This window comes from Callospermophilus lateralis, chromosome 11, assembly GCF_048772815.1.
Source record: "Callospermophilus lateralis isolate mCalLat2 chromosome 11, mCalLat2.hap1, whole genome shotgun sequence".
NCBI lineage: Eukaryota > Metazoa > Chordata > Mammalia > Rodentia > Sciuridae > Callospermophilus > Callospermophilus lateralis.
In genome coordinates, this window is record NC_135315.1 from 74647700 (window position 1) to 74791878 (window position 144179).

At 35.6% G+C, this 144179-nt stretch overlaps 3 pseudogenes; all 3 read left to right on the plus strand.

Annotated features, from left to right (window-relative positions):
• Nucleotides 1-25610: 25610 nt before the first annotated feature.
• LOC143410602 (pro-neuregulin-3, membrane-bound isoform pseudogene) lies at nucleotides 25611-26469 on the plus strand (annotated as a pseudogene).
• A 131-nt stretch (nucleotides 26470-26600) lies between these two features.
• LOC143410603 (E3 SUMO-protein ligase ZBED1-like) lies at nucleotides 26601-62591 on the plus strand (annotated as a pseudogene).
• Nucleotides 62592-71411: 8820 nt separating this feature from the next.
• LOC143410604 (2-aminoethanethiol dioxygenase-like) lies at nucleotides 71412-72241 on the plus strand (annotated as a pseudogene).
• Nucleotides 72242-144179: the final 71938 nt, after the last annotated feature.

Here is a 144179-nt window from a genome sequence, read left to right on the forward strand (position 1 = left end):
TTGCTGTATCTTTCCATGAGTGCAGCCACGTTTCCTTTTTGGAAGTTTCTAGTGTCTAGAAAGTCCTTTGCTTGGAAGGTGCCCTGCCTCTGTGAGACAACCTGTGTCCTCTGTACTGCCATCTAGAGGCAAACAGGCAATCCGCCTGACCACTGTCACTGATGGAAGACCCCATCATCTCATAACTTGCATCTGGTTAGCTCAGAATTCCAAACTTTGCCCAAAGTGTCTGGAAACAGTTTCATAATGAGAACAAGGAAAGGTAGTGGCAATGTGTGGCTTGAGAGAGGCCTCTAGGGACAAATCATAGAAGAATGTTTCAGGTACCAAGCTCCTGCAGAGTCTAAAAGTGTGCCACAACCCCTCCCTAGTCCCCAGAAAACTTTCTTGCTGGCCACATCGATGAGCTTTCTGCCAGCCCTCCTGGCATTTTTCAAAGTAGGCCATATTATGCATGCCTGTCCAGGAACAATTGCCTGATTTATGAATTCAAGAACTCATGGCTATCTTTAATATTTTCATCTCATAACTTGCATTCATGCATTACTGGATTTTTTATTTTATATGTATCACTCAGTCTTGGATGAATTCCTTAATTCCACTAGTAAGTATGAAGCTTGATTAAGTGCTAGGGATTGCAGGAAGAGCTGGGAATAGGGTGGTGATGGCCCTGACAGAGCTCACATTCCACAGGGAGACACTGGTTCACAAGTACATAGGCAGGAAAGCAGAGTGCCCACACATGGCCCCAATGTAGGGGAGGACAGTGCCACATGGTGATGTCATGGAGAGTAGCTGGGGGGCAGGGACACCGCATGTAGTAGGCTAGGAAAGACCCCCATGGAGAGGACCTGGAGTGAGGGCCAGAAAGTGGAGGGGAGACGTGGTGGAGATGGGGATCAAGGTCATGAGGGTCCGAATCCTGCACATCCTGGAGAACAGGGCAGCACTTGGCTTTCTGCTCTTAGTGAGATGGGTGGCCTAGGAGGGTTTTTTGGAAAATCAATGATGGGATGTGACTTTCATCCAAGACAAAGCCATTGGCAGTGCAATGGAGGGACTGATGAGAATCAAGTCGAGGAGGCAGTGGGTGAGCATCAGTGAGTTTTCTTGACCCAGCAATGAACATCAAGCAGAATCCAACATGCTCCCAAGAGGAAAGAGTTCAGGTGGAGAGGAGCCATGCGTAGCCGCAGGTTTGGGCCTGGGAGTCTGCAGGGCTGGTGGTCATCGGATGCCCAGGGAAGCGAGGGTGATAAAGAGCCCTGGTGATGAGGCAACAGGTGGTCCATCTCAGACAGATGACATCTGAACTGCTGATTGATACCAGTAAAGATAGATATGCCCCTGTCAGAGGCCAAGTGACCCGGTCCAGAACCAATGGGAGCCATCTGTGGGGTTGCAGAGATTTAATCTGGGGCCAGCATGTGACAAATGGAGACCCATGGGAGCAGGTGAGAGGGCCTAGACAGAGCGTCAAAGAAGGCCAGGGGCACCCCCGGAGCAAGTGTGGCATGATTCCAGGATGAAACTTTAGCAATCCCTCCCTCCAAGGCCTCTGCCTTCCCAAGATGAATGTTCTGTCCAAGCCTGACATTCAGAGAGCATCAGAGAAGTAGCATAGCATAGACTCAGTTCCTTCCACCTCTTGGCCACTAGGTCCAAAAAGGCAGCTGAAGGACAGCAGAGATTCTTGTGGGTCTCCATCTCAGGAAACCCTGTCATCCCTTCCAGTGTCCTGGAGTGTCCCTGTTGGCTGTTCTTTCCTAGCCCAAGGCTAAGGAACATGTGGGGGTCTGACCTGGGCCCTGCAGAGGCAGCAAAGTAATTTCCACAAACATCTTAAGGAACACACTGTAGCCCACAGGCCTCACTGCCAGGAGCAGGAATGCTTCTGTGCCTTCTGAGGGAGGGCAAGTAGGGGCATACCCTACAACTGAAGATACTTCCTCCAGCTGAAGCTGCAACCATTGAGACTCCCCATATAGGCTGATAGTCCCACTGGGTTGTGGCCTGGCTGAGCCCAGGGTACCTGAGGGATTCCCTTTCTTTATCCTAAACCTCTGCCAGGGCTCTGGGCCAGAACCTTCCCAATCTGGTAGACTCTACTGCTTTTCCCTGGCCATTTCAAATGTGACTAACTGACCAGGCAGTGCTGCCCAGCTTCTGCTGGTGTAAAGACAGACTTTGGGACCTTCAGTTATTTGTCCTGGGCAATGGCTTTCCAGGGGAACACATGAGTCACTCCAGGCATAGTGGACAGGCACTGAGAGAAAGAAGTGAAGATGTGTCCCGCCCATTTGTGGGACAAACATCTCCCTGAGGGAACCCCAGGCGATGTGTGCCATGTTCCCTCCACATTGCCTATGGAGTATCCATGAGCTGCTCAAGCACAGGAACCATGCTTATGAGTCTGAACCCAATGACAATATATCATCTCCCTTCTGGATACCAGAGCCAGAATTCACAACCCAACTAACCCGAGAAAAGGGGCCTCAGTCATAGAAACCTTGAGAAGGCAGAAATGCACACAGTCCAAGTGTCTACCCCAAACCCAAGCTGGGAGGATACAAGACTAACATCCTCCTCAACCAAGGAGAAAGAGAAAACCCTGCAGAAGTACTTGTGAGGTACATGACCACCAATGATCGCAGAGGCTAGCCTGTTGCACCATGCTGAGCCAGCAGTGTCTGGGCTCGGCTCCTTGAGCTGGGTTCGATATATAGATGCCCTTCTTAACTGAAATTGACGCTTTTCCCATTGTTCAACCTCTGTGGACAAGTGAGTGGGCACTTCAGGGTCAGAAAGTGCTCTGCCAGGGGGCCCAGTTCCCATAAGATTTCCATTTTATTTTCTTCAATATGGGAAATAAGACCACTATTTGCAGCAAAACATTGCCTTTTGATTCCTGAACATGAAATTTCAAAGGCAGCAGCTGACTCAAGGGGCCCTATTGAGGACTGAAATGCCCACTTCCCATTTTCCAAGCCAGGTCTCTGGCTAGGCTAGACTATGAAGGATATGTTTTTCTAATTTCTTCACCCCAGCAGGTGCCTTTTTCTCATTTATCCTCCAGAGATAATGCATTTACTTAATTGGACAGTCCAGAGTGTATGCTTTTCCTATTTTGCAAAGAGCACTGGATGCTTGGCCATCCTGCCTCTCTACCCATTGGACTAGGAGCACTGTGAGACCAAGGAGACCCATCTTCAGGGAAGTGATACACACACAAACTGGATCAAAGCCGACAGACTCAGGTTAGAAGGCATGTAATTGAACAGGTATGAAGATGGAAACTGATGAATTGTGCTCATTTTCCACAGATTCAGCTGAATCTGCCGAGGTATCTTTATTTTCATAAAACTCTCTGTAAGAGGTCAGTTCCATTTAGAAGAGTTTAATCAATGAGAATTGATTTAAGAAATCACTTATTGTAACATGGGCAACATTCAAGAAAGTAACAAGTGATAAGATTCCCCAGACACCAGCACCAGTGGAAACATTACCACTATTCTGTTGAAGAGGACAGAAAGAGCCAGAGCAGTAGGAAGAGGCTGACATCATGAACTGAATGAATCATACCCAAAGTGAAGCACCAGAGAGGACAAGGAGAAAAAAATGCCCTGATTTTTCTACTTTTGCCCTCTGTTCCTCAGTTTCCTTGTCCAACCCCAAAAGAAGACAGGACAGGGGAGCTCAGGCAACACAACCTTGAGGATCAGACTATTGGGGCACAGAGGAGAGCAATTACAAGGTGAGACATTACTACCACAAGATGCAAATGACAACAAGGACAACCATGATGTTGGGGACAGGTAGATTTAGTGACCCTTAATCTATGCTAAAGATTTCCCCTCAACCTTAGGAATTCAGTTCTCTTATAATCCCTGTTATACAAATGGGGAAATTAAGGCAAAGAGAAACTAAGTTACTTGTCCTGTATGGTACACAGCCAGTAAGTACACTTTTTGTGGTACACAGCTAGTAAGTACTGCTCTGGGACACATTTTACATAGTATAACATAAAACTAGTGAGACCTTGTCTCAAAATGAAATTAAAAAGGCTGGAGATGTAGCTCAGTGGTAGACTGCTTGCCTAGCATGCAGAAATTTTAGAGTTTGATCCCTAATAGTATGCCCCTTCCCCAATAAAATGGTTTCAAAAGAAATTACAAAGTTAGCCCCAAGAAGGCTTTGCTAATGAGCATTTCAGCTGAGTAATTCTAGTCTTTATTAGAGATAAGCTCTGATTGTGACCTTATTTTTAACAGAGGGTCATGGTCTGTGTCATGTGTGAAATCCATGAGAGATACCCCTAACCCAACATGTGAGGCCCCTGAACTGAAATCTTGGCTTCACTTAGTGAATATCCTCACCTTCATCCCCCTATCCTCCAAGTACATATTGTCATATTAGTTGGCAATAGTTAATATTCACTGGGCATTGGGCACATTTTGGGCACTGTGCAAAGTATAAGTTGTGCTACTTCTCAATAAATCTATGAAATGAAAGGCAATTTTATACTTTAAGAATTTTAAGGAGATTGAATGATGCAGCCACAAAAGTCCAGCTAGGAAGTTGTTCTGACACAAATGGTTTCACTCATGCTCTGAGTCTTTAAGCCACTAGTTCTCTGAGTATAGGAAACAGATGAAGATTATGAACCAGCCTAGAACTTTGGAAACATAGAAACACCCCTTGAAAAGCACAACAAAACTTACAAAAGAAGAAAGAAAAATCTGAAGCACTTTATAAATGTTAAATAAATTTAATCTGTATTTACACAACATATACATTTAACTATTCACCACATGGTACTCCATAAATATGTACATTTTTAATGTGTTAAACACATTTGATAAATAATTAAATTTAAAAATAAGCTTTTACACAAAGAATAGTACCAGTTCAGATCACTTTTAATGTTTAACCTAATTCAACAGAATTAATGATTGAAAGATGATACTTTATTAAAATTTAAAAGCTTTTGATAATCAAAATATACCCTTTGAAATTGAAAAGGCAAGTCACAGACTGGAAAGAAGTATTTGCAATACAAACAACAAAACTTGCACATCCAAAACATTAAGTCCTCTAATATATCCATTAAAAAGAAAGAAAACTTAATTTAAAAAAATGAGGGAACTTGAAAAGATACCTCACAAAATATATGCAAATTGGAAAAAAAGCATATGAAAAAGTGACAAATGTGATTACTTATCAGGAAAATCCAAATTAAAATTACAAAGTACCACTCAAACAAAAGAGAAAATGCTAGTGTTGGTAAGCATGTAGAGAAAAATGTAACTGTTGCATGCTGTTTTGGGGAGCCTAAATTTTCAATCAATTAATTTTTCAGTCTTATCTTTTTAAATATTGCCACTTATACTTTAAAATTTCACATGTAGCTTATATTATAATTCTGTTGCACAGTGTTGATATAATATATTTTGTGACAATATTAAAGGACTGAAACTAATTGATTTGCAGAGATATCTTCACCCAGCCATTGAGTAATATACTATTTCCTCCAGTGTTCATGTAATGTGTACCAAAATAAAATATATTCTGGGCCAAAAATTCACTCTCAATGTATATCCACATACTCAATCATATAAGGATTTCTTTCACACTGACCACGTTGGAATTAAGCTAGAAATCAACACTGGAAGATAAATGGGGAATCCCCATATGTTTGACTGTTAACTGCTATACACATTAAAGACCAATGGGTCAAAGAGTGAAGCACAAAATAAATTAGAACAGTTTTAACCAAATAAAAAACATTACATCAAAATTTGTGAGATATAGCCAAAGTAGTCTTTAAAAGGAGATTTGTTCCATAACACATATATTGGGAAAATCAAAAGGTTGAAAATCAGTAATTTATTCTTTCTCAGAAAGTCAAAAGAACAACATAGATCAAAGCCAAAGAAAGATTGATGGAGATAAGAGAATAATCAATGGAAATTAAAAATACACCAATAATAGATACAGTCAATAAAACCAAAGTTAATTTTTAAAAATAGAGATAAATATAATTTATAAACCACTGGTAAAAATGATTTTTTAAAAAGATAAAACTTGTGTGGCATACCATAAAAGAATATTTTATTTATTTTAAAAGAACATTTTAAATCACATTATGTCAATTAATTTTTTAAAGTATTAAGGTGATTTTGTCTTACAAAATGTTAATTGTGTAATGTTTTATATCATGCACATTTATCTGAAACTTCAAAAACTCGAAATTGTTCAATTGTGAATCAATTGATCTTTGCCATTGTTAATGGCATCTTGTACATTCCCAGCAATCCTTTGGTGGCTTAATTTGAGATACTAATTTGTTTTGTGAAATATCTCCTTGGGTGTCTGCCTCATAATTTTTTTAACAAAATGTATAAAATTATGAAAAAAAATAATTTCTTTTGCCACTTCATGAAACATAATTCTGTCTCTGTGTGTTTGCAAAAGTTTAAACTTCTTTATAGCTGATCAATGTTATAATCACAGATCCTGTTAAAACACATTTTTAAATGTTTTAGATATTCAATTTTGATTTTAAGTGATTAGACACTTCCCTTATAATGCAAGAAATTTATAATAGTTCAAATCTATTTTAGTTGTTCTTTGCAATAATCTTAACACAGTTTATCTTTACATACATTTTAACCTATGCAATGTACTATAATTAATATTTATTTAGATTGGTCTTTTGGACTGCTCTATTTTCTTTTCTGCAGCATTCTCTAAGGTTTGGCTTTTTTGTTTTGCTTTTATTTTGTTGGTCTAAAATGTTTACATTCATTTTTTACGGATATTTTGGCAAGATATAGAATTCTAGGTTGAATTTTTCTTTCTTTCATTACTTTAAATATGTCACTACTATTGTATTATCTTCCATAGTCTCTTAGTCAAGTCAGCAATATTCTTATTGCTGTTCACCTAATGGTGATGGGTCTTATTTACTGGGACGGATTTTATATTTTTTTCATTTTTTTTTATTTTTTGCAGTTTAAATAGAATATGATTAAAAGTGAATTTGTATTTATTTTGCTTCGGCTATCATGAACCCATGTTGATGTATCAACATATTTAGAAAATTCTCCAGAAGTTCTTTTTAATAATTCTTCTGGTTCATCATTTTTTTTCTCCTTTTAATCTGAAACTCTGATTAGAATTTTTTTTTGCAACCTCCCACATTCATTTAATTTTTTTTTTTTTTTTTTTTTTTTTTTGTGTGTGTGTTGCATCCTTTCTTCTTTCTGTGTGTCAGTATGGAAATTTTCTTCAGACTTGTCTTCCAAATCACAAATCCTCCCCAACCCGGCCAGGAGCGGGCGGGTCTGCGGGCGACCTGCAAGGGTGCGACGCCCCCAGCGCTGCTGAGGCGCTAGAAAATCCGCGTCCCAGTGCGGGTTGCTAAGCACACTGTTTCAGCCGGGCCGCTGGCACAGCCGCCTTGCGCGAGCCGCTCGCCAGGCAGAGCAAACTGAAAGCGCAGGGAGCAAGGGGCCTGGAGCCTGAGGCGCTGCCCTGCCGCCGCCTCCGCCCCCCACCCCCGTGCCTCCGCCCCCCACCCCCGTGCCTCCGCCCCCCACCCCCGTGCCTCCGCCCCCCACCCCCGTGCCTCCGCCCCCCACCCCGTGCCTCCGCCCCCCACCCGCGTGCCTCCGCCCCCTACCCACCCCATGCCTCCCCCACCCACCCGCCCCAGTTCCCAACCCCCTTGCGCTCACCTTCTGGCTGTGCTGCGCGCGAGGCTGAGCAAAGGCGCCCATGCCTCTGAAGGGGCTAGAGCCTGCCATGCTCTGTGGCTGACTGCAGGACCGCCGCAGGCTGAGCTCCCAGCCACCAGGCCGCGCAGCTCCGCGCCATTCCAGGGCGCATTCCCTAGGCGGGGCATTGGAGGGCGGCGAGGCGCTCCCGGAATCACTGGCGGCACAGACTTGCTGCTCGGTTCTCACCAGAGACCTCAGGGCCTGGGGCTTGACCCAGAGGTGCAGCGAGCCCCTCAGAGCGGCAGAAGATAGTTGACTTTGAATATTTAATATTCAAGATTATGTTAAATGAAGAATAAGAAATTTGTGTCTTGAGTTTTAGAAAGCAGGTTGTGGATGCAGTAACCCAAGGCCTAATGCATGCTAGGCAAGTGCTCTGCCACTGAACTACATTCCCAGTTCAGGAGTTGGCAAACCATGGGCCACATTCAGCCCATTATCTATTTTGATGTGGCCTGCAAGTTAAGACTGGTTTTTACATTTTTCAATGAAAAACAAAATCAAAAGAACACTGGAGCTGCGGGTGTGGCTCAATGTTGGAGTGCCTGCCTGGTATGTTCAAGGCACTGGGTTTGATTCTCAGTATCACATAAAAATAAACAGATAAATAAATAAACTAAAGGTACTTTGTCCACCTTAAAAAAATAAAAATATAGAATGCTTTGTGTCATGTGATAATTACAGGAAAGACAGTTTTATTGGAACCTAGCCATGCTCATTTGTTTATATATTGACTGTGGCAGTTTTGGGGTACAACAGCTGAATTGAGTAGTTACCATTGAGACCATATGGTCTGAAAAGCCTAAATATTTACTATTTGGCTCTTTACAGAAAAAGTTTGCTGGTTCTTGGTCTATTACACAGTCTGTGCTCATTAAGTACTTATTGAATATTATGAACTGTAGCTACACCTTGCCCATTGAAGGCTTTTGCAGGGAATAATTGCATTTATTTATTGAGAGAAAATTGATCACCTTACCTTAGTATGGTTTTTTCTGACATACCCCTATTGAGCCCCGTTATGATACTCTTACTATGTCTAACTCTGAAGAATTCAGTTTCTTACAAAGTGTGTTATTAGATTCTATTCCTTTTTCAAAGAAGTACCCAAGTAAGAGGTTTGGAGCACAGCATGAAAGAACATTTTTCTTTACTCAAATTTCAGTCTATCATGTATTTTGCACAAAAAGATTGTTGTTATATTTTTAAATACTGGATTTTGTATAGTAATTTGTTACACAGATACCATGTGTAAGGTATGACTTGTTGAAGTATTTATGTTGACAAAATTGGGGGATTTTTATGGAGTACATTAACATATCCCCTCACTTGATATTTATTGACCACCTATTATGTACAAATTTTACTACTGTTGTATTTGTGTTTAGGGTGAAAATGTTATATTCTTCCTTAAATAAAAGCTAAAATTGTAATTCAGGGGAAAAAAAGAACAACAAGTCACAAATCCTTTCCCATGGTTTTAATACTGCTATAAACCCCATCAACTGAAAACTTAACTTCAATTATTTTGTTTCATTCATAGAACAGTTTTACTCTTTTTATGAATTCCAGGCCTCTGATCGAAATTTTTATCCTCTGTTCTATTGAACATATTAATCATAGTTATTTTAAAGTTCCTATCTGAAAGCTCCAATAAGTGAATCACACAAGGGTCTCTTTTTATAGTCTGTTATTTTTCTTGGTTCTCATTCAATTGTTTCTGTTATATATCAGGCTTTGCATTTTTTTTTAATCAGTTTCCACATTGTGTAGAAAATTTTGGAGAAACTCTTAAGATATGTATGGTGTGAAACTATTAAGACATGAATGGTGTGAAACTATTAAGACATGAATGGTGTGAAAATACATTGTGTACAAGACTGTCTTGAAAAATTGTGTTCTATATGTGAAATATGAAATGAATTGCATTCTGTCATCACTGTGAACAAATCAGGATAAATTAAAAATTTTTAATTGACGAAATTCTAAGTGCTGCTATATTTCTGGAAAAACAAAAATGAAAGGTTGTGAGTTGTTTTTATTCTGACAGGCAGAGATACTATTAGATCATTTTAATCCTTGTCCTTCTGATGTCATAACTAAAAGTCTGAGTTTTTTAAGTCACCCCAAATTTGTGGATCTTGAACAGCCATATGCTTCCCAGCACTAGGCAGATGCAAAAATCTATGCTTACATATTTAGTCTTCCAGTTTATGCCTTTTACTAATCTTCTTGCATCTTAGATTTGAGTACATCAGATGACATCCCTGACTAGCAACAAATTCGTATACAGATTCTTTGTTTTTTCCTATGTGGCTTTTGATTCTGTGCAGCTGCTCTCTGTTGAACTCCTATTTATATCTCCTCTGTGCAGAGAACCTATTTTGTTTGGATTGCATTTACTCATAGCATGGTATAACTATCAAGTGTCCTCAGTGCAAAGTTGTAAAAAGGTGAATCTTAATCTTACTTTTTAAAGAATGCATTCCTTCGAATTTTTGCCAGTTCTAATGGTTCTCCAGTGTCGCCTTTATCATTTTTCTTTGGCTTGGATTTTCTTCAGCTCTTATAATTTTTGTTAGCAGGCTAATCCAAGCAATATAAGCTGTTCTGTCAAATATTCAGCAAACCCTGGTTTCCTTCTCCATAAGAAAGAGATACCCAGTGATGCCATGTTCACTCTTGTCTTAGCACTTTGTTCTTTCAGCTCCCTAGATTTCCAATGCAATATTTATTAATTTTTATTTTTATGTGATTTGTAGATTATTCAAAGAAAGACCTAAACAATACCATTGTAGTAAGAATCAAGAAAACATGGTACTATCTAGATATATTTTGGTAATTGTGAATATGTATTATAAATGAAAAGTAACTCAAATTTAGAAAATAAGTTTCTTGAATTTATGACAATTTTTATTCCTCCTCTGTTTCCCTATGTACCTGCTGGCATTTCATAAGATTTAGGCTGTTATGATAGATGAGAGGAATTTCAATGAGGTATGTGTTAATAAAATGAAGAGAGGCTTAATTTACACAAAAACTTTTACAATGAGCTGGGTATGGTGGTGTACACCTGAAATCCAGGTTGCTCAGGAGGTTGAGGCAGGAGAATTGCAAGTTTGAGGCCAGCCTCAGCAACTTAGCAAGGCAATAAGCAACTTTGCAAGACCCTGTCTCAAAATGAAAAATAAAAAAGGGCTGGAGATGTGTCTCAATGGTTAAGCATCCCTGAGTTCAATCCCTTGTAAAAACAAGTAAATAAAGGGCTGGGATTGTGATTCAGTGGTAGTGACCACCTAGCATGCACGAGGCAGTTGGTTCAATCCTTAGCACCACAAAAATATAAAATAAAATATTTTGTTCACCTAAAACTAAGAAATAAATATTTTTAAAAAACAAATAAATAAAAATAAATATTTTACACTGAGAAAATAAATTATTACCCATAGAAGTCATAAGAAATATTTAGTAGAATATCTAAAAATATTAAAATATGACTTTATTTTAATTTAATTTAGTATAGGTCTCTGAATTAAAGGTGGATAGGGACATCCCATACAGAGAATATCTGAATAACTAATGAAAAAGTGCTCAAAATCATTATTAGCACTTAAAGGACTTTGAGATATACACATCCCCCAAAACATTTAAATGATTGTGTATTAATGTGAAAATAAAACTACAGAAAATCAAGAAAATAGCAACTGGAGCATCCATACACTAAGTGGGAGTGTGATTGTAGCAGCTTTTGAACACTGTCTGGTGGTATCAGCTAAAGTGGCGCATGGTACACTTGTGACCCAAATGTTCCATATAGACACACAGTCTGAAGAGAAATGTATTTATGTGTTCTCCAAAAGAGATGTGCAAGAACATTTATAATAGTACTGTTTGTGATAGCATAAAACAAGAAGCTCTCCAGATGGCCATTAAGATAAAAATGAACACATTTTTGCTACCTTCACACACTGGAATAGTAAGTAGCAATGACAATGGAAAACTACAAGTATGTTCATGTGAACATTTATATGAAATTCACAAACATACTAGTGTTCAAAGGAATACTAAATAATCACAAATAGCACACACCATATGATTCCATTTATACTAACATCAAACACTAGCAGAACTAATCCATTCCATTAGAAGAGAAGGTAATTTGTTTTATTCAGCTCTTTTACTGCTTCAACTAAAAAATCTGACCAGAACAATTTTAGGGGAGGAAAAGTTTATTTGGGGGTTCCCAGTTTGGGAATTCTCAGCCCAAAGACACCAGGCACCATTCCTCAGGGCTCAGAGTGAGGCAGGACATCATGCTATCAGAGGGAAAAAGCTCATGTGATGATCAGAAATCAGAGAGAGGTCTTCACTTTCCAGATACAAATATATAATCCAAATAACCACCTCCTACAGCCACACCCTACATGCCTTCAGTCACCACTCAGTTAATCCATATCAGGAGATTAATTCGCTGATTGGGTTAAGACTTTCATGACCCAATCATTTCTCCTCTGACCTTCTTGCATTGTCTCACACATGCACTTTTGGGGGATAACTCCCATCCAAACCATAACAGTATTTTATTTGGAGGAAGTAATGAGAAGGAATCTGAGGGTGCTAGAATGTTCAATTTCCTATCTTTGCATGTTGCTTACACAGGTATATGCATGTTTTGAATATTCATTGAACAATTGTGATGTAAGCATTCTTTACATTTTGTTACATTTCAATTTTAAAAACTACAATAAAAACAAAAAAATAAGAAAAGCCCTCCCAAGCCTTGTGTGTATCTTAATGTCCATTCAGCAATAAATGCCCCTTTTTCCTGCATCTTGCACCTATATTGGAATCTGTATTCTGAAGCCAATGCAATAAACTGAGTCTTCAGACAGAAAGAACCATTCTTGGCATAGTTGGTTCTTGAAACACAGCTGGCCATGAAAATCAGCTTTCGATGTACAAACAGGAGCAAACAGAGCCTGAGGAAGAGCCATGGTCCAGGATAGATTATCCTTCCAAGGAATTTTTGCTGAATACAATTACCTGGTAAATATCTGACACATGCTCAGAGAGTTCACATTGGAGGTAGAATGGAGATGATCATGCCTGACATAGCAAGATAAATTTCATGATACCAATAAAGCAAAGTAATTTTAGAGGAAAAGGCACCTTCATGTGAATGGATCTTTTTAAAGAAGTATTTGGTCTCTGATTTTATTTATATTTAAACGTGAGCATATTTAAACATCTTGCTCAAAGAGGAGAATATACAAGTAGGCCAGGTATTTTGTGTTTAACAGGAATGGAGATGATGATAACTAATTCCTACTATGCATTAGAAACAGTACTAATTGCTTTATATCCATCAATTATTTAAAATTTCAATAATATTATGAATACTTTTTTTTCCTGAAAAGAAAACTGAAGTTTGAAGAGAATGTTTCCCCAGGTGTTCTGTAAATGTCTATGTGTACTTGAGAAAATTGTATGTTACCCTCTTAGTATACACACTTTAGATGAATCTGCAACATGTACTAGAACAAACTACAATTAGATACACACAGGTTTATGACTTACAGTTTCCTGGAAACTTGTTCTTTTATAACTGTTGAGCTTCTCACTTTACCTTATGAAGGTTTTTGCCTGAAGTGTTTTTTTCTCCATATTAAAATGGCTACAGTGGTGTATTTGTTAAGTTGATACTTTTATACTTCATATTTTTACTGTATTTCTCTTATTTTCAGCCTCCCTCCATGGTTTTATTTCAGGTCCATTGATCCTGTATGCAATAGTACTGTATTTTATTGCATATAATTAGCTTTTATTATGATTATCTTAGTTTATCAGATTTGGTGTTTTGATTATGTAATTTCTTATATGCACATATATTGAAATACTGATGTATTTAGAAATATTTCCATCAGGTTGTTTGTCTTTATTATTCTTCTATGTATGATGTTTTTTCTGCCTACCATCAGATTAATAAAATGTCTGTGTTCTCTTTTATTGCAACTATTTGTTTTTAAGTGACAAAAGACATACATATTTATCAGGAATGTATACATCATGGAATGACTAAATCAAAATAATCATTGTATATAATTCACATTCTTATTTTTTGTGTTGAGATCATTTAAAATGTACTGTTGCCAATTGTCAAGAATGCAATATGTTGTTATTAACTGTAGTCACCATGTTGCACAATAGAGTTCTTGAACCTATTCCTTCTCCCTATCTCTTATGAAAATTGTCTACCCTATGACTAATATCCCCCAACACTTACCTTCCAGTTCCTGGTAACAATCATTCTCTTTTCTGCTTCTGAGTCCAGACTTCTTAGATCCCATGTATAAGAGACATCAGGAAATATTTTTTTTTGCCTAGCTTATTACATTTAGTATAGTGTCTTCCAGCCTCATCTATGTTGTCATAAAGGATAAATTTACTTCTTTTTAAAAACATAGTGCAGATGGACACAATACCTTTATTTTATTTACTTATTTTTATATGGTGCTGAGGATTGAACCCAGTGCCTCACATGTTAGGCAAGCATTTTATCACTGAGCCACAAACAGACCCCTGATTGCCTTCTTTCTAAAAGCTTAATAGTTTTCTATAGTCTACATATACCACATCTTCTTTATTCATTTATACTTTGATAAAGAATAAATTGATTACATATCTTGGCTTTGTGAGCATAAGAGTGCAGATGCTTAGACATCCTGATTTGATTTCCGCTGGATATATAACCAAGAAACAGATTGTTGGGTCATTTGATAGTCTTATTTTGTAATTGGTTGAAAATTTTTCATTCTATATTTTTTTTAGTTTTGTTGATTTTATTTTTTTAAAATAAATGACAGTGGAATGCATTACAATTCTTATTACACATATAGAGTACAATTTTTCATTTCTTTGTATATAGAATATGTTTACAACAATTCATGCTTTTATGCATGTACTTCGTTGTATTTTTTGGCATTACAATTCTTATTACACATATAAACCACAATTTTTCATATCTATTTATATATAAAGTATGTTGACACCCAATTTGAGTCTTCATACATATACTTTGGATAAGGATGTCCATCACATTTCACTACCCTTGCTAATCTTCTGCCCCCTCTCTTTCCCTCCCACCCTCTTCCCTACCTAGAATTCATCTAATCCTCCCATGCTCCCCATCCCTACCCCGCTCTGAGTCAGCCACCTTATATTATATAAAACTTTCAGCATTTGTTTTGGGGGGATTGGCTAACTTTGCTTAGCATTATCTTCTCCAACTGCATCCATTTATGTGCAAATGACACGATTTTATTCTCTTTTAATGCTGACTAAAATTCTATTGTGTATATATGCCACATTTTTGTTATTCATTCATCCACTAAAGAGCATCTAGGTTTGCTCCAGTTTAGCTATTGTGAATTGTGCTGGTATGAATATTGATGTGGCTGTGTCCCTATATTATACTGTTTAAAGACCTTTTGGTATAGTCCAAGGAAAGGGATAACTGGGTCAAATGGTGGCTCCATCCCCAGATTTCCAAGAAATCTCCATACTGCTTTTCATATTGGATGTACCAAGTTGCAGCTCCACCAGCAATGTATGAATGTACCTTTTCCCCCACATCCTCACCAACACTTATTGTTATTTGTGTTGTTTATCTTCATAATAGATGCCATTCTTACTGGAGGGAGATTATATTTTAGAATAGTTTTGATTTGCATTTCTCTGATTGCTAGAGATGATGAGCATTTTTCATATATTTGTTGGTTGATTGTATATCCTCTTCTGAGAGGTATCTGCTCAGGTCCTTGGCCCATTTGTTGATTGGGTTATTTGTTTTTTCAGTGCTTAGCTTTTTGAGTTCTTTATATACCTTAGAGATTAGTGCACTATCCAATGTGTGAAGATTAAAAATTTGCTCCCTGAATGTGGACTCTCTGTTAACTTCACAGATTGATCCTTTTGCTGAGAAAAACTTCTTAGTTTGATTCCATCCAATTTTTTGATTCTTGGTTTTAATTCTTGTGCTATAGAAGTCTTATTAAGGAAGTTGGGGCCTAATTCCACATGATGAAGATTAGGGCCTACTTTTTCTTTTGTTAGACACAGAGTCTCTGGTTTAATTCCTATGTCCTTGATCCATTTTGAGTTAAGTTTTGTGCATGTTGAGAGATAGGGATTTAATTTTGTTTTGTTGTATATGGATTTCCAGTTTTCCCAGCACCATTTATTGAAGATGCTATCTTTTCTCCAATGAATGTTTTTGGCATCTTTATCTAATATAAAATAATTGTAATTTTGTGGGTTAGTCTCTGTGCCCTCTATTCTGTACCATTATTCTACTAGCTTATTATGGTGCCAATACCATACTGTTTTTGTTACTATTGCTCTATAATATAGTTTAATGTCTGGTATAGTGATGCCACCTGCTTCAGTCTTCATGCTAAAGATTGCTTTAGCTATTTTGGGTCTCTTATAATTCCAGAAATTTTATGATTGCTTTATCTATTTTTATGAAGAATGCCATTGGGATTTTGATCAGATTGCATAATGGCTATATTAATTTACATTATACACCAAAGATGCGCAAAAGATTTTTTCCCCACATATTCTATAACATTTGTTATCTGCTCCATAACAGGTATACTATCAAGAATAAAAGTGACATCTCATTGTGGTTTAAAAATGCATTTTCTCTAATGACTCATGTTGAGCATTTTTTCATATGCCTATTGGCCACTTATGTCTCATCTTTTAAGAAATATCTATTCAGATCCTTGCTATTAAGTTATGTGGATATATTTTTATATTAACAGATGTGAGAATGACAAACTTCTCTCATTCCATAGGTTTTCTGTTCATTTTGTTAATTGTTTCCTCACCTGTAGAGAGTTTTAGTTTGTTGTAATTCCATTTTTCCATTTTTTAAATTTTATTACCTTTGCCATGGGGATTATATATATATATAAAACAATGCTTGAACCATTTTCATGGAGATTTTCCACTGTGTTTTCTGCTATCAGTTTTATAATTTTAGCTATTATGTTTAAGGTCATAACCTATTTTAAGTGGATCTTTTTGTGAGATAAGGATGCAAATACAATTATATTCTTCTTCATGTGATATCTGGTGTACCAACACCTCTTAGTGCAGAAATTGTCCTTGTTCCATTAAGTGTTCTTACCACTGCCAAAAAAAAAAAAAAAAAAAAGAGTTGGCTCTAAGTCCCTGGGTTTATTTCTGAGCTCTCTATTTTGTTCTATTGGTCAATTCATCACCCATTTTTTTGTGCCAGTACCATGTTATTTGGGATTTGGGTGCCTAAAGCTTTATAGTATGGTTTGAAGTCAGGTAGTTTAATGCCTCCAGCTTTGTTTATTTTTTTCAAGATTATTTTCACTATTATTGGTATTTTATGAATATGCACTAATTTTAGAATTTTTAAAAATATTTCTGTGAAACTGTTATCAGGATTTTGATAGGGTTTTCTTTAAATCTGTAAAATACTTTGATCAGTATAAACATTTTAACACTAGTAATTTTTCTAATTCATGAATACAGAATATGTTTCAATTTATTTATCTTCTTCAGCTTCTTTCACCAATCTTTTATGATTTTCAGTGTGATGACTTTTGCCTTCTTAAATTTATTTCTAAGTATTTTCTTCTGTGGCCATTATAAATGTGATTGCTTTGTTGTTAACTCTTTAAATATCCTATTAATGTATAGAAACTCTCCAGACTTCTGTGTGTTGACTTTATATTCTTCAACTTTACTGATTAATTTTTAATATTTTTGTGGATTCTTTAGAATTTTATAAAAATAAAATTATGGTCTCTGTAAATAGAGAAAGTTCATCTTCTTGTTTTCCAGTCTAGGTGCCTTTCATCTCTTTTTCTTGCCCAGTGGTTCTGGCTAGAACTTTCCAGCACTATGCTGAATCAATCTCTCTCTCTCTCTCTCTCTCTCTCTTTGCTCTAGGCTTCAGAGCCATAGGTTGCATTTTTTGTTATTTCTATAGTTTGAAATTAAAAAAAAATTATATATATATATATATATATATATATATATATATATATATCACACTAAAATTAGACATCTGAATTTGAAGATATTTTAGTAATAAAAATATGTACAGGGGCTGGAGCTGTGGCTCAGCTGTAGAGGGCTTGCCTCACACATGTGAGGCACTGGGTTTGATCCACAGCACAACATACAAATAAATAAATGAAATAAAGGTATTATATTCATTAAAAAAAAGATTATTTACAAAGATGTAGGCAGCAGCTTGTAGATAAGCCATTAGGACAATGTTAACCCCAGCAGAAGCAACAGCAGAAGTGTCATTCCCTCAAGATCTGCAGGGAGATTGGAATATGAGTCTCAGAACTGGGACAGGTCTGAGACAGAGGAGCTGTGTCTATCACTGATCTTCTAATGTGGGCTCCTGCCTTCTAATGTGGGTATCATCTTGAAGCCCAAAGTGAAATATGTATTTAAAGTGCATACTGAAGATAGCCAACTCAATCTTTAGTGTGACACTTTTCTAACAAATTTTATAATCAATGAGTATTTATCTCTACTTTCTTACCACAACAAAATTTTTAATACAATTTAATGACTCACTGAAAATTGCTCTCCACCTCCCTGATTTTGTTATTATTTTACGAATTTTAATTTTAAATTAACAAAAATTTGTGATTACTTAGGTAGTCAGTAGTTACTTGTACTTAGTTTCTGATATATTTAATCAATTACTGTATTCAACCTTCTGTTCTGTATCTCAAATCTCGCATTTGAGTTCACTTTTAATCTTGATGAAATAACTCTCTAATAATACTTTCCCTGAGTGATGATGGTAGGAAAATCATCATAGTATTTGCTTTGTCTCACACTGGAGTGACAGTTTGGTTAAATATAAAATTTAGATCAATACTTCTTTCTCTAAGTACTTTGAAAATAAGATTCAATTGTTTTCTAACCTGTGTTGTTGTTGATAAGAAGCTGTTCACCTCTGTCTTTCCTTTGCACATAATCTGTTTCTATCATGTGGTAATTCTTAAGATTATTCTCTTTCTCTTTGATGATCTCCATTTTCACTAAGATGTGCTTATGTATGGATTTATCTTTATTGATCATGCATTCTGTTCAGAATTCAATCTTTAATTTGAAAATTCACACTTATCTTTTCAGGTATCAATTCTCTGCTATTCACTCTTTTTTGGGGGAAATTGTAATACAGAAATATTGATGTCTTTTTTGTCTTTGTGTTTTAGTCAAATTTTTTTCACTGTAACCAAAAGACCCAATGAGAACAACTTAGAGAAGAAAAAGCTTATTTTGGCTCACGGTTTCATATATTCAGCCCATGGTCAGCCAATTCCATTACTCTAGGCTAACATGAAGCAGATCTATATGGAAGATGGCTACCCAGTTTAAGACAGAAAGCAAAGGAAGAACTCTGCTCATCAGAGACAAAATATGAACCCCAAAGTCATATCCTTAGTGACCTAATTCCTCTATTCACATCCTATCCAGTTAATTCTGCAAATGGATTAATCCACTGTTTAGAGTACAGCTATCATAATCTAATCACTGTACCTCTAAATTTACTGTCTTGTACTGTCTCACACATGAGTTTAAGGAAGATATAATATAACCAAACCATAATACTTTGGTTTATGATTTCGTGCTCATATTTGATGCAATTATGTTTTTTTCTAAAGGCTTGATAACATTGTTATATGAAGTAAGTTATTTAATGTAAGTTATTGAATAGAACTCACATTGTAATTGCTGCTTTTATTAGGAAGCCAGATCTTAGCATTTAATTTAAATGTGAGTTGGAATCTGGGCTTCATGGAAGTAAATAGAAAAATTTTGTTATTGTTTATGCAAATTGTTCCCTCCTCTCTTATTCTCTCTCACCTTGTAGTTACTTCTTTCAAGCTTGACCCATGACCACAGTTGAACAAAAGAAGTTATCACACTGTAACCACTCATAACATGGAGAGATACTAAGAATAATATGCATTAAATCTTCAAGATCATGTCTGCCATGAAAGCTTGTCTTTATCTTTCCTCCTCTCTAGGCTCATAACTGCTTAGGTCCCAGGTTGTAAAAAGCAAAATGTGATTCAGAGTCCTTTAACTAAATAAGAAGTCTCATCCCAGCTCTTTGCCCCCAGCCCTGTTACTCCTCAAAAACCAGACCCCAGCTGCCTGTAATCATCTGTGCCTCAGTGTGGCTTCAGCCTTCACATCTGCTGGGAGTTTTTATTCTCTTTCTGCTGCATGAAAATACCAATGTTGTTTTTTTTTTTTTCCCTAGTTTGGTAATTTTGGTTTGCATTTTTTATTGCATCCATCCTGTTTTCAAAATTTGAAAAGAGGGTAACTTCAGATCTAATTTACTGTGCCATATGTATTACCCATACAAACATAACTGAGTAAATTTCACCAACTTTCAATCATAAAGCATTTTTTAATAAAAATGCAATGGAATAAGCAGCAAGGAATGCATGTCTATTCTTTCTAACTTATATTTGCAGTATTAGCACTCATATCTTGACTGCTCACTGTATTAACTGCTATAACTGTAAACTACTTTTCCTAAAGCACTTGCATCCATATTGGAATGCTGCAGTTTCACACAGACTGTTTTTTTTTTCTTATTGAAGACTTTTCTTGGATACAAGTGATAAAAACACAACTATTGATTCTACTGTATGTGAAAAGATCAAAATGCTTCCTCAAGATTGAAAGAAAAAGAGGCTTCTATCCACTATTCTGTTGTCCTTGGGATGTCAGCTCTATACTATCAAAACAGCTTCCTCTACAGGGTAAGAAATAAACAGTCACTGGAAACCTCTAGGTCTTTTATCTCATAGCTTTACTAACAGAGAAGGTTTGAGACTGTTTCTCCAGATTCAACTCTAGAAATTCCAGAGAAATGCTTTTACTGAATCACTTTATTCAGCCGGCCAGTCCTGGGCTAATTAAAAGTGGTTATGGATATAGGAATATGGCAACACTCTTTCCAACCTCATAGATAAAATAGAGAGCACATTCCTGAAGAAGAGAGTACTGAACTCGGCAGGCAAAGGATTGGATTTCTGCCATGGCTTTTAAATAAACATAAAAGTAAACTCACAGGAAAAAATCACTTCATCAGTCAGTGTTTGACTCAGGAAAAAGAAATTGCTGTAGGTGAATTAAGAAATTAATATAGACAATTAGATGCTTACAATGTCATTGGAGGTTCTGACATCAGGACATCTGGCCTTGAACTACTGACTTAAGGTACAAACTGAAATGGCTTATAGGAGTGTTGTGCAATCTAGACAAAAATTAAGACTATAATTGTATGATAACAGATAGTAATTTCTTTATGTAATGCACAGCTAAATAAAGTATTACCAGAAACTCCTTATTCTCTTTCAAAAATTAAGACAAAATTGATGCAGTTAGGAAGTTACTCAGAAAAACATTATTTTGAGTACTGTCTGGAATATTATCAGTGACCATTTGAATTTTCAATTCCAGTTTTCACATTTATTATTTGTGTGGTATGTGATCCTATTCTCCTAAAATAAGATCAACCATTTCAATTTTTAATATATATATCTTTTGCTTATTTTTGTGTGAATTATCTTTTTTTTCTATTTAAATCTAACTTATTAGAAGATGTTTCCAAGAACCGAGAACAATAAAATTAAGTATAAAATCCACCAAGACTCAGTCAGATTGATGAAACTACACTTGAAATCTCAGTTTTCACATAGAGTGAAAAGGGAAAACATAACAGATTGGAAAAGTTTAATCAGAGTAAATAATGCAACATATTATAATCATCAAGGAAACCAAATGTAGTTAGGGCCTGAAAATAGACTAAGTGCCTCCAAGACAGCCTGGAAATACAAAGATTAAAATTTGACTTCAGGTAATGATAATGAAAGATCATATAATTTCTTCTAACAGTCCCTCTGAAAATGCCTTCCTTTTAACAAATAACAAATCAGAAATTTCTAGTCTGAGAATCATTAATGATGAAACTTTAGCAATGTACATGGCACTTTCTCTTTCCTGGAAGACTTGGTGGTTTAGAAGTGGCATCTGAAAGGCTGAGCAACAATATCCCAGAGCTATGGGGCAACAATAAGAGAGACCCCAGAAAGCCAAGGATGGGACTTTGAATGACTTCTCTAAGAACAGCATGACTGAACCAAGCTTCAGATCAATTGGGTGGACAGATTATCTCAAGTCTTAGGTCAGATTAAAGAAATCCATGTTTCTAGTGCCCCCAAAGGGTTAGGAGACTCTCCCTAGATGCTCATGATGTTATATTGTCCTTCAACATCTTTTTATAAATAATTTCTTTTCTTGTGTCTTCAATTGAGGAAATATTGTTGCAGAGTATTGAAACATTTCCAGTAACTTTAGAAAAGCACAAATCACTTTTAAATTTTCTTGCTAGAAGTATCACACACCACTTCTGCTCAAATTTCATTAACTTATGAAAATCTCATGACTACCTCTAAGTCTAATAGTCAGAAACTGTCTATTCTCAGCACAGAGTGTACCCAGCCTCTCCCCTATAGTGCTGAGGATAGATGGATAGATGAGGCCAGCACATCTATTCATTAAATGATCAGTGATACAAGTCTAGGACCACAGTAATACAAAGAGTCTCTAAATTAGGTTCAGACATGGCTCTTGATCTAAAGACTTGGAAAATAGAAACAAGTTATCTGCTCTTCATGCTCTCAAAGGACAGTGCGGAAGAGCACCTCAGAACTCTGTTTTATGAAGAAGAGCAGTGTCCTATGAAGGTCCACCCAGAGGAGAGAGCACATCGCATCCAGGAACATGAGACCATATGACATACTCAGAAGGACTTTGGAATTGCTGTTGTTAAGTGGCTTTTGTGTGCCTCATATTTTGTTCTTTCATAAAACAGAGTTCTGATTTTCTCTTCCCCAATGTCCTTTGGGGGCATAAAGAGCAGGTAACTTGTGTCTAGTTTCCAAGTCTTTGGATCAAGAGCCATGTCTGAACCTAATATAGAGACTCTTTGTTATCACTGCTCTCCTATCCACTTGTTTCAATGCCCTAAGAAGTCCTGTCTTCTCCACTGTTAAAGATGATGATGACATGACAGAGCACTGGAGAATATGCCCTCAAGGAGGGCTGAGGAGCTTTCTCAGCCAGCTTCTTTCTGGTAGAACTCTGAGAGCTTACATGGTTCTTTACAGATCAATTACAGTCTCTTTTTTCTAAGCTAGTAGTTCTGTGTATGACAAAATTATCTCATAAATGTTGGCCTCTTATAATCTCTTTTGTTTTGAGTTTTCTTGTTTTACACCTCACATCTAATATAAATGTAAGGACCTCATGTTCATAACTTACTGTCAGAAGAACCACACATGTAGTCTGTTTTCCTTGACCCACTTTGTCCAACTGAAAGATTTTACCAGGAAAAAATATCTTAATCTTTCCAGAAAATTTGACAATCATTGTGAAAATACTATCTGTCTTCATTACAGCTCAAGTTCTTCCAGATTTTGTCAGCATAAACCTTTTTTAATGGGCTTTTGCACTCTTTTAACATGAATCTAATGGTCTTTGACATCATTTTTGTTATCTGTACAATACTCTCTATTTGATCATTAAATTATAGTCTTTGACATTCATTTCTGATCTTATTTATTTGAGACTTCTTCCCCCCCTTAGTTTAGCTAAATGTTTGTCTACTTTCTTTACATTTTCAAAAACCCATCTCTTCATTTTGTTGATTTTTCTTCTATAGTTTTTCTTGTCTCTATTTTCTCTTTTGATCCTTATTATTTACACTTTATGCTAATTTTCTTTGTTCTTTATTTCCTAGTCCCTTGAGATATAAAGTTAGGTTATATTTAAAGAATTCCTCTTTCAATCCTAGATTTGAGAAGCTGTTCTGTTTTAAATCCTTATGTTTCTTAATTGATAAACTCTTTTTCATTCTTGCTTGCAAATTGGCTGAGTTTTTTTTCCTGATCTTTTCCCTTTCATGATCCCATGACATACTTCACAAATCAAGCAAAAGTTCCATCCAGCCTTTCCAGTTGCCCCCAAGTTATCCAATACCAACCACAGTTCTCTCCTTCCAAAAGAACAACCCTCATGGCTTTTAGGGCTCTCTTCCTTGCATTATCCCTATAGTATTTTTAAACTAGTTTTTATCCCTAGACACAGCAGTCTAAGCTTTCCAAAAGCGACATCTTTAAATTTCTTTAAATCATTTTTTCTGTTCTTATAACTACTTCATTTGAGGAAACTAACCTTTTGACTTGTTACTTCCCACAGTCTGAATTTTGCTGAGGGCATAGTTGTGCTTCAGGATAAAATGTCCCTCTACTTTTAATCCAGCTGGATTAAACTCAAGATTAATACCTTTGGCAAAGTTATAGTGGTGGTATATTTGTTCATCAAGAGGCACATTATATCTTTTTATTATTTATTCATGTAAACAGTCTTTGATAGTCAAAGCCTAGATCCTTTAATTCACTGGGGCTTGCAAAATGTTGATATTTCAATTCTATTAATTTGTTTTTATTTATTAGTTGAAATAATTTTTAGGAAACACTTTTTCTCATCTACAATTTAATCACCCAGGGACAGAGGTTAACTAGACTAGGAGGATAAATTATTGATATTCTCTCCTTTGATCGAGAGAGAAAAAATATTGAAAATAGAAATTCATGGATTTAAATGCATTTGGTATGTTTCAAAATGTAATTTTTGTCTTCATTACAGCTCAAGTTCTTCCAGCTTTCGTCAGCATAAACCTTTTTTATTTGCCTTTTGAACTCTTTTAACATGAATCTAATAGTCTTTGATAGCTTTCTTGTTATGTGGAATATCAAAATATTTCAGGGTTATTATATGCATTTCCCATACTCAGTCAATTTTCCAAGAATCTCCTTGTTAAAATTGTAAATTGTATTTAAGATCACAATCTGGGATCTATGAATGTTTGTTAATGCTATGTTGGTCATTGTTTCTTGACCTCTTAAGAAATAGGGTTAGAAATTATAAATAGATAAATAAATAAATAAATATATATGCATATATATGTATATATATACACTTATATATACATATATGTATATATTTGTGTATGTGTGTTTGTACAGACACACTCAGACATTTATACCATCTTTCCTGACCATAGCTTTCCAGCACGTATTCATTATCAACTCAAATAGTATAATACTTCTTGTTTTCTTCTTATAACCTTGGATTAATCAAAACATTTTCTTGCAGTTTTATGTGAATTTCATTCTCTAACTTTTAGCAAGAGGATTGGCTATTTACCTTTACTAAAATTTTTCAAGCTCACAGAAATTTCTCTTCTTCTGTCCTCATGTAATGCTTTAAAAAAAGAGGGGGATGAGGTTTTGGCTCAGTGAGAGAGAACTTGCTTCACATGTGTGAGGTACTGGGTTTGACTCTCAGTTTTACAAACAAATAAATGCATATATAAATAAAATATATAAGTGAATATTTAAAAAGCACCTTGGATTTTTCTTTTCTTTCTTTCTTTCTTTCTTTTTTTTTTTTTTTTTTTTTTTTTGCTTATTCTTCTCCACCATAATCTTGACCTTTTTCTTTACTTTTGGATTTTTTTTACTCTAAATTGAAATTTCAGGCGCCCGAGCCCGCCGCCGCCGCCGGAGCCCGCGCCCGCGCCCGCGCCCTGCCCACGCGGCCCCATGCCTCTGGCGCGGCCCTCGGGGGGGGGGGGGGGGGGGGGGGCGAAGTTGAAGACCCGCTCCTAGGATGAGTGAAGGGGCGGCCGCTTTCTACCACCTGGTGCCGCTTCGGCAGCCGCCGCCTCAGCCGAGGAGGGCACCGCGGCGGCTGCGGCGGCGGCGGCGGGCGGGGGCCCGGACGGCGGCGGCGAAGGGGCGGCCGAGCCCCCCCCCCCCCCCCCCCCCCCCCCCCGGGAGTTACGCTGTAGCGACTGCATCGTGTGTGGAACCGGCAGCAGACGTGGCTGTGCGTGGTGCCTCTGTTCATCGGCTTCATCGGCTTGGGGCTCAGCCTCAAGCTCCTCAAATGGATCCTGGTGGGCTCCGTCAAGGAGTACGTGCCCACCGACCTGGTGGACTCCAAGGGGATGGGCCAGGACCCTTTCTTCCTTTCCAAGCCCAGCTCTTTCCCCAAGGCTATGGAGACCACCACCACCACCACTTCAACCACGTCCCCCGCCACCCCCTCCGCCGCCGGCGCCGCCTCCTCCAGGACGCCCAACCGGATTAGTACTCGCCTGACCACTATCACGCGGGCACCCACTCGCTTTCCCGGGCACCGAGTGCCTATCCGGGCCAGCCCGCGCTCCACCACAGCACGGAACACTGCGGTCCCCCCGACGGTCCTGTCCACCACCGTCCCTTTCTTCAGTAGCAGCACGCTGGGCTCCCGACCCCCAGTGCCAGGAACCCCCAGTACCCAGGCGATGCCCTCCTGGCCCACTGCGGCATATGCTACCTCCTCCTACCTTCATGATTCTACTCCCTCCTGGACCCTGTCTCCCTTTCAGGATGCTGCCGCCTCTTCTTCCTCCTCTTCCTCTTCCTCCTCCTTCTCCACCACCACTACACCAGAAACTATCACCAGCCCCAAATTTCGTAAGTAAACACGCTGTCTCAATTATAATTTACTACCGAGTTTCCTTTCTGCTCTCCTGCTGTCTTTCTCCTTAGCTGCCTGTCTTTAACACCCCCCTGCCCCTCCCCGCCATCCCAGGTTTGGGGCAGAGCATGGGAGATGGTTCCAACTGGTCACACGGAGGGTAAAGGCGTCGGCCTGTTGTGGACTGTGTGTGGAGTCTGGGGGATGAGAAAGGGAGGGAGATCCTCAAGCTCCACCGGTCCTACTTTAGTGGGTCCCAAATGAGAACCGATCTCCCAACTCCTTTCAAAGGCTTAACTCCAGTGTGATCCCTTCTCACTGCAGACCTGCCGGCGAGCTCCCGGATCCGGTTCCTTTAGAGGGTTAGGGAGGGAGGGTGGGCCTTCCCCAAAGCTCCCAACCCTTTCCCCGCCCGTTGCTGGGAAGGAAGGGGACAAAAGCACTCGCAAATTGACCGAGGATAAACCACAAAGGGAAGTTATGTCCCATGAGGAATGGCTATTTGTTGGGGGTGTTGGTAGAATGTAGGGAAGACGCTTCCAGCCCTGGAGGGGACCTGGAAGGGTTAATTAGAAACCATTGGGGGAGGTAGGGAAAGGAGGCGATCCTAGGCGAAGAGCTAAACTGATCACCCCTCAGCCTTTCGGTAGCCATTCCAAGGTACAGAAATTGATTGTTGGATTCTGTGTCCACTGACTGTGAGTTAACTAGAAGGATATATGAAAGGAGCCCTGCAGAGTTGCCACCTCTAGGGTTCTAAGGTCCTTTGGAAAGAGAAGGGTTCCCCCCACCCCAATACACACTTCTGCCAAGCGTTAGCTTTTGTTCCTTTCCCAAAGGTGGGGTGTGAACCTCATCTCTCAGTTCCTGTAAAATATAGACGGTCTGGGACAGAGTTCTCTGCACTGGAGGGTGAGAACATCCAACGCTTTTGAAACATGTCACCCTTAGGAGGTAGCATGTTCATCCAGGGCGCAATTGGTGCCAATACTGGCCAGATTACCCGAAGCAAAACAGCATTTTAGGTTTTGGAGGTGTATATTTTCTATTTTTATTAACGTTTTAGGTAGCTAATTGACCTCCCACCCCCACCCCTCACCTTATTCTTACTCTAAAGAATTCTCAGGAACCTGTTTTATCTGACTATTGATCAGGATATGGGAACAGTTTGTGCAACCTGTGAAGGTTATTTAGGACAAACCCCCAGCATGCCAGTTCAAGTTCTGTGCAAGCCTATTCTGCAGAAACTGTCAGGTTATGCTGTCTTGATACTGTATTTCTGTTTTGAGCCCTAACATCTGGGGAAAGAAAGAAAGTGCTCATCATTAACTCTTCCGTGCTGGTAAAAACACCCGGTTTGCTTTCAGTCATCTGGTAATTTTTCACATCACTTACCTGTGATCTTACCAAGAGTGTTATTTAACCCTTGAAACTTTTTTAAAAGATAGGATTTGTGTACTTGTTAGTAAGTTCCAGAATCAAGTCCTTTTGCCTATAGTCTGCTATGGGGGGGCGGGGGAGGCTAGCAGATGAATTGGGAGACTGGAAGGAAAGGGGAAGGAAGGAATCTGCCACAAGCCAGAATGGCAGTAGAGCCAGTAACTTGCAGCTCTTCTCTGCTTTGGTTGAAGCAGTCATTTCTAAGAGCACATTTTCTCAGGAGGTGCTTAGAGACTCCTTTTAGCAAATCTAGCTTGAGTTTTGTGGAGGGATAAAGGATTTGCAAGTGTAGTATGAGCATATTCAATAGATTGAAAATAGGTGTCTATCTCTCTGGAAGACCCCAGATTTTTTTTTTTGAATTCTTTTGATGCAGTTGATATGAATAATGGAGTGTGGGTGTACTTCCCAACCTTGTGTGTGTGCGCGTGTGGAGAGATGGCACATGATGGGGGTATTTCATGTTCTTAGTTGATTTCCTTTTATTCCATTCTTGGGAGGTCTTTAAAGAAAAGCCTAAGGTAATTATTTCTGCCTCTCTGTGCTCTCTTTCTACATCCTGTAGTAGGGAAAGGCAGCCTTTTTAATAAGTAATGATTATTGACAGGGCTCTCTACCCCAAGGAAAAGAGGGGGAAAACCTGTAAATGGTGTCAGTGTTCACTAGACATATAAGCAGTATTTGCTTTATTTGTAATCTGACATTTTCTCCATTTTAAACCTTTAACAAGAAGTTGAATTAGGAATAAAACCAAGTATGCAAATCCAGCAGAAACTGACCTGGTTTGCATACATCAACAAGGAAAATTTTAATGAAAGGTTTATTATATAGTTTCCATAAAAAATTTACATTTAAATACATAGGTTGTATGGTAATTTAAAGAAAAAGCATAATTTAATTATTTTTTTCATCCAAGACTGCAGGATGATTAACAAAAGAATATAAAGATTTCATTCAAGGGATTATCAGCACTGCTGCTGTAGGCTGAATTATTGTCTGAATATCTGACGTTCATATTTTTTTACTTGTTTTGATTATGTCACTAAAGTTCCCTGGAGAGAAATTTCCTTTTTTTCTGGCTTCTGTTTTTCTTTTAAATGAAAGTCATGGATGGTGCTGTGGCACCTGAGGACAGATACAGATGATGCTCTATTTTTGTGAGACTAACCCACAAATTCTTTAATGGCCAGAGTCTTGGCTCTTGAGTTGAACATCTCAAGGCTTAAAGAATAAATTTCTTTGTGTTCATCTTTGAGCAATCAGAAGGATCTTGTGTGTAAAGGCAGCATAGCTCTTTGAAGTGGAAGAAGCTTGTTCACTAAGAATAAACACACTTGCTAATGGATAATAGGTTCCTTGCAAGCAAAAACTATTTTTGCAGTGAGGAAGGTTCAGTGTAGAAGACTGTTAATAATTTTGTGTAGAATTGAAGAAAAAATGATTGTACTTATACAGCAGGAGGATGAGAGCTTAGAATTTGATTCTTGTTTCTTGAGCCATGATCTATACCAAAAGTTCCCTGCATGTCCCTGAAATCTTTTGGTTTCTCTGTAGGCCAATACTTGCCTTCCCTTCAGAATCTTTAAAGACAAATATCTTCAAAATATTGCTACTAGGTGATTATTTTTCTCAAAGTCTCTTTGAATCATTTTGTGTCTGAAGTGTAGGTTAGTTTTCAAATTTTTCAAGCTAAAGGCAGGACCCTATATAAGGGAGAACACTGACTTTTGTCCAGTATACAAACAGCCTTTTTCTATTTTCTAGCATTTGGAATTGTATTTTTAAATTAGAAACATTTGCACAGAGTTGCTAAAGCCAGTGGAGTCTTAGAATTCTTTTACTCATCTGAAAGCACTGCTTGGCATGTGAAAGGCCAGAGTCACCAGCTAAATTCAAGTACAAAGACAAAAAAGCACCTTTTAATGGGCTATTTTTAGGGTCATATTTGGAAGGTTATATAGTTATTTCCAATGAATAATATTCCAAATATTGAATAGTATTTAGAAAAGAAATGAATGTAAATGGATCAGTGAAGTTTAAACAAGATATGGAGACAATTTTCATTTACTCAAGTCTATTTAAATAAAACTTTACCCAATCACACCTATTGCAATTTTTAAAAGCATTGATGACATCAGTAATTTTTCTGTTTATTCTTTCCAACATCTCCACTCCTTCACTTCAATAAGAATATTCTTGGTTCTTTTGTAAGCAGGCTCAGATGTAGTTCACTTAAATAAAGTTACCCTGAACCTGATGTTCTGTCTATATGAGTCAAGGCCTTCAAAGGAATTCCAGCATAGAGGGTACTGACCCCAATCATACATAGTAGCTAAAGTGAGAATATTCAAAGCTGAAGATCAATATTTCTTTTGCAGTCCAGTTGTGAGCTTTTTTATGAGTGCTTGCTGCTATTTGAGTATGTTTTAATTTCCTTTGGCCTTCATGCTGAGATTATGGGACTTTTCTGCTTTAATCAGTTCACTGTACAGTTTTGCTCTTTGGATACTTAAGTTGAGTTTCATAGTCCAACAATAGTAACAGCAATAAGAACAACAAAATAATAACCACCACCACTACAACAACAGAACAAAACCAACAATAAAAACTAGCAAGGTTAGACATAGGTTGGCAAGACTTTGGGGGCCTCTTTGAGTTTGGTCTTAGTGCATTAAGACAAAGTGGTTTAAACTTTCTTCTTGAGGTGATTTTGCTAGTGAAGAGTCCCTTTTGAAGGTTTGATTTGTGAATCCACATTTGTATTTGTGCTGTTTTCCTGGATAGACTTTAAAATACAGTGTTGATCCACAAATTTATATGAAGAAAAAAATCAACAGAAATAAACAAATTTTGTCAATTTTTCTCACTGTTACTAAAAAGCTCAGCTTTTCTAAATCTAGACTGAGTCACAAGCAGAGTTTTTTTTTCTTTCTTTCTTTTTTTTTTTCAGAGTTTGAATCAGTGCCATTCCAGGCAATCCAGTGTGCATAGGAACAAAATCTCTCCTCCCTTGTGGATCTTCCCACCCCTTCCTTCTGGTCTTACCACAATAAAAAGAAAACTGATTTTCAATTTAAAAAAAAAATTGAAATTTCAGTCAAGAAAGTAATTCACAGAAAGCATGATTTTATAAACAACTGTTTATTTCAGTATTTTTTAAATTGAAAAGATTAAAATGTTTTTGTCATATCTTAAAAATGAAAACATTTAATTTGTTTCCAAAATCATATATAAATTTATTCTGTTATTAAATACCAAAGCCTTACCTGTATAAAATCCAAGATTATTTCTCCCTGTGTGAAATCTCAAAGGTATAATTTATTTAGTTCAATAAGAAAGATGATGATACCCATATAAAAACACAAATAAATATTTATTTTTTAAGAGAGAGAGAAATTTTAATATTTATTTTTTAGTTTTCAGTGGAAACAACATCTTTATTTTATTTTTATGTGGTGCTGAGGATCAAACCCAGTGCCGGATGCATGCCAGGTGAGCATGCTACCGCTTGAGCCACATCCCCAGCCCCAAATTAATATTTCTTAATGGCAGTTCTCATCAAAACACCAATGGCATTTTTCACAGAAACAACAACTACAAACAAACAAACAAACACACACACAAACAAAAAGCAATCAAAATGTCTCTGCACTCTGGTGTTTATTGCTGCAGTATCCTAAAATGTATATGGAACCACAAAACCTCCCAAATATTTCTGGCAATCTTGAGCAAAAAGAGGAAATCTGGAAGCAGCACAATACCTGTTCTCAACACACGTTAAAGTACTGGAGTAACAGAAACATCATGGTACTGCCTTCAAAACCACACAGAGTAATGGAGCAGAATAGAAAACTCAGGAATAAATCCACTTTCTATAGCCAATGGATTGTTAACAAAGCACCAAAAACACATATTGAAGAAAAGACAGCCTTTCAATAAGAGATTATTGAAAAACTGGATATCCATATATAGAAGATTGAAAGTAGACCTCTGTCTACATCATATGCAAAAACATACACAAAATGGATCAAAGACCTAAATGTTGGAAATTATGAGACCACTAAAAGAGAACACTTTGAGACATGTAGGCAATGATTTTTTTTTTGTTAGACCCCCAAAGAAGAGGCAACAAAAGCAAAAATAAACAAATGGAATTATATCAAACTAAAAATCTTGTGTATGAAAAATAATCAGCAGAGTAAAGAGATGGCCTATATACAAGCAACTAACAAGTTTCTGATGAAATGTTCAACATCACTAGCCATCAAAGAAATGCAAATCAAAACTGCAATGAGATACATCTCACTGCACTTAAAATGGCTATTATCAATACAATAAAAATAAATACTGTTGAGGTTATGAAGAAAAGAAACTCTCATGTACTGTTATTGAGACTGTAAATTAGGACAGCCACCATGGAGACCAGTATGGAGGTTATTAAGAAAACACTATGTGATCCAACTATCCTACTTCTGATTGTACATCCAAAGAACATGAAATCAGAAATCAAAATGTATCTGCACTCTGGTGTTTATTGCTGCAGTATTCACAAGTAGCCAAGGTATGGAATCAAACAAAGTATCCATCAACAGATAATAGATAAAGAAAATGTGATTATTTTGGTTTAAATATGAGGTGTACCCCAAAAGCTCATGTGTGAGACAGTGAAAGAAAGTATCGAGGTGAAATAATTGGGTTTTGACATAATGAGTGTATTAATCCATTTGAATGGATTAATTGGGTCGTAACTGCAGGCAAGTACAGGGTGGATTGAAAAAGGCAGTCTCTAGGGGTATGCCTGTGAGGTTTCTATTTTGTCCTTATCCCTGAGTTGTGGTGATCATGTCCTAAGCTGCTTCCCTCTCCACACTCTTCTACCATGATGTTCTCCCTCACCTTGGACTCAAAGCAATAGAGCCAGTCATCTATGGACTGAGACCAAACAAACTTTTCCTCCTCTATAATTGTTCTTTTCAGGTGACAGTGATGAAAAACCTGACTAAAACAGTGGTATATGTATACGCCTATTAGACCATAAAAGAAATAAATTTTTGTCATTTGTAGCAAAATGGGGAGAAGTAAAGGAAATTATCTTAAGTCTAATCCAATCATATGAAGACAAATGCTGCATGTTCTTTCATGTGGAACCCAAATATGTTGATCTCAGAGAAGAGAATGGAATAATATTAGTTGAGGTTAGAAAAGGTGGGGAGAACTAGAGGGGCCTCAGAAACCAGTACCAAAGAACAGATAGGTAAGTTCTAAGATATCATATTAATTTAGTGAGACTAGTTTATAACTATCTATAAAATATTTTTGAAGAATTAAAAGAGATTGAAGTTTCAGACTATAAAGAAATTATACATATGTAAGTAGATAAAAAGCTAATTACTCTCATTTGATCATTGCACTCTGTAAATATGTACTGATTATCAACACTAAATCACATAAATATGTACAACTATCTTAAATTGTTTAAAAAGAAAAAAATTTAAAGTGAACCAAAATCACACAGAAATAAAATATATTGTCATAATCTTTTTTTCCATAGTACTAGGAATCAAACCCAGGGACTTGCATAAGCAGAGTACCTCCTCTACCACTGAGCTACATTTCAACCTATGATACTGTACTCTTAAGAGCATTCTCTTCTTTCTACATATTCTTAATACCTTACCTTTAATATGCTTTCTAAAGAAATCTCCCAACTTTTTTCATACCAAAGATGATTGACAAATGAACCTTTCATAACTGTTTCTCATAGGAAAAATGTGAGCCCTGTATTTCTTTTTTTGCAGGCTGAGGAAAAAACAAAACAAAACAGTGAATGAAAATAAATTCTAATTTACTAAACAAGACATCATATAAAGTAGAATATTCATGAATAGTTTATGTTTTTATTGTTTTAGGAAATTTCATATTGCCAATACAAATTTTATATTAAGATACTAAAGGAATTATTTTTAAACTAGATGAAAAATAGACTTGAAAATAGGTATCTCCATGGCATGGCTTCAGAGAAAGATGATGTAAAATAAAAACCATATTTATTCCTGGGAGATTTATTGCCCCTAATATCCTAACACATGAATTTCCAAACATTTTTATTCTCAGAAATAATGAGCTTAGAGTATAGGAGGCCAATGATTATAAAATCAAGCATACAAACCATCCAGGTATATCTAATTTAGAAAAACAAGATGTTTAAAACATGACCATGATATGAGTGAAGAGGAATTGAATCAAGATGGACAGAAGCAAGAATTTACTGTATGAAACAGAGTTCCATAATTGGTCCCTAGACTTCGTACTGAAGTTGATGAGCTCATGGAGTAGTATTGCTGTCAAGAATGTTTTCTTGTGTGTTTGGAAAGATCACAGGCTGAGAAATAAAAACAAGTTGTTTTCTAGAATCCATTTAGAGAAATGTTTTTGATAACCTAAAAGAAAACCAGCAATTGGACTTTTTGCTTCCAACTCCTCTTATTCTGCATGAAGTTTGAGAATCACAATTCTCCCAGGAATGCTACAAAGCAAGAGAGATAGTTTAGGTTTTATAGATTCATTGTTTATAATGTTTGGGGGAAGATGAGCAAGGTTAGTATATCTCAACTAATACCACTTACGTGATGGAAAGGCCTATGGATTCTTATAAATAAGCTGGGCATTTAAGCCTTCAGGAAGGAAAAGATACAGAGAAAAATTATATCATAAAACTAAATATAAGAGTGTTTTGTAGATACAGATATTAGAACTGCTTCATGGAATGATTTGCTTTAAAAAGAGTTTTTATCATTTTAATGGGATCCCCAAATCAAGGAGTTAGGGGAGATTGTTTAGTAAAAATATTATTAAATTTGGAAAGTTGTCTATATCAAGGGTAGCAAATCAAATTAATCTTCTGTGCCAGATCATGTAAATTGGAAGTGGATGACTTGATATCTGTTTGGAGAGGGCTTATGATGTTGTTTTTGTGGTTTTCTGATTACTAGGAAGTGTATGACCAAGTGCCTGCAGAATAGGAGGAATGAGCTGTGCAGGGGATACCTGTCTTTGCCCTGGGCCATAACAGTTAGCTGATGAAGACTGCAGATTTTTCTTTCTAGGAAGGTGATTGATTGAAGTATTATGACACATAAGGTCTGTTTTGGAGATAGGAAAGGGCTTAATATCAGAAAGTTGACAGAAGGCCAGACTTATAGATGTGACTTCCCAACTGCTCTGTTTCTTCTTATCCTCATGCAAGAGCATAATCTTAGGGGTAAAATAATTTATTGCAGATAGTTGATATTTAAAAAAGTGGATGAGAACTCTGAAGGAGAAAGAAAGTTCTGGAATTCATAACTGAATAGGGGAGGATTGGATAGAGCAGAAGATTCCAGAAAAGAAGCCTTTGGAAAAACTTCCAGTAAGGTGGGAGAAAATAAAGGTCTAGAATATAATAACCCAAGACAAAAGAAGTAATATAAGAAAGAAAGTGATGTTGGAAGGAAGGATGGAGTCAGAAGAATGATTCTACCAGAAAAATATATGCAGGCATGGTCCCAATTGAAAAAGAGAGAAGCAAAACTGAAGGAGGGATATTTAATCAAAGGACAGGAAAAGGCCAAAAGAGACAGGATCTGAAGGCAAAATGAAGGGGTGGAGACAGTAAATTTTATGAAAATTATGTACTTTCTTCTGGAGAGAAAGACATGAGATTAGCCATAAGTAGGTTTCTGGATTTACAAGTGAAAGGCTGAAGAAATTTCAAACTGATCATGTCAATGTTTAAGTGAAATGTTAGTAGGGATAAAAGTATAGGAAGGGGGAGTAAAAAATGTACAAAACAGTTAATTTAAAGAGTGAGGAAGTCAACTCATAAGATAAATCCACACTAATGGCCAGGCAGAACTGGATAGCTCCTTTGAGTATTAGACAATGTCCTTAAAGTGAAACCAGCCTGCCTAGCTGCATTACATACCCCTTGCTATGTTCAGCTGTGCCCTTTGCTATGTTCAGCTATCTGCATGCAAGCTCAGAACATGTGGCTGGATGGTTGAATCATCACTGAATCAGGTATCACCTTAAAAAAAAAAAGAAGGAGAATACAAGGTATAAGAACATCAAGAAAGAAATAATAATAAGCAGCCTTAGGTTCTGAATTGTGCTAGCAAAAAAGTCAGCAAAAAAAGGGGCTGTTAGTGAAAATGCACTGAGGTAGATTATTTAGAAGATTAATGGTGCGAAGAAGAAGATTTTTTCAGTAAGATTATTTGAGCCCATGAGTTGCTAGGAAAAAAAAGGTGGAAGCCATTGCTGCCTTCAGTAACAAGTTCCAGGGTGGACTGTGGATGTGTAAGCCTTGTGGGGAGTGCTTTCACAGAATAAGAGAACAAGAGATCAGCCAACTGCAGCGGTAAGGGAGAGAAGAGAATGATTGGCCTGGACCATGTCTATGTGTCCCTCAAATCAGCTCTGTACATACTCTGGCACCCAAAGACTTCCATCTGGAATACTTCAAGGGAATCCCTTATTCTGTAGTTTCTGGCAGGATCCAGTCAGTAGGAAGCTTCTAAGTAGATTGGAGGAGGAGTGTCTGCATACTTACTCCTCAGATGGCATGAAGTTGTGTCCCTTGGCTGAAGGTCACTGATCACTTTAAAGCAGCCAATTCACTATGAGTCTCTTGCTCTGGTATCTGATGTCAACTCACCCCCTAGTGCTCCCTTGAGCACTCCCTTGAGGGGATCACTGTAACTAGTCCAGTTTTCTCCACTATTCCTACTGGTCTCTTTATGTCCTTCTCTTTATGTATTTTTGCAAATACTCTCTTTTTAAAACATTATTTGATTTTTCCTCCTGTGAATTTGCTGTTTCCCTTACTGGGATTCATCATATGATGATGGGGAATCAGATACTGTGAGCATGAAATCTTGAAAAAGACAGTGGTGAGCTACTGGTTCATAAGTGTTGGTATGATGCTGAGAATTAAGGAGACACCTACTTCACCACCTGGCTTTCTAATATGTGGCAGATGATAGGGAACGATGCTTCCAACTGAACGCTTCAGAGGAATCAGTGTCATTAAGGATCACCATGTTTCTGTTAAAGGTCCTAAGTAAATAAAAATGGCAAAAGGAGAGTTGAGGATGCAGGAACAATGGAAAGAAACAAAGGAGGGCTGTCAACTTCTTAAGTTCTCCAGGACCAGGCCACAAAAACTATCTGGCTACTGACACACTATTCCTCAAACATGGGAACAATGAGCCTGGAAATAAAAATCACCAGGGCTACTTAATCCTTTGTTTAAAAGTGTGGCAGAAAAGAGGGAACACTACAGGTTCCACTTTCAATAGTCCAGACCATGATCACCAGAAGTCATGGCAACACAACCCTCATTTAGCAGGGCTATAGAGTCCAGACAGCAGTCCCCATGGGTCCCGAAGATAAGAACACTGTGCCAAAATAGAAATTCATTGGATTAGACAAAGGGAAATGAAATGAAGGGAGAGGAGATGGGAATTAGAAAGACAGTAGGATTAATTGGGCATAACCTTCCTATATTCAAATATGAATACACAACTAGTGTAATTCCATATCATGTACAACCACAAGAATGGGAAGTTATATTCCAGGTATGTAAAATATGTTAAAATATATTCTACTGTCATATATATCTAAAATGAACAAAGAAAAAATAAAATAAAAGAAAAGAACACTGTGCCCTTGGGTCCAGAAGGCAGCACATAAAACCAAAGAGGATTATTCTTCAGTCTTAAGAGGTAATGGCATTTGCCTTGCTAAGTTTGATATTTGTTTGAGACGAGTGTACATCTACCCCCTATTTCTCTTTTAAAATGGGAATGTTTATCCTCTAGCTGTCTCACTATTGTAATTTGGAATCATGTATCTTATCTAGATTCACAGTTTTACAGTTGGAAAGATGGATTTTATTATAACTCAATTATTACCCATGTCTGATTTTGATATTTCAATAAGACTTTGAGTATTATGTTTTAGAGTCAATTCTAGAACATTAAGAATTTGAGGGCTATTTAGATGGAATGAATGAGTTTTGTATACAAGAGTCCCAGTTATGGGGGGCAGAACATAATGTTATACACTGAATATTTTCTACTCCTAAAATTCCTAGGTTGAAGTCTAACCCCTAATGTTATAATATTTTCAAATGTGTCTTTTAGGAAGTAATTGGGTTTAGATGGGATCATAAGGGTAAGACTCCATGATGGAACTAGTGGAATTGTAAGAAGAGGAAGAGATTGGAGCTCACTTTGTCTCTACTATGTGAAGACACAGTGAGAAGTCACCATTGATATACCAGGAAGAGAGACCTCACTATAAAAATTTTAAAAAAACAACTTATCAGCACCTTTATCTTGGAATTCACAGACTCCAGAATTGTATGAAATAGAAGTGCATTGTTCATACCACCCAATCTATGGTATTTTTATAGCAATCGAAGTTGACAAATACATCAGGCTATTGGCCAATTATAAAGCAGGAATTCCAGAAGGTATAGTAAAAGAAACATAGGGGAAGGTTGTAGAATTGAAACAGATCTGGTACACAGAGAATAACAGTAAGAGGATTTTAGATGGTAGTAAATGCATGAAGAGGTCTGGACTTCTGTGAATGATGGGAGCAACAGGCTATTGAGGCATATGAGGAGTAGTCCTAATTTTGTTTTAAAAGCAGATGAGCTTTGGTTGCAGAATTGCATTATGATCCTAACATTTCAATTTGTTAATATTTCTGAGGTTATAAGCAGTTTTTTTTTTTCATTCAGAAGGCCACTGGTCAGTGGTCTAGTTATAAGAAAAGACTATGAAAATTATTTGGCAAATAATAGATTTTAAGATATTGTAAGAGGCTGTAACATGTTTAATGTTGTCAGGAAAGAGCTCAGGAAAAACAGGGTCAAAGATACAGAAGGGAGAAAGTAATCAATAACAAGTCTTCTCCAAGGGAGGGGATAGGATAGGATACTGAGCATGGGTGATATGTTTGGATTCTTCCATTCTGACAGGAAGAAGTATTCTACTAAGATATCCCAGGATCTGTTGAGAATGACTGAATCTACATTTTAGGCAGTGAATGATTGTAGCCTTCTATAAGTACTAATTAAACAGTGATTTAATGATGATGCCCTGAAGTAACAAGATTAGTGCTGGACATGTCTGTATCTTCTTTGGTATATTTCTTGTTCATCATTTGATATGCCCTGGGATTTTTACTTCTTTCCTCTGGACCATTTTGAAAGGTATAACAGAGGTGTACAAGACTGCACATCTTGCCAATAATCTGAACACTCAATGTAAAAAATCAGGGCTCTACTCAGCCTCTTTTCAGTCTTGGAGAACAACTCTCCATGTTGTGATGATGCCAAAGAGCTAAAAGCTCCCTATGAAAGAGGTTCTTAAATGCTTGAGTCTAAACACCATACCATGATGCTTCTTATAGAATATGATTGTATTTCCCCGAGCACCATTAACAAGGGAGGCTACTAATTACACTAGCCTCCACTAAAGCATTAGCCAGGTAGCATACAAGAACAAAGACAGGAAGTCAAAATCAAAAGTCCAAAAGATCATAAGGCCAAACAAAATGAATTGGGAGTGGTGTTATTCTCCTAAAGTAGTTGAAAACCAGAGACCTAGCAAAAGAGAAATAAATCTAGGCAGGTTTCACCCCTATGTCTAAGCACCAAAACAGAGAGTGTACAAGTCAGAGGGAATGTGGACTGAGAAATATTGTACAAGAGAAGGACAATGAAATAAATGAGGGATTATGTTATAAAATAAGAAATAAAAACTTAAATGGTAAAAGGACCAGAAAAAATGACTCCATCCTATCTACAAGAATCATGCACCATGAAAGATAAAAAGAAACTCCCCAGCCAGGCACTGTGGTGCAAGCCTGCAGTCCCAGCTACTTGGGAGGCTAAAGAAGGTGGTTCACAAGTTCAAGACCACCTGGGAAAAACAACAATATCCCATCTGCAAAGAAAAAGGAGGGTGAGGAGGAGGAGGAGGAAGGGGGAGGAGAAGACGAAGAAGAAAAAGAACAACAACAACTCCCCAAGAAGCCTAGGATAAACTAGCAAGACATATTCCTGCTAGGTTTAGAAGGCAGAGTAGAGTGGAAGAGGTTGAGTTGAGAAGATAGGAAAGGACCTGGCATTTCCACATGAGCACAGAGTAGCAGGCTATTTCCAAATGATTTCTTACATCAGTGCTGCTAGTATTCTACCAATGGCCAAGGAAAAGGTGTTTATAAATTGAGGATCAGGAATGGAGCTGCTATTCCACAAGACTAATTGTGTTCCTGCAATACAGTAGCTGAAACATGACACATACATATAGTAAAACCTGGATGAAACTTGATTAGTGTACAAAACCAGGCACACATTTCTTTTGAACAAATATCTCCTACAAAGGAGATGGAAGAAGAAGCTGACCTGAGTCAGGAAAGGATTTCTGTATAGCTCTGAGACTCAGAGATCCTGAGGTTGAAAAGATTAGACTTGGTTCTATGAAACTGTGGAACTGATCCATAGTGGAAGGTGTGAAGCTGAATGGACAACTCTAGGTATTTGGGTAATTCTATAGAGTATTCCTCATCATCTGGGTGCAGTCTCATATGGCTTAAAGTCTTCCCATTAAGTTTAATATGATTTGGCATCCAAATGCCAGATTGGCACATAATCCATTCTTAAACTCCCAGGGATTCTTCCATGCTCCCTTACATAGTCAAAGAAACAGAGTATCTTCCATAATCTCCAAAGTGGTTTTATACAAAGATCCATTTCTAACAAAGGAAGATCTGGGTAACAGCTCCCATGGGTGTTACTGCTCCTTCTTGGTCTGTTCTTTCAACCTGCTCTTCTAATCCCAACCAAACAGAACCATCTCCAGCTGTATACTCAGGTCAGCCAGTTTCTTTGAAAGCCACCTCCTCTTCTTAGGAGTCCGTGCACCAAGCACCCCAGCTACAGCATTTAGGCCTCTGCACCAGTGTTCCCTGCCACAGTACTGGCATAATACTGTGCTAGGACTCACATGCCACCTGCCTGTAACAATACCCACACCTCACCTTCACTCTTCCCTCTATAGTTAGAAATAACTGGAGAATCAGTTTCTTTTCTCTTTAACCTCTGAAAAGCATTTCCTTCTCTCCAAAAGAAAATATGATTTCCTAGAAGAAGGCCCTGGAATTTTGAGACACAAAGAAAAAAATTTTCTCCTGTCTGAGAGAGAAAAAACAACAACAACAAAAAGACTCAGATTTTAAAAACAAAGTCCTTTATCCCTTTTCCAAGAGTGATGTTAGAAGGAGTAATCTCCATTGTCCCTTCCTTTTGGATTAGTAAACCAGCTCCTCCACACAGCCAAGAACAAAAAAGACACCTATTTGTCTTTGACTGATGGAGTAAAAATGTAGATAGAGTTATCTTTACCAGGTCACCCCACCAGTAGTGTAAACTCAAAAAGCTGCATTACAGCAAGGAGAGGTGAGCTTAGACCACAGGTATTTAAAGTCCAATAGACTGCACACTTGAGTCAGGCAGCTTAAGGGCCTATGTGTCTTGCATGTGTAATGAATATTGGAGACTCTGCCCCATGAACAGAGCTATTTGAATGGAGGAGCTAAGCCAGAGAGCAATCAGGGATCAGTCATCATATGATACTTCCAGGCCAACAGGGCACTTAGGGAGAGGATAGTGAGGTTGGCAAGTCAGTGTCCAGTTATGAGGACCAAGGAGACAGCACTGGGCAGCCGGTCTGCCTGTGCTTCAACAGTACCATGCTGTGGCAACAGCAACAGGGACAGCACAAGACAGTAGACTTTGGTTGCTTCCCTTTAAAGCCACTGACATTTCCAAAGATAAACCGTGAGATCCTCACACCCTTCTCATGTGCATGTGCATATGCGAATACATGTGTTGCCTGCATGTGGGAGTCAGTAGGACTGAAATATCAGGGGTAAGAAATCTAAGACTGCATTGTAGGTTTTCCCACAACAATCATGACACCAAGTTACCCATTAAAATCTCCTCAGTGAGAACAAGAAACAAACACACACACACACACACACACACACACACATAAGGCTCCCTATGGATATTGTTGTACAACACTCTTTGGTGTAAATCACATTTCTTCCATTGACAAATTGCATAATCTTAGACATTTGCCTTTCATAGTTTGACCCTCAATTTCCATAGCTACCATGGGAGATGAGATACAAGTTCCATGTGTCAGTTTCAGTCATTGCATGTCACTATGAGAAATTTTACATGCTTTCTCTTCTTCTCAAGACATGTTGATTTGATGCATTGGCTGTCAATATAAGAATTTTCAGCCAAATTTGGAATTGGCTACATTCATGAACTGAGTATGACACTGACAAATTTGGTGTAAATTACATGAAAGGAAACAATTAAATCAGTATTATAAATTCATACTAAGAAATACTACACAGTCAATAAAAATAAAATATCCAATGAATTTCAATTACATGAGAAAGTGTTTACAGAATATTAGGTAAGGAAAAATACATTAAATCTCATATCATATGTAATGTAATCATGATTTTAATTTACATGTAGTGTTGATATACACATATATGGCATTTATTAAAATCATTGCAAATGCCCACTGTCTCCTGGATGTTATCAGTTTATTCCTTTTAGATTGATTCAACTGGTTGGATCACCAGAGGACTGTTTCTTTCATTATTTACTGACATGTTTCATCAGTAGTCTCAGGTTCTCAAGGATTGGAAATGTACTATAAATTTATATAATCATGTATAATATACATGATTATATATAATCATGTAAATATATTATATATTATGTTGTATATAATCAATAGATGTTGATTATATACAACCTCTATAATAATTTTGATATTGTAGAACAAATGAACTAACAAATCCTCAGAGCAGAAACAAAGTTGGCAAAGATAATCTTCCCTCAAGTGGTCCCAGTCTTAGGCCCCTACCATTGGATGACTTGAATGTCATGTCCATCATTTAAATGTCCATGCTACTTGCAACATTTCCTGGAAAGTATTTAGCTGCTGTGATTCTTTTCCTTTTTACTAAGATGCTCTTATAGCTTTTTTTGTTACCATAATAGTATTGTGTAGTTTAGAAGCACCTGTTTGCTGGCAGTCATTCTTGAATATAATTCCAAGAAATCAAGATGAGAAACTCAGGTTTTATTTCTTCCCAAATAACCCAGAGAAAAATCAGAAAATATCAAGCATATTACACATAACATGTATATTAAATAATATTATTAAATTAATGTCACCAGAAATAATATAATATTAATAGCTTTTGGATCTAAGTGGTGACTCACAGATATACATTGTACTATTCTTTCCATTTTTAGGATTAAACATATCCAAGTTTGAAACACTAAATTGAAAGCGAAAATATACACAGTCACCACCCCGACACATATAAGCACACATGCTCATACTCAGGCACATGGGTCAGTTAGGCTACTAACAATTGCATTGTGTTTGCTTGTTAACTCATTTAAAATTCATGGGTTTGCACATATTTATTGAAAGGCAACTGGGTTTATTGAGACCAGCATGTATTTTGAAGTCAGTCAAATAGAAAGCAAGGATGAGCTTGTCCTGTGGGGCAGCTACTTGAACTCTTGGAGTTCAACATTATCCTTTCTGCATTAGAGATGCTGATCATTGTATCAATATCTGTGAATTATTATTATTATTATTATTACTAAAATTTGACAGGCATATTTTAGATCCATATTTTAAAATACTCACTTTCATATTTTGTTTCTCATGATCTCTTAAGTGAATAAATACCATGCATTTAAGATGTCATTTGGCCATGTAGAAAATTTGTTCTCAAACACTTTAGTAAAAACACACTATAATGCATATACATAGTTATGCATGGTTATGTGTATGTGCTATAAATATTTCATACTGCATACATATTATACATGCATATGTGCATATATTACATAGAAATTATGTGTTTGCATATGCAGGGAGAGAGAAAGAAAGGGTTTTTAAATGATAAAGCAAATTAAGATGTTAGCTGTAGATGGTGTTCAGTAGAATCTCCATCTATATGTGCTTTATGCTATTTTTCAAATCATTTGTATAAGGTTAAAATTATTTCCAAATAAAACATTTTTAAAAAGATTATTTGTGGCTAGGAGGGAAAGGAAAGCATTTATGTCTATAATAGTCATCTTTTCCTCAAGGTTCTTGAATGAAATATGTACAAATAGAGCTTTGTCTGAGATACAGGTGCTTCATTTTCAGAGACTGAACCCCCAGTCCTGTGTGACTCCCTTAGGGTTGTCTGCATAATACAACAAAGCCTTTGATTTAGGCTAGTCATGAGCCTGTGGCTTATAATCAACTTTTTTTTCCTCTCTACCAAATGACACTTAATGCAATAAAGAGTCATGGTTAGGCTAGTGGATTCTGAAGATAGATTGCTTAGGTTTGAATTCTATCACTTAAAGGAATAATGTTGGAGATAGGGTATAACTAGGTAGACTATTTACCTACCATACATAAGGGCCTTGCTTGAACCACTAAAACTGTGGGGGAAGATAAAGAATAAAAGTTATTATAAACATTGAGTTTGGGAACTTTTGCAATGGTAGGGATTGAACCTAGAACATTGCAAAAACTAAGCAAGAATTCTACTACTAAGCTACATCTCCAACCTAAGAAATTCTTATTAGAGTATAAACCAGATGAAGTCATCAAGGGGAGGAAGGAAGGAAGGAATGAAGAAAGGAAGGAAGGAAGGAAGGAAGGAAGGAAGGAAGGAAGGAAGGAAGGAAGAAAGAAAGAAAAAGGTTGGAAGGAAGGAAGGAGGAAAGAAATATAAAGGAAGGAGAAAAGAGGTAGAAAGGAAGGAGAAAAGAGAAAGTAAGGAAGGAGGAAAGAGGTAGGAAGAAAGAAAGGAACAAAGGAAGAACAGAAGGAAAGACAGAAGGAAAAAAAAAGGTAGATCAAATGGGACAACAGATGCTGTGTGTTAGACAGTATCATGCATATCCTCTTGCTTACCCCAATTCTAGAAACCATAGCCAGTGTAGCTGTTTTCTACCCCCTTGGAGTATAAGTAAATGCCTAAATACAGACCCACCCTTGGTGAAGTCTGATATCTAACTTGGGTGAGTGAGCAATAACAACAAAATTAATTGTTTTATGCTAAAGACCTCAGTATTGATTCCAGAAAGCGTTTTCTGAAAATAAGTCAAGTGGCTCACAGGTGACAGTAATTCCTCCTATCATAGTATGGAAAGTCAGAGGCATAGGTAATTTCTTTTTCTTTCTATCACCATATTATGCAGGATTCTTTTTTCAAAGCTAATTATCATTTAGTTAACTTCAATGAGACAGAGTGAGAACTCAATAATTAATAGTGACAAATGTTTAATGAAATGCAAATGTATTATGAATTCATAAAAATGCCATTTATGTTGGAACCTTTGCTTTTTCACTTTTTAATGAAAGATTATAGGGTCCCTAAGTAAATATCTCCACCCAGAGAATAAGAAAAGAGTGAAAAGACATCAATAGATAAACTCTATTCAGATTACATCAGATACACATTTTAACCTCTCTGAATCAATGGTTATGAACCTATTTTTCAATAGCAGTGAATACTTCTATTGATAGTAAGTGCCCTACTATAACTACAAACACAGATGAAAGAAGTTTCCTGGTTGTGTTGGGCAGGGTCTCAAATTCTCAGAGCTCCTAAGCCAACTCCAGGTACTCAAGGCTCTTCACAGTCCAGATTAACATCTTCTTATTAGCTGAAATATTCACAATCCTTTCACCATCCAGGATTCTGTGTTATTATTTTTATTCCAAAGCTTCTAAAACTTTCCTATTATGTCATCAAAAGTGAATTACCTATACCAGATGCTTTACATATTATCTGCTTTAATCTTCCCCAAAATCTTAATAGGTAAGTTCTATTTTACCTACCTAGTATAGGGAAAAATATCTATTTTATCTAAGTTCACCCAGAAATTGTGGAACTGAGTTCTGAACCCAGTTCTGGTTCCAGACACTTAAGCTACTCAGTTAAGTGTCTGCTTCCAGACACTTAAGCTACTCAGTTTTCAAGCATCTTAAATAATTTCAAATCTGAGTAAGGGTGTGGCTTGTCTTGCTCAGATATGACTCTTATCATGAAAAAATGTATGATTTACATTAAAATTTCTAAAGTACTGGAATGTGTTGAGAAATACAGTTTGAATGCTGGAGTTCTCAATTTTATAGCATTTTTACTGACACTAGCTATTGGTTGTCTAACCTAGGAGGGTCACTTTGTTTCCAAAAGTAATGAATGAAAAGAAAGAAAATTCCTCGCAATAATTATGTATTCATTTAAAAAAAGGTTTTTTTTTTTTTTTTGGTGGGGCCAGGATTGTATCTCAGTGGTACAGCACTTGCCTAGCATGTGTGAGGCACTAGGTCTAATATCTGAAACCACATAAAAATAAAATAAAGGGCAGCATGGTTGGCACACATGGAAGGCCGTTCCACTTGCTGTGTGGTTGGTACAGATGGAAGATGGCACAGAATGCAGAGGCTTTGCTTGTGGGTCACCAGTAAGAGCTCTGAATACAGCACAAGGTCACCCCAGCACCCCCCACCTCATCAAACACCCTACGCAGGAAACAGACAGAATCCATCTTGGAAAACCTTACTCACCATCTATCAGTGGGTGTGTCTACCAGTGCAGTTCTGTGGCTGACCAGAGAGATTTTGGAACTATACAAGAGCAATATAAATATATAGGGGAAAACATTAAAACAACAGTCACACAGAGCTGTAAAGAAACATGAGCAGTATAAAAAGACAAGGAAAGAAAGGAACATAAATGATGCAGAGCAATTCAACATTAAAAGAGGTAATATCTGCAGCAGAAGGAATGTCAGATAAAGATTTCAGGATATACATAGTTCAGATGATCTAAAGTCTCAAGAAAGACTTTAGACAGCAAATGAAGACAATGAAAGATCACTTTGACAATGGATTTATATAAACAAATCCAAGAAGCAAAAGATCAACTCTACAGGGAGTTAGAGGTTATACAAAAACAAAAAAACAAAACACAGAAATCCTGGAAATGAAGGAAAAAAAACAAATTAAAAACTCAAATGAGAGTATCACCAGCAGAGTAGAACACTTAGAAGATAGAACATCAGACAACAAAGACAAAGTATATCATCACAAAGAGTGTAGACAGCACAGCAAGACTGGTAAGAAACCATGAGCAGAACATCCAAGAAATATGGGATAGCATAAAGAGATCAAATTTATGAGTTAATGGGATACAGCAAGATATAGAGGTCCAAACCAAAGGATTGAGCAATCTGTTCACTGAAATAATATTAGAAAACTTCCCAGACATAAAGAATGAAACAGAAATCCAAATCCTAGAAGCCTAACGGATGCCAAATGTGCAAAATCACAAGAGATCCACATCAAGACACATTTTAATGGAGATGCCCAACATAGAGAATAAGAGAGAATTTTAAAAGTCACAAGGAAAGGAAGCAGATTACATTTAGAGTTAAAACAACTAGGTTGATGGATGATCTTTCAACACAGACTCTGAAACCTAGAAGATCCTGGAAAAACATATTTCAATTGCTGAAAGATAATGGGTTCCAACCAAGAATCTTGTATCCAGCAAAATTAAGCTTTAGGTTTGAAGATGAAATAAAAACCTTCCATGATGAACAAAAGTTAAAAGAATTTGCAGGTAGAAAACCAGCACTTCAAAACATATTTGGTAAAATATTTCATGAAGAGGAAATGAAAAATAACAATGAAAACTAACAGTGGGAAGTAGTACAGTAAAGGAAAAACTAACCAAAGAGGAAAAACATATCAAGTTAAATAACAAAAATAAACAAATATGGCTAGAAATACAAACCATATCTCAATAGTAACCCTAAATGTTATTGGCTTAAACTCACCAATCAAAAGACATAGGTTTGTAGACTGCATTTAAAAAAAGATCCAACAATATGCTGCCTACAGGAGGCTCATTTGATAGTAAAAGATATACACAGACTGAAGGTGAAAGGTTGGAAAAAATCATACCACTCACATGGACCTCAGAATCAAGCAATGGTGTCCACACTCATATCAAATAAAATAGACTTCAAGCCAAAGTTAATAATAAGTGATAAAGGAGGACACTACATACTGCTCTAAGGAACCATACACCAACAAGACATAACAATCATTAATATATATATATGCCCCAAACAATGGTGCAGCTATGTTCATCAAAGAAACCTTTCTCAAGTTCAAGAGTCAAATAAAACACAACACAATAATCCAACACAAGTGTCTCACCACTGAACAGATCTTCCAAACAAAAGTTGAATAAATAAACTATAGAACTCAATAAGACAATTAATAACTTATACTTAATTGACATATATAGAAAATATCAACCAACATCTAGAAAATACACTTTTTTCTAAGAAGCACATGGATCCTTCTCAAAAATAGACCATATATTATGTCACAGGGCAACTCTTAGCAAATACAAAGAAGTAGAGATACTATCATGCATTTTATCTGATCATAATGGAATGAAATTTAAAATCAATAATAAAATATGGAAGAAAAATTCCTACATCACATAGGGAATGAACAATATGCTACTGCATAAACAGTGGGTTACATAAGACATCAAGAAGGAAATTTGAAAAATTATTAGAGGTAAATGAAAACTCAGACACAACATATTGATATCACTATGGGACACTATGAAAGCAATACTAAGAGGAAAATTTATTGCATAGAATTCATTTCTTAAAAGAAGAAAAAGCCAACAAATAAATTATCTCACACTACATCTCAAAGAATTAATATTAAATATTAATATTAAAATGACCATACTACCAAAAGCACTATACAGGTTCAATGCAATTTCAATCAAAATCCCAATAGCATTCTGCATAGAAATAGAAAAAGCAATCATGAAATTTATCTGGAAAAATAAGAGACCCAGAATAGCTAAAGCAATTCTAAGCAGGAGGAGTGAAACAGTTGGTATCACGATACCAGACCTTAAACTATACTATAGAGTAATAGTAACAAAAACAGCATGGTACTGGCACCAAAACAGGGTAGTACACCAAAGGTACAGAACAGAGGACACAGAACCTAATCCACAAAATTGCAACTACCTTATATTATACAAAGTTGCCAAAAGCATTGACTAAAGAAAGGATAGCATTTTCAACAAATGGTGCTGGGAAAATTGGAAATCCATATGCGACAAAATGAAATTAAATCCCTATCTCTGACCATGCACAAAAGTTAACTCAAAATGGATCAAGAATCTATGGATTAAATCAGAGACTCTGCATCTTGTAGAAGAAAAAGTAGGCCCTAATTTCCATCACGTGGGGCTAGGCCTCAACTTCCTTTATAAGATGCCTATAGCACAAGAATTAAAACCAAAAATCAACAGATGAGATGGATTCAAACTAAAAAGCTTTTTTCTCAGCAAAAGAAATAATATGTGAGGTGAATAGGGAGCCTACATCCTGCAAACAAATTTTTACCCCTAACACATCAGATAGAGCTCTAATCTCTAGGGTATATAAAGAGCTGAACAAGATAAGTACCAAAAAACAAATAATCCAATAAATGAATGGGCCAAGGACCTGAACAGACACTTCTCAGAAGAGGAAAAGCAATCAATGAACAAATATATGAAAAAATGCTCATCATCTCTAGCAATCATAAAATGCAAATTAAAACTTCTCTAAGATACCATTTGACTCCAGTAAGAGTGGCAGCTATTATGAAGACAAACAAGAAGAGCTGGAGAGATACAGGGAAAAAGGTACACTCATACACTGTTGGTGGGACTGCAAATTGGTGTAGCCAATTTGGAAAGCAGTATGGAGATTCCTTGAAAAACTGGAATGGAACCACCATTTGACCCAGCTATGCCTCTTCTCAGACTAAAACCTAAAAATAGCAAATTACTGGGACACAGCCACATCAATGTTTATAGCAGCACAATTCATAATTGATTAACTCTGGAGCAACCTAGATGTCCTTCAGTGGATGAATGGATTAAAAAAATATGATATTTATTCACAATGGAATATTACTCAGCAATAAAAAGAATAAGTTAATGGAATTTGCAGGGAAATGGATGGCATTAGAGAAGATTATGCTAAGTGAAGTTATCCAATCCACAAAAATTAAATGCCAAATGTCTTCTCTGATATAAGGGGGGGGGGTGACTCAAAATGGGTTGGAAGGGAGAGAAAGGGAGAAAGATTACCTTTAGATAGGGAATAGGGGTGGGAGGGAAAAGGAGGGAGAAGGGGAATAGCATGTATGACGAAAGGAGATCCCCATCATTATACAAAATACATGTATGAAGATGTGAATTTGGTGTCAACATGCCTTATATATAATATATAATTAAATGATAAATTATTATATACTGGTGTATTAAGAATTGTAATGCAGGGCTGAGGATATGGAGCAAGCAGTAACTTGCTCACCTTGCATGTGTGGGGCACTGGGTTCGATGCTCAGCACCACATAAAATAAAACAAAGATGTTGTGTCCACTAAAAACTGAAAAATAAAAATTAAACGAATTTTCTCTCTCTATCTCTCTCTCTCTCTCTCTCTCTCTCTCTTTTTTTAAAAAAAAGAATGATTATGCAAATAAATAAATTTTAAAAAATCAAAAATATATATATTTTAATAAAAAGAGATTTTAGCACCTAGCCAAACAACAAAACTTCTCCCCCAGCTTAAATGAACTACAAAAGAAATCCCTATCTGGAGCTCTCTAGCTGGTTTAATTTGCTCCTGTTAATTCTTTAGATTTTATTTCTCTTTCAACATACAATCTCTGTTTCATTTTGTGAAGTCCAGTGTGTTCCCTATTTAAATTTTTCCATTCACTTGACAGTCAAAAGAACTGGTTTCTTCAAGGATTAAGTCAGGAAGCAGTTTTTGACTACAACAAATTGAAACATTTGCATAAGGAAGTGTTGCTTTTATAAGTGATGGGAAACTTCAAATTTGATTACAATCAATTTTTGGCTTCCTAATGTGTTCAACAATAGGCCATATCGTTAAGAGCAATTTCCATGCAATGCATATGGGTCCCATTTTTTCATCCTTAGACCTAGTTCTTTACTGTTCAGCACAGTTTATGCATTTTAATCAGGCTTTTTCAGTCTCCCTTAATAAATCACTACAAAGGGAATGTATCAAAACAAGAACTATTATGCAGTACTGGTTACCCTTACACATTATTTGCTGCCCTAGAGTTTCACTAAGTACTGGAAATCAAAAAATAATAATAATAAAACAAAATAAAGTTATTATATCCATCTACAGCTAAAATATGTTTTAAAATATTTTTTGTAGTTATAGATGGACATAATGCATTCATTTTATTTATTTACCTTTATGTTGTGCTGTGTATTGATATCAGACCCTCACATGGGCTAGGCAAGCGTTCTACCACTGAGCTACAACCCCAGCCCCAAGTTATAAGTTCATTTTTAATTCTCATGTCACTTATTTTTTTTAAAGAGAGTGAGAGAGAGAGAGAGAGAGAGAGAGAGAGAGAGAGAATTTTTTAATATTTATTTTTTAGTTATCGGCTGACATAACATCTTTGTTTGTACGTGGTGCTGAGGATGGAACCCAGGCCGCACGCATGCCAGGCGAGCACGCTACCGCTTGAGCCACATCCCCAGCCCCTCATGTCACTTATGACCTTAATCATTCACATTGTGCCCAGTTGGGTGTCCACCTTTCTTTTCTTTCCAGATCTCTTTTTGGCAGGTCATAGTCACACAAAAGGAATATGAAACCCAGACTTTGGGGATTATTCATGCTGGTTATACTCCTGTCTAAAACTCTAAAGAGTTCCCTTCATATTCCAATGTGGATCTGTGGTTCTACAACCTCCAATTGAATTCAGAGGCTGTTATAAAACTATTTACTAGAAAGTCATTCTTTTTCCCTATAAGAAATATTAAATTATGATTAACTATAGAAGGGTCCACATTACCAAGTGGTAATTAAATGTTAGTTTAAATGTTTGTTTGTTTGTTTTACTTTCATTTCTGTAGCTCTTAATCACAGAATGATTCACAAAACTCTTCTGAGATGTGCTCTTTGACTAGACAGCTCTGAAATGAAACACAAGGGGTAACCAAGGTGAAAGTCAAGTCCAATAAAACTAAAAGTGAAAACAATAACTTTCATGTATATGGTTCCTAGGCTGTTCAAAGCATATCTCTGTTTCTTAGATGTTAACCTCATTTAGTCGTCACAAGTCTTGAAGTTAGCTATAATTATTCTAGAAATCTTGTAGTCCCAGATTGTTTACCTAACTCATCCAGGGTCAGTAGGCTAGAATGTAATACCTTGATTCCAGCAAGGGTGAGTGGTCTCAAAGATGTTTACCTAATCAGAAAAGAGAATATTTATATAGATTCTTTCTTATTTTGTATCTATTATTTCCTTGAGAGAATTTAGGCCATGCTATCATATCAAAGAAGGGCAAGAATCTCAACAATTTAAAGTAAAATTTTATTTTTCACTTTTATTCCTATTGAAGGTTGATTGAGAGCTCTGCTTGAAAATGTGCCTATTCTAGGTACCAAGCAAAATATCAAAATTGTAGGTCATTGTGCCAGAGGGTAAAGACTTGTGCTCTGTGGATATGAAGGGTTATGACTACAAGTAACACCTGCTATTGTCCCAAGAAGGTCACATGATCATCCCTAACTTCAGGTGAGGTGCCCAAGGAAAGAGCAAGAAGTGGAAATACTTTGTAAAGAGTACCATTGACTCAGTTCTATTTCAAGTATAAACCACTGGTTAAAAAGAAAAATAGGAAGATATACAGGTTTACAGGCAAGCATCTTTCTGATACAATTAAGTAAAATTTAAGCAGAATTATTCTATAGGATTGCAAGGAAGCAGTTAGTGAGATAAGTTTAAATTTAACAACTGTTAAACTCAAGGCAGATCCTGCTTGCAAATAAAGTGCATTTTGCTCCTGGTCCTTAGACGCTTTTCACTAGCTGCCTGCCAATCATAACCATGTTTGTGGGTGGTAACTTCATGCTTTCCTTGTGGTTCTGACCTGCGCACTGCACTTCTCTCCCAAATGATCACTAAGTGAATATTCACTGGGTAATTGACTTATTTGTTCACTCATTAATTCATCTACTTGTTTATGAAACATGCTTTGAGTAAGTATTTTGTCATTGACATTAGGCTATGATCTGGAGATACAAAGATAGAGAAAGCATGGATTATAGTCTCAAAGGGTTCACAGTCTACAGGGACAAAGCATAACTAATTTACCCTCTACCTACAACTTTTATGGCAATGGAGGACGGAGGAATGTTGGTAAGTTTTATGGTGATGACCCAAACACTAAGTATTTTCTACTTGTCACAACTAAAAGTACCTTTAAGTAGCAGTGGAATCTGTGCCTCCCTCACAATTTACTATCCAAAGTGTTTCTGAAGTTTTAGACAATTCTTTCCATACAGAAATTCCTCAACTTGGGTTATTTTTCATGTGGATTTTTTTTTTGAGAGAGAGAGAGAGAGAGAGAGAGAGAGAGAAGAATTTTTAATATTTATTTATTTATTTTTAGTTTTTGGCAGACACAACATCTTTGTATGTGGAGCTGAGGATCGAACCCGGGCCGCACGCATGCAAGGCCAGCACGCTACCACTTGAGCCACATCCCCAGGCCTCATGTGGATTTCGCATCACTGTGTTTTATATATCATATACTCCAGAGAAGAGGCGATATAGATCTTTAGAGTAGTTCAGAAAAATAATAGATTAGAAAGAAGTGGTGGATCTGGAAATCCAAATCTTTAGGTAGCCATTGCGACAGGCCTAGGTTGGAGAGACACAGGAGTCAACACTGGGTCTTTATCCTGTAGGGGACCTTGAGTCCCCAGGGCCACTGCTTTCTAGGACCTATACTCCAAACATTGTCATTTTGAGGTTGGAGTCATGAATGTGAAAGCAGTCTGAGTAGGTGCTGATCTTTTTGGTGGTCTACTCTGATCTGTTGAACAAGGGTAGAACCAATGTGCCCATATCCCCAAACACGCATTGTGCCAAAATAAAAAAGCCAGAAGCAAAAGAAAGGACACTGTTATCCTCTTCTCATATATAATGCTACATTCCATATATAAGTACATGGATTTGATTTTTTTTTAAATTCACAAAGACAGAAAATGACAAGTACTCAGGACCAGTAAGTTGTGGAGAAATGAACAATGAGGTTCATGGATATGGTTGGGGTTTATGAAAGTGTTCTGAAATTTATTTTGGTGGTTTTAGAGTACATAAAGTCCTGAAGAAATAAGAAGTAGCTAAAAACCAATAAATAGGAATATTTCTCACTCTAATTTTGAGAATATGGCTGTGACAACTATGTTGAACAATGGAGTTTCTTGCACATTTGATTCAGATGAACTTACTGTCATCATTTTTTACAAAATTCCCTTGTTTCATGGGGACTTGAGGTTATCTTTCTGATGATTAGGAAGAGAAGGGAAAGAGTGATATGTATGGTTGACAACAACTATAAATAAGAAAAAACTGATCAATGTCTGTGGATGTGCTAAAAAAGGTGCCACAGACAAAAGAAATACAGCATATACTGGGGTAAGGAATTCCTTAATCTTAGGATTTTCATAAGACTTGGAGAGAATTTTATTTGATGTCCCAAAAGAATGGAGAATCCCAGAATTGGTGAAAGACCTACCCATATATTTCATAAATACAATTTTTAAGTTTTAATTAACAAATATAAATTGTACATAAGTGTTCTTATCATAAAAGATAACAAGAATGTGGGAGCAATTCACATGTCAATTAGCTCAATTTAGTCATTCCATTTACAATGTATATGTATTTCAGAAGATCATTTTGTATGCTGTTTTAGTCATCTATTCACTGATGTGACCAAATGACTTGACAAAAACAATTTTAGAGGAGAAAAGTTTATTTGGGGGCTCATGGTTTCAGGAGTCTCAGTTCATAGGATGCTATCTCCATTCCTTAGGGTTTGAGGTAAGGCAGAACATTATGGCAGAAGAGTGGTGGCAGAGGGAAGTATCTCACATGGTCAGGAAGCAGAGAGAGACGAGACTCATTAGGTACAAAATATATACCCTAAAGGCATGACCTCCAGTACCACTTCCTCTAGCCACACTCTACCTCCTTCAGTCATCACTCAGGTGATCCCATCAAGGGATTAATATACCAGTTGAGTTAAGGCTCTCATAACCCAATCATTTCTTCTCTGAATATTCTTGCATTCTCTCACACATGAGCTTTAGAGAGAGAATGAGACAATTAATATCAAAATCATAAAATATGATAAGAACACTTAAATTCTACTCTCTCTGCAATTTTCAAATATACAGCACAATAGCATATTCATCAATTTTTTTTTACACAGGGAACGGTTTGATTGGTTTCTCAAGTTATAAGGTCTTTTAAAGAAGTGAACCTGTGCTACTATGAACATCCAAATACAGTGTAAAATTTCCATTATCAATGCATTCAATATTTTCTTCCAACCATCCCTTGCTTCTTTGTGTAACTAATCCCTGCTAACAAGATTGTTAGGCCTACCCACAGCTTTTTTATATTGTTGTAGGAATTTTAACCAGGAGACTAGAAAATCCTACAGTGTAGACAGTTAGATGGAGGGGCCTCTCTTTGCCTTTATTCTGTACATAAACCTTACTACTGTGAAGAGAATATAGACAAGAGATTGACAATAGCAGCAAAAATAGAAAGTAGCAGAGAAAACTCACACCCAAGATGTCAGTGTCAGGAAGCAATGGGGATGGTGAATGACAATGTGAAGAAAGAGAATGCAGAATTCTCAGGAACCCCTGAATTCTTGATGAGAGGAGGCATGGTGCATGTGTGTGTGCACACATATGTGAACACACTGTGAGTGAATATTTGTCAGGGAGAGATGTTAAAATGAAAGGTGAAGAGTCAAAATGGGAACAAAGTTCCAGCTGATTCAGAAACTTTAGTTCCTTACAAAGGTGGATGTCTATATATGAATAATAAAATTTAAGTTTTCAAGAGTTCTGAGATGCCCATATAATTATATTTCTAAAACACAACACTGCAAGTTTAGTTGGTTTACAAAATTGGATGTGTTTTCTATATTTATTGTCTTATTCATTGACTTGCTTCTTTATTCCTTATTTATTTGTTTATTCAACTGAGAGTTAAGTACCTAAGAAGTGCTCCACACTGTGTGATTGATAGACAGCAGTCATGTAAAATGTAAAGAAACCAAAAATATGTTTTCCATAATTAATAGAGTACAATCATATTAAATCCTAAGATGGAAATATAGGCAATGTTATGGGAATATATGTTATAAATATGTGATTTATTTTATGGGTTTAAAGTAGGATTCCTTATGAAACTGGTATTTAATGGAGCATCTGAAAGATAAGTAAGAACTAGGTAAGAGAAAAGGTGAGGGTGGGAGAATATTACAGACAAATGGAAACTCAGACTCAAAAGACTCCAAATCTGGATTAGAATATGGTTTTGGCTGGTGGGGTCAGAAAATACAGAAAAGATAAGCAATGTTGGTTATAATTTTTCACTCTAGAGATTTGAAGGTATGATATCATGAAAAACTTTCAAAAATGTTTATCTTAAGGTGAGTTAAAAGGTACTAAAGTAATTTAACCAAGTGACATAAAATCTTGTATTTTAAAATAGCTACCAACAAGGAGTTAGGAATTCATTGAAGAAAGAAGAATAATGTGAAATAGAGAAGATGATACAGAAGTTCAGGTGAGAGATGATGGGTTTGGATAATGTGATGTCATCAAAGTTAGAAATATGTGAACTGAGAACAGAGTTATTAGAAGTTATGTTGATAAATTTGATAACTTTTTGTATGTGAGGAGATAACATAAAGATAATTTTAAATATCACATCAATATTTGCTTTAGTAGGTATTTGCTGCTTCAGTCACATTACCCTTTATATCAGTAGTCAGCAAACTTTTTCTGTAGGAACTAGCTATTAAATATTTTAGGCTTTAAGGGAAACACAATTCCCCCTTCTCTACCTCCTCCATCAATTCAGTAAAAATGTAAAAAAAATAATTCTTATCTTATAGGCTCTAAAAACACAGACCATCAGCCAGAGTTGGTCTGTGGCCAAAGTCGGCCCAGCCCTGCTTTCACCTTGAAGTATTTATGATTCAATTAGAGTTTTTTGTAATACTCCATCTTATTCATATATATATATATATATATATATATATATATATATATATATATATATATAATATTACTTTTTAATATGTTTAACTTGAGTGGTTTATGTTGAAAGTAATTAAGATATCTTTATAAGAGATCATTGTATATCACAAAATTCCCCTTTTTTATTTAGAAGTTGATCAAGATCATCCAAGCAAAATATTAAAAGTTCTAGGCTTGACATGGTGGTGCATGCCTGTAATCTCACCAGCTTGGGAGGCTGAAGAAGGAGGTTTATGAGTTCAAAGCCAGCTTCAGCAAAAGCGAGGCTCTAAGCAACTCAGTAAGACCCTGTCTCTAAATAAAACAGGGCTGGGGATGTGGCTCAGTGGTGGAGTGCATCTGAGTTCAATCCCCAGTGAACATTCCCCCCCACCCCCAAAAAAGAAAGTTCTAGGAAAGCATGGTTTTTCATGAAATTGCTGGAAAACAAAATTATATTTTAAACTCCATATTCTTAGAAGTTTGAGGTCATTGTTTACATGATAATATATAATTTTGTTGGTTTATATGCTTCTCCATCAGAAAATCTAATAAGCCCCTTGGAATGGATTCACAGATACTTCTGTATTTGTCAATAAGACCAGTGAGCAGCTTAGTCCACTTGCCTGCCCAACTTAGCTCAGGAGGCAGCAGATGATAGAAGAAAAGGAGCCCATCCTGAGCAGAACTGGTGTAAAAATAAAACAAAAGACTTGTGCTTCTTTCTAAATTCCAAGATGAAGATTCTTTGCTGTAAAAGGAGCTGTTAAAAGGCAAGACTGATGTGCATGAGTCCAGTCACCAACATATTGAAATTCGGTCTTCAAAACTAACACATGGCCTCAGCCAAAAGCCCTGAAATACAGGTTTGAAGTACATGCTGTGAGGAGTGCTGGAAAATACCACATTTTCTGGGCACTGATGACTTTATATGTTGAAACCTGTATGTTGAAATTTACTTGCTTTAAAAAAAAAAAGGTTAACAAAAATATTGAAAACTGAATCTCCCAGAGAGGATCAGGGTGGAAAGTGCAGGACAGCAGAGAGGTACTCAAATATTTAGATTAAAATACAGGAGGTACTTAAGGTGTGGGAATGAGAGTATTTCAGGACCTAAGAACCCTGAAGACTATAATTGTGTTCTCTCTTTCCCAGGAAAGACTACAATGAAGATTTACTATTGGAGTTGGCTCCATAGCTCAAGAATTAGAGCATTGGTCTTGTAAAATTTACTCTTGGAAATTTTTAACAATTCTCTGCATGTGTGTGCAGGGGTGTGTGGCATTTCCTCTCAACCCCCACTAGATACCTCAGACTCTGAGCTTTTATCCTCCTTTGTGTATCTAGTTGTATCAAGTTGCACTATATTTCTGCATTAAGAGTTATTTTTCTTTCAGCCCAAAGTATAAGATAGGCTACTGAAAGGCCCTTGGGAGACCATTATAAATGTAATCTGAATTGCTAATGATGAAAACACTAACCAAAAGCTTTAAAAATCCTAGTTGAGATGATTCATGTGTTGCTTGACATGAACCTTTTAACCAGGCATTCATTGCAGACCCCAGTGCTCAGAATTCTATCAAGCTAATGCAGAATGTTCAGCATTTTATATGTCCTCTTGAAATTTAGATGTCAGAGGGCTACTTGGCTTCCAGATGTTGAGCATTTCCCCACTCAGGATTTATCTGGAGGTTGTGTTCTCATAATCACTTTGGCTATTTTCACTCTTGCTCCACCTCCCTCCATCCAGGCTTTATTCTTTTAACCCTTAGCAAATTATCAAAAAAAGCCCCTTTACCCTAATGTCCCTAACACACAATCCACGCAAAGCCCTCTGCATTGAGCAGTAGAGGCTGCTAAAGATTAAAGGACAACAACAACAACAAGGAAAGATGGTTTTATCTTGCAGAAATGCAATCGACTTGAACTGGAAATCAAACACTTCTGTTCTGAAGTGGCCTTGACTTTCCCAGCTTCCTCCTTTTCTCCCACCCCTTTCAATCCACACTTCACATCGCTCTTTTCCCCACCCCATTTTTGTTTCATAAATTTTTGGATTATTTTTTATTAACCAGAAATTCAAACATAAATGATTCTTCACCCAATTCTAAACTCTGGATCTGCTTTTGTATATCCACACAGTATTAATAATTCTACTTACTGGAAGGGATTTCTAATCTAGATATTACCCATCAGCAATATAAAGGAACTGACAGAGGCTTTGAAATTCTAGTCTTGTCTTTCTACCACACTATTTTCCAACTCAACAATAGGCAAGACTCATAGAAAAATATGTTTTATTCTCAGAAGTGAGTCATTGTTCCTCATAACCATCTCTAATAGCAATAATAATGTTAGTTCTGATTTATAACAACACTTTTTATTTGTGTAAAAAACCTGAAGCAAACAAACAAGCAAGCAGAATGAGGGGCTCTGGGTAATCTCTTCCAGTGCAGGTCATTTACTAATATATTGCATAGGACTGCATACCAACTCTCATAGTCTTAATGACACACTAGGGTTGTGCAGCCAAGTGGAGCTATTAGTAGTCACTAGCTACGTGTAGCTATTTAACTTAAATTATAAAAATTCAAATAAATTAAAAATTAAAATTTTAGCTGTTGTTGCACTAGAAATACTTCAATTGCTCAGTATACACACCGAGTATCTGTTCAGTGATGATAGCAATGAATTATAGAATATTCCTGCCAATGCAAAAATCTCTTCTGGATGGAGCTGTTCTGGATTAAAAAGTAAAAGTGATAATTGCCTTTGGTAAATTGTTCTACTTTTCAGTGAGGCATATCTCAACTGTGATTAATCTGGAAGCAAAGGTGAACCACGAAAAAGGAGGTTCAGGTTTTGGACCTTGAGGATAAAATATTCCCTGAAATACAGAGTGAGCAAAATCTCTTTGAATTTTGGGAAATTTTATTTCTTTATTTCTTCATTTTTGTAGGACTTTTAAAGACATGCCTGCTGATGCATTTGCTAGCTGATGTAAATGTGTTTGTTAAAACTGAGGGAGGCATATGTAAATTCCATCAGTGCAATCAGGGCATTCATACTGACAGGAATCAAGCACCAACTGCCTTTTAAAAACTAGTCTCTTGGTACACAGGGTGGTGCTGGTGGCGAAGCTGCTGCCCTGCTGCCCCGGGGGCTTCACAGAGCCAACAAGTCCGGGAGAATGAGCAGGCCCAGTCACTGAAGCGATGGATAAAAAGTGGTGGACAACTCGCAGGCGGACCTGAAGCTGGTGGCGCACCCTTGCGCCAAGAGCAAGATGTGGAAGTATTTCAGCTTCAACATCAATGTGAAAGGATGCATCTTATAGTGGAAGAAGATCTACTGTCACATCTGCTTGTCCCAGATCACCTATTCCGAGAACACGTCCAACCTGTCTTACCACCTGGAGAAGAATCACCCCAAGGAGTTCTGTGAGTTCATTAAGAGCTACACGGAGCAGATGCTGTAGGCTTTTGTCACAGCCTTCTCCAAACTCAATCCTGAGTTGTCCTCTTCATTGCAGCAGCAGCTGCTGCTGCCACCTGCAAAGAAAGTGCTGGTCTGAAACCTGGCCATGGCTTCTAGGGCACAAGGCAGCAGGAGCTGATGGGCACGGTTTTGTCGCTCATCTGCGAGAGGCTGTGCATCGTTTCCATTGTAGACAAGCCCATGTTCTGTATGCTGCTCAGGACCACAGAGCCCAAGTACGAGCTGCCCAGTAGGAAGTTCTTCTGCAGCAAGGTTCTGCCAGAGCGCTACAGTGCCATGTGGGAGGCTGTGCTCAAAGAGCTGGTGGACACCGCGTGGTGCGGAACCTCCACCGATCTGTGGCACAGCAACAATCAGAACCACGCCTATGTGATGCTGGCGATGCACATTCTGGGCCTTGCGTCCTCTAACTGCCTGTCGGTGGCCTCCAGGTGCCTAAAGACCTTCGAGGTGTCCAGGAGAATGTGGCGGAGACCATCACGCATGTGCTCTAGGAGATGTTCATTGAGTGGGGCATCAGCACCAAGGTCTTCAGGACCACTGAGGACTGCGGGAAGGACATCGCCAAGGCCTGCTCCTTGCTGGATATCCACGTGCAGATGCTGTGTCTGGGGGGCGGATCTTCAAAGCGGGCATCCAGCAGGCCTTCCAGCTGCCAAGCTGGGCTTGCCGCTGGCATGCTGTCTCAGGCTGGTTGCGAATATCCAGCAGTCCTTGGTGGCCATGTACATGCTCCACAAGAAGCAGAAGCAGCATGGTGCAGAGCACAGCATGCTGGTCAGCAACCAGGTGGCCTGGTGGGGCAGCACCCTGGCCATCTGCTGTGGCTCAAGGAGCAACAGTTTACCATCGTGGGAATCCTGGTGGAGGACAGCAACAACCACCATCTCATGCTGGAGGTCACTAAGTGAGCCACCATTGGCAGTGTGGTGGACCTGCTGCAGACTTTCAAGCAGGTGGCCAAGATGCTGTCTGCATCCAAACACCCAACCATCAGCTTGGTGAAGCCGCTGCTGCTGAACATGAAGCTCAACATCAAAGAGATCAACTGCAAGGAGATGAGCATGGCCAAGGAGATCATTGCCCACGAGCTCTCAAAGACCTCCCAGGAGACGACTGAGATAGACATGTTTGTTCCTCAATGTGGCCACCTTCCTGGACCCTCGCTACAAGAGATTCCCCTTCCTGTCCACCTTTGAGAGGCAGCAATTGGAAAACCGAGTGGTGGAGAAAGCCAAAGGCCTCCTGGAGAAGGTCAAGGACAGTAGCTTCCAGCTGCTGTCGCCTGCATAGGACAAGCTCTACTCAGTGTCCAAGGGGCCTGTGGCCAAGAAGCCCAGAAGCGTCATCAACAGCATGCTGGCCGAGACCTTCTGCCAGATAGGAGGCGATGAGGAACAGGAGGAGTTGCATGAGCAGCTGCTGGAGGAGCTGAGCAACTTCAAGTCGCAGAAGGTCCTCAGCCTCCATGGGAACCCACTCAAGTGGTGGTCCGACAGCCTGGCGCTCTTCCCGGTGCTACCCAAGGTGCTCCATAAGTACTGGTGTGTGGCCGTCACCTGCATCTTCCCTGAGCGCCTCTGCGGCTTCTCAGCCAGCATGGTCAGCACCAATAGGAAAGGGCAGGCCTCGGTGCACGTGGACCAGCAGGTCTTTCTGTACAAGAATGCCTGGAACATCATCGAGACCAAGCCTGAAGAAGAAGAGTAGGGCCAGTGGGGGCTCAATCAGGAGCACATTTTCCCTCTTGGGTATGCGTTCAGCGGCAGCTTCTTTGGGCTCAGGGACTAGAGCTTCCTATAGGGATGTGTTTGCTGATGCTTTGCTGTAAATAGTGGGTTTTTTCTGGAACCCCAAAGTCCAGTTAAAGCTGAAAAGGAAGGATAGAAGGCTGGGGGTTCCCAGGGGTGCAGACTCTTGGGCCTGCCCTGTCCTCTGCAGTCTTCCACAAACCAAAGGCCATAACTTCCTTAAAAGACTATCAATGGCTGATACTTAATTCTCCCTAAGAACTGGACATGGTGGTCCATGCCTACAATTCCAGCAGCTTGGGAGGCTGAGGCAGGAGGATCACAAGTTGGAGGCCAGCCTCTGCAACTAGCGAGGCCCTAGAAAACTTAATAAAACCGATTTCTAAAACTGAAATATAAAAATGGCTGTGGATGTGGATCAATGGTTAAGTATCCCTGGGTTCAATCTCCAGTACCAAAAATAAATAAATAAAAATAAAAACCAATGTGGCATGGGGAGAGGTTGGGGCACACAGGCTTTCAGATGAAACTCTTTCCCCTTCCTTTCCCCCTCTTCTTTCCAAGGACTGACTATAGGTGTCTCCAGAGAGGGTTCTGAAACAATCTGGAAAATTCCAATCAGGTCTGGGTGGAAGACAGATTCCTGCCAAGCAGCACATCACCTGTCCATCAAAGCCCTGGGTTTTTTCCTATTTCAGGTGAAGCAAAGGTCTCCCCTTGGGGACCCTGGTAAAATTATTTAGCCACCATACTCTGCCTGAAAAGGGATGGGTTTTATCTCGGAGAGGGGAGTGGAAAGTATGGGAAAATGAGTATCAGTTCCAGACGCTTGGAAAAGTAAATGAAAAAGATTAAAAAAAAAAACAAAAAACAGGGGTGTTGTTCTCTGGCTTTCAGGTTGCACCTATCACATTGCAATGTGTCTCCTAAAATTCTGCCAAATTTCTCTTTGCTTTCTCTTTTATTGTTGGTACACGAAATTCCTGAGGCTATCCTGATACATGCATATAATACAACAAAGTCCTTTTATTGAACCACACATTGAACCTAGAGGGGTTTGAGCACTGAGCCCCATCCCCAGTTCTATATTGCATTTTATTTAGAGACAGGGTCTCCCTGAGTTGCTTCATGCCTTGCTGTTGCTGAGGCTGGCTTTGAACTTCTGAACCTCTTGCCTCAGCCTCCCAAGCTGCTGGAATTACAAACATTCCCTAGCAAAAAAATCCACTTTTAAAGTCCCTTCCAATCTAGGTAGTTCATGCATATTGCAGTTCTGTGTTTTATTTGTGATGCATGAACGGAAGTGAACTATTTTTATTTTTTGGGGGGAGAATAAAAGGCTCCTATTTTTTCCCCTCTTTTTGTTTTAAACCTACTTGAGGCCAACTTCCCAGTATAAAGACTGGAATTTGAAATTACTGGATGGGAGAAGACGTTTGAATTCCTTTGAAGTCATTTAAAACTCAAGCTCATGGGGGGCATTTAATTTGCAATATATATATATATATATATATATATATATATATATATATATATGTACACACACACATATAGAGGGATATAAATAGATAGATAGATCAATAAACTGTTCTGCATATATATATGCTCAAGGAGCTGGTGGACACCATGTGGTGCGGCACCTCCACCGATCTGTGGCACAGCGGGGGGATTGGTTTACTGGAAGTGTCCTTGGGGAAAATGGAATTCTGCTTTTAAATTGTAGGAGTGTTTTTCAGGTTGGAAGAATGATGCTCCCTTCTTTAAGCAGCTGAACGTTGAGTTCTGTGGTTCCCAGGCTTCACAGCTCCTTGTGCAGGTTAAGAGAAGCCAGACTGCACAGGATGCAGGGCAGGAAAGGGGCTGGGTTTAGGAATGAAGGGTAAGATCAACACTATCATTAGTCTCTCTAAATTAAAAACCACTCTGCATTCTAGAAGCACAGGGAATGTCAATACTTTACTATTCATTGAGGGCTAAAGTGAACTGATGCAAACCAACAAGGGGAGCTGTCATTTGCCTCAAACACATGCTATAAAGACAGACAAGAGGGCCCCATGATACCCCAGTTTCCATAATGCTACCTCAGGTACTGGTCGCCAGCTATTCTGACAAGTGCTACATGATTAAGCTCTAAGCTCATTGTCCATAGAAACAATTATCCAAAAGATACACCATGACCTCTTCCACATGCAAGGCTTCACTGGGGCATGGTGTGAAGTACATGCTGGGGTAAAATTCCCACTGTCACAGAGTTGGTAGACCAGGGGCTACTTGGACTTGGAATACTCATTATATGATGCTTTCAGAAGACATTTCATTTAGAAGTCACTGGAACTTTAATATTGGATGAGGTCTTTAGGATTCTGTGTGTTTAAAATTATAGACCTATTAAGGGTACTGTTAATTGGTGCAGCCACTTTAGAAAATAGTAAGCAGTTCTTTAAAACTTTAACTACTAGCAATTCTACTTCTGGGTGTATAGCTGAAGGCTTCAAAAAATCAATTGAAAGAGATGCACCTAAGTTCATGGGCCCAGTATGTTCACAATAGCTCAAAGATGAAAGCAACCCAAGCCCTTGAATGGATAGATGGATGGATGGATCAATAAAATGATCTGCACATGCACCGCATGATCTGTGAACACATACATTGAAATACTACTTGGCCTTACCAAGTCCCACTCTACAACATCAACTGTGGGAGACCATCCTTGCACATGACTGAGATTCCTCCCCAGCTGGGTGTGAGGTGCTCAGTCACTTTTAATGTGGCAGAGCCTTCCCCACCCTCCTTGGGTTAGAAAGCTTGTCCATGTGGAGGCGTGTCTCACCACTGCCCCAAAGATTCAATCATCGCGCCTGACCTTGCCACACTGCCCCCCTTGACCTTCCTTGCATGGGATTTTCCCCAGAATCCTTTGTTCTCCAATAAAAGCCCTCTGTCTAACAGAGGTTCTCTCTCTCTCTCTCTCTCTCTCTCTCTCTCTCTCTCTCTCTCTCTCTCGCATCTTCAGTAAAACGTGGTAGCCCCCCTTGTGGAGCTTGAGACTGAGGGTTTGAGGAGCCACCCAGGAGCTGGTTTAAAAGTAAAATGGTATCTGTGTCTTTAATTTAAACTCCCTGAGGATTTTGCTGCATGACCAAACCATTCACACCGTCTGCACTGGCTCAGACTAAAATGGATGAATGTTGAAGTCACTGAGTTAAGTAAAATAAGACAGTTGCAAAAGGCCAAAGACTGCATTCAGGCAATTATACCAGGCACCTTGAGTAGTCAAGTTCATGAAGCCCAAGTTGGATGGTTGGTTGCTGGGAGCATGGAGGAGGGAAGAATGGAAGAGAGTGTCTAGTGGGTGTGGAGCTTCAGTTTCTTAAGATGAAAGTATCCTGGAGATGAATATTGGTGACAGATGCACAATAGTGTAAGTGTACTCAATGCCACTTAAACTGCACACTTAAAATGAGCAAATGATTAGTTTTATGTATTGTGGATTTTTACCACAACAATAACAGTTAATTGATGAATTGTGCACTTCAAGTGGGTGAATTGCATGGTATGTGATGTATTTCCCAACAAAGCTGCACGTACAGTCCAAAAACTGTACACACACACAAACACACACACACACGGTCACACAAAAATTCCTGCACTTGAAACACTAAAGCTTTAACTAAAGCTGACCAGAAAAAGCTAAAATATCTAAAATGTTCATAGAGGAAAAATAAATGTTATTAATCAGAAAAATAACCAAATAAACCATCTGTAATCAGTAACTCACTTTCAACTATCTGGTAACACTTATTAAACTATTTTATTCATTGGAAAATAAAAGCTGAATAGAAGCATTACACTGGCTATTCTTACTGTTAGAAACTCATACCTGAAAATTACCTTGGGATCACAGCCACTTTATTCTAGATGGCTCCTGAATGATAGCCCTTGAGATGTTCAGCTTCCCATCAGGGTGATTCCTTAAATAGAGAGAAAGAGAGACATGAATGCTTTTATGCTTAATTATTGTTTTTTGAAAAAAAAATCTTTAGTAAAGGGGAGGGGAGACAAATTCCAGTATTAGGCATCCAGAAATGAGATAAAGAATCTCTAAACAATACATTTTAAAGGAATTATTGCTATAATTCTCTATCAACTGCTGAAATAATTTCATAAGTTTTAGGTCCCATTTGTCTTACAGATTCTCCTTCATTTTTCCTTCTTTTCTTAATATTCACAGAATAATCTTTGGCATGACCTAGTATCTTCATGTAGTAGTTGGAATAAATCATAATTGTTTTCAATTCAGAAAGAAGTAATTTTTTATACTTCCTTTAAAAAAAAGAGAGAGGAGAAAACAATATAACTCAAAACTATTTAGTGTTGCTTGAAATTTAAACGCAGTACTTTTTAAAAAAATTATTCTTTTTGACATTTCATATCCATCTCTTTAGTCTGTCAATAACAATTAATTTCCAGTTCAAATTCATGTTTACTTACCACACAGATTTAATGGGACCTTTGCTAATAGCTCATTAAATATTTATGAAGATATTCAGAAAACTCTACAGTCTCAAAAGTTAAAATAACATGCATCTTAAAAAGAATTTGAGAATGATTGTCAATAAGTAAATAATATAGAAAACATACCAAAAAATATATTGATTTCAGTATATAAACAACCAAATCTTGTTAATTAAACTGCATCTGCTTCTGAAAATGTGTAAGCTCTGCTCTGTAACTCTTGCAACCTGCTTCTTGACTTAGAGAACCAGAGCTGAACCCACAAGAGCCAAGTCCTCCTAGCAGTGCTTCTTCTGCCTCAGTCATACATTTAGAATCAGGGAAATAAAATCTAGGTCAACAAAAGACAAAGCAATCAGGTTAGAGGACAGCTTATTCTGGAGCACATAATTTAGTTAAATGAGTAAAACACAAAGTAGGAGCAGGATGGAAATGTATTCAGAAAGTAAAAGAACATCCTGTCCTTACCAACAAGTATTTTTACATGTTTCATCAGATCCTAAAGCAGTGAATGACCTTAAGGGAAAATAAGACCATAGTTTTTTTCAAAAAAAACACAAAACACTAAGGTGAAATTTATTGGATGGTCACCCACACATCAGTTCAAACAACAGGTACTGGATTTTATCTCAGTGCTAACAAAGAGTGGATCTGCTCATGTCTACAATCACTGGTGTATCAGATCTGGGTTTATTAAAGCACAAGTTTGGAAAAACCATGAGGTTCAGGAAATCATACTGCAGAGCAAGAGAAAACTAACAATATCCAGACCCTGGACACTTGGGCACAGCATTCTTTTGAAAGTCCACTCCTGCAGACCTCAGAAGAAAATTTATGAGTGATTAGAACATCTAAATACAGTTCAAGATAACATAGTTACTAAAAAAAGGAAAAAGTAGCGCAAGAAAAGACAGACACAATGAAGCAATCACCAACAATACACAAAGATTCCCTTTTCTCTGCTCCCTTCCCAGCACCTCTTATTTTTCAACTTTTGGGCAGTGACCATTCTAACTACAGTGAGGTGATGGCCCATTGTGGTTTTAGTTTGCATTCTTTGATGATTAGTGACATTGAGCATCTTTTTTCATTCGACATGTACCTATTCGACATTTATAGTTCTTCTTTTGAGAAATGTCCATTTCAATCTTTTGCCCATTTTTTAAAACTATCAAGTCATGTTTTCTTGCTATTGAGTTCTTTATATATTTTGGGTAATACACTTGTCAGATATATGGTTGGCAAATACTTTCCCCCAATCTGTGGCTTCTCTCTTCACTTTGTTAATGATTTTCTTTGCTGTGAAGTTTTTTCCATTTGATGACATTCCATGTGTCTCTTTTTCTTTGAAATTATATCTGAAAGAATCATTGACCTGATCAGTGTTATAGAACTTTTCCTCTTATATTGTCTCCCTCTGGTTTTAGAGTTTCTGGTACACTTATCTTTAGTCCCTCTGGAGTTGATTGTTTTACCATAATATTTGTAATATAAAACTGTAATATATCCTTATTTGAAATTTCAAAAGGAGATATATTTTGCAAAATTTCCCAAATTTTTGGCTATGTGAGTCTATCTTGACTAGTGCATATTCATTATATAGCAGAATGGGTTTCCTTGTGGCATATCCATATATATGTCACCTTTGAGTTGATCAATGAATGTAATTGTTGATGAAGACCCAATTCATCCTTTTGTGTGTAGATACATAATTTTCCTAATAGCATTTATGGAAGAGATAGTCCTTCTCCCCTCTGGGTTCTTGGTACCTTTGTCAAAAAAAGACTGTAAATATGTGGGCTTTCTATTCTGTTTCATTGTTTGTTTTATGCCAGTTTTATACTTTTGTGCTTTGTAGTACTTTGTAGCATATTTTGAGGCCAGGTAATGTGATGCTTCCAGCTTTGTCCTGCTTACTCAGGACTTATTTGGCTGGTCACAGTCAGTTGTTGTTCTAATTGAATTTAAAACATTTTTTCATTGTTTAAAAATTCGAATGGAATTTTGATAAAGATTGTGTTGAACTTGTAGGTTGTTTGGAGTAGTATACTTATTGTACATTAAGTCTTCCAATCCATGAATGAGGCATGTCTATTTGTTTGTGTCTTCTTCAATTTCTCTCATCAACATATTGCAGAATCAGTGTACAAGTCTCTTGCCTCCTTAGTTTATTCCTAGATAATTTATTCTTTTTGATGCTATTGTAAATAGTATTATTTTCCTTTCAGATAATTTGTTATTAGTACATAGAAATGTGACGGCTCTTTGTTTATTTGTTTTTTAATCCTACAACTTTTCTAAATTCATGTATTAGTTCTACCAGATTTTTGTGGTGTATGTGAGTTTTTTTAATATGTTTATTTTTTAGTTATAGGTGGACACAATATCTTTATTTTATTTGTTTATTTTTATGTGGTGCTGAGGATAAAACACCATGCCTCATGCATGCTAAGCGAGTGCTCTACCTCTGAGCCACAACCCCAGCCCAAAGGTTTTTTCTTCCTTTCTTTTTTAATAATTTTTTTGTAGTTGTAGTGAACAAAATTCCTTTATTTATTTGTTTACTTTTATATGGTGCTGAGGATAGAACCCAGTGCCTTACAAATGCTGGGCAAGTGCTCTGCCACTAAGCTACAGCCCCAGTCCCCAAGGGTTTTCTTTCAGGTTATATAATCCTCAAACAAGAACAATTTTATCTCCTAATCAAATGTCTTTTTCTTCCCCCAACCCCCATTTGCTCCCACAAGGACTTCTAGTATTGTGCTGAACATGAATAGAAAAGTTAAGAGTGAGCATCCTCTGCATACTGTTTCTGATATTAGAAGAAAACCTTTCCAGTTTTCACAATTGAATATGATATTAGCTGTGGACTTGTCATATATAACCTCTAATTATGTTCTGATCCTAGTTTGTTGAAAATTCTTATCATGAAAGAATATGAACTGATTTTTCTGTATCTATTGATAGGACCACATGACTTTTATCCTTCATTAAACCTGACAGGATGACTGTTATTAAAAAATCAAAAGACTAGCACTACTCACAATAGCCAAGATGTCAAATAATCTAAATGTCAATCTGTGGCTGAATGGATAAAAAAAATGTGTATACGTACAATTTAGAATATTATGCCACCTTCAAAAAGAAAGGAATCCTAAAATATCTAAAAACATGTATAAACCTTGAAAATAATATATTAAGTGAAATAAGCCAGTTACAAAAGAAGAGATACTACATGATTCACTTATATGACACAACTGAAACAGTCAAATTTACAAAAGTACAGAGTAGAATAGTGGTTTTTAGGATCTGCAGGGAGAGGTAAGTAGGGAGCTGATTTAAATAGGTATAAGGTTTCAACTGAATAAGTTCTAGAGATCTCCTCTATAGCATTGTGTCTAGAGTTAACCAGCTTTTATATAAATAAAAAATCTGTTAAGAGAGTGTACCTCATGTTGCATTCATAACAACCTTAAAAATGGGTAGGGGTGGGGTTGGACAAACATCTAGCAAACAAGGCAGTAGGTAAGAATGAGGGACAGCATATTTACAAAACTTCAAACCTGACATAGAGTCTGGAGCACACAGAGGAAGGGTAGATAGAACATAAACGGAAAAAAACTGCTAAAGTGAAGCTGGCAACATGGCGCAGTTCAGGTCTTCCAATACAATTTATAAGAAACACCTATTATATCCTGTAAGCAGTTGGGAATCAGGATTGCTTAGCATGCATTCAACTCCCAGTAGCAGAAGCCCCAACTAAGAGAGATTTCAACATAGGGAGTTGCTCAGAAACAGGACTAGTCCAGAGTTGGATAATTCTGTGTCATGATGATGCATGTGGTTAAAGACCCAAGAGCCATCTATCTTCCCAACCTGCCATCCCCATCATGTCAGCATGTTCCCTTATGATTGAGGTGGGGCAGTAACAGTTTCCAAATACTTTGCAGAATTGGGTGAAATAACAAAAATCTATATCCCAGATATGTAGCCTCATACTTGACCTGATGTCTAGATCTTGGGATTTTGATTTTGCACCTAAAGGAGACTTTGGATCTTCAAAGCAGAAATATCCCCAACAGCTGCCTCACACCAACAAACTGATAGCAAGGCAGAGAAAAATGATTTATGCAATGCCACTAGGGGTCTATGAACAATATGTAGGTCTAAATATATATGTTTACAAATAATTAGAATTCATCACCAATAAACATTTAATGAGCATTCCTTAGGTGCTAGGCCCTATTTTTAAAATATTTAATAGTGACGGTGGCTGGCGTACCATGAACTCCACAGGAAGATCCCTGCAAGGGGCCTTCCACTTAGTCCAGGGCTGCTAGCCATCGTGGCAGCCGCCATGGATGGCAAAGGTCAGAGGAAAGGAGGGAGCCAGCCCAGCACACGGAGGAACAGCCAAGCAGACACAAGACAACACGTCTTCCCTGACCTAACTGACCGCCCACTGGGCATGCTTCACTTTCAGGGCAGCGGGGACAGCCACTGCACTGCCGATCTTGGCTCAGCGTTTGGCTCTGAGGTGCCAATGCCACCTGGCTTATCGGAAAATATGAGCAAGCTGAAAAGTCTGCTTACCCAGGCTCATGCCAAGGACTCAACATGGCCCCGCATAAGGCCACGCCGCAATTGCTGTCGCACAACCTGCTGCCCAATCTGCCGCCAGTCACCTACATGCATGTGTAGGAGACAGATGGCTTCAGCCTTGGAGTATTCCTGCTGGAGAGCTGCACATCCATCCCGCTGCACGACCACCCTGGCATGCATGATAAGCTCAAGGTCCTCTATGGCACGTGCACATCAGCTGTACTGACAAGTTGGAGGCGGAGAGCGGGCAGCAACCATGGTCCCTGCTGCCAGACCAGTAGTTCAAGCCCCCACTTTAGGCCCTAGATTGGGAGGCGGTTGGCCAGGAGTGCTGGCACTTTATGACTGAGTACACTGAAGTCAGCGGCCTCTGCATCCTCATGCCTCACAGGACCAAGCTGCAAAAGATCTACTGGTGGACAAACCCACTGCCTTCCTGGACATCCTGGCCCCACCCTACAAGCTGGAGGGATGGCTGTGACTGCCACTATTACCAGACCCAAGGAGGCCTCTGTCTCTGAGAATGACCTGCCCTGAGAGGTGTGGCTCCTGTAAACCCCTCAGGCTGAAGACTTCTTGTACTAGGGAGAGCCCTATTCATGTCTCCAGGTCTTCCCTTGAAGCAAATGGCGCCCTGGAACATTGGGCAGAAGACATGCCATACCCTTATCAGCCTGGCTGGCTGTGGCCCTGCACAAAAGCTCTCTCTCTCACCCCTATCCTTAGTATTGGATTTACTGAAGTGAGCAGCAGCTGATTCCTCTGCAGGTTGTGAAGCAGGGGCGACTGGACTACAGACACCTGGTATGGTTTTGGGGGCAGGGTAGGAGGGAGGCTAGGTATCCTGGTACTTTCATTGCCACTGGGGATTTGATTTGTGGGAGTGGGCAAGGGACTTTGAGAGGCCTTCACCCTATAGCCATAATGAAAATATTCTTCCTTGGTAACCCATTCTGTACAGAAAATACTAAATGATTATCTTAATCCCAACCCTTTGGTAAATAGGATTTGTCTTTCGCTGCTGCCATTATAACCTTTTGATCCTCATAGTTTTAACTTATTGACTGAGCATGATCCAGTGTTTTGAAGTGTTTGTAGTTCAATTCATTGTTACAGAGGAAATTCTAAGAGTTGAGCTACTTTGAAAGTGAGCTGTCTTGTCTAATTAATTCCCTGTAAAAGTCAATCATCTTTTCAGAATTTGGGTATCACTGTAAAAACAACTATGCATGTCAAGGACAAGTTTTATTCTCTTTCTTAAGCTTGCCCGGTAGCCACATCTGGTTTACCTTGGCAGGCATCTACTAAGTAATCACCTGTATATCTCAGTGACAGCTGGTCACTTAGGGCTCATCTTCCCCCAAGAATCTCCAGATCTGTGAGTTGAGCAGGTCTCTTATTGCAGATTCACCTGAAATGCAAAGACCATGTTATCCTCAAGTAACTTTTTTTCTTGTCTCAATGTACTTTAAGAGTTAATAATGTAATCCTGTGTTTTCTAACCAGAAGATTCAGAGAACCTAAATTGGTTATTCTTCCAAACAACTGAATGTAAAACACCTCTAGCCAACTGTTGAATTCCATGCCCCTTTTATTTCCAGTATCTTTCTGTAAAAGTAGGCAAATATTGTTTGGATGGCTGTTTCACATTCTCCCAGGAACTCTACTGTTCTAGAGGGCTGTGGTTCTAGCTGGGTTGCTAGAAGTGTTGCCTTATCCTTTATCCTCAAATAATAGTGTGCTGTAAATTTCTTTCATTTGATGTGGATTTCTGTAGGAAGGAGTAGAATGAAGAGGTGGAAGGAATGGTTGATCTAGCCTAAAGAAAAAAATAAATAGCTGTATTACTAGCTATTTAGGGCACCAAAACTTAGAATGAAGTATTTCCTGCTCTCAACTCTTAATATAAACAGTTGTGCTATTTCTAGATTTTTTTTGTCCTTTTTGTAGGCAGAGAAACTTTTCCTTATGTACAAATGTATTAACACCATTTTATTAAGCCATAGAGCACTATTTACCTCCTTTTACTATTTATAGGATTTTTTATTTCACATAACTTTTCATAAAAATGAACTGCAGAACTAAACACATTAAAATTTGCCCAGCTGTCATTTAAGCCCTCTTGATTGACTTTGTCATGTGGCAGTAGAGTTCTAATATTCATAATAAAGTGATTTACTACTATTGTTGAAAAGTGTTGCCTCTATAAAGGAACAATATGTGCCTTTCCCTCTTGATGCACACTAGGTTACAGAGACCCAGAGTAAATAATATTTTTTTTTACAATTTTTAAAATAGTATGAAAAAGCAAATTCTTGAAGAATGAATTTTTCCTCTTAAACAGAAAAGATGCCACACCACATGCCACTGAAAACATTTTGTAAATCCTGACACAGGCATAATACCATGCAATTCCTCCAGGGCTGCAAAAATTACCTTATAGTATTTTTCCTTTTAGTGTGGGTTAAAAAGCCTTGAGGGCAATCTGAAGCAGCTCTTCAGGTCTTTCAGTTTTAAATAAGTTTTAGGTATGCAAAGGCTGATCTTCTTAGAAAACTTCACTAAATAAAATTTATTCCTAGCACAATAATGTGTGTAATTATCATTCACATACTCTTGTAAATTACATTGTAGCAAAAAGTTGATTAATATACAAGGGTTAAAGGCCCACATGGCAAGGAGCCCAAATCTCCAGTCAGCATCTGAGAAACTGCCAGCAGTAAGTGAGTTTAGAAGTGGATCCTTCAGCTCTGTCAATCTTGAGATGACTGCAACCCCAAGCATCCCCTTAAGTGCTATCTCCAAGAGGCTGAGCCAGGACCACTCAGTTAAGCTGTTCCCAGATTTATGGCCCTCAGAAATTGTGTAAGATAATAAATGCTGTTTTAAGGCACTAAAAAAAATATACAAGGGTTGTTAATAGTATTGTAGTGTTGCACGTGTTACAATAAAATCTGGAGTACATTAACTATAGAAACGCATCCTGGAAATTGAACAGCAATAAAGAATTATGAAAGACTTAATTACAAAAAGTATTAACATTCTCAATTATAAGCAATTTGTAAGAAAAAAGCTTAAGATACTTTTCAAAGGAATAAATTATTCCAGTCCAATATGGCAATATTATCTATATGTGGTTTAGTTTAATGAGAAAAAGGAAACTTTTGGTTCACTAATATATTCTGAGTAAATTAATGGTGAAAAATATAACATTTTAATGAGACATTACAGAGAGAATATGCTCATTACAAAGGAAATGTGGGGCAGAAAAATTCTTGCACCTCTATGCATAAACTGTTAGTCAAGACTAAGTGTGCTGTTACTGTATTTCCATATAATTCTGTAATATAGATTGATTTTTTAGGATCTGTGGTATAAAAATAATCTTTCCCTAGGAAAGACTAGTGAGCAAACAATATTAATTGCTTTTTTTCCTTTTGAATAGTAAATGCAATAATTGCTTTTTATTGATGAGAGGTATCTAAATACTTTTGAAGATTTAAAATTCCCTAATCTTGGCAGTGGCTGGTTATATGAATGCAGAATATTATGTACCTACATAGGATTTTGAGTTTTTTTACTATGATTTGATGGGTTGAATTTACACTTGCTGCTTTTAATTAATGGAAATGATAGTATGTTTTATCAACAGGAGTGAGCATTCATGTCTCTCACTATGCGATGCCTTGCATCATCTTTAACTCTACAATCAAAAAGGCCATAAACAAATGTGGGCCTTTGAGTTTGACTTTTATAACCATGAACCAAATTAAACCCTTTAAAAAAAGAAAAAAAGAAATACTGCTATTAAGGTGTATTGTTTTTAGGATAACAGGAAATAAGTACATGTACTGTCCAAAAAGCATATCACTATATAATAAATTATAAAAGTATTAGATATTATAACAATTAGTAATACATTAAATTTATAGAAATATATACACTAATACACCCAATCAACAAAGAAATAAATCACATTTTCCCTCAAGTGTACAAAAATATATTTTTAGGACAGATTGTGTGTAATGTAAAAAATTTAAGAACATTGACACTGTATATAAAGTATGTTTTTTGACTACAGTTGAATGAAACCTGAAATTAATAAAGAAAGGAAAAATGGGAAAATTTATAAGTATGTAGAAATTAAACAACATACTCCTGAACAAAAAAAAATGAAGCAAATAAGAAATCAGAATGTGTAGTAGAATGTATCTTGAGAGAAATGAAAATCAAAACCCAACTCAGAAACTTAAGAGAAGTAGCAAAACCAGGAAGTTTATAGCAAATTTTGTCAGAATAAGTAAATTCAATAACTTTACAAAAACAAAGGAGAGCTTACAGAGCCTACCTAACGTTACTATTATGATCTTTTTTGCAGTGCTCGTGATAGACCCGAGAGCCTCACATACTCTGGAAAACCACTCTATACTGAGCAACATACCAGAAAAGTAAGCACAAAGTCATTAAAATACAGAATAAATACAATCAAGCACTAATAAATAAAAGGGAGAATTATAAAATAATAGAGAAAAAGTCAACAATCAGTGAGAATTTATTTTCTTAGAAAGATAAGCCAAACTAATAAAAATTACTGAGATTAAAATAAAAATCAGAAAAGAGAATACTCAAATAAATTAAATCAGAAATGAACAAGAAAACATTCTAATTGATTCCACAAGGGAAAAATCATGCAGCAGAGATTACTATGAGGTTATGGAAAATATGCAACAAAACAGATGACCTAGAAGAAAATGATAAATTTCTAAAAACATACAACTTACCAATATTGAAGTATTAAGAAATAGAACATGCCTGTAATAGGTAAGGGATCTAAATAAGAAATGGCAACTAGTTAAAAACACAAATCCCAAGACCAGACCAATTAACAGGTAAATTCTCCTGATTTTTTAAAATATGCCAATTCTTTAATTTAAACTCTTCTTGAAAAGTGGAAATAAGATATCACAATTAATTTTATGAGTACAGCATTATCCTGATACTAGTATTAGACAATTGTATTAAAACAATATTAAATTACAGGTTAATATCCCTGATTAAAATAGATGTGAATCTCTCAAAGAATAACAACAGCAAGTTGTCTAATAGTATATTAAAAGATCACACAAATGCTCAAATCAATAAACATGATATATCACATTTAATAAATACATGATTAAGAAAGAATCTAAATAAATGTAGAAAAAAAATTTACAAAATTAGCATATTTTCATGGCAAAAAAATCTCATAATAAACTTAGTAAGTAGGACTTCAATTCAATATAATCAAATCAATATATGAAAAGCCCACAGCTAATATTATCATCAACAATAAAAAAATATAAAGCTTTTCTTTTAATATCAGGAGCAAGACAATAAGGCCCACCTTTATCACTTTTCTTCCATATAAATCTGGTATTATGATTCAGAGAAATAGTGGATGAAGAGGAATAAAAATATCTGCATTGTAAAGAATTGAATATATCTCTGTTTTCATATGACTTAATCTTACATGTAGATTCCTCCTAAAGAGTCTACAAATAATTTTGTCAAAATAAGTAAATCCAGTAAGTTTACAAGATATGAAATCAACAAACAAAATTCAGTTACGTTTCATATGCTAACAATAAACTTTAAAAGCAAAAAAAATTAAATATCATTTACAAGAGCATCAAAAACAGTAAGATAACATAACCCACTTGAATCAAATTATGGAAGATGATATGTCATGAGCTTTGTAATATTTTGAACAACCAATAAAAAATAAATAAATTAATTAATTAAAGGTGAAAATTGTACACTGAAAACTATGAAATATAGATAAAAGAAATTAAAGCAGGTACAAAAAATAAGCATCCTGTGATTATGTGTTAAGAGTTGATATGGTTAAAATATCTCTAACACCCGAAGTAGTTTTTAAATTCAATAGTATTCTCTGCCAATGACCTTTGCTACAGACATAGAAAAGACAATATTTATTTTTACATTAATCCATGTGAAACCACAAAAGCTACAAGTAGCCAAATTAAATTTTACAGGGAATAATGTTGAAGGAGGAATCACAATTCTTGATTTCAAAATATACTACATAGTTTATTAAAATGTTATTTTCCTTACATAATGACATATGGAACATTGAAACAGAGAACTTAGAAATAAAACACACATATATGCCAAGTGAATTTCTGCAAAGTTTTCAAAAAGACACAAAGGGGAAAGGAAAATATTTGTAACAAATGCTAATAAGGAAATTGAATATACACTAGTAAAATAATAAAAGTAAATTTTTATCTTACATCATACCAAAAAACAACTCAATAGATATTAAAGACTTAAATATAATACCTGCACTGAAGGACACCAAAAATTAACCACAGTAGAAATTAGGAGCTTTTAATCAGTAACTTTTCTTGGATATGATTTCTTGGTTATAAAACCAAAACCACAGTCAACAATAACTAAAATGGAGAAGTGAAACTAAAAAGCTTCTACACAGCAGAGGAAACAATCAAAACAATGAAAATGCAATTACAAACTTAAAATAACTTCAAAACACATACCCAATAAAGGATTAATATCTAAAATATATTTTAAATATTCTACAATAAGAATAACAGCCACTCAATAAAAAGATGTGCCAAGCTCTTTTTTCTCCAACCTATGTTTTTGGCGCCTTTGTCAAGAATCAAATGAATATATACATGTTGGTTTTTCTCTGTGTCTTGAATTCTGGTCCATTGATTTCTGTGTACACTTTACATGATTACCATGCTTCTTATTGTTGTTGTTGTTTTATGTCTCTTCAGTGTAATTTGAAATGAGTATTGGGATTCTTCCAGCATATTTTTTTTGCTTAAGATTTTTAGACTATTCTTGAGGATAATTTCAATTTATATTGCTTGGGCTTCACATATTCTCATCCTTCCATAGGCTAACTTGTCCAGGCTCGCAATATTCTAAGGGTCAGTGTGAGAATTAAAGCATGGGAAGAATTGAAACAAACTTGAAACTAATATCTCATTAAGTTTCTTGAATTTTGTGGTTTAAACCTTGTCACAAGAGCAGATAGAGTGGTTATTTTCACCACAAGAAACATTATTTGACAGTCAAAAATATAACTGAACTCAAAGTTTGTTGAAAGGATATTATTAAAAAAAGACTTATTTGCTAAGTGGTGACATGGCTTCTTTCACTTTGCAAAATATCTTCCAAGTTCATTCGTATAATTGTAAATGGCAGGGGACCTCATCAGTCATGGGCAGCCAGATGATCACGTCGCCACTGCCAGATTATGGAAAATTATGCAACAAAACATATGACCTAGAAGAAAATGTCAAATTTTTAAAAACATACAACTTACCAATACTGAAGTATGAAGAAATATAACATGCCAGTAATAGGTAAGTGAACTAAATAATAAATGACAACTAGTTAAAAAGACAAAGCCTGCAGCTTTGCCCCTGCCATGTTTGGCACAAGTTACTTAGTGCCCAGCAACATATTGGCCAGAACTGCAGTCCTCCCACGAATTGAAGCCAGGAGGACTGTGAGCACTCTCTAGACTCCAAACAGAAAAAGGTGTGCATCAACCCCAACTGCAACCTCTAGGGGACTCCAGGGCTGCCTCCTGCACTCTGGTCGAGACAGGGAATGCTTCCAACAGCACCGCCACCTGGGCAAGTTCTGTTGTGCCTCCCTGCAATGGAAGCAGCTCTTGCAACACGAGCCATCCTTCCATCTCCAGGGTGCTCTGTTTTCTGCTCTGCCACACTACCCACCACATGGCCTGGCCCCAATATCGCTGAGCACAGCCCCACCCTCGACTCACAGTTGCACGCAGCACATACACACAGACACAAGCACAGACTCACACACACACAGATGCACCACAAACTGCTTCTGCAGAGTGGGTTTCCCACAGCCTAGAAGTGTCTGGCAGATGGTGGAGAAGCACATGTCTTCAATTTTTTGAGGTCCTTCCTGCTGAAGGATGCTTGGACTGCTCTGTTCCTGGCCATGCAGCTTTGTCGCCATCTGAGAAGATGTCCCTGCCATCCTTTCCACATCCCAGTTCCTAGTGAGGATGTGGGGCCTCCCATAGGGATATCTTGGTGCTCACCACAGCACTCCTGTTGGCCATTGTGGATCCAGGAGGAGAGCCTCAAGTAGGGAGAGTGCCAGTGTGTTCAGCAGCTCATTGGGTGCAACCCCAGCTCGAGTGGCATCCTGGGACCAGAGCTGGGTGGGGTAGTGCATGGGGAGGAGGCACACTGTGTCTCTCCCTGTAAGACCATTCATGGAGGGGTGACCTGCATAGGCCTGGGGGAGTGGGACCCTGGCTGAATAGTTCTTAGGGAACCAGGAGCAGAGTTGGGTAGGAACTCATGGGGAAGGAGGTGGTTGAGGTAGAAATGCTGTGGGGTAGGAGCTTGGTAGAGTAGCGCAGGGGAGGGGACACACTGTGCCTGTCCCTGGGAGGCAATGACTGAAGGGGTGACCATGCTAAGGCTTGTGGGGGAAGGGCCATTGCTGGAGATTTTAGGGGACCTGAGCTGGGTGGGGTAGTGCCTTAGAAGAAGGTGCACTGTGCCTGTTGCTGCTTAGCATTGCCTCCTAATATTTCTGTGCAAAGCCCTGCCCTCATGCACAGGTGCATGCATGACTCACACAAGCTTGGGTGAGCATATCGCAAACTGTTTCTGCACCATGTGTTTCCAGGTATGTATAAGTGACCAGCAGACCATGAAGAAGCATGTTCCTTCAAGTACTGGAGATCCTTCCTGCTGGACCCTGGAGGAGAGCCTCAGGAAGGGAGGGCTTCAGTGTCCTCAGTGGTATGTGACATTTGGCCCTGGTTGGAGATGTATTGGGGAACCGAACTGGATGGGGTAGGTGCTAGGTGAGGTAGTGTGTGAGGAGGGGCCACACTTTGCCAGTTGCTGTGAAGTGGTGCCTGGAAAGGGTGCTCATACTGAGGCCTGTGGGGGCACTGCCCTGGCTGAATAGGCTTCAGGGGACTGGAGATTCAAGGTGGGGTAGGAGCTGGGTAGGGTAGTTTGTGGGGAGGGGCCTCACTGTGCTTGTACCTGTGAGGAGATGCTTGGATAGAATGCTTTGCTGAGGCCTGAGGGTGCAAAGCCTTCACTGGAGAGGTGTCGGGGCACCAGGTGATGGAAGGGGTACTGCATGAGGAGGGCGCACACTGTGCCTTTCCCTGTGAGGCAATGCCTAGAGTGGATGCTTGTGCTGAGGCCTCTGGGGGTGAAGTCCTGACTGGACAGGCATTGGGGGGACCATAGCTGAGTCGAATAGGAGCTTGTTGAAATTCTTTGAGGTTTATGTTGTCCAGTGTGTCATACTCATGCTTCATGGAAACTTGATTATCAGTTGGTTTTGTCTTAAAATGGAAAATAAACTGTGTAGCTGAAATAGTCAGTTTTTAAAGGCATTTGTCTGATGTCTTCTGATGACGTTTTGCTCTGTTGAGACAGGCATTGATAATAACATGTCTTTGTAATAACACATATTTCATGTCAATTTTTTGTTCATACAACCAGTTATAGTCAGAAAAATTTGGTTTTTTAAAATTTTTTCACTTCATCATTTGTAATGTTTTCCAGTAAAAGCTGAATTTTCTGAATATTTCTCTATGTGTGTGTTTGTATACATACAAATGTATGACTATGTGTGTGCATACATATATATGTATATATTATATATATATATATATATATATATATATATATATATATATATATATATTTAGAGAGAGAGAGAGAGAAGGACAGAAAGACTATTTTTATATTAGGTAAATTAATTTGTATTTGTATGGGTACTCTGGTGTATTTTTGCTATAAAATTTGAACTTAAAAATGAAGTATCTGATATTAAATAGTTAATAAACAGAAAAATGAAATATCTGACATCAAACCAAAAAATGAAAGTTGGGAATGTATGGTCTTCTGCTACACTCATTATTCTGTAACTGAAATTTGAATATCATATATTGATCAGATAATATCAGTAACAGAGTGAGCCTGATGATGTGGGCAAGACCATCACTATGAAATTTATTTGAGAAGTTCAGATTATCAGCTGTGTTTTCCTTTTATTCTTTTAATCTTAGTTTTTTTTACTCTTTGCAAAGTATAAACTATCACAACCTCCTTTCTCATCTATAGCTACCTAAATAATTTGTTTAGAAAATTCATAATGTATTCTTCAATAGGTTACATGATCTTAAACGTTTGAGAAAAATGTTTTCAACTGTTTTATGTTATTTACATTTCTTTGATTTGTTCATTTTTAATTAGAACACATGTAATGGGAGATAATATCTCTATATTTTAATGTTGAAAATTTTAAAGGTCTTAATCATAGTACTTGTTTTAATACAGAGCTCTATTCATACCAAAGAATAACATTAATTTGAAAAGATAGAACATAATGACAATTACACAGGATGATTGCAAGTTCAAGGGCAGCCTCAGAAACTCTGTGAGACCCTTCATCAAAAATTGTTCCAACTGTATCACTGAAATAAAATGTTGTGGATCTAGCCAGTGGTAGAGGTCCCCTGGGTTCAGTGTGCAGTGTTAGAGAAGAAATGAATAAGAATAAATGAAAAAAGAACCAATTAGTTGCTAACAGTTTTATGAAATAAACATGTATTTTCTAAGGTAACCTATTAAAGGTTTTTTTTTTTTTTTTTATTTAGGTGGAACAAATAAAAGAATGAGGTTATTTTGTCCTAATCATAATATTATAAAACTCATAGGACTTATTTTGATAATTTTTATATTACTGACAAATTGGAATATTATTTGATTATTTATATTTCTGTGTGTTAATAACTAGTTGACAGCTAGTTATATCTAGTGTATAGTGGGCATGGTTCTGCCACCATTCTTTGATAATATCAATTATTTAATAATAATGATAACTAGTTTCCAGCTAATTATATCTACTGTATAGTGAGCATGGTTCTGCACCATTCTTTGATAATATCAATTATTTAATCATAAATATGGATTAAGAATACTAATCTTAGGAGGCTTACTGAGGCTGTGGTATTAGTGACAAATATTGAATATGAAAATAATAAGAAGGACTTTGGAAAATGTTTATTTTTTCTCTCTCTCTGATTAATGTGGGAATCCATCTATATGTCTATCTATTTATTTAGAAACAGGTTTGATTGGATATTGAAAAGGCAACTTGATATTATTGGTTTTTATATGACAAGAGAGGAAACAGTCCCCTTGTCCTCTATGAAGGACCAGAAGATGTGTTTTCTTTCATGTCATGTCACCAAGATCTGAACCTTTTGCTATTTGGGAGTTGAGAGAATTTACTTATTTTGTTTCTGTTCATGTTTCTCTATCTGAAAGGTAGCAATAAATATAGCAGCTCATTTATAATATTTTCCAATAGTTTTAAATAAATGACGAGGAGAGAGCTGTAGACATATGTAGACAGTGCCCAATAAAAATAGCAGCAACTCTTGCCACTGCCATTCATTTCATGGTCCTTTGTTGTCATATTACAACAGTGCTGGAGGATCATGGAGATTTAATCCCTGACAGTGTCATTGATTCCCTGTGATCTAAATTGTGACAGCTAATCTTTCTGGGTTTGGTTTGTCATAAATCAGTTGGTGATGAATGGTTCATTTCCTGCACAAATGTTTGAAAAAATTTATTCATTGTCTGTACACTCTTGGGTGACATTCTTAGAATGCATTCATCTGCAGTTTTTATTTTAAGTGTTATTACTAAGAGCCTCTGGAATTGTCTTCATGACACCTATTTTCTGAAGCTTTTCCTATTATTTTCAGTTACATCAGAAATTTCCTTCTAAAAATAAATTTACTATTGTCACGTTACTTCAGATGTATCTTTAAGATAAAAATAAAAACAAATAAGAAACTAACATAATGAATCTCTTTTGTTAGTCAATAGCTAAACATACTGTAGAAGTTTCCTAATTTAGTTCTTCCAGTGATTTTTCAATAGAAGTGATTGTTTTTCCCAATTTTAAATGCTGAGGAGACTGGCAGAAGTAAGATGAATCATGTTCTAAAAGCATCATCTTCTCTTTCTTCTTGGGACTTAATGAAGAATCTATCAGTTATTTCTGCTCCTTGAAACTTAGAACTTAACATGCTTTTATGCACTGAAAATAAATACTAAAAACAAGCAAAATGTCATGTTAAACATTTTTGTTAAGTTAATAGTATAATAAAAACCCTATGTATCAGCAGACTGATATAAGTTAAAAAATTCTTTTTAATTTCTGCATCAATATTTCTGGAAATAATTTGAAAAAGTGATCTAATGTATTTGAAAAAAAGTTATAACACTTCACTGAAATAAATAGCACTGTTATTGCTTTTGAGGAATTCAAAATATCAGGATATTGTGAATTAAAAATAATTTTTAATGTTAAGCTATAAAGGATATACTTAAATAGTTTAAATTTAATGAAAACATTTGTATAGGATGCATAAGTATGATCAAGCATAAATAATCATAATAGAGATACCTGGAAAATAAAAGTGAGTAGTTCTACCAAATATTTAACTGTATCATGATAGTATAAAACCATTATAGTGTGGACACAAGCTAGCATATCTATTATATGAGAATAACAATGGAGAACAAGAAAATTTCTTTTTCTTTTGAAAATGAATTTGATAAATTAATTGTAGAACTTGAAATTTTTAGTAATAAGTTCATTTCTAGAACTCTTGCCTGAAATTACATTAAAAAGTGTGACATTTTATAATGAGCACATATATTTTAAGTTAAGCAGTAGAACACATTGTGTGTTCAAGTTCTTACAGGCATGACATTAAGCACTTTGCAGCAGAAGAACAAGTTGTAGGTAAATTATTCTCAGTGACATTATCACCTGTATCTTTAGTAGAACTGCATAAGCATTTCAATAAAGTTTAAAATCAATACACAATTAATGAAGGCTTCCAGTAATTTTTATGTAATTTTTTATCTACCATCTTTAGAAAGTTAATTAATATATAATTTGCCTACAATAAACATAATATTAACATTTCAACTATTTTGGAGAAATATGGTTCCTGTCTCATCACAGTGAAAACTTTAATAAATTTATTATAGTCCTTAAAATATTTATTATAAATATTATGTTAATTCATTATTAATAGAGATCAATCAATCTATAAGAGTTTATACTCTTTCCTAAAAATGGCATTTTAAACAAAAATTGCACATTTATAGATACTTCCATTTTATTTTCAGATGTGCATCTATAAGAAAAGTGGATTTTTGTGAAAAGTAATTAAAATCACTTTTTGATTAGCTACAATGTATATTATACAATTTTGTAAGAACACTGTAAAGTATGTACACATTAAAAAATTTAAGCGTATATGTAAATACTTTAGTATATACATATGCACATGTATGCAACATAATGCAGTGTTTTGATGTTCTAGCACAGAAGTATTGGAATAATAAAAATTGGAATATTTTTATTATTCTTTCAGATTCCATTACACTAAATTCTAAACTGGCTAGCTGAAATGGATATATTTCTCTCAATACAACATAAACTAATAGAAATAAAGAAAACTATGATTTTTAAATTAACTTAACAACTACCTGTTGTGTTAAAAGATAGTGAGGTCCTAAAATTAGAATACAAATTCACATCTGTATATATTTTCAAATGTTTGAGCTCTTTTCATTTTTGTACGAGTCCAAAATAACAATGAAAATACCTAAATCCACACCCTAACACACCAAATCTCCACAATAACTAATTGCATACCTATTCTATCTCTGTTCCATGGTAACTCCTGGAAACTACTAGAAGTTTTTCTAGTAGTAGTAGTAATAGTAATAGCAGGTAAATGTTAGTGTTTTTAACTACCAAAAGTATGTTTTCAATTTGTATTCTATTTATGGTCTGTTTATTATTTCTGCCCATGTGTGGTTAAGTGATATGTGAGAGGGCAGCCCTGAATGGGGCTATGTAAATTTCCTGGGAGTTACATAACAAAATACCACAAACTATGTAGCTAACAACAGGAATTTATTCTCTCAAAATTCTAGCAGTCAGAATCAGAAATCAAGGTGTGAATAAGGCTGTGCTTTTTCTGAGACTCTGGATAAAATCCATCCTTTCCTCTTCCTACTTTTGGTGATAACCTTTAATCCTCCTTATTTTTGTCAGCTTGCAGCTGCATCATTCCAATCTGCTTCTGTTCTCACAGGTCCCTCCCTTCCCATAATCTTATTATATATAGTCCTTCAAGCATATTGGGTAAGGGGCAACATTAATTTCCTCATCTTTACTGTGTGTGATATAAACCATTGGATTTTACCATCTTGGCCATTTTTTTTTAAACTCACAGATTAATTTTGTTCAAATTATAATTTAAAATAAACAAAAGAATGACAGGTTTATTGTATGTTTTATTTTACAAACCCAAGCACTGTTAAATACCCCATTTTATAATGCCATTTGAACATTCTTAAGTACATAGTTATTTTGTATTAAAATATGCTGACATTTTAAATCTAAAATTTTCATGTAAGATTGAATTAATTTAAATGACATTTAAGAAAAATCACATAATAATTTCTTTAAAATAAGATCTCAGACATTTTAATTGTGTAATAGAATAATATTAACAATTCACATTGTTGGGACAACCTACCTACCCTTTAAGAGATGAATCAATGAAGAAATTATGGTGTATATATACACAATGGAATATTACTCAGCCTTAGGAGAATGAACATATGGCATTTGCTTGTTAATTGATGGGACTGAAGTTATCATGCTAAATGATATGAACCAGTCTCAAAAAAACCAAAGGCCAAATCTTCTCTTGGAAATGTGGATGCTAACCCATAACAAGGGTATGGAAAGTATAGAAATTCACTGAATTGGACAAAGGAACTAAAGGGGGGTGGTGGATGGGAATAGAAAAGACAGTAGAATGAATTGCACATAATTTTTCTATGTTCATATGAGCACATGACCAGTGTACCCACACAAGAATGGAATAAAAATTGGAATGGCTTGCACACCATGTATGCATAATATGTAAAAATACATATTATGTATTTTTAAAAAGTCATGTGTATGTGAAAAACAAATTTAAAAAAGGAAAAAAATAATTTTATGTGGGTTTTGTATTCAAAATACAATTTCATGCTGTCAGTGATGAGAAATAAAATAATGTTTTCTGATAAATAAAAATAATCTGGATTTGCATGTTTTCCTTTCCCAGAATGTTTATATGGCCATTTGCTTTTTTGTTATTGCCTAGCATTCTTTTGTTTCCATTTGAAAGACTCCCGATAGCAATTCCCATAAATTAGGTCTAGTGATAATTAACTCACTCACTTTTTTTTTCTGAAGAAAGTTGTTATTTTTTCTTAATTATTAAAGGAAAGTATTGCTAGTGCTCTCTTCTTGATTGTCAAATTGTTTTTAATTTGTATGTGTGCATCTTTTTTCTTTGAAAAATTTATATATCATCTCTGACCTAAATTTTTTCCATAATATCAGCTGATGATTTTCTGGAAGCTCCATCATATGAGATAAATACTGTTCAGTTCTTGTGTTCAGAATTTTGTATTTTTATTTTAATTTATTTATTTATTTTAGTCACTGATAGGAACTTATTTATTTATTTGTTTATTTATATGCAGTACTGTAAATCGAACAGCCTTTATTTATTTATATTAGGTGCTGAGAATCAAACCCAGTGCCTCACACATACCAGGCAAGTGTGCTACTGCTGAGCCCCAGCCCCAGCCCCAGCCCATCAATAATTTTGATTTTTAAATTTTGATAGTTACAATTTGCCTTACTGTGTGTCCTTTGTGGATTCATCTTAATTATTGTTCTTTGAGCTTCTTGAATTTGGGTATCCCTTTTCTTTCTCAGAATTGAAAAAAAAAGTCTATTATTTTTTCAAATAAGTTCTCTTTCCCCTTCTCATTCTCTTCTTTAGAGATACATGAAAAACACATATTGGTCTTTGTGATGTTGTCTCATAAGTCCCTTAGAGTTTCTTCACATTTATTTTTTTTTATTTTCTTTGTTTCTATCAATAATTTCAAAAAGCCTGTATTTGAATTCAATGACTCACTCTTGTGCTGGATTAAGTCTGTTACTGAACACTTCTAGTGAATTTTTTATTTCATTTATTGTTTTATTTAGCTTTTTATACTGTCATGTTGGCATTTTTACATCTTCCATGTATTTTCCTGATTTTGTGTAGTTTTCTTTTCAATATTTTTTACTTGTAGTTGGACACAGTATCTTCATTTTATTTATATGTTTTTATGTGGTGCTGAGGATTGCACCCAGGACTTCATGTGTGCCAGGCAAGTGCTCTACCGCTGAGCCAGAATCCCAGCCCCTTTGTGTAGTTTCATGTGTGTATTCTCTCATAACACATATAGGTACTTTTAAGAGGGCTATTTTTCATTTCATGAAATTATCCATAGACCTTCAATGTCTTAGGATTGGTCTTTGGAGAGTTGTTTTGTTTATTTTATTTATTTGTGTTTCTATATTTCTTCATGTGTCTTGTTATTTCTGTTATAAATTTTTTTGTTGTTTTTGCATTTGAAAAGACAATTATCTCTTCCAGACTTTGTGAATCAGTTTTGTATGGGGAAAAAGTTTCATAAATTAGTCAGAAATTTTGGAAGCCCCTTGAATATTTTACTGGAGTGCTTCTTTTCTGGACTTGAAATATGATTTCTGAATTAGACAGGTTTGCTGGTTTCTTTAGGAAGCTTTTGTACTCTCTTCCTCCCCTTGGTGTATCACTGTAGTACTGTAGAGTCTGATGCTTAGACAATCCTTTTGAGCTCTCTGTGGTTTTCAGCTCAACTCAGGTATTGAAAATAAGAGATTTCCTCAAATGAGCTTTGAGACAAGTGAGACAAATCATTTCCTAAGATACCTGTCTCTCCCTAAACAAAACCTAGAATATTGGAAGCATATCCACTCTTCCTCCTAAGAAAGTAGTCATGCATTATGTTTGTCCTACTGGGTTGGGCATGGAGTTCAAAACAGGTGAAAGGAAGTGGCTTTTCCCCCATCTTTAAAAGAAACTGTGTATTCTCTGGAATACCTCAGTTTCATAAGTGGCTCTGAAATGTGCTATGTCAATGTTTGTGATGTAATGAGGTCTGGGACTTTCTACTCTGAAAAATTTCAGACACCACTCATGAAAAACATTTTATTTTAATAAAAAAATGTCAGTATTAGGTTATTCATATTATAATGTAACTTTAATTCAAGTATAATTTCTTAAATGTGAGCTACATTGTAGCATAAAATTCATTTTATGGGAAAGTTTAAATACATTCAACCACTTTTATCTTGTGACCCATTGAGTTACAATAAATAATAACATTATGATATTTATGGTATTGTTTAAATATCCTAAGCCTGTTGGGTTTTTGAAGTTGAAATATTCTTGTAAAATATGTACATTTAAATTATTTTTCAATAATGAATAGCTGAATATATCCAATTAAAGTCATATGTGATCTCCAAATTTATAATCCAATTTTCTTTAAAAAGTTTAGTTAAATAGCATTTTTTTCTGAGCCCTGAAATAAGGAAATCTGATGAGCACATTTAAGGTTTTTTATATTCTAAGGAGTTAGATTATAAACCAAATCTGAAATCAATAAATTATGAAAATTTGGGGAAGATAAAAGTTGAGAATCTTGGCAGGACAAGAAAAGCTTTCTGGTGCATTCCCAAAACTTCAGATCAAAGGTGAAGTTTTTGTTGATGCTTTTGTTGACATTTTATTCCTTTCATTTTTCCCTTTACCAGCTTTGCCATTTTATACCTACCCTTTCCATTTAATAGAAACTGCATTATTTATAGTTCCTCAATTATTTTTTCTTCTTCCTAGCTAAAACTGTCATATAATTTAGATACTGATCTTTATTTTTCCAGCATACTGACATATCATGAAGTGGTCTTTTTGTGAATCCATGAAATAAATCACTTTATTTTACATTTAATGTTTTCACATTCATTATTCAATGTACATAATACACATGTTTTATGGTTGAAGGTTGCAAAACGTCTTGCCTGAAACCAAGAAGTAAGACACTGGATCTAGTTTCCCTAATAATAAGTAGGTTCATATTAACTGAAGTTATACTTTTTTACATTCAAATCAGCATCATAGGAAAAAAAATCTGCTATATGGCACATGCTGTGGTGATAATAGATTTTAGGCTGAGGAAAATTGAGGGATTATCTCATAAATTTAAAGGTCAACAAGAATCTTATTTGAAGATTAATTCGATGCTAACATGCAATTGTTGTTTATTAAACCCCAGGAAGTTAGTAGTTGGTTTTCTAATTCCTAAAAAAATATCAGAATGATGCAGGGAGTAAAATTGCAAAATGAAAATTGATAATATGAACTATAATGTCTTTTTTCATTAAAAATGTATAGGACTCTGTTGATAAGCAAATTGTGTTCTTTTAAATTTCTTGATGATATGTGATTTTAAGTGTAAAAATACGTATTTCCAACATAAGAAAACAACCTCTTTAAAGTTGTGTAAAAAGCACAGTAAAATCAGAAATATATTTCAAAATTTAGGAATATAAACATTTTTCTAATCAGAAATTTCAAAAGCATGTTTACATTATATATTTTTATTTCAATACAATACAATACCTAAATTGCATATATTACTTTAAGTTTTGTCTACTTCATATTTTGTTTAATAGATGCATTCCTGCTATCATATATATTTATATGTCTTTTTAAAAATGATCTAGTATTTACAATATCTATATAAAATATTTAGTTTTAAATTTTATTATTTCTTTGCTACATGTGGTGGTGGGAATTGAACATGGTCTTTTTGCTTGGTAAATGCTCTATCACCTAAGCCACATCCCCCACCCTGAAGTTTATTCTGGAGAGATATGATTTTGTTATATGATTGAAGTTATTACCAACAATTAGCTGGGGGATGTTCTTATATATTGATGATAGTGTTAAATATTTTTGCAAGTATAAAAAATCATGCAGCTAAATAAAAATTGATTAATTCAGAAGCCTATATTCATAAATTTAAATTTGTTTATGCATATATCTTAACATGTTAAAAATATGTTCTATACAAACTTACTACAAAATTTCTCTAGGAGACATGTTATTGCTCAGCAAAAAGCTTTGGAGTAGAATTCAGTGGTAACACTACAGAAGTCAGGATCAGGGTAAGTGATAAGTACTTTCTTTAGAGTATGTGAACCTAAACTTGTAGCAATTACCAGTTCCCAACTGGCAACTGGTCTTGTGCAGCTCTTGGAAAATTCAGATTAAAACTAACTTTACCATTTAGTCACACATTATTTACAGATTTGGCAAAAACGTACTTGCTCCCCACATCGGCATATTCCTGAAAGTTTGGACATTGTCTTATTTTATGTTGAATTCCTAAAACTTCTTTAGTTGTGAGGCAAATAGAGAGAGATTTGTTTGAGAAAATTTATTCACTTAGTTGAATAGTGAGACAACAATTCTAAAACAAAAATTCTTGATTATTTTTTTAAATTTTGATAGCATTCATTGTCTTTCAGAGTTTTGTATACATTATTTCATGCCCTCCTAATTTTTAAGGGTCTGGCTTGAAAAATCAACTGAAATCATTTTTGTTTACTTCTAAATATGACCAGTCATTTTTAGCTGCTTTTAAAATTCTGTCATTTTTCAGTAGATTAGGCATTAATATCTATCTATCTATCTATCTATTTATCTATCTATCTATCTATCTATCTATACACAGTATCTTTATTTATTTATTTTTATCTGGTACTGAGGATTGGACCATGGTTCTTTAATGTGAGGCAGGCACTCTACCACTGAGTTAGAGCCCAGCCCCAAGGTTAGGCATTTTTATAATAATGTGCCTTGTAATGGGTTTGTTGTAATTTTTTTATATTTGGAGGCCTGTATGCCTCCTGTATTTTATTTTCTGTTTAATTTTTTTTTTAGATTTGGGATTTTTCTCTTCTTGTTTTATGGAAAATATTTTGCATTTCTTTAATTTATATCTCAGAGCCCCTATAAATCCTAGATTTGACCTTATATATTACTCCACATTTCTTGAAAATTCTGTTCATATTCTCTTAATGTCTTTTCTCCATGATCAAGTTTCTTTGCCAAGATTATGTATATTGTCTTTGTTACCTCAATAGCTATTTTTTCAGATGATCTAGTCTGTTGGTAATGCTTTCCATTGAATTTATAATCTGGTTTATTGTCTTCAATTTCAAGAATTTCCAATTGATTCTTTTTCAAAATCTTTATCTCTTTCTTCACATGACCTTTCACTTCTTATATTTTCTCTCTGATTCCAATCCTTACATCATTTTTTTTACCTCTTAGATTATCTTATCTACAAACTTTCTAAATTCATTCCTTGACATTTCCTTACTGCAGTATCAGTGGAGTCTATTTTAAATCATTCTGTTTTGTTTTGGATGTTTTCTTCTTTTGTGTTTTCTTTTCATATTGTTTAGTGTCTACCCATCTTTTCAAATAGATCTGAAGCCATAGGGTTTTTATTCTACCAGCTTTTAGTTTTCTTGTAGGTTTCCAGTACCTCAGAGATTAGGGGGAGTCAAATAACTGCAAAAAACCTATGCATATAACATATAATAATAAATTAAGTACTTAGTTTCTATTATGACATCTACAATGTTGATTGACAAAATAAACAAAAATTGTAGGGTCAGCAATTTCTATCAGTAAAGATAGTATTTAATCATGAATTATGTCCATCATAAACTTAAATTAATATCACCAATGACTTCCAGTGTTTTAACTTCTTCTACAGCATTAGTGGTGGTGTTTGACATTTTACAAACTAAGCACTGGTAAGAGAAGTTAAAAATAGAGGTAATTAAGAGGAAAGAAGAAAAGATCAGGCAGACAGGGATTTGCAATTTTCAAATATGGCTGATCCATAGACAACATAGGGTGCATTGTCTATGAGGAGGGAAGAGAATAAATAGAAGTAAAAGAAAAATTAGAGGAAGAGTGAAAGAGAGAACAATGAGTCTGGCTTCTGTTTGTTTATCTTCTATTTATTTATAGATTTTTAAATTGGTGCATTATAGACATACACAACATTGAAATTCACCACACTTCCTGCCTTCCCTGTAACCCCTTCCTGTACTCCACAGATATTTCTGCTATTTTTTTTGGATTTTCCTTTTTCCATTATATGATCAAGTAGTCACATATGAGGGAAAACATTCAACCCATTGCTTTCTAAGTTTGGCTTGTTTTACTTAGAATTGTGTTCTCATTTTATCAACTTCCCACCTAGTGCATCACTTAATTCTTCTTAATGAATAAGTAAAACTTTATTGTGTATATACATCATGTATTCTTTATCCATTAGTCTGTTGATGGGTATGTGGAATGGTTCTGTAATTAGGTTATTATGAGTTGTGTTGCTATAAGTACTGATGTGCCTGTGTTGCTATAGTATGCTGATTTCAGATACTGGATATATACCAAGAAATGAGACACCTGGGTCAGATGGTGGTTCTATTCTAAGTTTCAAAAGGGATATTCATACAGTTTTCCAGGATGGCTGTACTAATTTTCAGCCATACCAACACTGCATTAGTGTATATTTCCCAATACATATTCTCTTTTAAAATTCTTTTCAGGTGTATGTACAGTAAAGTGTATTTTGACATATTATATATACATGGACTATAACTTCCCATTCTTGTGCTATATATACTGTGGAGTTGCACAGATGTATATTCATATAAGAACATAGGAAGCTTATGCCTGTTTCATTCTATTGTTTTTTCTATTCCCATTCCCTCCTTTCCCTTCATCCTCCTATGTCTAATCCAATAAACTTTATTTTTCCTTTCCCCAAAAATGTTCTCTCTGATATGTGGATCCCCCCACAACATTCTGGATAATTGATATTTTGAGTGGAGTGAGATAAAATCTTTACATATTTCTTTTTTTAATATAATAGTTTTATTGCAGTATAGGGAAAGACCAAGGGCACAATAATGCAGACTTTCTCTTCCTTGTAGTTTTTATTTGCATTTACCTGATTCCTAGAGATGTTGAACATCTTATTTAGATTTTGTGTACATATAGTAATTGAGGGTTTCATTTTTTAGTCTTTTGTTTGTATTCTGAATATTAATTTCCTGAGGATCAGGTGAAAAATATTTTCTCACATTGGTAGACCCTCTGTTCACATTCTTGTTTTCTTTATTATGCAAAAGTTTTGAAATTTGAATTCATACTACTTATTGACACTTACTTTTATTTCTTGTGCTTTAGAAGTCTTGTTAAGTTGATAATTTTGTCAATATTTTGGAGTGTTGGGCCACATTTTCTTTAAGCAACTGTAGAGTTTCTGGTTTAATTCCTAGGTCTTTGATCCACTTGGAGTTGGCTTTTGTGCAGGATGAGAGGGATCAATTTTTATGTTTTATGATCAAGTTATACTGATTTTGCTTATTCAAGAACATTGGAAGTACTTCCACTTCTTAAGGTTGTCTTCAATTTATTTTTCTTCACCATTTTATAATTCTCATTGTAGAGTTTTTACATCTCCTAGGTTGGATATTTTTCCAAGTATTTTTTTAGGGTTTTTTGAATGAGACATTTTTTTCCAATTGTTTGGAAGCAAGTTTGCTATTGCAATATAGGAATGCAATTGATTTATGTATTATATTCTTGTATCAGCTCATTTAGTAGATTTGTTATCAGCACTATAAATTTTCTGATGGAGCATTTTAAATCATCTAAGTAAAATGTTCATGTCATAAGTAAACAGAGGCAACATGACTTTTTCTTTCCCATGTGTATGCCATTAGATTTATTCTCTTGCCTGTTTGCTCTGGATGGGGATTCAATGAGTGGTGAACCTTTACTTTTTTGCTTTGTTTCTTGTTTTTAGAAAAAATGTTTCATTTTTTTTTAAATTTTGTTTGTTGTTGGCATTTGGTTTATCACATACAGCTTCTATAATTTTGAAGAAATCTCCTTCTATTACTGGTCCCTCTGGTATTTTAAACCTTAATTGGTGCTGAGTGTTGTGAACAGGCCTTTCTGAATCTATTGATAATCTCATGGAATTTTTGTACTTAAATTTGTTTATATAGTAAAATTTTTTTGTGTGTGCGTGCGTGTGTGTGTGTGTGTGTGTGTCTGTGTACATATGTATATATACATATATATGTAATTAAAAACATTTTTTTGGTATTGGGAATTGAACCAAGGCATAATTTGCAAATCAGGCTCATATGTCACTATGCACTTTTAAAATTTTTCCATGTTTTTGTTAATGCATTATAGTTTTATAGAACGATGGGATTTATTGTTACACATTGACATATGAATCTAATATAAAAATAAGCGATATCATTCCCTAGTGTCTCCATTTCCTTTTTTCTTCCCTCACCATGTCCTTTTACTCCTTTTTTGTTATATATATATATATATATATATATATATATATATATATATATATATATATGACAGTAGAGTACATTTTGGAGATATTATACATGGATAGAATATACCTTATCCTAATTAGGATCCCATTCATGTGGTTGTACATGGTGTGGAATTTCACTGGTCATGTATTTATATACAAACATAACTCTATGTTCATTTCATTCTCAGGTCTTTCCTATTGTCATGCTGTTCCCTTACCTTTATTCTCCTTTGTCTACTACAATGAACTTCTGTTATTCCCTCCCCACCCCTTATTGTGTATTAGCATCCACATATAAAAGAAAATATTTGGCCTTTGGTTTTGGGGATTGACTTATTTCACTTAGCTTGATAGTCTCTAGTTCCATCAATTTACTGGCAAATGCCTTAATTTGATTTTTCTTTAAGGATGAGTCATGTTCCATTTTGTATATATAACAACATATATTTTTGGATATATGATTTTAAGAGAGAGTAGAATGAAGGGTCAGAAGCTTGGAAAAGAAAAGCTATGGGTATGGTTCTGCAATTTCCCATGTATCCTTATGGAGAATAAAATTGACACTTCTACCCCAGGCCATTTGTTTAAGACTAGAGCAGTGTATCGCAAATAGAGTGCATCAGATTCACTTGGAGAGCTCACTCAAACTCAGACTTCTGGTCCTCAACTCAGACAGTCTGACTCAGGTGCCAGGGGTGGACCTGAGCATCTGTATTTGTTACAAGCCTCCAGGGTTTGCTAATGTTCATGGTCTAAAACTTCCAACTGATGTTCCTGGTCTAGAAATTTCAGGGGCAATGAAGACGACATATAGTCCTCCTTGGGTCCAGTCTTCACCTTCTTTCTCTGCCTCTTTCCCCAGTGCCCTACAGAAAAATATGTAGCTCCTACTTAGATTACACCTGCATATGTCCATGATAAAATTGGGTACTTGGTATCCTCAAGTGTCATGGGTCTTCCTCATTTGCAGATCTTTTCCCTGAAGACTGGAAGCCCTACCTCTGTACTTCAACCATTGTTTACATATCAGTTTTTTAGAATCTCATCTTTTGGATTGTTGATTTCCATGTGAACTTCAGATTATCATCTCCTCTTAGAATTCCAAACTGAGTTTTCATGATATTTTATCCAGGAATTTGTGGACACAGGATGTTGCTGACCACATTGGGATTCCTCTTTCTCCATTTGATGAAAAGAAGCTATCAGTCTTGAAGTAACCCCTCTAGTGTCAAGGAGGAGCCAAGTATCTGGGTCCTTTTGGGTTCCTAGGACTACTCTGAAAAATAATATTTGCTGGGCATATTAAAAAATAAATTTATTGTACCAAAGTCTAGGAGTCCAAACTGGAATATAATAATGTACTTACTCTGCAATATCTATTGGAGAAATTTTTCCTGTCTCCTCTAGCTTTCAGTGGTTGTGGGAAATACTTGGCATACCTTGATGTGTAGATTAATCTCTCCTTTTTCTGTCACCATTATTACATGGTGTTCTCTCTGCACAGGTATTCTGGTCCAAATTTTACTCTTCTAAGATCATGAGTCATTAGATTATAGCCTACTTTAATTGACTATAGCCTCTTATAACATTTTCATATGCAAAAACCTCATTTTCAGTTGAGGTAATAAGCTGATGTGCTGGGAAGGACATGCCTATTCAACCCAGAGCATGTACTGAGAACTTACTGTGCCCTCTTCCCTGTATTTCCCGTGGCAGCACTGTGAGGTACACACAGGCATCACTGACACTGAATAAACTAGGATATGAAGCTCAGTAAAGTTGTGTTCCCACCAAAAGTACATGCAACACACAAGGTTGTAGTCACAGTGTAGCTGTAGCATGGGTCCACCTGTCCCATGAAAGAATAGTTCTGTACATCCCGCAACTCTGTAGACATGAGACTGCTTCCCAGAAATGGTCCCAGAGTACTACAAAGGACTTCAAATCTTTTAGTCGCTTCCTATTTTAGTATCTTAGAGCAGGAATTGATGCATAAAATAATAATGCTCAAATTTACTCATCAATTATGCCAAAAGTTATAATATTACTCTTCTAAATTTATATTACTAGAATTTCATTGAACATCCTATGCAGGTTTATAGTATGGAATTTTTAAATTATTTTTCTTCACTATTTTTAGTTATATAAATGACAGTAGAGTGAATTCGGAAATATTATATATACATAGAGTACAGCATATAACTTTTTCTAATTTGGATCCTATTCTTATGGTTGTACATAATGTGGGCTTTCACTGTGTGTGTGTTTATAGATGAACATAGGTAAGTTATGTCTGATAAATTCTGTCTTTTATATTCCCATTTTACCTACCATCATTTTATTCCCCTTTGTCTAATTCAATTAATTTGTATTCATCCCTCTCTCTCCTAATTATTTGTTTGTATCCATATATCAAAGATTATTTGGCCTTTGGTTGATTGGGTCTATTATGCTGATTTTATATCCTTTGGGTTTAGACTGAGAAGTGGGATAACTTGGTCAAATTGTGGTTCCATTACAAGTTTTCTGAGGAATCTTTATAATGCTTTCCAGTATTGGTTGCACCAATTTGCAGTCCCACCAGCAATATATGTGTGAACCTTTTGCCCATATCCTCGCCAACATTTATTATCACTTGTATTCTTGATAATTGCCATTTAAACTGGAGTGAGATGGAATGTCTGTAGTTTTAATTTGCAATTCTCTAATTTGTAGTGATGTTGAACAATTATTTCATATATTTTGGTAATTTGCATTTCTTCTGTGATATTCATGTTCAGTTTCTTTGCCCATTTGGTGATTGGAATACTTGTTTTTACCATGTTAAATTTTATTATTTCTTTATATATCCTGGAGATGAATGCTAAACCTGATGTACAGGTGGCAACAATTTTTCTCCCATTTTAGGTTCTCTTCACATTCTTGATTGTTTTCTTTGCTGTAAAGATTTCTAAATGGGCAACTCATGTAACTCTTGAAGCAATTCAATGATAACTGATACATGGAAACCAAAATAAAACTTACATGTGTGTCATGCTCATTTAAAGAGTCATAATACCTTCAAGAGATAAAGGCAGTGATAATCCTATTTAAAATCATGAATGTAGGTTCACAAAATGTAGGCCTTTTAACCAAATCCCAGTTTCAGTAATTCAGAGAGTAGAGACAGAAACCTAGTTCTGCTCTGTTATCTGTGTTTTCCCTGAGCCAAGCTGCAGTAACAGGTCCAACAATCTAATTAATTCAGTTTGTTTGAATAGATATAAGACATTCTTATTAAAACCCATTGGCCCAGATAATATAATGGTTTAACATTATGTCCTCTTTGCCAGTGTTAGATGTTGAAAATTTAAAATATTGTTTAGCATGTGTTATATGCTGACAATTTAAAATATTGTTTAGCATTCATAACAGATTTTATAAACACAGATGTTTGGGGAGGGTGAGGTAGGAGGAGAGGCTCTGCTTGTGATCATATAAAAAATAAATTAGTTCATTCAAAAGTTGACAGATGTTGCTGAAGGGTGTTATAATAATCAGTGAAAGAAGCTAAAAGAACTCAGTGAGAAGTAAGCCTGTATTCTCATTTCAATATATATATATATATATATATATATATATATATATATATACACAAATGGCCATTTGTTTTGCTTACTTTATTCCCTCTTGTATTTCCATTTTTACTTTAGAAGAAAGAATTAAATAAGAAAATGGATAAAAAGACACAGGAACAGTATGAGAGAAGCAAAATCCTAAGACCACAAGCATATGGATGAGTAAGTAAAAAGGTCTTATTTCCTGTACCCTTATATCTAGAAATGATTTTATCGTGCTTCAAAGTAACTAGACAGGGCCCCTCTGTGAATTTCTCTGCTGATTAACTTTCCAAATGATCACTAAATTTAATTGAGCTCAATCAGGGGGTAGTTCAATAAAAGTTTTAAGCACATGCCATGCCTTTTAGATAAATAGATAAGAGCTTAGGAGATGGTTACAACACCATTATCTGAATTGTCCAACATCCTTCATTCAGATCATGTGGTGAAAACAAAGCTTGTGTCCTGGGGGCACCTGACCTTTGACAGACAGCTGGCAAATTGCACCCTCATAGAAGTATAAAGAATATTGAGAGTTAATTTTGAGGTGTGAGGTTCCAGATTAGTTGGTGTCTTGATCTGTTGCTTCTGGGAGAAGATAAAGATGGTCTGCTTCTATACCCTGGAGGTGGTGCATCAAGAGGTATGTAGGCTCATGATTCTTTACACTCAGTAAATAGTGTGTGAGCATTTTGTAAGCTTGTAGAGAACTTACAGAAGTAAATAACATGCCTTACTGTACCTTTTGACCACTATCACCCTGAAGAGTTGCTACAGGGTGTAATCACTCCATAATCAGTGTTTCATCACAAAGCACTATCTGTATAAAAAGGGCTACTCTGAAAATAGAAGAGAATAATTTGTTGAAACAGGAGCCTGTAGACATGATGTAAAAGGGAGTTTTTTATTTTAAAAATTTGGAGTCATCATCAGTGATAGAGAAGACTGGCAGACTCCAGGTGTTACCAGACCCAGGTCCAGGCTCCTCATCACTGGAAAACTGGTAGTCAGGAGATGTGAATTAGTGGGAAAGAAATCAGGTTTACTGAAGATCCAGCACAGTGTGGGGTGTAGGGGCTATCATTCTCATAGTTCCCTCTTGGGAATCACAGGCACACAAAGGGTTTTTATAGGGAGAGAAAGATGGGATTGTGAGGCAGTGGGAGAGAATGTTTCCCTTAGCATGATTTTGATCATCCAGGGTGTGTCTTCTTTTCTTCCTTTCTGAATGGACCATCAAAATGGAGATTGACTTTCTGGGGCTAGTACCTGTACTTTCTTTAAATAGACAAATTTATTTCTGTATGTTAAAAGTCACAGAAATTTACTTGTCTTGTGTTGACATATAACTAAAGACTAAGAAGAGGCATGACACATTCTGATTTTATCTGAGGACCATCGGATATTCTGGGTTTTGTAAATCTAATGAAACATTATACAGCATTTCACATCTTAATCAGTTAGCCACAGCTTTTCTCCAGAATTGAGAAACCTGGGTGGAAGAGAGGGTGTGACTGTGGGGGGTGCACAGGGAGGGAAGTTGAAGTAACTTCCCAGGATAGCTCCCAATGGAGATGTCCTCCCCACTGTTTTGTTTGTTTTTGGTTAATGAATCCAAAGGCACTTTACCATACAAATGTTCTTACATATTTTAATTTTAAAAACATTTTTGTGCCAGTCTCTCAATAAGTTGTTGAAACTGGCCTCAAATTTGAGATATCCTGTCTCAGCCTACTGAGCAGATGAGGTGAAAAGTGTACACCACTGCACCTGGATAAGGGTGGTCACTGTTACACAGAAGCAGTCCTTATTTTATTTTTAATGTATTGTTAATTAAAATGTTCAAACACTGACAAAAATATGCAATTACATCAAGGCAGAGACCCAACTGAAAAAAGTGTTCACCTGCTAAAACTAGTCTGTAAAGACCTGAAGAAGTGTTTGCTTCTTTAAATGCATAGATACTAATTCAAGGTTACACATATTAAAGAAAGAGGCAAACACACTATCTCCAAAGAAAATTAATGGATTTCCTATAACTAACCCCAAAGAAATGGAGATCCCTGGGTTATTTGACAAATAATTCAAACTAATCAATGTAAAGAAATTCAGTGAGATATAAGACACCAAAACAGATTAGATAACTAAACAAAACCAGATAAGCAGCAGATTCAGTCATGCAGAATAAGGAATTAGCACACTTGAAAACAAGTCATTGACAATGAGCCAATGAGCAAAAAAAAAAAAAGAAAAAGAAAAAGTAATGGAAAAAAGACAAGAAAGCTTCCCTGACCTATCAGACATCATCAAGCAAATGAACAAAGGAGGACAAGAAAGATCAATTCAAAGACTATGTTCTTTGAGACACATTATAACCAATTTGCCAAAAGGCAAAGATAAAGAAAATGTTGAATGCAGCAAGAAAAGAATGACTTATAGCATACAAAGGAGGCTCCATGAGGCTGGATTTCTAACAGAAACCTTACTGGCCAAGAGAGAGTAAGAGGACATATTCAAAGTGTAGGACAAAAACTACCAACCTAGAATACTGTATTTGTCAAAACTCTCTTATAGAAAGCAAGAAAGTATTTCCAGACAAGCAAGAGCCAAGGACGTTTATCACCACTAGACCTAGAACTAATCCCAAAGAGATTTCTTCAAATAGAAGTGAAAGGACATAAAGTAACAACATAAAACATTAGAAAATATAAAACTCATTGGTAATGGCAAATATATAGTAAAATTCAGAATTCTCTAATTCTGTCTGTAATTGTAGAGTATAAATTGTGTAGTGGGGGGAAGCAAAAGTTCAGAATTTTTATATGTAATAGAAGTGATCAGTTTAAAATAGACTGCTACACCTGTAAAATTTTTCAGACAAGTCTGATGGTAACCACAAAGAGAAAACCTCTAGAATCAAACATACTCCTACAAATAATCATCAAATCACAAAGGAAGACAACAAGAGAGAAATAAAGGAACTAAGAAGGACAGTCAGAAAACAATGTAACAATATGGTAATAGTGGTTGAATATATTAATAAAAGCAGGATCCAACAGTATATGTTACCTATAAAAGACCCACTTTAGCTTCAAAAGCACAGAATTGAAGTGAAGAAAGAGAATGATATTCTGTGCAAGTGATAACCAAACTAGAGCATGGTTGACTCTACTTAAACTAAAGGAAGACATTAAACTGTCTCTGTTAGCAGATGACATGATCTTTTATACAGAAAACCCTAAATGCTCCACTTAAAAATGGGTAAATCAATTCAACAACTTCAGTAAAGTTACAAGATACCAAGGAAACACAGAAGAAATAGCCTCTTGAGTAAATCAGACATGGCAAGATTATGAAATAATTAGAATAGAATTTTTTAAAACTATGATTAATATAATCTTATAATGGAAAAAAGTAGACAATATGCAAGTGGATATTGCAGATGGATAAAATAAGCAGAAAAAAGTAAACTCATGGAAAAATAAAAAGAATTCTAGGGATTGAAACTGCTATAAGAGAAATTATGTATGCCTTTGACAGGCTCATTAGTAGACCAGACATGATTGAAGAAAGAATTTCTGAGAGGACATGAAAATAGAAATTCCCAAAATGAAAATCAAAGGGAAAAAAGAGTACAAGAGAAAACAACAGAATATACAAGATCTGTGGGACAACTATAGAAAGTGTACTATAGACATTATAGAAACACCAGAAGGACAACAAAAGCAAACCGAGGTAATATTTGAAGTGATAATGACTAATTTACCTAAACTAATGTTAGACACCAAACCACAGATCCAAAAATGTCAGAGAACACAAAGCAGGCTAATGCCAAAATAAATAACAAACATTTTTAAAAAACCACTAGGCATACCTATGTTCAAATTTCAGATAATTAAGTATGTTTTGTTAGAAACCAGAGGAAAAATAGCTTATCTACAGAGAAGCAATGATAAGGATTATATTATACCTATCTTCAGACACCATACCGGAAATCAAAAGATAGTGAAGTGAAATAATTAAAGTGTTGTAAAAAAAAATCTGACATCCTAAAATTCTAGACCCTGAGAAAGAATTTTCAAAAGTGAAAAAGAAACAGAAATTTTCTCAAACAAAAACTGAATCTGTTGCCATTATATCTGCTTTGCATGAAATATTAAAAGAAGCTCAGAGAGAAACAAATTGATATGTGTCAGAAACTCAGACTGACACAAAGAAAAGAAGAGCACCAGGGAATGAATAAGTGAAGGTAAAAGAAAATGCCACATTACCTAAAACTAATGCATTCTCAAGTATTTGATTACATTAACTAATCAGTGTCTCTGATGAGAATCACCTTTTTATTTGTTTCTTTTAGTTGAAATATAAAATAATTTGATCAAATCATGAGACTCTTTGCTTTCATTTAATCTTAGTAGTAGCATACTGAGTGTTTTAACTCTTGAGTATTTTCTACATTAATAATGTTTATACAAGGGTACAGTATAATATGTTAATATCTGACTCCAGTTATTATTAAACCCCCAAAGGATTTTGCTCTCTTTGATGTAATTTAAAGCTCAGGAGGTTGACATAAGGAGGTTGATAAATACAAAATTATTATGTACTTGTGCATGTGTATCATGCATACTTTTCTAAATCAAAATCATAAGTTAATCATATATTCAAAGTAATTGACATCACCTAAAAGAAAATTAAGAAACTATTTCTGCAAATTGTCTATTAAGTACTGGAAGGAGGAAACACACACACACACACACACACACACACACACTTTCATTCCATTATCTCGTTTATCCTCATAAAAAGATTGATTTACCATTTTCCCAGTAGAGGGAACAATTTTCCTTCTTGTTGAATAAAACACCATATCTAAATGGGATGAGTTTGTGCCCATCTTTACTTAAGTACTGCCTATGAACAAGGAGATAAATCAGTCTCACAACGTTTTAGTCAGCTTTTTCTCTGTTGCAACCAAAAGACCTGAAAAGAACAATTAGAAGAGGAAACAATTAGAGGAGGAAAAGTTGGGGTTCACGGTTTCAGAGGTCAATATCTCATGTGGAATTAGATTGGCTCCTTGCTTCTTCCAAGTGTCTGACCAATGACATTAAATTGGCTGTGAAGCAATCCCAGAATTGGTTTAGCAAAAAATGTGAAAGGGCACAGAGATCATTTGGAAGGTCTAACAATCACAAGAATCTAAATCAGTGCAAATGTTCTCAAATTACGGAGTACATTGGAATCACCTTGGAAATTTGTTTAAAATGCTGACCACATCCCCAACCTGCCATCACACACATTCAGTTGATCTAGGTCTACAAATATGGATATTTAAATTGCATCCCAGGATTTGAGCTGTAAATAACCTGAACTTTAAGACATTGCTCTGATCACTTAGTCCAAAGGAAGTACTTCCATTGAGCTAAAATGGCCTAAGGAATATTTAATATATATGGATTACCTGAATTTCTCTCACTTTCTTCAAACTAAGACTTCCCTTATTTTGCTTTGGTTCACCAAAGAAGCCAAAAGAACTATCAAAGAAAGGGTATCTTTATTCTATACACTTGGGATTCAGTAACTAGATCCCTCTCTCAGTCCAAATAAGTTGTATTTCTTCCTCAGCCTCTGGGCCTACCACATGCTCTCCTTAAAACTAAATTCTTCCTGGAAGCATTAACTACAACTATAAAGGACTTTCTTTGTAAACCATTACCTGGACTTTTCTTTTTCCTCCTTGGGTGAACATATTGGTATTGGCATTGCTATAGTCACAATACACAGCACACATGGGACCCAGAATACAACTAATGAACAGTTGCTGAATAAACAAGCATGACAGCATTTTGTTGAACAGATGTTTCTTTTTAGAAATGGTCTAAAATTCATATTTGGTAGGTAGAAAAAAGTGAATAAAATATCTTTCCTTCTATCCTTGGAGATAGTGGCTTTTCCAATGGTCATCATATAATACGTCTAGGATGATACTGGTTATAAATGCTTATTATTAAAATTATATGAGAAAACGCAGTGAATGCAAAAAAAAGTGGTTTTGGTTTATGATATAAGCAAAGTATATGATATAAGCAAAGACCTTGAACTAAGTTTTACATTGTCTGGAAATCAAATGGAAAATGTCACCCGTCACTGATGTTCAGTGAAACCAAATATTGGCATTCACCAAAGACATCAGCAGGCCTCACTGCCTCTTCAGACATGGCTGTTGAGGACTACCCAGCTTTCAGCAAGACAAATCTCAGCTAAAAGAACTGCAGACAATTTATCCACTTGGACCTTCCCTGAAGGTGACCTGCCATACTCTACCCAGCCAGCATCCTCATACCCATCCACAAATGAAAAGTCTGTCCTCATTAAAACTAGAGTGAAATGTCCATGAAATCTCTATCAAAATTCCAATGGCACATTTCACAGAAATAGAAAAGACAATCCTAAAACATGTGCTGTAAGAGTGCAATCAATGAGAGCAAAAATAAACAAGGGGACTAGATCAAACTAAAATATTCTGTATATAAAAAAAAACAACTCAGAAAAATGGAAAGCAAGCTACCTAATGGGAGAAAATGTCTGCAAGCCAAATATGTGATAGAGTTAATTTCTGAAATACTTGAGGAACTCAGTCAACTCAAGAAATAAAATAAAATAAAATAAAATAATTTTAAAATGTGCAAAAGAATTTGAACAAATATTTTTCCAAAGAAGACATTATGAATAGTCAATATCACTAATTATCATGAAAATTCAAATCAAAACCACAATTAGATATCACCTCACACCTGTTAATAGGCTGTTCTCAAAAAGGCAAGAGATAACAAGTGTTGGCAAAAGTGAGGAGAAAAGAGAATTCTTACATACTGCTAGTGGGACTGTTAACTGGCACAGCCATTATGAAAAACATGGAGGTGCTTGCCTTGCATGCACAAGGCCCTGGGTACAATCCCCAGCACCACACAAAACAAACAAACAAAAACATGGAGAGCCACCAAAAGGGGATGGTTTCAGATCCAGGGGGAAAGCATAGGGAGAACTTGTACTAAAAAGAAAGAAGTGCCTTGAGAATAAGGGAGTCATGTCAAAAGGATACCAGAGCCAACTTGAAGGGGAATTCACAGACCAAATGTGAGATCATTTGACCATGACTATGGCAACAGATTGACTATGGTTAGCAGTTCCTGAATTCATACTAAAATTAATAAAGAGAGATGAATGGAAATTACCACCTTTCAGTTAGAATGCTAGCTAATAATATGAGAAGAATAATGGAGTTAGAAAACTACCTTGACCATAAGAAGTGATTCAAATAAAGATTATCAGCATATACTGAAACTATATTACTATGGGTGAAAGTTTAAGAAACAGAATTTTTACATAGTTTCAAAGTAACTCTTCATACACTATTTGTTACCTACTTGATAACTAATAAGTACAGAAATGCTTAAAAACAGAGACCTCTTGCAGATACCATGTTAGTCAAGTAATAAAATTCAACACCTAAAACAATGGCTTGAATACACCCCTTAGTTCTTATATGAAGAACTAATAATAGCACAGCATAACTCTGCTTTTCTTGCCTATGGCAGAAAATATCAGATCTAAATATGAGAAAATATCAGATAAATCTAAATATGGGAAAATATCAGATAACTCTGAGGAACACTCTACATAGTAACTTTCCTGTACTTGTCCAAAAGGTCAGAGTCATGAATAGCAAGGGAAAAAAAATCTTACAAGTTGAAGAGGACCAAAGACACTTGACAACTAAATGCAATGATGATCCTAGATAAACTCTTAAGGAAAAGGAAAGGATGCCACTTACAAACAGCATTTTTTAATAACTGGTAAAATTTAAATATAGTGCAGTTTTGAATAGTAATATTTTATCAATGTTACTTGGTTCTGATAGTTTTCTCAAGGTTTTGGAACACAGGATTCTTAAAGAATTTAGTTGTGAAAAGGCACTACATATTCAACTAATTTTCTAATGTTTCAAAAATAATAATATAATAATAAAAATATAATCATATATATATATATATATATATATATATATATATATACACACACACACATTACAGAGAAAGAAAATTTAAAAGGTAAAGGTAAATATAGTAAAATGTTTAATTTGAGAGAATCTGAGTTAAGTTTGCACAGAAGTTTAACCTATTCATGCAACTTTTTAGTAAATTTGAAAGATTAAATGAAGAAGAAAAGACGCTTAAAAATGGAGGTAACAAGAGCTATCCTATAGATTTAATATGTGTGAAGTGCTTGGTGCTAGAGTCTAGAAGATGCTTAGCAAATCATAGCAACTATACATTGTAAAGCTCTCATTACACATCAATGCACTGGTTCTAATGGGATTTTGAGGAAGTTTTCTGATGAGTATTGCCTTTTCTTTAACTTATAGGTCTATTGTAACAAGCAAAATATAATTTCTTTATTGGAATGTTCCAGATTTTCCTAAATCAATACAAATGTTTGCCCATTCAACTTTTCCCAAGTATTTTAGTGAAAAGCAAGAATCCTGCTGCTAGCCCCTTATGTTCATATAGTGAATATTTGCAAATTTTTTTCTCACTGGATACTCACAATGACCCTGTAGGTAGTTAAAATCATTACTTATGTTTCACATATAAGAAACTGAGTGTGGAAAAAAATTAAATAATTTATAGCTAATAATTGTAGGGGCACAGTTCCATATTTTGTGATTTTTAAATCTAGTACTTCTTTTCTACTAAGAATTAATGTTATCATATTATGCAGTGTTTAAAGAATCTTACATGATTTGTACAAATTGCAATGGCCATAAAATCTTGCTAAAACATGACTGCATATATGGTTAGGGAAGGCAATTAAAACAAAACATGAGGGACTGGGGTTGTAGCTCAGTGGTAGAACACTTGCCTAGCACATGTAAGGCACTGTGTTCAATCCTTAGCACCACATAAAAATAAATAAAATAAAGGCATTGTGCCTATCTAAAACTAAAAGTATTTTTTTTTAAAAAAATGGAATATATAGAATTCATACTAACTACGAATGTAAAAGATTCAGTCTTTTGCAGCAAACTAACTTTACTAAAACACTTTAAAGACCTAAATAAAGTCAGAGATGTACCATGATGCTGGATGGAAAGTTTGATGTTATAAAAATGTCTATTCTCTTCCAATTCATTCATAATAAAATAAAATTAGATCCATAATTCCAATTGGATCATTTGTGAACTATGACAAGCTGATTCTGAAATTCATATAAAAGAGAAAAGGCACAGGAATAGTCAATAACACTAAAAACAAAGAAAAGGAAAAACAGGGGTGTCTACACTACCAGATGTTAAAGCAAACCATGTCATAGTAGTGAGAACTACAGTGTTGGCATAGGAATAGAAAACTCTTGCATGATATAGAACAGAGTCCAAAACCTATCTGTAATTTTATTTATGATAAAAGTGAAACTTCATATCAATGTGGAAAAGATGTTCTTTCCAATAAATTGCATTGAATAATTGCCATCAATTTTTAAAGGTATAAATTTAGATCCCGACCTAGTGTTATAAACAAAAGTAAATTCCAGATGGATTATGAACTTAGCTAAACACACAAAATGTGAACATATACTAAGAATTACATGAGAATATTTTACAGTAACGGAACAGGAAAGACCTTCCTAGACTAAACACAAATCTAAAAGACAAAAGGTTGAACTTCATAAAAATGTAAAACTTGCTGGGCGCACATGCCTTTAATCCCAGCATCTTGGGAGGCTGAGATAGGAGGATTGTGAGTTTAAAGCCAGCCTCAGCAAAGAGTGAGGTGCTAAACAACTCAGCGAGACCCTGTCTCTAAATAAAATACAAACAATAGAACCGGGGATGTGGCTCAGTGACATAATGCCCCTGAATTCAATCCCCAGTATACCCACCAATGAAAAACAAATGGAAAATTTCTTCTCAATAAAATCAAAATAAAGACAAAAGATAGATGAAAAAAATTAACAAGTAAATTATTATTAAAAATATATAAAGAACTACAACTTTTAAATTAAAATCAAGAAAGAAATGGTTAAAAGACATGAATAGACAACTACAGAAGAAGAAATGTGATCAGCCAAAAAATATCTGAGAAGATGTTCAATCTCACCGGTAATAAGGAAATTATAAATTAAAATAACAGTGAGATGTGTTTTTTCATCAGACTGGCAGAAACAAAAAGATTGATATCCAATAATGAGAGAGAGGTGGAGGAAAGACTATTGTAACCCAGAAGAGTCAGGAAGACATGGATGATGAGCTGAGTGGAAACAACTAAAAGTTCTAGGAAAGGAAAATGAGAAAACCAACTCCTTCTGATTTCCTAAAACAAGGCCAATATTTATATCCAATCCAGATTTTGTTGTTATTATTGAGTCTGAAAATGGTAATTAGTGGGCTGACACATTATTTTCTTAACTTGTGTGACTGGAGAAGGCATACAACCCAAATGTATTTTCATCTAGGTCAGGATAAGAACTAGTGCCCAGGGAAGATTCAGAGACACAGTGAAAAAAATATATAAAATATCTTTACTATTACATCTATGAGTTGAGCTTATTAAACATCACATATGTTATTATGTATGCCTATGTGCATACATGCATACACATAGACATACACACTCATACTTATGCATCCTCAGAGTTGGTCCCCATACTGATGAGATGCACAACTACATATTCAACAGATTAAACTAGGGAAAAAATATGTCTGTACTAAACTTGCTCAGACTCTTTTCTTTTTTTCATTTGCTATACACTATTACCCACTATTTACACAGCATTTACATTGTGTTAGGCATTATAAATGTATGCATTTGTATATGTTCTATCCAAATACCACACCATTACATGTAGAGGATTTAAGGGTCCTGAACCCAAATCACCAGCAAATACCAAGGAATAACTGTATATATACAAAGTACTGGAAAGATACAATTATATTGTTGCCACAAATTTCCTCCAGAAAATAATTACATCTTTATGTATGCACAAATATGCCACAATGAAACCCACAATTCTGTAAAAATAATATGCAACAATAAAAAGAACATATCAAGAATTTTTCTAAAAAGTAGGCATGTGAGAATTATTATGTGATACATCTCTTTCAATAAAAGATCTTATGCAATTATTCCTAAATAGCATCAACTTAATTCTATATCATCCAAAAAGATGTGCATAGGCATTGATGAAAAGAATAATAATTGATGAAAAGAATAATAATTCTGAGGCTACCAAAACCAAATCTTAGGCAGAAAGAAAAAATCTGTCTTAATTTATGCCTTCATCTTGTCTCTGCTAAACCACTAGAGTCCATACAACTGATAGATCTCTATCAAGTTCTATACTCTTTCCTGCTGGCTGTGTGGTCTTGGGCAAGTTACTTAGCTTTTCCCAGCCTAAACTTTATTTATGAGATAGGGTTAAGGCACTTCTATTTATGTCTAAGGATTGTTGTGAAGATTAACTATTATGTAAGAATAAGTATTGCTGGGTGTGGTGGCACATGCCTTTAATCCCAGTGGTTCTGGAGGCTGAGGCAGGAGGATCATGAGTTCAAGGCCAGCCTCAGCAAAAGTTAGGCACTAAGTAACTCAGTGAGACCTTGTCTCTAAATAAAATGGAAAATATGGCTGGGAATATGGCTCAATAGGGGAGTACAGCTGAATTTAATCCCAGGTACCCTCCTGCAAAAAAAAAAAAAGAAAGAAAGAAAAAATATTGTTTGAAATGTTAATGCAATGTTAATATGATTAATATAAACATCTAATATAAATATCTAATCTTAATATTTAATGGATTAGTATAAATACTCAATATTTACAATCAATACATTATGATAAATGATTTATATATGGTACCTATGTTACTGTATGAAATTCCTAATTTACCTACTTACTATTAATATAACTACTTGCTAGTCTCTCTGTGACAAAGTAATTTTTTCAAAATAAGAGTTTAGTATTTCCTCTGGTTCTCTAAGGCTCAGCTTACTTATCATTTCTCCAACAAAGTCATCCTACTTCTTTTCATAATGTGACAGATAATCCTTTTCTGTCTGTAAAATCCTCTGTTGCCCTTTGTATAATATTTATCTGTTATAGGTAATCTCCCTTACTTGATGGTGTTATATAAAATGAGAGACACTAGCACATATAAAATGCTTCCAATGTGAAAGCTAGTGTTCAGCATTTCTAATTACTTTTTCCATTTACTCCTTAACAGGTTTAGAAATAGATGCTAAATGTCTTGATCAAGAACACTGGGTGAGTAAGGTAGGAAGTCACTACATAAACCCAACCTTCATACTCCAAAGATCATATTTCAATTGCTATGTCTTGTACTTCTTGATATTCCCAGAACCTGCTACAGGATTTAGTAAATATTTTAGGAAAAAATAAGAATATGATGTAGTCAAGTGTGTGTATCATTATGTCAAAATATAAGGAGAGTAACTAAGAACAGAGTAGGGACGAAGAGCATGAGACGAAGATTAACATTAAGCAGGGATGAGAGGTGGGAGGGAAAGGGAGAGAAAAGGGAAATTGCATGGAAATGGAAGGAGACCGTCAGGGGTATACAAAATTGCATACAAGAGGAAATGAGGGGAAAGGGGAAAAAATATAAGGGGGAGAAATGAATTACAGTAGAGGGGGTAGAGAGAGAAGAGGGGAAGGGAGGGGGGAAGGGGGGATAGTAGAGGATAGGAAAGGCAGCAGAATACAACAGACACTAGTATGGCAATATGTAAATCAATGGATGTGCAACTGATGTGATTCTGCAATCTGTATACGGGGTAAAAACGGGAGTTCATATCCCACTTGAATCAAAGTGTGAAATATGATATATCGAGAACTATGTAATGTTTTGAACAACCAACAATAAAAATTAATTAAAAAAAATAAACATCACTATTATATATAACTGTAATGCCCTGAAAACAACTTTAAAACAGAAATTACTGCCAACAAAATTGGGAAGAGGAGAAACACAGCTCCCCTCTTTTTCAGAGAAAAGAATGATCCATTAATATACAATGACAAATGACAGAGAAAATACAGAATGGAAAAACGATCTACTTGTGCTCTCTGGAGACTAAACAAAAATGAATTTTGAAAGGTTATCAAAACTTGGGTGAAGAAACTCAAAGGAGTTTTTAATGTCTACTCCCATGGCCTGAGGACAAACTGCAGTCATGATGTAATAAAATGTATTAGGGTGGCTAATACTCTGAGAAAAAGCCTTCCATCTTGGTCACCTGAGGAGCAGACCAATGGAATCTGGGAAATCCAGTCACCAGAAAGTGAGGGGCTAACCTCAGATGATAGAAATTTAAAGAAAAGGGGTTCCAGATAATGGGTAAGAACTCTAAAATACATGTGCTGGATCCACTCAAAGATTCACATAAAACTAAAAGAACTAGTCTGAGATCTAAATTTTCACCACAGTTGAGACAGGCTTTCTAGTCTGAGTGTAGCCAAGTTAAGTGCCTGCTAATGAATACTCTTTAGAGAATTAAAACAGTATACAACGTCCCAACATATAAACACACAATGGGCAGGACATAATCCAAAATTACTCAAAAAATGAGGAACCAAGAACATGTGAACCATTCTTATTGGAAAAGACAAACATCAGAAGCCAATCACAAAATGACCCCAATCTTGGGGTTATCAGACAATGACTTTAAAGAAGCTGATATAATGCTCTATAAGATGAGATAAAAAAATGATTTAATGAATCAGAAGAAAGGACAGACATCTCAGCAAAGAAACAAAATAAAGAATGAACCTAAACACCTGAAATGAAATTCATAGACAAAGCTTAAAATCATAAATGGAAATATCAAAAGCAGTATTCAGTAAACTAAAAAATTAATCAATACATAAATTTCTTCCAATCTAAAGAGTGAAAAATAATGCAGAAACCCTCCAGAATTCCTGGGTAAAGTCTTAAAATCTCTAGAATATGTATTCTTTTAGTCCAAAAAAAAAAAAAAGAAAAGAGAGACTTGAGAAGAAAGACTATTTAAAGAAAGAACAGCTGAAAACATCCAAATATGGTAAAGGAAATACACAGCGATTTTCACAGATTCACGAACCTCAGGAAACACTAAACAGAGTAAGTGTGAAGAAAACCACATTTAGCATGTCATAGTCAAACTGCTGAGAAACATAAAGAGAAAAAAACTAAAGTCAACCAGAAAATAAGCATATAGTGGAAAAAGAACAAGGAACACAGCATAATTTGTTTGGCTGAAAGAAACCTGTCATCCTGGAATTCTATGTCCTTTAAGAATGAAGGTGAAAAAGCTACTTTGGTATAAAATAAACTAAGGGAATTCACAACCAGATCAACACTAAAAGATAAGCTTGCTAAAAGGGCTTTTTTTTCAGACTGAATGAATTTAATTGCAAAGATAAACACAGACCTTTAAGAAAGAATGAAAAGTGCCCCCAAAGAATAAACATTTGGTAAATTTTTAAAATGAATTTTAATGTTTTTAAAATACCCAAAAATACTTCATGCAAAAGCTGCAATTACCAATGAGCAGAAAAGAGAGATCCTACTCCCTTTCTGTTTCAGGTATTTTTCCAAACTTCAGCAACATGCACTAGTTTCTCCTCTGCAGTTCAAGTTCTCATCTAGTTCCAGTTACAATATAAGTTCCTCTACAGGTCTATTCAGGTCTTTCTACTGCTATTTACACCTAGTATCTCAGCATCTCTTGTTGGTTCCCACAATCTTATTAGCATTTCCTACATAGCTTCTTTTTTAAAATATTTTCAGTTGAATTAGCTGGGTGTGATTTAGTATAATTTAAGTATTAGACATTAAATATTTATAGTACATGTCACACACACACACACACACACACACACACACACACACTATACTTTGTCACTGCCATTAGGTATCTTATGCTCCAATTGGGCAGTGGAAGCCCCTTCAAGTCAGTTCCTGTATCTTTTTAGCACATCATTACCAGTTTTTTAGTTTTGCTGTCTCTGACAAATAATGTATTTTTTATTCACTGTTTTTTATTCTTTGAACTAATATTGAATTTGGCCATTTCTCCCGGGGGCTTGGATTTAACTTAAGTAAAGAATCCTGGGGAAGGAACAGATTTTGTTAGGAGAGACTACATGAGCTCAGGTAAAAACCAACTCATTAAGCTCAAGAGCAAAAAGTAACAATAGCTTGTATTTGACAATGGCTACACATCTGACATCAGAATTCTTGTTAAATAGGGCTTACTTAAAATTCTATTAATAATTAAGCATGTCTCTGGGTCTTTTTTAATCTCAGGATTTCAAGTGACAAAGGAAGTATGGTAGTTACTTTTACCCACACTCTCTGAGGGTTTTTAATAAACTCACCACTGCTTGGCAGAGGCTTCTTATGTTTCTTAAAATTAGAACAGTTGAGACTTAGTGACCCCAGACTACCCCTTGTAGCACTTTAATATTGTCTTACAAACTTTTATACTGTTTCTTCCCTGAGAGTTTTCTTATTTTTAGTTTTTTTTACTTAATATTATATCCTTTCTATTTACTTTTAATCCTTGTAGAATACAATGTATGAGATAAACATAATTATTAAATTATGAGAAATATAAAGACCTTTAAATGCCAAAGAGATTCTTATGCTGTGAGGTAAATTTATGACTTATGTGAAAGCTATTTTGCTAATTTCTTTTAATGGATAGTTTTTATTTAAAATTCCTAAGTAACAAGGATATAAATATCATTAGTGGTGAGAAGAGAATGTGATAAATGACTTTGCAATATACCAGAAGAAGAATAGATGTTTTGTTATAAAATAACTTATCATAAATTTACCAACTTAAAATAACATCTATTTATTGGCTCACAATTCTGAAGGTCAGAAGTCCAAGATAACATGGCAACATTTTCTGCTCATGGTATCTTTCCAGTGAAATGAAGCTGTCAGTCAGGTTGAGTTCTTGTATGAAGATTTAGGAGAAATTCCAAATCTGAACTTATCTTGTAAGCAGAATTGAATTCCTTGAAGTTGGAGAATGTGCATTTTTCATTTCCCTGCTTACTGCACATTAGGGATGACTCAACTGTTGGATGCTGCCCTCATGTATCCCGTCATGTATCCTCATGTGGCACATTCAACCTTCATTCAACCTTCAAGCCAGCAAAGGTACTTCAAATCAATTCTTGTGTTTTGAATTTCTAAGTTCCTTCACCTTTGATCTGCACATGCATATTTGTAAGAATTGTATGATTCAGTCATGTACATCCAGTCAAACTCTAACTTCAGGTCAGTTTGGACCTTTAATTATATTTTCAAACCCCTTTTTGCCATAGAAGGTAACATTTTAGCTCATGCTGCTATAGCGAAGTGTCTTTGATTGGGTGGCTTAAAAACAGCAGAAATGTATTTTTCATTGTTCTGGAGCTAGCGAATTTCAAGTCAAGGTACCAGAAGATTGGATGTCTAGGGAGATACTATTCTCCTCATTCATGACAACCCTTGTAACCTAATCAGCCTCCCCAAATGATACCAATGCTATCAAATAAAGGGGTAAGACTTCAACCTATGAATTTGAGGGCAACTAAAATGAACATGCCATAGTTTAAAGTAACCATGAAAGTGACAGCTCATCACATTCAGAGGTTCCTTTTACAGAAGAGGGAGATTATACAGGGGCGACTATCATTTGGGATGATCTTGGAATTCTTCCTCCTATACAAGTGTTCTTAAAACTATGAAATAATCATTTTATTCTAAATAAAAACAGTATTTACAATGTATATAAAATGATTATTTAGATTTGGGTAAATAACTGTCATTTAATAAATTATTGCCTTGAGAATAAAAATTATTGAAAATGGTCCCAATTTTTAAGAAAAAAGTTGAGGTATTAAAGAAGGATACTATAAAACAAGACTGTTCTAAAACCAGAAGTGTATCCATGGAGATTGGCATATTGATGAGAAAAGCCATTCAAATCAAAGTTGGAAGTCCATGCATTGATTGTCAAAATGAATAAAATAGGATTGGAGTCCATTAGCTTATTAATTAATCAAAGTCCATTGTGTCTCAAAAGATTAAAATTGAGCTATTCTAATGCGAATTTTAAGAGTCATTTCCCATGACAAGATTAGAAGACAAAGCTAAGGAAAATGTCTGGAATTCTGATTGGATCAAGAGGGGGTCTCTGAAAATAGTTTCAGGGTAAATTGAATGCTCACCTGCATTTCTTTTCCTGTGACCTGTTGTTGCTTGACAATAACAGGGTTAGCCTAGGACAAAACAAAAGGAAATTAAAAATATCAGTGTCACATATTTGTGGTTTCAAGAGGCCAATCTAAGCCTTCATGAATCATCAGTGTGAGACTGAGATGCTGTTCTGGGAAATCTTAGGTCAAAATTGCATAGTGTAACTCTTATAAAGACTCTTTGATTATTTATTTCCTTATTGGCTATGTACTCATTTCTTTCCCTCAAAAGTGGAAATAGCACACTTTTCACTTTGGATGCCTTCCTGAGTGGCCAGAAGCTTTAGCTCTGTGCTCAATAACCACAAGAAGCAAACATCCCCATTAACCACTCATTCTGATTATTAACCTCTATAAATAAACACTGGTTGCAAAGCTGATTTCCCCCTAAGATAGGGAAAAAGAAATCAATAATGACTTAGATTCTATTTGTAAACTAAAATGTTCAAGCTGCTCAATAAAATGTGTCACAAACAATATAACTGTGTTTGTTAAAAACAAAACAAAAACAAAAACAAAAACCTTATTGGAAAGGCTTTCAAAAAGAACCAAGAATTGCTTTTGATGGACTTTGACATTCTTGAGATGACAATAAATTTCAGGCAGAATCTGAAGCAAAAATAAATAAATAAATAAACAACAGAAAGAAAGAAAATGTTGGTTTGATACCTATTGAGTATAATCATAAAATGTTAGATGCTTCTACATGATTTTACATATAATAGAAACCAAGGACATTTAATGCTTATATTTCTATGGACTATGTGTCAGTACTCAGCTCAAGCTTCTACTCTTTAGGTAGCAATTTGAGTAAATGAAATATCCTTAGTATGTATTCCTCACTTTGTCTGGAAAATAGATACAGTACTGCTTACTCTATGTTATTACCATGATGATAAACAGAGAATACAGATAAAACATCTAGAAAATACTCACCATGTAAGTCTGGATATTTATTATTATTGTGGTTTTTGTTATTGCTGTTATCTAGTCTATCTTTGAAATCTCATGATATTTAACATCCATCCCAGGATGTAGAGATCTAGAAGCAATGTAAGACTAATATCCAAGTGCTGACTTCTAGGGCACCCAAAGTGAGCTGCACATGAAGAATAAATAATAGTCCCAAGAAAACTTGACTGCAAGGAAAAAGAAGATATGAGTACTGTATCACCTGAGATAGACACAACTGGATGGCAATCACAAGCTCAGCCAGAAGAGTTGATAATTTTACAAATGTCAAATGCAGAAAGATGAGAGCTTTGGAAACCTGTAGACTCTACAGCAGCTGGGAGTTTCTATACTTGTTAGGATTGTACTCTACTGATACCAATAAGCATTTGTAGAAAAGACTGAAATATATCCTGGGATATTTTAATTTTGGTGTAAACATGAAGTCAGGGATGATATGAGACTGCTCCCTTAATCTATCTTCTTTTGTTATTAAAAAAAAAAACTTAACATGTGGAACAGGAGGAAGGGTAACAATCATTTCTCTGTGGTGGTTAAAATTTATCAGAAACAGTCATCAAAAATAGATCTGGTATACATATATATTGAAATTATTTGAGGAGAAATTTAAAATAAATATGATTAATACATTGAAGGCTCTAATGAAGAAATGGAGCAGATTCAAGATCAGATTGATCATTTTAGTAAAATTATGGAATTTAAAAGGGTTCAAATTGTAAAAAAAAAAAAAAAGCTGAAACCAGTTCAATTTAGCAAAGGTTACTTGAGCAAGGAAAATATTATAAGAAGTTACACATCTTAACACAGGTTATATTTATAGGAAGAGAAAAGAAAGTAACATACAGAGACAACATTTATAAAAACAATTAGCACTTTCCTTATGTGGACATACTCTGGTAAGTTGACAGCTGTGATTGGTTTTAACTCAACTGCTGTGATTGCCTTGGCTATAAAGGTCACCTTTAAGATATATTGGAATTTGTTCTAATCCAGGGTGCAATTCTCCGTGTATGCAGGTTGTTTTGGCCCAAAATTAGTAGTCAAATACAAATAATAGTTTAGGCTGAATTACTTCAGGACAACAAGAAAGAGGAAAGCACATAACATAAATTAAAAAAAAATGTCCAACAGCTCAGTAGAGGACTCAATGTCACTGAGAAAAGTCAAAATGAAATGCAGACAAAAATAAAAGAAAAAAATAGTACCATTTAATTGAGATAGAACTACTTCAAACATTCTAATATATGCATAATTGAAATCCTCCATAGAGAAGAAAAGGATAATAACTCAGAGGAAATAGTTGAATGAATAATGATAGTTTTAAAGTTAATGGCAGACAATAAGAAGCTCAGAGGATACCACATAATTATGATGAAACTTAAAAAAATTAATTATCTCTAGGCATACTTAAACTTCTGGGAAAAATGCATTGAGAGCAACAAGTGAGAGAAAAAAACATATACAGAAGAACAAAGATAAATACTGTACATGGCTGGCAATTATGTAAAGCAGAAGGGAGTAGAATAACACTTTTAAACTACTGGAAGAAAACAAAAGAAAACAAACCTGTCACCCAATAATTTTATACCAACAAAAACATTTTTAAAAATGAAAGACATTCTCAACACAACAAAAACTCGGTGAATTAAAGTTTTATACTTAGTTTCTCAACTAGAAAGAAGAGTAAATATAAAACTTTTCAGAAAGAAACCAAAAAGCCTTGAAATGGAATAAATTGTGATTTTAAGATAATTTAAAATTCTAAAACATAATTGCCTAATGCAAAAAGTAATATTAATACACTATGTGTCTTAACATATATAAAAGTGAAGCCATAAGGCAGGGTGGAGGAAGGAAATTTGTGAATGCTGCTGTGAAATTCTTTCAGAACACTTGAAGCAAGATACTACTATTTGAAGATAGACTCTAATTTAAGACATATATTGTAATCCTTAAAAAATAGATTTGTTTTAAAAAAAAGGTTAAAGAATGTATGTATGTAAACATTTCTCTCAAGAATGAGTGGATAAGAATATTTAGCAGCTTTAAGTCTATCCATAAAATATTGGAAGTATAGCTGATATCCTAAAAGTACTGATACACACACTGTGATACATCCACACAATGGAATATATGACATACTTTCAGCAACAAAAGGTTCAATTATTGTAATTGCATTTGTTTCAAGCATTGAAATTCATTCTTTTCAAAAAGACCCTAAATCTTAAATATCTACAAAAAGAACAAATTACTTATACTGTCTTTTCTTTGCTACATTTCATTCATCAAAAAATATAAATATTTTGGTCTTGACATTTTTTATTTTCTGAACTTATTCTTGGTTTTGATATGTGATTTTACAATGAGTGTGATATTCCTTGTAAATGTCATACTTGAAGGATATAAAATCCCTGGATAAAACTCAAAGATGGTGTGGCTTGGAGAGGGAGGGAAATTAGCCAAACATCAAACTTCCCTCAGCTAATCCTTTCCCAGTAACAATGGGCTCCTAGGGAAAAAGCTAATTTTCATCCCTTCCTGGGTTCATTCACCCCCTCCCAACCACAAAGGGTTCTAAAGTTGGACTTTTACCCTTTCTCATTGCTGATGAGTCCTAGAAGGGGAAAATCAAATTGTGAAGCTGTGGGTAACAACAGGTTACTTAAAGGTTACCTAAAATGACTTAAAGGTAGTTTTCACTTGATACACTTGATGCTGAAGACACTGAGAAAGGAAAATGAAGACCTGAAGATATACTTCAGCTGGTAGAGTACTTGCCTTTCATGCATAGGCTCTGGGTTCAATCCCTAGCACCATGGGGCATGGGGATTGGGAGGAAGGTGAGCTGGGAATACTGAGTTCTGAGCTTTTCCCAGTGATAGTGAGTGAAGGGCTTTTTACAACTTCTTTCCTGACTGTCCAAACCAACATGTCCTGCTTCAGTTTCCAATAATTAAGCCACACTCATTGTAAAGTAGAAAATTCTGACTTCTTCTATAACAAGTGCCCATTTTTGTCTGAAGAAAATAAGCATAAGAAAGAAAATAAGCCCTTTCTATATCTGATTGATTGACTCTGCTGCAAAATAAAGAAAAGCTTGCTGATCCCTTTGAGTTCTACTCCCATCCTGATTATTGGTTTTTGCTTACAATAATTATACCATGTTTTTCTTAAAATAATTATACACATAAATATATTTATTATGTTATACTACTTACATATAGCAAATAACTAGAGCTTAATTTAGGGGCAGAGAGATTTTTCTTTTATATTATTTATTTTATCTTTCATTGTCCAATTCTTCTTAATATGACTAACATAAGAAGACAATAGATACTATGGAATCATGATTTCACTAGTAGAAAGAATCTTCAATATTCCAAAAGAATTTTAAGACTTATGATTGCTCTAAGAATATGAATTTCTAGAAACCTTTAAAAGCATTTAAACTTACCAAACATAATTGCTTTATTTATAAAGAGGGAGACTGAGCTTATGCAGATGGTATCAGAGAATTACTATAGCCCAGGCCCTTTGATTCCTAAATCAAAAAAGTATTTCCCCCAGTTCCTCATGCTTTCTTTCATAAAGTAAATTACCTGTACCTAGTGCACATGTGGACAAAAAGATCTTAATTCCACAATCCCGAAATTCCTAGAGACACGACAGTGAATTCCTTATGATGAAGCATTTTCTTTAATATTGCTATTAAGAACAATTTTTACATCATGTACATATGTTTCCTGAGAGAAGTAACAAAGTAACTCTTAGAAAGAATACATAGTTTTCATACTTTCACAGTCAAGTATCCACATTTCATAAAAAGCTAATCTCATGTTAACTATTATGTACTAACCCATGACCTTAATAAGAGCTAAGAATCACATCTTCCTTCTGCTTAAAAGCAGCTTAAAGGTAGTTTTCACTTGACACACTTGTTGCTGAAGACACTTGCAAGACTTCACATATGTTAATTACAGCAATCAAGGCTCATAAAGCCTAGAATTTTGCAATTTTCCAGAGAGCATCTGGGAATACAATACCTTTCATTTCAGTGGACCAGTTAAATCCAATTATGCATCGCTCTTTCTTTTTTGGCAGTTGTCTCCTAGTGAACTCCTATAATCTGCAAAGGTAGAAAAATGCAAATAGAAAACTGAAAGATTCAAACTTTATTATTAACAGGAGAAATAAAATTTTACCATTATAATCACTTCAACTGCCAAAAGTTTGAGGTTTTTATTTGTGAAAAGATAGTAATTTCTAGTTTCAAAAGACAGCCATTGCTAGGATACAACATAGATATTATAGATGCAGCTGCACACATTTAAAAAAATCAACTTTCAAATCTACCTTTAATTTTCTGCATGGTAATATGCAAACTTTTATTATAATTTTTTCATTTTTAATTGGAAAGAAAGAACACCTATAAGCTCCTTGCTTGGCACCTGAATAAATAGCCTTCATTTTAAGGAAAAAGTTTCCCTTTCCTGCCCTAGGGCATTTCTGAGAAAGGCATTTCACTCCGTCCTACAAACCCTATCCCTAACCATCCACATTAGGACCCTCCTGGATCTGATTTCAGAGTCTGCCTCATAAAAGTCCCAGACCCAAGCCTATTTTGCTTCTCTCCACCATAGAGAGATGCCTTTATTTGTTGGTTCTGACAAATAAATTTTTGTGTGTCTCTGTCTGATCTCCATCTGTCATTTCTCACTTACCTGTCTCTCGTTCCTCACTTTCTCTTCCATACCCATCAAGTAGTAAGACTGAGAGAGAAGTAGGACCATATAAAAATTGAATTTTGACTCAAAAACTGCAGTCAACAGCCCATAAAACCAACTCTGGAAGCCAACCTACTATGTTATTTTTGTTGGAAGTCAAACTGCTATCCCAAGTAATAATCCAGAATTAAAATATAAATTTTGCAATTATTGGGCCCAAGTGGCCAAAACTTGATTAATAACTAACGTTTCTCAATTTTTTGTCCTAACTTATCATTTAAAACTCATGAGTGTGTATACATGTGTGCATGTTTGTCACTGGTCCACTTTATGCTTTGAATATAGATTTTTGTTTGATGAGCTACATTTTGTTATTGATCATTGTATGATCTCTTTAGACTTTTTTTAATTTGCTGTTTTATTTTTTCATTTGAGAACACCAAATAGATTTATAAAAGATATTTCCCAAAAATGTGCTCTTTAAAGGTAAAAAGGCATTCATAAAGCAGAAAGCAGAAAGTTGGGAGCAGGCAAAGATAATGGAGACTACAAAAATTCAAATGTTCTAGGTTCTATTCTAGGTGCCAACAAGCTTGATAAAATTACCCATGTTTTAAGATTTGTCTTGACTATTTTGTATAACAACTACTATTGTCCTAGCTGATATTTATCTTTCAGTTTAGTTCTCTATACAAATTTAATAGAATTGAGCTTATGAATATCAGGAAAATTTAACCACATTTATTTTGCAAAGCATAATATTTAACAAAGAAGATAATAGTTTCAGACTATGCAGGATTTTAGCCACATGCAATGACTTTTTTGATAAAAGGCAAGCTTTTTGACCTATATAAGTCTCAATGGGTCTCATCTATAAATCAGGATGAAAAAATACATATTTAATAAAATAAATAACAGTATAAACAATCCTTACAACATACTCAGACTGGAATATGACGTACAGCAAGATGTTCTATAAATTCTATCAATTACAACAATTTGTTAGATAAATGACTTTCTTTATAATTGGACACCAAAATATGTCTATCAACTATTACTCTTTTATGATTTTTTGGAACATGATCTCTTTTTTCAGAGCGGGTGGAGGGAAAAGTCGTGGAAATTTAACCAAGGGATGCTTTACCAATGAGCTATATATTCAAGCACTTTTAATTTTTTTCTTCTTTTGAGACAGGACCTCACTAAATTGCTTAGGACCTCATTAAGTAGCTGAGAATGCTCTTGAAATTGTGATCCTCTTAAGGTCTTCAGAGTAGCTGGGATTACAGGCATGAGTCATCCCACCCAGCTAGTACATGATTTCTTTAAATATATATATCATGATTCCTCCCTGAAACAAAACACTAGAATAAAGGGAGTCTAATTTCACTATAGCAGCAGAAAGAGTTTCTGTGCTAGGTAAAGGTAAAGTCACTTATCCCCATATTCCCAAAGAGTTTCCACAGAACTCACTGAGTTCCTTAAATGTATAAACTTTCTAGGGCTTTTCACTTAAAAGTTTTTGTCTTATCCATTGGCCTTTTCCCCTGTGGCTTGTTGTTATTTTGTTTGCCTGATTTCTTCAATAAAGTATATAATCCATAAAAGAGGAAATTTTGTCTTGTTTTCTGCCAAGAAGAACCTAGGATGTGTTAATAGGTGTTCAAAATATACATTGAAAGACCATGCACTGGGAAATCTAGAATCTCTAAAATTCCACTTCTATAATTAAAATATTAAATAGGAATAGAATGTTAAGGCTAGAAAAGAGTAAATATGTCAGGAATATAATTTTTTCTTCATTTTATCTATAAAGTATTTATTGAAGCCTGTTCCAGTAAGAATATTATTGTTAGGTACAGACACATGAAATGATACATGATATCACTTTCATTTAATATTATAAAACATCTATCATGTAATAATAATCTGAAAGAGCAATTTAAGTGAGACAAAATGTTATAAAATGGACTGAGAGTTAAAAGATATTCAGATAAGTCTTTGATTTTTAGGAATTTAAATATCATGTCTTCTGCAACTAAAATGTTTGCCAAATACAAACCTTACTGGGATAAGTGAACTGAAAAGATTAGCACAATGGGATTCTCAAGACACCTATTACAATTAATTATGATGACTATTGGCATTTTATTACTTTAATTATTTCTTTCCTTTTCATATGCTTCTCTCTTGCCATGAAACTCTAAATTCCATAAAAAGAGTGACAGTATTTTACCTACTTGACATCCCTTACAGTGTTTTGTAAGAAATGCTAACTAAATCAAATTTATGTATAATAGATCTCAGAGTACATTTTGTATGCTACCACCACTTAAAAATCCACTTTATCTTTCTTCAAAATCTTAATCATGTTGCTGAGGCTCATAGTTATAGATAGTTGCATAGTAAGTTTGATATAATATTTTATTAAGAGATCTGATCAAACTTAGACTCATTTGGATTTCTTTTCCGGAGAATCTGAGAGAAAGTAAATTTGTTTTAAACTTCTAAGGATGAGTAGATTGCTATTCAGAAATATATACCTAATAGAGGCATGCATCCAAATTATTTACCTGTTCATTCAATAATATCCTAATTATACAAGTTTCCATGATAAAACACAAAATATAGGCAAAGGGTAACAATATAACATGTTGGAAGTATGAACCTCTTTATATCTCAAATGCTAATAGGCAGATAATACATATGAACAGAGATGCAGTAACAAGGAAAAGATTGATATATCCTAAAAGACTTGCATTTAGGTACAGGAGAATGTTATGAGTTGAATAGTGTTCTCCTCTCAACACCAAATAGATAATATTGAATTCATAATTTCCAATACTTCAGAATGTGACTTTATTTGGAAATAAAGTCATTGCAGATGTAATAAGGTAAGATGAGGTCATACTACATTAGAGTGAGCCCCTAATCAAATGTAATCAATGTCCTTATCAATAAGATGGTCATGTGATGACAGACACAAATAGTCAAAGCCATATGTGTTGATGGACTTCCATAGCTTCAATCCAAGGAATGATGGTGATGACGGAAAACCACCAGCACCTAGGAAGAGAGGAAGAATTCCCTAAGGGTTTCAGAAGGTGAATGATCCTACCTATACTATGGTTTTGGACTCCCATTTCTAAAACTGTGAGATAATAAACTTCTGTTTTTTTTTTAATGACTCAGTGTGAAGTTATTGTTTGTAGCAGTTACAGGAACCTGAGATACAGGGCACTGGAGCCAGACTGCCTGGGTTCTAATCCTAAGTTCACTTATTAATGTCTGGAATGCTGGCCAAGTTTTTGAACCTCACGTACCCTATTGTACTTTGTTGCAGTAACACTTGGAAAGTTAATAGTGGGGAATTTTTCTTAAAGTTTCTAGTATAAGAGTGATATTCCCACCATCTGTGAATCCAGGATCCATTGACTCAACAAACTACAAATCATAAATAATTAGTTTCAAAATTGTTTCTGTACTGAACATAGACCAACTTTTATTTTTGTCATTATTTCTTAAGCAATAGCTTATGACAACTATTTATACAGTATTTACATTGTATTAGGTATTACAATTAGTCTCAAAATATTATGAAAGAGGATCTGTACAGGTTTATTCAAATACAATGTAATTTTACATAAGGGACTTGATCATTCACAGGTTTGGGGATCTGCAGGAGATGCATACCCATAGCAAGGGATGACTACATTTTCTTAGTAGCTTCACAGCTCATTTCACAAGGGTAGTATTAAGCATAGATGTGCATCTTTCTCCATCATCTCCTTGGGCACATCTAGTCCATGCATTTAGACTGTCGAGTCAGATTTGCCAGCCCAGCTTTGAAAGTTACAGTTTGTGTAATTTGGGGGCATATAATGTCTTTTTCTTTCTTTTTTTTTTTGCTTTGGTTTTCGTATCTGTAAAATGGACAAAATAAGATTTTAAAATTCAAGTTTTATCACAGGATTCAATAAGATCATATAAAGTGTTAACAGTGACAGTGCTTTGTGCCCTGTGATCACTCTATATTTTAAATAGAATATTCACTTTGAACTATTTTTTAAATGGTATTCTGAGAAATGAAAACATCTCATACTTGATTATCTTTCACATAACCTATGACATTAGAGAAATTTCAAAAGTCCTAATAACTGAGTTTGGTTGGTTTCCAAATTTGAATGAACCACTTAGAAGGAAGATTTTTAAAAAGATCAGTACTTTCTCTAATTTCTAGAGATGGTGAATATTTTTGTTCATATATCTGTTTATCAGTTGTATATCTTTCTTTGAGACGTGTCTGTTCAGCTCCTCAGTTTATTTATTGATTGGGTTGTTTGTTTTTTGGTAATAACTTTTTTGAGAACTTCATATATCCTGGAGATGAGTGCTCTGATGGGCATTTGGCAAAAATTTTCTCCCAAAATGTAGGCTCTCTCTTCACCTCATTGATTGTTTCTTTTGCTGAGAAGATTTTAGTTTGAATCCATCCCATTTATGGCTTCTTGATTTTATTTCTTGAGCCTGAAGAGTATTGTTAAGGAAGTTGTGGCTTCATCTGACATGATACAAGTTTGGGTCTGCTTTTTCTTCTCTTAAGTATAGGATCTCTGGTCCAAATTCCAAGGCCCTTGATCCACTTTGAGTTGAGTTTTGTGCATGGTTATAGATAGGGATGTAGTTTAATTTTGTTGCATATGGATTTCCAGTTTTCCAAGCACTATTTGTTGAAGAGACTATCTTTTCTCCAATGTGTGTTTTGGGTGCCTTTGTCTAGTATGAGATAAATGTATGTGGGTACATCTCTGTGACTTCTATTCTGAACCATTGGTGTCCATGTCTTTTGTGGGACTAATAGCATCCCATTTTTGTTATTCTAGCTTTGTAGTATAGTTTAATGTCTGATATTGTGATACTTCACTCTTCTTGCTAAGGATTGCCTTGGCTATTCTGGGTCTCTTATTTTTCCAAATGAATTTCATGATTGCTTTTTATATCTGTATAATGAATGACATTGGGATTTTGATTAGAATTAAATTGAATCTGTATAGTGCTCTGGGCAGTACAGCCATTTTGACATTATTAATTCTGCCTATCCAGGAGCATGGGAGATCTTTCCATCTTCTAAGCTCTTCTTCAATTTCTTTTTTTAGTGTTCTGTAGTTCTCATTCTTTCTCTTCTTTTAGTTCCTGGAGTTCAATATTACAAGCATATCTCTATTTCTTTTGTTATTGTTCACATTCTTGAGACTATTGTTTATTTATTTATCTATTTTTTTCTTTGTTCAGAATGGGAAAATATGAACAAATCCCCAAAGCTTAATGATTGCAATACTCTAACATCTCTACTATTTAGCCCATTAAGCAACAAATATTGCATTATTAGATTATGAATCTTTGCATATTCTTTCATAGAAGGTGGTATCTCTGAGCAGGTATAGCACACTGGGGCAGGATTTGTGTGAAAAATTAGCTTCCTTTCAAACCTAGGTATACAATTTCAGCAAAATGATTAGTTGCCTTAGGGAGGGGAGTTCAGATTGTTATTTTCTAGTAAGAGTAGAACACCAGTACACAGTTTGCTTTTGACTCTGAGTGGGTTTGCAAGCTCAGTTCCCTAGTGCATCCTTCTGATTACATGAGAAAAGTGGATGAAAACATGTCAATGACCCGCTTTTCCCTGTGGGATGGGGCAGAGACTTAGCATGTAGAGCACAACTCCTTGCCATACAGGAGCATTGTGACGCATTGTCACTGCCTTGAGAAAGAAAGGGAGCACGGTTCTCTTCCACTGAGCTGGGGATTGATGGTCTTTAGAGCTGCTTCCCGCTTTTACACAGGGATTGGGAGAAGGGATGATCATCTTCTCATGCCAGTGCTGAAACTGGAAGGCAAGTGACGTTCCACTTGAGTTTAGCTGAATTAAGGTAGTTGTTGCCAGAAAAGTTTTCTGTTGTCAGGCCACATTTTCCCAGCTCCTTTGGCCAGAAGGAAAAGTCTTCTCTTGATGGCTTTTTTTGTCTAGGTCATTTGGCAATTCTGGGCTAGAGAATTTTAGGATTCTCTGAGAAATATGGGAAGATATGGAAAACTAGGATATTCTGCTATGTTGCTAAAGTACAGAGAATCCCAGGCATTGTGGTATACCTTTTTCTTTCTACCTTTTAAAATTTCCTTGTTTGTTGTGGTATTTTAAGAGTGGGATATGGAAAAATGGGCATAATCCTTCCATGGGGTCCTATTTTTTGTCCTCTACTAACATGTCACTCCATCTGCCTCTCAAATCTTTTTGCAAGATTTCAAGGGGTATTTTTTACACCACCAGGTACTTTCAATAATCAGGGAGTAGAGGTCATCTTGCTTTCTTTGTGCCTTTCTTTCATCTGTGATATTATCCATGAAGGCCTGTGAAAGTGCATCTTCCTGCTTCTCCTAATTTTGAGGTGGAGTCTCAGAATCACACAGTGGTTGTTCACTATTGACCAAAGGCATTGTACAAAGATGTGGAAAATTCTCAACCCTCAAATTTGCACTTGTGCAAGACGTGCTAGAATTATTTCCAATGTCAGAAGGGCTCACTGGAATTTCTAATAGCTAACATTTTTGTATACCACTTCCAGTGGTTTGAATAGATCTCATAAAAATTCATGCCCACCAATAACCTAGAAATACAACATTATGTATATATAATCAAATTAAGATGAGATCATAGTAGGTGAGAGTGGGGCCTAAATAAAATATGACTGAGGTTTTATAATAAGAGGGAAATTTGAACAGAGGTACAAGAAGAATACCTGCATAAATTAATCATAAATACAGTATGTTTTGTTAGTTTCTAAATTGTGCATGGGGAAACTTAAGTTCTCATTCCAGAGAGTTCTCATTAAAAAAAAAAAAAAAAAACAGAAACAAAACATAGAATATAGTAAACTGTTTGTGATAGCTAATTTTTTTTCTTTAGGTTTACCTTAGCTTCAGGAGGTGTGTAATTTCACTGAGTAATGTGTCTTTAATCTGGGTTATTTAAGTCAAATGTCAAATTCCTGAACATTTTCTACTTACTCTTTTTTTTTATGTTGTCATCATCTACAGTTTTCCCCTTGCTTATAATATCTCCTTTATCATTCATTTCTGAGAAATCAAAAAGGAAAAACACATGATAACCCTTAGCACCATAGTTTGCTGACTTTCTTTAGTTATGTTCATTGAAAGATTCAAATGAAATCCAAGATGGTTTATGTCTAACACTATAGGTTATCTTATCAACATTGCCCCAACCCTCTCATTTATCAGTTTATAAATTAAATTTGTTTAAAAAAACAGCACACATTGCAGAACAAGATCAACAGTTTTTTTGGTTTGAGCACATGTAGCTACTTTTTCTTCCTGCCAAGCCTTTCTTTGGCTAGGGTCATGAATAAAAATCAAGGCTGCAAATTAGAATTAACTTGAGCTCTGATGTAAGAACTACTTGGGAAAAGCAAACAGGCTATCCCAGAGAAGTGAGGGATACTAGTGTGTCCCCAAGATACTAAAGAGGGCATCATGTAGATAAAGGTACATATCTAAACTGACATATCTATGATCATGCCATAAATTAATATTTTGTGGGTCAATTTATAGTTGAAGTTTTTTTTTCTCATACAATATCTGTATGAAGATATATTTAGGGATACAGAATCATTGTAAGGCCAGCAGCATGATTCAGGACTCATGCCTTGTGCTTCACTTAAACATGGGATATAAATACAAAAGTGTGGAGCACAATTTCAGGAGTGCTAGGTTTGGAGATTCCTGCTGTGTTCAACATAAGATTAAATTGTTTGAAAGCAAATCAAAATTACCCTGAGATTCCATCTCAATCCAGTCAGAATGTCAGTGATCAAGAATATAGATAACAATAAATACTGGCAAGAATGTAGAGGGAAAAAACTCTGGTACACCATTGCTGGAAATATAAATTACTATAGCCACTGTGGAAATCAGTATGGAGGTTCCTTAAAAAATGAAAAATATAATTACAATATGATCCATCTATACAACTTACTGGTATTTTTTCCAGAGTTAAACTCAATATTCTCTAATGATACATGCATACCACATTTATTGTAGCATGATTTGCAATAACAAAGTTGTAGAATCAGCCTGGATGTCCATCAAAAGATGAATGGATAAAGAAAATGTGGTATATATACACAATGCAGTTTTACCAAGCCATAAAGAAGAATGAAATTGTCATTTGCAAGAAAATGCATGGAACCGAAGAACATGATATGATATTAAGCAAAGTGAGTCAGTCTCAGAGAAGTATCAAATAGTTTCTCTCATAAGTGGATGCTAATGTGAAAAAAAAATGATTTAAGTTTTGCCTAAAGTTGACCATACATAGCAAGGTATAACCTCACATAGTATGTAGAAAACTGAAACTTAACATTACATTCCCATAAAAATTACTGATTTTCTGTGTGAGCTACCACAAAATCACAAGCTATAAACTAATTAGAGACATCCCCATAAGGTAAACTCTAAGCTGTAACTAATTAGACTATTTCTGTCTGCAAGTTCTCTTTCTATCTATAAATACTGCCTGTCCACATTGCTGGATGGAGCTGTCTTTACCTTTAGTAGCCCATAGTGCACTGGATTCTTGAATCAGGTCTCTGCTCAAATGCGTTCTGCTATATTTGGTTTGTCTGAAGGTTTCCTTTTAACATAACATCAAGAGGATGGGGCTCAGTTATCATAAGAAATCTAGGTAGCTTTGAGAGAAAATCTCATTTTTATACACTGGGAAATAAAGGCATTGTCTGAATCCTTTTTAGTAGAAGGTGGTTGAGTCCTAAAATCCAAACAGTGATGATCCCACAGCATCCTAAACTATGTCAAATCTTACTTGCCAAACAGAGAACCATCAAACCACTGACAAATCTAATCCTCAAGGTTCTCAGGAAAAATGGACAAGACTGCCAGAAGTGTCCTAACATATATTACTCCAGTCCCATCAAGAACACAACAGATTTAGTTTTCTGAAAATACTGACTAAAAACTCTCCATGAAATGTAGACAAGAGGAAGAAACAGAGAAAGAAACAGAGCTGACAAACACATATACACACAGTATCCATGCAAATAATAGAGTTTCTGGCATGCATGCTTCTTTCAAATTGCATTTGTTTTCCTGCCTGGATTCTAAAGAATATGAGAGATAAAACATAAAGATGATGATGAACTCCTCTTACAGATAAAGGCCAAGTTGGACAACATGTCCACATGCATTAGTCAAGTGGATTGAATTAAAATGTACAGCAGAATTTAGCACATTACACATCTGGATCTGAAAGTGCTAGCGTTGGGGAAGATGAATGTTAACCTTTTGGAGAAGCAAAAGGGATCTCTGAAACCTATAATACCCCTATATCAGGGAAAGGGAGCAGAGCTAAGCAGATTACGACCAGGTATTCTTCCCAAATTTGTCAATCACAGATGTTATACACACACTTGGGAGGAAGGATAAGCTCAACAAAGAACCTACAATCTACAGAGATTCGGAAACAGAAAAAAAAAAACATAAAAATGAGGATATCCCCTCAACAAATCATTCTTTACTATCTCTATATCTATTTGTGTAGCTACCTAGCTATCATCTATCTCTGGTTCTCTGTGTTATGCTTAGGTGCATTCCTAAGAGTTGTATTCTAAATCACCAATTCTTCCATCCATACTTTATAAGAGATATTGAATTTAACAAAGCTAATACTGCATTTTTTATTTCAAATATTTCTAATTATTTTTATGTCCATCTACATAGAAATATTTTCTTATTCCATTTTGTTTATAATTTGCTGATTTTCTATGTAAATTTTCTATTTTCCCTTCCTTTCTCTAAAGCCATTATTACAGTGCTGTCTTTTATTTTCCTTTTCACTTACAGTGAAAAAATGCACTTAATGTTTTCCTGGTTCCTTCTAAGTCCCCCCCCCCCTGGGGATTAGAGTTTTAATACAGAGGCTCATCTAGGATGTTGAGAAATTTGTTTTATTTTGTTCTACTTTTCCTTGTTTTCAATTCTCTAGTGGTTTGCATGTTTCTTTTCATCACACATGGACTATCATCCATAATTGTTGAGGTAAACACTAGTCAGTGCCTAGGCAAGCTTGTTTGTAAAAGAGGGATAAAAAGGATTCAAAAGAATGTGATAACAAAGGAGATAGAGATGGAAAACTGGCCATTTCCCTTGCCTCCAGTCTTTAGGTGAGGACCAAAATGGGGTGACTCTAGTTGTAAATTAAAAAAAAAAAGAAAAATGTGCTTATAAAATATCCAAAGAAATTCATCTGCACAAGAGGCACACAACATATCCTCTATGTTGCCTGGCCTGTAGGCATGGGGCAGCCCTCTGTTACATCCTGACATTACACTGCCAAAAATAACAAAATTGCCAAAAGGCTTATAAATAATAAACTGTTGAAATCTTCTCATTTGAGTCCTCTAATTTATTTCTTTGGAATTAGAATATAGTATGCTAGGGCTTTTGCAACCCTGGGGTGAAATGCTATTCGACACTTTTTGGTGGCTGGATTCTTTCCCTTATTTTATAGGCGTTTGGAGAGATTGTAGATAGTCCTTGAGCCACTGGGAAGCTTGGTTAATGCTCCAGCCAAGAAAACAAACAAATTCCCCTTTACTTTATGGTACATAGAGTTTTATATAAGTTAAGGAGAGACAAAGGTCAACTTTAGCTATTTATAGATTCCTTTCAGGAGTAGGTAAATCTTATTGTACTCTCCGTATTTAGCATTAAGTTTGAATATGGCAACTTTTCTTCTCTTGAGACAGGTTTATTTCCAGTTTATTAGACCTGGCCACTTCCATCAGCTACTAGCCCAGAGCTCACCATTATAATGTTGGTTGCTTCAGCCCCACTCACTGTTTCTAGTTTCTTCCTCTCATTCTAACGCCTTAGAGGATGAGGCTTTTGGTCTGCTTTTTGAATGTATTATCTCCCACCTCACACCCTGTATTGACAGGATGGAGGTAGACAGGAATGATGATGCAAGTTTTGCTATAAGTCCAAAAGTCCTTTGTTGGAGAGATTATAAATATCTTTGTTTACTCAGTTGAAGATATCTATTTTCTTATACTTCCAGGGGACTAATTTTAAAGCCATTCTTTACATTCATGGTGTATGTGGCTTTTAAGGGCTTATCTATGTGGTTTAATTCATTTGCTAAGTATGTTTAAAGATAGTTCTGTCCTAGTTCATAACAAGAATCCATTCCTCTAATGTGTTCTTAGAAGCAAGGATTCACTTTTCTGGGAGTTACCTTATTAATTTCCTAGCTCATTACTTCATGATTCTTCACATGAAGACAGGTGAATCATTGTGTACTTACCCATGGTTGCTGAAGGCTATGTGAAAGTTCCTTTCTTTCTTTTTCCTAAGGGATATCAAACTAGTTACCTTATTGACATCTCCAGCAAGTATCCTTCTTTTATATACCTGCATTGATTTGCATTCAAATATATATTTCAAATTCCTTAGTCATAGCTCAATCATGTATCAACCAAGAATCTCCCAAGATCTTCATCCCTGTAGTTACTCTGTTTAATGACAGAAGCAGGTTTGACTGTTTCTTTGCTCTTCAGTAAACATGAACCTGGAGATAAAAATGGAGTTTCCCTTCCTTGATATCCTCTGATCTCTTCAAGAGATTTTATTGGTGTCTTTTAGCTCATTTTGCTCTAGTGCTGAGGTTAGGTTGGATAGCAATTGCAGTTTCCTGGAGGCCAGGGTACCAAGATTTTGACACTTTTTTTTCTCTTCAAAAGCTATTTTTATAAATAGACTGGAACATTGATGTGAGTGGTAAGGCTAGAAAAGCTAGCTTGAAGGCCTCATAGTCAGCATGAAGGTCAAGTCTAGTCTCAATTTTTGGCATGTATTTTACAATACAAGGCTTCTTGAATTATGATGGGGACCACCTGATAAACACATCGTAAGTTGAAAATGTGATAATATAAAAATGTATCTCACATGCCTGACCTACAGAATGTTGTAGCTTAGTAACAGAGTACTGTGCAACACAATATTATGGGTATCTGTTGTTTTTCTGGAATTCAAGCCTTCTTGAGAGCTACAGCTCACTACTACTTTGCAACATCACAAGAGAATATGTTAGGACTGGGGTTGTAGCTCAGTCATAGAGCTCTTGCCTAGCATGTGTGAGGCACTGGGTTCAACCCTCTGCACCACATAAAATAAATTTTTAAAAGGTAATATGTCCACCTACAACTTAAAAACTGTTAAAATGATAAAAAGAGAGTATCTTAACCACATATCAATAGCCCTGGAAAAGACTGAAATTGAAAATTAAAAGTACAGTTCTGATCATGTATCAATTTTGCATCATGGCAAAAACAAAAAAGAAGACAAAGCATCATAAACTGACGAGGGTCTGTTTATAAAACTAAACAAAGCTTTGCTTTCACTTGACTCAAGTCAAGAATTCCAAAGCAGTATAAAAAGTCCCACACAAGGGCTGTGGCTGTGACTCAGTGATAGAGCATTCACCTTGCATGCATAAGACATTGGGTTCAATCCTCAGCACCACATAAAATAAAGTAAAGGTATTGTGTCCACTATAACTAATATATAATGTGTGTGTGTGTGTGTGTGTGTGTGTGTGTGTGTGTGTGTGTGTGACATAATACATCATCCCTTGCATCTGAACCCCATACTAAAATATGAGAAATCTAATTGCAGGAAGTTTCTCTTGAAATACTTGTCAACACTCAAATACCCAACAATATTTATTGATGATATTCAACAAATATTAGTAGAATAAATAAATAAACACATAAGAGTTTTTTTTATCTTTTATTATGAGTTTGAATGTCTTGAGTCATTTTACTTGAGGCTGATTAGAAAGTAATCAGAAAAGTCTGGTTACCAAGTAATTCAAAGTAATGGCACCAATCTGTAGCACTGTGGGTCAGATACAAGAATATAATGAAGCTTGGTTCTCAGAAACCAGGCCTGATAATATTTTGTCCTCATCCTATTTAGGGTAAAAAGGAGAAAATGGTGTCTATTATATTCTAGAGACCATAAAAGATTCCAGGTTATAGTTTTTATGAGAGTAATATGCTCAAGATATTGTTAAGTGAGTAATTTTTTTTAAGTATTCAGAATTCAAAAAGGAAACAACTTTAACTAAACTTCACAGAAAACACTGATTAAATTTCCAAATGTAAGGTACAATCAAACAACTAAATTGCTTGTTTACATCTATAAGTTCTTGACACATGTTTTAGATAGCAGGAATAAACACATGTGGAAAAATAATAAGCCTTATCTATTCACTCATATAAGCATGTTTATATATGTAATAGAAATTAGCAGATAAAAACATTTATGATGTCCCATTTTTTTGGAAGGAGAATCCAGATGCATCACGTTGTTTGTACTTTATGTTCTCACTAGGCTGCAGTAAAGCTTTCTGATGGGATTTGTATTCTTCAAGGGTCTTCAGAGAAATGGACTCAATGGTGTATGGGTCTTTGTGTGTGTGTGTGCACACATGCACATGTGATAATCGCTCAGTGTCTGTTGAAGACTGTTTCCAGTTTCTCCCAGTATACAAAAATCCAGGATGCTCAAGTACCTATGGTATAGCTGGGTATAATATTTGTATTTGTATGTAACCTACACAATCCTCCAATACACTTCAGATTTTCTCTAGGTAACTTATAATATCTGATGCTATGTAAACAGTGGCTATAATGTATTAGAGGATAATAACAGGGAAAAATATATCTTTATGTATATTGTAGTCAACACAACCTTAACTACATTTTCCATCCACATTTGGTTCAATCCACAGATGCTGAACCTGCATATATGGAGTGCTCATTGTGTGTATGTTAATAAAGATAAAGAGAGAGAAAATTTACTTTAAGAAATTGGCCAACATGATTATACAATTTTGACAAGTTCAAATTCTGATGGACAAAGCAGGTATAGACAAGGAAAATGCTGTAGTTTGAGTTCAAAGGCAGTCTACTGGTGAAATTTTTCCTTTCTTACGGAGAGCAGCCTGTGTTCTAGCAAGGCCTTCAACTGATTGGATAAGGCTCATCTACAATAGGGAGGATAATCTCTACTCAAAGTCCACAGAGTATAATGTTGACTTCATCAAGAAATGACAAACAAACAAAAGAAACAATGAGAAAAAAAGAATCTTCTCAGAAACAGCCAGAATAATGGTTGACCATGTATGTAAGGTAGGTATTATGGCTCAGTCAAGTTGAAACTCGAAACTAATTAGCATGGTGCTGTGGTCATCTCAAGGCTTGACTGGATAAACATCCATTGCGAAGCTCACAAACCTGTGTTTTGGCAAAAAAATTCTTATTGTCTAAAAGTACATTTGCTTTTATATCCTGCTACTTTGCTGAATTCATTTATTAGTTCTAGTAGTTTTTTTGTAGACCCTTTTGGGTCTTCTAGGTATAAAATCATGTCACCCGCAAATAATGATAATTTAAGTTCTTCTTTTCCAATTTTTATGCCTTTAATTTCTTTTGTCTGTCTAATTGCTCTGGCCAGTGTTTCGAGAACTATATTGAATAGAAGTGGTGATAGAGGGCATCCCTGTCTTGTTCCAGATTTTAGAGGGAATGCCTTCAATTTTTCTCCATTCAGAATGATGCTAGCCTGAGGCTTAGCATAGATAGCTTTTACAATGTCAAGGTAATTTCCTGTTATCCCTAGTTTTTCTAATGTTTTGAACATAAAGGGATGCTGTATTTTGTCGAATGCTTTTTCTGCGTCTATCGAGATGATCATATGGTTCTTATCTTTAAGTCTATTGATGTGGTGAATAACATTTATTGATTTCCGTATATTGAACCATCCTTGCATCCCAGGGATGAATCCTACTTGATCATGGTGCACAATTTTTTTGATGTGCCTTTGTATCCGATTCGCCAGAATTTTATTGAGGATTTTTGCATCTAGGTTCATCAGGGATATTGGTCTGTAATTTTCTTTCTTTGAGGTGTCTTTGTCTGGTTTCGGAATCAACGTGATGTTGGCCTCATAGAATGAATTTGGAAGAGCTCCCTCTTTTTCTATTTCCTGAAATAACTTGAAAAGTATTGGTACTAATTCTTCTTTAAAAGTTTTGTAAAACTCCGCTGTATACCCATCCGGTCCTGGGCTTTTCTTGGTGGGTAGTCTCTTGATTGCTTCTTCAATTTCCTCCATTGATATTGGTCTGTTCAAATTGTGTGTATCCTCCTGACTCAGTCTGGGCAAATCATATGTCTTAAGAAATTTATCGATGTCTTCACTATCTTCTATTTTATTGGAATATAGGTTTTCAAAATAATTTCTAATTGTCTTCTGTATTTCTGTAGCATCTGTTGTGATATTGCCTTTTTCATCCCGTATGTTAGTAATTTGAGTTCTCTCTCTTCTTCTCTTCGTTAGCATGGCTAAGGGTCTGTCAATCTTGTTTATTTTTTCAAAGAACCAACTTTTAGTTTTGTTGATTTTTTCAATAGTTTCTTTTGTTTCAATTTCGTTGATTTCCGCTCTGATTTTAATTATTTCTTGCCTTCTGCTGCATTTGCTGTTGTTTTGTTCTTCCTTTTCCAGGGCTTTGAGATGAAGTGTGAGCTCAAATGGAACCACCATTTGACCCAGCTATTGCCCTTCTCGGACTATTCCCTGAAGACCTTAAAAGAGCGTATTACAGGGATACTGCCACATCGATGTTCATAGCAGCACAATTTACAATAGCTAGATTGTGGAACCAACCCAGATGCCCTTCAATGGATGAATGGATTAAAAAGATGTGGCATCTATACACCATGGAGTATTACGCAGCACTAAAAAATGACAAAATCTTGGAATTTGCAGGGAAATGGATGGCACTAGAGCAGATTATGCTTAGTGAAGCTAGCCAATCCCTAAAAAACAAATACCAAATGTCATCTTTGATATAATGAGAGCAACTAAGAATAAAGCAGGGAGAAAGAGCAGGAAGGAAAGATTAACATTAAACAGAGACATGAGGTGGGAGGGAAAGGGAGAGAAAAGGGGAATTGCATGGAAACGGAGGGAGACCCTCATTGTTATACTAAATTACATATAAGAGGTTGTAAGTGGAATGGGAAAATAAACAAGGTGAGAAATGAATTACAGTAGAAGGGGTAGAGAGAGAAGATGGGAGGGGAGGGGAGGGGGGATAGTAGAGGATAGGAAAGGTAGCAGAATACAACAGTTACTATTATGGTATTATGTAAAAATGTGGATGTGTAACCCATGTGATTCTGCAATCTGTACTTGGGGTGAAAAAAGGAGTTCATAACTCACTTGAAGCTAATGTATGCTAATGTATGAAATATGATATGTCAAAAAAAATAAAATTTCAGGAATGGAAACATGAAAAAAAAATAAAATAAATCTCAAAAATATAACAATGAGCAGAAAGTAAATTGCAAAACATATACTATATAATATTTATAAGTTTGAAAATATCTTCGGTTGCCAGTGGCTACATAGATATATAATGACCAAATTTAAAAAATGAAGGGCACAACCACCAAATTTAAGAAGGGTTAGAAGACTGAGATTGAGGATTATACAGGGAATATGAACTACATCTGTAATATTTATTTCTTGCAACAATCTGTAAGTTGATGTTGCAAGATTCGCTAAAACTTGGTGGTAGGTATGTTTATTGGTTATGTTATTCTGTGTGCTTTCCTGAATTAGAATTGATTGTAATTGATGAAATAAAAAATAAAGAATATATCTATGGGGGAGGGTTAGCAGTGTCAAATGCTGACAATAGGCCAAGGAAAATGGGGCTCAAGAAACTTTTTTGGATGAGTCAGGGAGTTTACTGGAGACTGTTCAATGTGTATTATCAATAAGCCATGAGGGGCCTGGGGTTGTGGCTCAGTGATAGAGCACTTGCCTAGCATGTGTGAAGCACTGGGTTCAATCCTCAGCACCACAGATAAATAAATAAATAAATAAATAAATAAATAAATAAAATAAAATAAAATAAAAATAAAAGTACAGTTGCTCACCAAAAGGACTTTCTATAGGGTATGTTTAGAACATCACAACTAGTTGTCACAGGTCAAGGGAACTGATAGAGGAAATAAGAAAAGACATTCATTATGAAAGTAATCAGAATTGATGTACTTCTGCCATATGTCTATTTGGACAATGTCTATGTATAATATCTCTTTTGCCATATTCTATGTTTCTGTAAAGTGTATCAGTAAATGTATTCCACATTCCAGGAAAAGAAACAACCTATGATATAGAATACAGTAAGTAAGTATCCCTAGAGGCCACTTTAGAGGCTGCTCACCCCAATATGTATATAAGCTGTGGATCATTTAGGATATACTCTTAATGGCAAAAAATGTAAATACTTACAGTAAATATTCTTCTTTATTGATTTACTTATTAATATCAGAATAACAAAAAGAAAAATCTTGTCTTTTCCACATAACCCATCCTCTTCTGCATTTTCAAGATCACCTGCTTATTTTAAGGTACATAGTAGCTTCTAATTTAAGATTGAGCTAAATGTGGCTGCAGAACCATATTTAGCATCAGCTTGTTTTTTAATAGCTTGCTTGCTACAAATATTTCTTACCTTTTTATAGAATCATAAAACAAATAAAAAAAACAAAACAAAGAATAAATCCACAGCTATGATTGTATGTAGCACACATAGTGTATACATACTCTCTGATCCTAAGTGGGAAAAATGCCAACACTGACCTGATTTTTCTCTTTTTTAGAAAATTATGTGTGTGTGTGTGTGTGTGTGTGTGTGTGTGTGTGTGTGTATGTGTGTATAATGAATTCATACAATATAACACATTGCAAAATACAATTCACCCAAATTTATTTTGAAATAAATATGGATTTTAGAAGGGAAACTATCAATTTTCTCTATTACAGTTTTATTTCAAGCAAATAATTATCTTTCCTTTTGTTCTGAATAAATAAAGCTCTCTAAAAATGCATTTAATTTAATAAGAATCATATGAGATGTTAAATTATCTCAATTTGATATTTATGTGTAGAAGGAAAACAAGGACAAAAACAAACAAAACCAACCAAACAAACAAAAACTCATCCAAAGAAATCCCAGGGTAAATAACAGTAGTTGGTATTTACACATGGGTTTCAGAGGGTCTTTTGCATTTTGACACATCTCAGTAGATGAGACCATCCAAAACAAAGAGAGGGTTCAAACCAGTGAGTTTCTGAAAACAGACTTCAAGGAACCCTTGCATTCTATCCATGGGAGGGAGAAAAAAAGAGAAGAAGTTAACAGTTGATTGATTGTTTAATATTTACTGAGTAGTTTCAATCCTAGGGGACCTGGGATACTTTTGAACAAGCACTATATTTAATGAAAAGATTTTGAAATCCTCCACCAAACTCTGCCTCCTGCATAGGGCCCGTGTGAGGTCCAGCAACCTTAGGAAATAAGCAGGTCTCTTCAGTTTTCCATTTTCTTTTTTTTTTAAATTTCCCATTCCTAAGAATGGAAGACAAGAACTGGATGATAAACAGCAGAAATATCTTTCTTAATGTTAAATTAATCAAGATTTTTATTTAAATTGTAAGACTCACAAAAATAGCAATGGCTATTTTTATTTGGCTCCTATGTAGGCATTTAGGCATAGTGGAGAATCCTCATTCTTAAAAGCACCGTAAAATACCATTTTCATTGGCATGATAGGAAACACCCATTAAAAGTAATTTCTGTTCCTTAGAGTGAGGATCAGGGTTGGAAGTGTTCAGGTTTTAATCTCACTAGTGCTGCTTCTCCTTATTGGAATTATTTTGTTTCCATTCATTTTTTAATTTTACTAAGAATTATGTTTGGTTTTCTGGTTAGATGCATATGCTCCATGACTTAAGATGGGTTATATTCCAATAATAATGTTGTAAATTGAAAATACAAGAAGTCAAGAATACATTGAGTACACCTACCCTACATTGCTCCTAGCTCAGCAATATAGTACACTGTAGAGGGTCACTTGCTTCCCCTCATGGTCATGGATGACTGGGGGCTATGATTCTCTGCCACTGACTAGTTCCATGAGAGGATTCTCTCCATATCAATTCTCTGGAAACAATACAAATTCAAAAAAAGAAATACAGTTTCTACTAAATATGTATCAATTCTGCACAATTAAAAAGCCAAAAATTAACCTATTATAAGTAGGAATTACCTATATTTCTTGAATTGTCTAGCTATTTTACAAGAATTTCTGTATTCTTTTTAAATTTAATAAAATTTATTTTGATCTCAGATATTCCTTACGATGGTAGAATAATATGATTTTGAACCAAAAAGAGGTTTTCAATTCCTTCTACAGAGAAAATGTTCTCAAATTCCACAAAGGAAATCAAATTATCTCTCTTTCTTACTGATTCCTTAGAAAATATTAATTGAACTTGAATTGACTTTGCACCAAAAAAGTTATGTTTATTATTGCTTATGATTTATTTTTGAAATTTTTTCATTATATTTTCATGGAATCCTTTCTTTTCTGGGGGTGGGGGTGGGGCTAGCAATGGAACCTAGAGACTTGCATGTACTAAGCAATACTAAGTAGTATTCTCCCACAGAACAATATCCTAGCCACAGTGAATCATATTTGTAATCTGATTTAACCACTGAGCTCATTTAACCACTGATCTCATCCCCAGCCTTTTTAAATTTTTTAGTTTGAGATAGGATCTCACTAAGTTGCTTGGTTCTCACTAGAAGTAGAGGCTGGCTTTGAGCTCACAATCCTTTTTTCTCAGCCTCCCCTGCCTCTGGGATGGCAGGAATGTACCACTGTGACAGGCTCTATCATTTTATTTTGTATTTTATGACATATAATAACTCAAATAACTATTTATTTTTGGCAACTGAAATGAATCAGACAGCTGTTGTGACATCTATTTTCTGGCTAAAAACAATAAAATATAAAAATACAATTAAGACTCTGAAAAATCTTATTTACTCAGTGAACTGGTAAGATATGGAAAAGAATTTAAGTCTCCTGAGTCCAGAGAGCATTCCCCTGGTTAGAATTATGCAGCTATGTTTATTCAGTTGGGAATTCCAATTTATGAATAAAGTATATCTACTTCTGAAACAGTGATGAAGTAAATATTTTTTCACAGTAATATGAAAAAAAGCTGTATCTTTCATAGGGAGAAAATTCCATCTTCTTCAAACTGTCTTAGTTTCCCTTGGGACCCATTATATTCACAGTAAAGTTTTCATGATCATTTTTTCTTCAGGGGATGCTAAAAGCTGTTTGCAGTTAAAAATGATTATTCTTGTGTTGTCTAAAGGTAATCAGGTTGAACAAGAATTTGACTACCCTCTACAATTTCTCTTATCTTTACTTAGTAATGACATTTTTAAAGAAAATATTGCCCAGGGTACTAAAAATTGAAATAATATATACAACAATGTTCTTATGATGCTTTCATATTATATTTTGTGGTGCTAAGAAGATATGTGACCCATTTCCTCACACGGGAAGGAAGATGTGTGGCTGCGGCATTAAGGAAGAAAATGATGAGGTACTTGGAGGCAAGAGGCTCTTGCTTCAAAGAAAAAAATAATCATATTTCACTGTCTAATTTGGATAATTGGGCTTTTTGCTTTTGTAAGAAAATATTTAATTAGATATTTCATGAATAATCATTTTATGAATATAGCAAATAAGAAACATCATCTGCTTCATGAAGAGGAGGCCAGCTAGTGAGTAGACTTGCACAGCAAGTGCTAAATGTTGTGAGGCATGTGTCCAAAATGTGATAGGAAAGGCATTCAATGAAGTCTAGGAAGAAAATGAATCAAAACACCATTATCTGAGAAGTCATTCATCAAATTAAACTGAAATATAAGTATGACTTGGCTCTAAAAATAAGGGAAAAGAGCATGAAGTAAATAGGCACTATCAGTATTCACTAAGGATTTTGACTAACTTTCTTCTTCCAAAAAAAACCAAACCAAAACAAAACAATTCTCTTTGATCTTAGGCAGGACACTAGATTTGACCAATGTGAGTCAAAATGACATGTTTTGATTGTGGACAGCAGCAATTAATGGTCATTGTGCAATATTTCATACTTTTTTTTTTCTTGGTACAATGAAATCTAAAGACTCAGTTTGAAATAGAAGCTCCTCACAACAATGCAGTTTCCTTACATCAGGATCTCCTGAAAGTACGATGAGAACACACTTCACCATGCCTTGAATATGCAGCATTGGGAATAAAATTTGTGGCCTTAAGCTCCTGACATGTTAGAGGTATTTGTCAGTGTGGCTCAGCTTACCTTGATGGTTACAAAAATGACTTCTGTAAATGATGAATAATTCAGAACCAGGAAGTAGAGTGACAAGAAATACTGTTGGGACATCAGGACTAAATCATGAAACATTTTGCTTGCTAATTTTGATGAATTTGATTTTTATCTTGTGACTACATTACTGACATAAATTGACTGATGTATTGTTGGCATATATAAAGGTTCGCAATCTTGGCATTGCTGACATTTTGGGCTATATGTTTCCCTGATTTGAGGGACTGTCCTATGTATTGAGGATATTTAGTTACTTCTCTGGCCTTTGCATACCAAATGACAGTTGTGTCCTCCTTCTCACTTGTACAAGCCAAAAACATTCCCATACATAGCTAAGGATCCTTCAGTGGGCAAACCCATCATCATTTGGGAACTAAAGACATGTAAGAGAAAAATGGATGTAAGATAAAAAACAAAGATTGACTATCATACCATAAAAGACCATTCACATTTTATAAACTAGTGGATGATAATCTCAAAGTTTTGTAAAGACTTCTTACATTATAGCATTGAATGTGGATTGCAGAGGGTTAATGTCAACCGTGAGGGTACTCCCTTGGAAGTGTATGGACATTATTTGGTTGCCAAAGAATTCTGAAAGTTCACTTTGCTCTAGTACTGTTCTTACTTATATTTCCTACGAGTGTGGCAGACTTCTTTGTAATAGTTGATTGTCCTACAATATTAAAACCAACCAGTATTCTGAATTTAAGAGAAAATTTTCTGAATTTATTATACATGGCTATTCCATAAAGAAACTTGGACTTAAATACATGAATGATCAATGGAGAGAATTTGAGAAGTGTTTCATTCATGCAATAGGGCTGGCTGGAATTACAGTCTATTTTAATTAGGCATATGCTGATGTATCTTGTGACCTAGAACAGAGTTAAGAACTATGGATCTGGATATTAATGTTGCACCTGCATTTATGTCTTCATAATTTTTTTCAAGAT